This window comes from Carcharhinus amblyrhynchos, chromosome 13 (genome assembly GCF_965287045.1).
Source record: "Carcharhinus amblyrhynchos chromosome 13, sCarAmb.v2.hapA, whole genome shotgun sequence".
Lineage (NCBI taxonomy): Eukaryota > Metazoa > Chordata > Chondrichthyes > Carcharhiniformes > Carcharhinidae > Carcharhinus > Carcharhinus amblyrhynchos.
The window spans coordinates 73,498,740-73,642,918 of record NC_137336.1 but is presented as its reverse complement, the minus strand read 5'-3'; the positions used below and the strand labels follow the sequence as shown (position 1 = coordinate 73,642,918).

Here is a 144,179-nt window from a genome sequence, read left to right as displayed (position 1 = left end):
TATACAATTTTACAAACACTGATCTACAATTAGTCTACCCAACTTTGCAACAATATGAAGATCCCTAATTTGTCAGTGGAATTCCTCCTGGAGTGAAGCACTCTGTCCTCACATTTATGTCAAAATAGAAAAAATTGCTACGGGTTTGGTCTGGCCTCATAGTGTACCTTGGGATACTGGTCTAGAAAAATAACAATGCAAAATGCATGCACTCCTCAGGATAAAATACAACAATACGTAATCAGGATTATCACAAGGGAACCATATTCAGGATTATGGATAAACTGTAGGATTATAATCCTCCCTTGGAGTTGGAAAAAAAACAGTGACCATCACCATATTATTGAGGAACACCCAGGAAACATTCAGAACATCACCAAAGTCACCATTCTTCCATGATGTCATCATGCCAGGGCCCAGATGAGCCGCAGCCCAAACCTCTGCTGGGCAAGAAACGCTTATCACAATTGGCGGCCTCCAACACTTTTCAACAAATATTGACGTCAAAACAGCACAAAACCATTGACGAGGTCGCCAGCCGACCACAGGCTTCAAAAACTGGATGAAATGTCCTTCATGAAACTCAAGACACCCAGCCTTCAAATCGAGATTATGAAAGCATAATGACCAGTTCTCAAACTCAGCTAAGAATCTCACAGCAGCTCTTCCTCCTCCTCTTGCAGGCATCAGCTCTTGAACCATCCTCTGCTGGCGAAGTCCCCTTCATTAAGTAGAATGTTCAATACACCATGCAGCAGGATTTCCAAGGATCATAGGTAAATCTCCACTAGGGGAACCTCCTTCTCTGGAGGACATGTCTTCATCATCGAGATGAAGTGGAATGGCCAAGGACTTCAAATTTCTAGGATTCCTGATCGCAAAAAAACTTGCCCAGGCCTCTCCACACCAATGCTATAGTTAAAAACGTCCACCAACGCCTTTGTGTTCGCAAGAGGCTAACAGGGCACGGTGGCATATCACACGACGCTATCAATCAACCAAAGCCCATATCTCAATCTCTTAATCGAAGCCACTGGCAGATTTCCATCTATAAACAAAATCCCATTAGCTCCCTCCTAAGCAAACACTATATGATTAAAATAAATCATTATCCCGCACTTGTTTGATATTTTCATCTTTTCCCCTCGGCTGCTACACTGTCATCCTGTAAATTCTGGATAGTTATATGGTATATCCTTGCTGACGATGGGTCTTCCTCTGGGTGATCCACCAATGGAAGGGGAGGGGGACCTACGTTCGCGGGCCGTGGACCCTCTTCTTTCTTTTTCCTTCTCGGCAAGCACTCTGAGTATATTGCATGTCTTAAAGGTTGTGCGACACATATTTATTCTTTGGTGTGTTCCAGTTGCACAGAATAGATTATTTATTTTGCAGGACTCTTTGTTTTGGAGAAGAGGACGCACTGTTTCTCTGTTGTCCTCTCAATATCGGGACAAAAGGAAGAGCGTCCACGAAGGCAGGGACTATGATTGCTGACTCCTTGAATTATTTGCATTACTCTACGCTTGTCTTCTCCATGTATATATGTGAAATGATGATCGTCCTGAACTGTGCTGGAAATTTGTTTGCATATCACATGGAATATAAAATAGATTTTTTCAATAAAACTGTCTTAAACATGGAATCCGAACCATGATTTAATAAGCGGCTGCTGATCTCACTTTGCTGAATGATATGGCAGTCAGAAATTCGGCCACATGTGTGGGACATTCAGTGATTATTATCCTCACGTGAGTAATGTTTCCAGATGGAGGGAAACACAGATGGTGCGATCAAACTGCTTATGAGTTTGTTCCCGCAACTATCCATTATAAAATACTGGAAACACCTCCCATTATCCAATAAGTGGTATGGAAATATATACAGTTTACATTGATTCACAATAAATGGGGTACCAGGACTCACCAGGAAGACCAACAGCTGTGAGAATAGGGTAGTAAATCTCTTTCACCAACAAAATAACTGGTTTCTCCATTCTCCGTGGGAAGGGATGAATTCTGGAACAGCTAAAAAAAGGTTGACTGGATGAAGCACTGGAAGGGAATCTATGTTTATACTCGTACGAAAGCTCCAGGGAGCCCAACAGGTGTAATTATCAGTGACATTATTTACAACCACTTAACAAATACATTTTTATGATACATCAGAACACAGATCCTTTTTTCCAAAACACATCACCATACTATTTCAATTTTGTCTCAGCGAAATGTTTTCAAGTGTCTATAATCTTAACTGATCAATGGTATATTTGTTCCTGAGCTTCTTCATTATCACACATTCATATCACCATCAGAAACCCACTAATTTTCCTGTCCTTGTCGTTTCTTCCTGCCCTTGCTTGCCCTTCTGCAGTATTTGACGATGTTGACTCACAGATGTCTTGCAGATTTTTCCTTCCATTTTCAATAACATCTTCGTATTTCACAAGGCTCCACCGCAATTCTAATTAAATACACTAGCCAGAGCAAATCATTGGCTTACGTTCAATTTCGTTGCTTCCATTTTCTGACAGACAACATTCTATGTAATTGGAACAGTTCGCTTCCTCTTTCCCTTGACTCATAATATTGTAGGTCCATTCTCCTTTTTAGGTCTCGGGCTGAGATTACAAACCCCGTTTATCCGGTGGACTGACAAGCATACACCTTCCATCCAATGTTGTTCTTCAGTTCTCCAGACATTCAGGCTCCTTACTAAAAAGCTCAAATTCATCTTCAACATTATTGACCATGGCACTTCCAGTGTATTTTTTTTTTAGTTAGAATAGCAATGGCAATCAGGAATATTAAAAAGCTCATTGCTGATCCTTGGTGCAATCCAAATTTGGCGTCGAAACCTTCCTTTACACTTCGTTTGTTTCCTTGGCACCTGTTTGTACATATCCTGTAATATTCGGATGTTGACCTCGTGGACCCCAAGAGTTTTACGCATATCTTCGCTGAACTCGCAGGCATACGGCTCCTCCGGGGTAGCTGAATTTCACTTTCAGGCTGTATTTTTCTTCCAGATATGACTGCTCTCTAAACAAAATGTCATCGGCCTCCTTCTTACTGGCATAAAACCGAACCAGTTTTCATGGATTTGCATTGTTTTACTCAATCCTTGATCCGTTACTTTTTTCCATATTTTGAAGGTATAGTTTAATTCATCGTTTTTGCTGCGATTTTCTATGTCACCTTTTCCTTTGAATATTGTTGCAGCTCTGCCAAGTGCGGGTAACGTTTTCCCGATTAGGACAACATGCATAAGGATTATGGATCTGCATCCTTCATTCGCTGGATCAGTCTCCAAATGTTTCTATATCTATCTCCAGTAAGTAGAACTCTCAACAGACCTTTCTGTCGCTCTTGGTTTCGAGACTTTTATATCATCCAAAGCCTTTCTTTCCAAAATTTTTATTTTTTTTCGTAATTTTCTTAATCTTCTTTGGAAGTAACTGTTTCCATTTCTTAAACGGAATGGTCTTTTCATTGATTGTTACTTTTTTTTATTGCACCGCCATTTTCTCGGTCTAAGCCACTCTGAACATTGTCCAATCAAGTCAGCCATACTGTTGCGACAGTGCTCCGCGGTGTTTGTTGTATCTTCGTCTCTGTCTCTTAGCTGTCTCTGTATTTGCTCCCTGAATTCCTCGTTTCACTTTTGGGTATGCGAACTTTGCATTCCGTTGCTTTGAGAGCCAGATTACACGGCCTCTGCGATTTGTTTCATTTGCAATCAGCTTTGCCGCTGACAGTCTCTGTTGGATGAACATTGTCTTGCATGGAAACGCTTCTCAGTTATTTGCCGTACAAACACCTTTACGCATGACGACATAATGCAGCTGTATGTCTCCCTCGCCGCTATTGTAATCAAAGGTGATTTCTGAGTTTTTTTTCATGTATATTATCAACTATTGTTTTGATCTCTCAAACCCACGATCTTGGATCCACTTTAATTTTCTTCTCCAAATCCGTTTCCAACATGAATAATTCGCTGCACTCTCTCCTGTCCTTTCTGAACCGTATGTTTTATGAGCATACCATGCAAGCAACGCTACTTTTCAATAATATTATGCTATGCTAATGCGTGATGCAATAATCAATCAAATCAAAGTAAATCAAACTTTTTCCAGCCTCTGGAGAGAGAGAGAGGGAGAGTATGCCTTCTTCCACCAGCTCCTGTCAGCAATTCAGAAATGAAACTAAATTTGAACTTTTCTGTGGGGAAAAAAATGTGCCACTAGATATATCTCCTGATCTGTCAATCATCCCCAAATAAAGCTCCACTCAGCAATCTCAAAGGACCATTAAACCTCAGGACGCTGTATTAGTCCAGATTAAAATTAGAATGCTGTCTATTGTATTGCTTCAGTAATAATTAGAGGACACCAACTATAGACATCAGATTGCCAATAAAATGCTGGGAAACGCTTGAAAACACTGCAGAGAAACGTGATTAAACTGCATGTCGTAAAGGCACAATATCGACTAAAATGTAAGAGGATTTCAGCAGCTGGACGGTGAAGCGGGAGGGGTGAGGGTGGGGACGGGGGTATAGGTGGGCAATACATACAGTCATCCGTAAGGGAGAGGGTGGGAAAGGAGGATTAAATGCCAAATGGTTTCTCTTCAAAATCCAAAGCCATTGAAAATGGCCATAGTAAAGATAGAAATGGTCTGTCCATTTAGGAAGAGGGCGCGGACGGTTGAACAATACCTGTTGCAATGCAACGTAAAAAAAAGAATACAGTTTTAAGAAAATGAAAAATGATCTAGCAAAAACGAGCATAAACAACACGGAGGCAGGCATTATGATCTAAGATTGTTCAACTTAGTGCTGAGTCAAGAGTGTGATAGAGTCGGAAGCTGAAGTGCTGGTCCCCGAACTTTGCTGTTTTTGACCATTTAGAATATTCAGCCTGCTCCGTTAACTGGCAACAAAGTCTATATGATTGTCTTTCCCCATACATTAGTTAGTGCCATTTCTTAACAAACCTCCATCTATCTCAGATTTAAAATAAGACAATTGGCCAAGCAATGATTACTTCAATCAGAAGGGAGACCCAAAGATCTAAAACGGTTTGCCGAATAGTTTCCTCCCTTCAAAGCTGAAATCTCGGGCTTCTGTGTTTTGTTTTGACTGTGGTCCTTAGTCCGAGATTCTGAGCCAGGGGAAAACATTGTTTGAGCTTATCTGTTTCCCATGCATCTCGAAATTTTGGAAAAAAATCTACATAAATAATGTAAAAGGACATGATTAAAGGGCAGGCCAGTCTTTTAAATGTAAGGACTGAACAGAGGTTTAACGTCTGGAAATAAAGAAAGTTCCAGGGAAGCACAAGGGGGAGAGTGAATTGCGGCGCAATGAAACTGAAAGACTGGTGAGAGAAAATGAATTGATTTGCGAGCTTTCATACCTTACTCAATGAAAGGTTCTTTTTCCATGATCTTGCGGTGATGTTGTTGGCAGAATGTTGTTTTGAGTCCTGCTGCGGTCGTTGTTCACACATAAATTTAGTACAACAGAAAGCAGCTTCCCACTCCGGAAACTGAACTTCCCACTTTTCCTTCCAAACTTTTCCACCCTCCTCATTATTTTCAAGCTCTTTCCTGAGCCAGGTTCTCATAGATTTTGCGTTATGTTCTGTTCAGAAGAAATTAACTGATCGAACCCAAATATCAACCAACTTCCCGTTATATACGTGGAAATTCATCGCCTTAAGCGTCTCGAGCAGAGTTTATTTTGTTATGATTCCCCAGTTCAGGTTAATGTCAAATGTATGTAACCACACAATCGCACAATACAGACGGAGGCCTGTCGGCCCATCTAGTCTGTGACGACATTTGAATGAGCTCTCAATTTCGTTTCTCAACCCACCTCCCATCGCTCTGGGAATTATTTCTCTTTCGGTTCATATTAATTTGCATTTTGACTGTTTCAATGCAATCTGATTCCACCATCTTTTCAGATTGTACACGCTACATTTTAGTTACCTTCTGAAATTCAAACCGTCCATTATTTATCTGTTTCTTTCACTGATTATTTTAAAGTTCAGCGTTGTTCTATGTTACAGTACTCTGTTCTCTTCATTGCGCAATTTTAAGCCTTGTCTGTAGAAATCTGAAATCTGCGGTCAGAAGAATTCCTTATTACCTCGCCCAGCCTTCCCAAAGCCAACCCATTTTCCAATCTTCATAAACGCGCACTTTGCCAACGCCTGATCTGTTCACTTTATATGCCTTATCTTCATCATTGCTATTTTTATGAGCATAGATGACTCATTGTAGTATGGAGAGCAGCATTTATAACAAAATCATTGTGTATTGTAGCCTGGAGAATACGAATACAGCAAAATTGGAAGACAATCGTACCTCATCATTCGAGATTAATCAGATTTCCACTCATTTAAACCATAGGTTTATTTGCCCGTTCTACCTGCAGATTAGCATTATCTTATTTTACAATATTAATTTATAGATGTATTTCATGCTGCATCGTTGAGCACTAGTTTGATTATATTCTGTCCTTACAGTTATAGATTCCATGATTAATAGTGACATTGGTGTACATATTAACATCCCTGTTTCTACGTTTCTAACTTTTTTTATGTGGTCCATACTTCATTCTCTGATACAACCAGAAATAATATTTTCTATGGTGCATCTGTAAAAGTTGGTGAGAGTCGTAGGTGGCATGCCAAATTTCCATTGTCTTCTGAGAAAACAAAGGCGTTGTTGGGATTTCATAACTACAGTGTCAGCATAGAATTCCAGGATAGGTTTTTAGTAATCTGGACACCTAAAAACGTGAAGGTCTTAGCTACTTCTTCATCCTAATTAATGTAGACAGGGGCATGTTCTCTACTTGGCTTCCTGAGTCGATGAGTATCTCCTTCGTTTTGTTGACATTGAGGGAGAGATTATAGTCCTCACACCAGGTCACAGATTCTCTCTCATTCCTGCAATCTGTCTCGTCATTGTTTTACACTCCATCCGCCACAGTGGTGTAATCAGCAAACTTGCAAATCGAGTTGGAGGGGAATTTGGCCACAAAGTCAGAGGTTTATAGGCAATATAGTAAGGGGCTGAAGTCATAGCCTTCTGAGGCACCGGTGTTGAGGATAATCGTGGAGGACGTCTCGTGTGAATCCTTACTAATCCAGTGTATATAATGTTCCAAAAGAATATGCCAAAGAGGAAAGGATTCGGGTACTGCTGACAATCAAGGAAGGTTTGAGAGCAGCGCTCCGCCTTATATGAAGACAGTGGATAGAGATGTAGAATCAGTTTGGTTGAAATCATGACTACAAGTTTGGTCATAATCTATAACCCCCACAATGTGACATCTCAAGAAGTCAGAGCATAAAAAAGGAAGTATCAAGTGTATGTTTGAAGGGAACTGCAATTATCATGGGACATATTAATCGGAATATGGATTGGACAAAGGAAACCAGTAAGGGTGGCATAGAAGAAGAACTTGTGGCATGTATCAGGGATTGTTTTTCAGAGCAGTACGTTGTGAAATCTAAGAATGAACAGGCTATTTTAGGTTTGAGTTTGTATCATGAAGAAGGATGAGTGTGGGATCTTGTGATTAAGAATCCCCAAGGGAGTGGTGACCACAAAATAATAAAATGATATGAAGGAGGAGTTGTCTGAGGCGAACTGGGAAAATAAGCTAAGAAATAGGTGAATAGGTGAGCAGTGGCAAATATTCAGGCAGTCGTTTCAGAACGCTCAGCAGGAGTCTGACCCAGTCAAAAAGGCCGACTCTGCAAAACGGAGACAGAATATATGATTAGAAGGTCAAGGATATTTTGAAATTGAAGAGCAGCATATGAAAAGTAGCAAGGGATATTGGTGGACCAGGGGACTGAGAAACTTTAGGATCCAGCAGCAAAGTACTGTTTTAAAAAACTCAGGAAGGCAGGAAATAAATTTTGACAGAATGTATCCATGCATCATAAAAATAAGTAATAAGCCTTTCTATGGGCATATAAATAGGAACAGACGGCTAAAGTAAATGTCAGTCCTCTACCGAACGGTATGTTGGCCTGCATAGCGAGCGGATTTGAATATAGGAATAGCGGTGTTTTGCTGCAATTGTGCAGGTCGTCTGTGAGGCCACACCTCGAGTTGTGTGTGTAGTTTTGGTGTATTGATCTGAGGAAGGATTTTTTTTTGCTTATAGAGGGAGTAAGGGGAAAGTGTACCAGGTCGATTCCTGGTATGGCACGTCTGTCATGTGAAGAGAGATTAAATCGGTTCGGATTATACTCACTGGAATTTAGAAGATTGAGAATGTATCTGATGGACGAACATAAAATCCTAACAAATTTAGACAGGGTAGATTCAGAAAGAATGTGCCTGATATTGGGGGAGTTCCGAACTAGCGGTCACCGTTTCAGGATAAGGGATAAATCTTTTAGGGCTGAGATGAGGAGAAATTTCTTCAGCCAGCGGGTGGTTAATATGTAGAATTCACTACCACATTATGTAGTTGAGTCCAAAACGTTATCTGACTTCAAGAACAAATTAGATATAGCTCTTTGTGTGAAAGCGTTCAAGGGATGTGGGAGGAAGAGGGCGTTCTGGATATTGAATTCGATAATCAGCCATGTCCAAAATTAATGGTGGAATAGGCTCGAAGAGTCGAATGGCCTACTCATACTTCTAGTTCCAATGTCTCTTTGTTTCTATGACAAAGGCTGGTGAATTGATTACATCAAACAAAGAAATGCAGGGACGATAAATATCCTTTGCATCATTCTTCACCATGGATGACATCACAAATGTCTCTCAGATGGGCTGATTTCAAAGCACATGGTGGAATTTTCAAAAGTCCTAATCGCAAGGGACAGAATATTAAAGAAACTCAAGAGGCTAATTGTGGATACTCTCTGAAGCTTAGAATAATGAGTGATGAGAAGTCTTTTTTTTTCCTTTCAAATATTTGCATATCTTTGAACTTTTCTATTCTAAAGGGTTCGTAGCGTTCAATGCAATCAAAGCTGAGATTAGATACCCTTGGATACTGAGCAGATCAAGGGATGTGGGTTCAACATACCTGCTTTCGTTCTGCAGTCACATTTCTGGTTTTAGTGTGGGCTCCGAAATTTGAAACCAGTAGATTGAACATTGCTAGACAACTTAATGTTTCTGACTCTGTCACGGATACACAATTATTATCTATACCCGCTGTATCTGCATTTGAACCATTTAATTCGATGTGTTCGTTCAAGCGAAAGTTAAACTTCTCCCAGGGTGGAGTTTCAACCCAGGAACTCGCTCGACAGACTGAGTTTGCACCCATGAAACTGATGAGGAATATTGGATATAGCTATACTGATCATGGGACAATTCAATGTGCATTTCTGAAATCAGTCAATTGACTGCTTAATTATCATTATATATTCCAGACCGGAATAGAAACACAATCAGCTAACTTGGAGAATATATTCTGTCATCCTTCAAGTCTCACTTCGAGGTAACTGAAGGAGCCCCTCCTGTCCCACAATTCATGGTTTCGTGTTGCATACCTATTTGGGTTCAAAGCCCGAATTTCTATTTGGAGGCACAACAGTGAGTGTGGCCGCCCGGCAGGTGGGAAACCAACATCCAATTCGCCATCAGAAGACTTTTTCTTATTACAATGAATGCTTCGCACCAAACTGATATCAATATTTGAAATGTGTTCATACGTGGGCCAGAGTGAGAGTAGATAAATATTTTTCTCAGCGATATGCTCAGTTAGGAACAACGGGTTTCATTCCGAGATCCGGGTATATGAAAGGTCTCTGAGAGAAAGGTTCTTTCACACGGACCGACAGACGGCATTTAGCGGTGTGTCCGAACTCAGAAACTGGGCTGAATGGGAATTTCTGTAAAATTAGTCAATTGGCACCTTGCATCCATACATGTTTGCGGAAACTAAACTACCGAAAAGAACCGGCCATACTGGATTTGGAAATGAATATCGAGCCAGAATCCGTTCATCACCTGACAATCATCAGCGTATTTTCGTCCGCCAGCTATTCAGGATCATGGCGTTCATCCGCCTGTGGCTTTTTTCTTTACTGATCCCATTACCTCCCTCAGAACTTGCAGCATTTTTATCATTTTCTCACATTTATCATTGAATCTCTCCTGCTCTCCATCCCATCACAACTTTCCCTTTCATGCTTTTTTCCACCGTCCACCAGAGATCTAAGGGAAAACTCAGCAGCTCGTTCTCACACACGTTAGCTTAAATAGAGACACAGAGACACGGGCAGTTCATGAGTTCCACAGGCACTGACAGCATAAGGGATGAGTTCCACTCTAATACAAAATGACAGGCATATATTTTTAATCGAACATTCAAAAACGGTAGGAGGGGAAATATTTTTTTCCATTTCACTCCAAATTAGTCCGCTGACATGTTTAAAAATGAATCTAAGCGCCCAAATCATATTGACCATAAGATTGATGGGGGATTGTGTGAATCACACAATAATAACCCAAAGTAACAGGTTGAGCAGACGGACGGATACAAATTCAATGCAAATCCTGTCACAATGTGAGATTTAAGTTACAATGTCATTCACAATTCTGCCCACAGTTATGTAGATTTACAAATGAAAATGAAGGATGCGGCGGATGCTGGAAAAAAAAGCAAAAAAAAGTTTGAAATACTCAGCAGGTCCAGAAGCAGTTCTGAAGAAGAACTCGAAACTATTTTTCTCTCTCCAAAGATGCCGCGCCGGTCTTTTTGAGTTTTGTGTTTCGTTCGAAACTTGCATAACGTAATGACTTACATTGAAGGGAGAATTCAGCACTCTGCTGACTGGCCGCTCACAAGTTGGAATGTTAGAACTCTTGCATTTGCAAATTGTGGACAGCGCGGTGGCACAATGCTTAACAGCGCTGGTTCACATCGTCCGGGACGAGGATTCGAATTTGAATCCCGGCTTGGGTCACTTCTGTGAGGAGTTTGCACATTCTTCCCGTGTCTGCGTGGATTTCCTCCGGGTGCTCCTGTTTCCTCCGTGCAGGTTAGTTGGATTGGCCATGCTAAGGTACCCACTGGTGTCAGGGGGACTATCTGGGGTAAATGTGTGGGGATAGGGAGTGGGTGGGATTGTGTTTCGTGCAGACTCGACGGTCCAAATGGTATCCTTCTGCACTGTAGGAATATATGATTGGATAAATTCAAAACTTCGGGTTACAAGTGGGCTGTAAGGATTTGTTTTTCCCCAGAGGTGTCTCATTTTCTTTAATTCATTCGTGGCACAAGGGCGACGCTGACTGGCCAGCAATTATTGTCCAGAGAAAAGGCTGAGGGACCTCAGGTTATTTTCAATAGAGAGAAGAAGGTTACGAGGTGACCTAATTGAGGCACACAAAATGATCAAAGGATTGGATAGGGTGGATAGTGAGAGCCTTTTACCTCGGATGGTGATGGCTAACATGAGGGGACATAGCTTTAAATTAAGGGGTGGTAATTATAGGACGGATGTCAGAGGTAGGTTCTTTACTCAGAGGGCAGTAAGGTCGTGGAATGCCCTGCCTGCAGCAGTTGTGGACTCGCCCACTTTAAGGGCATTCAAATGGTCAGTGGATAGGCATATGGATAACGTTGGAATAGTTTAGGTTAGAGGGTCAATAGATTGGTTACACTGGTCGGTGCAACATCGAGGGCCGAAGGGCCTGTACTGAGCTGTAATGTTCCATGTACTGAGCTGTAATGTTCTATGATCTATGTTCTATCCATTGCTGCCCTTGAGAAGGTGGTGAAAAGCTGCCTTCTTGAAACGCTGTAGCCCATGTTCTGAGAGTTGATCCACAATGCCATTACGGAGGGAATCCCAGGATTTTGATTCAGCGATTCTAAGGGATTGGCAATATATTTCCAAGTCAGCATGGCGAGTGGTTTGGAGGGGCTTTTGCACCTGGTGGTGTTTCCAAATGCCTGCTACCCTTGTCCATTTAGATGGAAGTGATTGTAGGTTTTGAAGGTGCAGTCTAAAGAACTTACGTGAATTTCTGCTGTGCATCTTCTGGCGAGTCTACACTGCTGCTACTGAGCGTCGGTGATGGATGGAGTGGATTTGGTGCAATCAAGCTGCTTTGTCCTGGATGGCGTCAAGCGTGTTGAGTGTTGTTGGTCCTGCACCTATCCAAACAAGTGATTAGTATTCCATTACACTCCTGATTTGTGCCTTGTAGATGGTGAAAAGCTTTGGGGATTCCTAGTCTTTGACGTGCTCTTGTAGCCATTGTGTTTATGTGGTGATGTCAGTTAACTTGCTGGTCAATGGTAACCTGAAGAATGTTGTTGGGTGGGTGGTGTTCAATCATGGACAAAGAGTGATGGTTAGATTGACTCTTATTAGTTATGTTATTGTCTAGCATTTGTGTGACTCGAATATTGTTTGCTACTTGTCAGTCTGAGAATGGATACTGTCCAGATTTTGTTGCCCATTGATTTCAGTTTTGCTAGGGCTACTTGATTTCACATTCGGTTGAATGCTGCCTTGATGTCAAGGACTGTCACTCCCATCTCACCTCTGGCATTCTTCTTTCCATGTTTCGACCAGTGAGGTCTAGAGTTGAGTGTCACTGGCGAAACCAAACTGGGCATCATTCAGCAGGTTATTGCTGAGCAGGTGCTGCATGATAGCTGATGGCTCCTTCCGTAGCTTTATTGATAATCCATATTAGTTTGACGGGATGGTAATTGATCGGTTGAATTTGTCTTGCCTCTTTTGTGCACAGAACATTATCCACATTGTCAAGTAAACGCCAGTGTTTTAATTGCACTGGAAGAACTTGGCTAGGGCAGCAACAATTTCAGCAGCACATCTTCAGTACAGTTGCCAGAATGTTATGATGGATGATGTCTCATTTTGTTTAATTAATTCATGGCACAAGGGCGAAGCCCTTGTCTATCACATTTATTGTCCATCCATTGTTGACCTTGAGAAGGTGGTGATGAGTTGCCTTCTTGAAACGCTGTAGCCCATGTTCTGAGGATTGTAGATGGGTTTAGTGGAGGAGGCTCCACAAACATCCTCATCCTAATTAATGGATGAACCCACTACTTCAGTGCGAAAAATAAGGCAGAAACATTCGCAGTAATTTTCAGCCAAAACTTCTAAGTGAATGATTCATCTCGGCCTCCTCCAGTGGTTTTAGATGAGTCTTATTCTGCAGGGAGGTTGGTCACTAGTGGAGTGCCCAGGGATCTGTTCTGGGACCCTTGCTGTTTGTAATTTTCATAAATGACCCAAATGAGGAAGTGGAGGGATGGGTTGGTAAGTTTTCTGACGACACGAAGGTTGGTGCTGTTGTAGACAGTTTGGAGGGATGACAGAAATTGCAGTGTGACAACGAAAGGATGCAAGGCTGGGTGGAGAAGTAGCAGATGGACTTCAACTCGGATAAATGTGTAGTGGTCCATTTTGGCAGGTCCAATGGGATGAAGGAGTATAATATCAAGGGTAAGGCTCTTAGCAGTGTAGAGGATCAGAAGGACCTTGGGATACAGGGCGTTAGGACTCTTAAGTCGGCCTCGCAGGTAGAGGATGTGGTTGAGAAGGCATGTGGTGTACTGGTCTTCATCTATCAAGGTATTGAGTTTAGGAATCGGGAGTCGGGAGATAATGTTGCAGCTTTGTAAGACCCTAGTCAGACCTCTCTTCGAATATTGTGCTCAGTTCTGGTCGCCTCATTACAGGAAGGATGTGGAAGCAATTGAAAAGGTGCAGAGGAGATTTGCAAGGATGTTGCCTGGATTGGGTGACATACCTTATGAGGATAGGTTGAGGGAGCTTGGTCTTTTTTCCTTAGAGAGACGAATGATGAGAAGTGACCTGATAGAAGTGTATAAGATGTTGAGAGATATAGACCGGGTGGATTCTCAGAGGTTTTTTCCAAGGGCTGGAATGATTGCTACGAGAGGACACAGGTTTAAGGTGCTGGGGAGTAGGTACAGAGGAGATATCAGGGGTAAGTTTTTCACTCAGAGGTTGGTGGGTGAATGGAATCGGCTGCCATCGGTGGTGGTGGAAGCAAATTCCATAGGGTCTTTCAAGAGACTTCTGGATGATTACATGGAACTTAATAGAATTGAGGGTTATAGGTAATCCTAGTGGGTATGGATAACATCGGTGCAGCTTGTGGGCCGAAGGGCCTGTTTGTGCTGTAGTTTTTCTATGTTCTACGTTATTGGGGCCCATTGCTTTTGCAGTATTTAGTGCCTCCAAACATTTCTTGCTGTTACGTGTTGTGAACCGAATTGACAGACTGGCAACTATGAAGCTGGGGATCATTGGAGAAGCCGAGATGAATCATTCACTTGGAACTTTTGGCTGAAGATTGCTGCGAATGTTTCTACCTTGTCTTTCGCACTGACGTGGTGGGCTCATCCATTAATGAGGATGGGGACGCCTGTGGAGCCTCCTCCACCAGTGATTTGTTTGATTGTCCACCACCATTTATGACTCAATTTTGCAGCACTGCAGAGCTTGATCTGATAGGTTGGTTGCGGAATCACTTAGATCTGTCTATCATTTGTTGTTTATGCAGATTGACATGCAAGTTTGGTAGCTTCATCAGGTTGAAAGCTCAGCTTTACTGGTGCTGTTCTGGACCCTCCTGGAAAGTCCATTGAACCAGGGTTGATTCCTTCTTCACAAAGCTGCTCAGCCACAGCTACGCTCTTTTCCAGACAGGTTTATCCGAATCTTTCATGTTCACAGTATATTTCTACAATTCAATGGCTGCCAATTTAGAACGTACTACTATACCCCCGCAGACAATTCCAGCAGATTAAGGAGAGATGATCGATAAGAAATAGTAATTATTCAACGGTGCACTTTCTCTTTCCTCAGCTATTGTCTATTGTAAAAAGGTCTCCCTGCTCCGATAATCTCCCATCCAGTTAATAACCGTTTGATTTGATCATTATTATGGATTGTACAACTTTCACAAATCATTCACACCAAGCATTCTGGTTAATAATTTCATGCAAATCAATCCTTTTCCCCTTATTCCCTTATTACTAGGCAATTCAGTAAGACAAAAGCATGATATCGTCGATAGAGTTGTCTAGTTAAGAAATACCAAGATCAGTCATCACAAAAATTCTGTTTTTTATATATTAATTGGAGTGTTCAGTAACTACGATGGTTCCTGTGTGGTTGACACTTCCGAGGTCACCACAGGAATCCGTCAATATTTATTTGTGATGACTTAATTGCAGATATGTTATCTTTATAGGGATATGTTATACTCACTTGGGGGTGGGATCTAAGATAAAATAAAATGGGAAAATGGAAAATAACACTTACATAAACCATGTGATAGACCATCGTAGGATTGTGCACATCAAATGTACGTACACTTAATGTTTTGAGTAGGAGATGGGACTTGAATGGCAGATGCTAAAAAGTATAAAGACTTTTAGACTCTGGCTAAACAAGTGGGACAAAACAAAATAAATCTTGTATCGCTGGGCTTGGAATGGACTACTTCTTCCGGTTGCGCTCTGAACATTTGAAATGAATTTCATCTTATTTTAGAATTTGGAATTGTGTTCCATTGTGAATTCTGCATTTGCAAGCTTCACACCAAATTTCCAGGAGAAATATCAAGATCGATAATCACAAAACTTCTGTTTTTTTAAATTAATTGGCGCGTTCAGTAACTGCCATGGTTCCTCTGTCGTTGATAAGTCCGAGGTCACCAACGGAATCCATTAATATTTATTTGTGATGACTCAATTGTTATCTTTATAGGACTACGTTCTGCTCACTTAGGGGTGAGGTGAGGGGATCTAAGATAAAATAAAATGGGAAAATGGAAAATAACACTTACATCAACCATGTGATAGACTATCGTCGGATTGTGCACATCAAATGTACGTACTTTCATCTTACCAGAAACAAAACCATAACATAATGGAAAACGGTTGCAGGTTTAGAGTTTAAAGTACGTTCTGCGATATTAGATTTTGTTAAATCCTCATTTTTCTAACTAATCTCAGAATTAGTCTCCATGGATATTTCGCCACATTCTTCAGCTCTTCTCTGAATTTCCTCTGGGTCACTGCATATATACACGGGTTTTGAAAGCAACTCAACAATTTTAGGAAGGACCCGGTTTCAGTGGCAATATAGGCAGGGTCTGTACGGTCGCCTCGATAATAAGTGCTGTTTGATAGTTTGGTAGTTACGAAACTCACAGCATATGTCAACCAGAGCAATATAAAAGTGACCGATATAGTGAACAATAAAATGATGGATTTCCTTCGATTCTCCGTCTCAGAATCGCTGTGATCTTCACTCCGGTGAGTCCGGAGTCTCGTGCGGACTCGATTGGCCACTAAAATGCATCGGACGGTTAAAGAATTAAACAAAACGATGAGAGAAAAAGGAAGCCAAAGAACCCAAGCGCTGTGAAACCAGACGTACGCTCTACCTGGAGATGAAGACAAAAAAGCCAAACTCGTCCGGCAGCCCCACTGTATATTATTAATTATTTGTTGACGTTCATATGCAAACAAAACTGGAATATTTTTTAATAAGACCAGCACCGACATCATTGTTACAACAGTGATTGAAGCTTTTTTAGTGCAAAACTTGGTTTTAAGTTTCTGACAGCAGATTGCGACAAATCGGTCAAATGTGAAGGAGACTGTAAACCAAACAGAAAAATCTAGGTTGACAGTAGCCAAATAAAGAATGGTCCTGCACACAGGAGTTTGGGACAAGAATGAAAGTGGAAAGTGATAACTAAAAATATAATATAACATTACATTAATGAAAATGACCAATAGATCTGCTACCGCCATCGTCAGCATGTAAATGGAGATGCATTTGGAAAGACCACAATTTCTTCTGGAAAGTATCACAATTGTCATTATGTTTGCTGTAGGAGACAGAGAGAGAGAGAAAGAGAGAAGGTAAATAACACTTCAGTGTCTAATGAAAATAGACATACTGATGATATCGTCTCGGCAACTATCCATTATAAAATGCTGTAAACGTTTTCCCTTATTCAATCAGTGGTATGAACAAATACACAGTTAACGTTTATCAACAACAAGTGGGTTACAATGACTCACCGGGAAGACCAACAGCTGTGAGAATCGGGTAGTAAATCTCTTTCACCAACAAAATAACTGGTTTCCCCATTTTCTGTGAGAAGGGATTACTTCTGGCGGAGTTGAAAGTGTCTGATTGGCGTATGAATGAAGCACTGGACGGCAATCCGTATTTATACTCGTATGAAAGCTCCAGGGAGCCCAACAGATGTCATCATCAATAACATTATTTACAATCATAGAATCCCTGCAGTGCAGAAGGAGGCCATTCAGCCCATCGTGTCTACAGTGAACACACTGCGGTCTAGGCCCTTACCTGCTAATGCCCTAACACTAGGGTCAATTTAGCATGCTCAATCAACCTAACTCGCACATCTTTGGATTGTGGGAGGAAACCGGAACAACCGGAGGAAACCCACGCAGAACACAGCAAAATGTGCAAACTCCACACAGACAGTGACCCGAGGCTGGAATTAAACGCGAGTCCCTGGCGCTGTGAGGCAGTGCTGCTAACCACCCTGCTGTCCAAATCACTTAACAAATTAACTTTTCTGATAATCAGAACACAGTCCATTTCTTCCTCCACAACACATCACAACACATCATTTCGGTTTTTGTATCAGCTAAGTTACTTCAAGTGCCTATAACCTTAACTGATCAATCAGAACTTGGTTCTAGATCTTCTTCATTCCCGTCACCTGATACATTTATATCAGAATCCGAAACCCATTAATATCCTGCCCTTATCATATCTCTTCTTGCCATTGCTTAACTTTCAGCAGTACATGACGATGTTGACTCACAGGTATGTTGTAGAATTGTTCTTCCAATTTCAGTAATATCTTCGTATTGCACAAGAATCCACTGCAGTTGTTCTAATTAAATACATTAATCAGAGCAAATCGACAGATTGTATTTAACTTCTTTGCTTCCGTTTTCTGACAGTCCATATTCTCTATAATTGCAACAATTCGCTTCCTCTTTCCTTTGACTCATAACATTTTAGATTCATTCATCCTCTTAAGACTCGTACAGAGATTACAAGCACTGTTTATCCCGTGTACTGACATATATCTTTCTTCCAATGTTATTCTTCAGTTCTCAACACATTCAGCGATCCTTACGACAAAACCCAAATTCGTCTGCAATATTATCAGTCATAGCACTTCCTGTATCATTCTCTTAGTTAGAATGGCAATGGTAATCAGGAATACTGGAGAGTGCAATGCCGATCCTCGGTGCAATCCAAATTTGACGTCGAAACCCTCCCTTATGCTTTTATTTGTATTCTTGAGTGGCGCCGGCTTTTTCCATGTCCTGTAATACCCGTATGCACATCTTGGGGATCCCAAGCGTTTTACGCATTTCTTCACTAAATTTCCGAGCAGAAGTCTCCTCCAGGTAGTTGAATATGATTATCACGCTGTACTTTTCTTCCAGGTATTTCGGCATGACTACTCTCAAAACAAAATGTCACCGGTGATAGTTCTCACTGGCACGAATCGAACCAGCTTTCATGGATTTCCACTATTTTACTCAGTCCTTGATCCCTTACATTTTCCATATTTTGACGGCATGTGATGGGTGTTTCATTCACCGTGTTTCCAATGTCACCTTTTCCTTCGAATATTGGTGCAAAACTGGTTGAGTCGGATTAAATTTATTTCCCTGGCCAATTCGGGTAAACGCTTTCACGATTGGGACTGCATGTTCAGCTAGCTGACTCCATATATCGTCTGTTATCTCAACTGGTCACGCTACAAAGAACGAAGATCAGCACAGCACAGGAAGCAGGCCCTTCGGCCCAACGAGCCCGCGCCGCCATCTTAACAATGTGCTTTTCCTCCTCCACCCTTTACCCATGTCTACGCTTATGGCACCTGCATTGGAAATCAGATTAAGGGGAGAATAATTTAGGGAAAATTTGTTACACCAATCAGCCTAAGAGCACATCTTTGGGGTGTGGGAGGAAACCGGAGCACCCGGAGGAAGCCCACGCAACCACAGGGAGAATGTGCAAGCTCCCACAGACACAGGCCCAAATCCATGTATCTGCACAGCTAGCAGTGATAGTCACTGAGCTGACGTGGTACCCGTCAGTTGGTTCAGTTTTAAGCATACACAAACAATGCGAAGTACTAGGCTACTCTCGAAACATCCAAGAGCAGCCCACGCACGACCCACCAAGGTATGCCCCTCGTTAGACAACAAGGTGGACCGATGCTCCTGTGGAGTAAAAGAGAAAAACATCAACACATGTAACAGTTGATTTCCAGGAACGTCCCGAGGCTCTGTTCCTTATTTAAAACAGTCTCCTATAACCCTCCAACCCTATTTCGCTCGTGTCTATCTAAGTAAACCTTAAACAAGTCCAGAGTGCCTGCCTCCACCACCTTACTTGGCAGTGCATTCCATACCCCACGACCCTCTGTGTGAAAAACCTCCCTCTCGCATCCAAATTATACGTCTCCCCCCTCACCTTAAGCCCGTGGCCCTTCGTGACATTTGTCTCCAATCTAGGAAAAAGCCTGCCACTGTTTATCTATACCCTTCATTATCTTACACACCTCTATTAGATCCACCCTCAATCTCTGCCTTTCTAAGGAAAACAGCCCCAATTTACCCAATCTTTCCTCTTAACCTAGTCCTTCCATTATTACCTGATTCTGCCAGCTGTTGGTCTTCCCTGTGTGTTACTGTGTTAGTTGTATTCCAGTCATTTACTGCTATCCCTTCAGTCTTTATTTTTGGAAGTTACGCATTTATATCCTGATTATATGTTGACCTCACTTCATCCTTTATGCCTAAGGATTGAAGAGCTTCATCTTTCATTAGCTGGATCAGTCTCCGAACTTTTTAAAATCAATCTCCAACTGCTTTTCTCAATGTAACTTTCTGTCATCCTTTTGTTCGGAAACTTTGATATGTTTCATCCAAAGCCTTTCTTTCCAAACGTTTTTCTTTAATTTTGTTTTCTAGTAATATTCTTAATCTTTGAAAGTGACTGTTTCCACTTCTTCAACGGGATCGTTTCTTTTTTCATTGACTGTACTTCCTTTATTGCTTATTGCACCACCATTTTCCCACCCTAAGCCACCCTGAACATTGTTCACGACACTTCTTCATTGGTGTTTTCCACCAGTGTGTTTGTTGTAACCTAGTTTCTGTCTCTTAGCGATCTCAGCATTTGCTCCCTGAATGCCTCATTTCACTTTTGTGTCTTTGACCTTTGCATTGCAATGTTCTGAGAACCAGATAATCCGTCCTCTGCCATTTTGTTTCAACTGCAATCAGCTCTGTCCATGGCAGTCTATGTTGGGTGAACATTGTCTTGCCCTAAGGATGCTTTTCAGTTATTTACCACATTAGCATTTTTACGCATAACTTGATTTAATCAAGCTGTGTGTCTCTGCCACCAATATTGTAGTTAAAGGTGAATTCTGAGTTTTCTGTACCAGGTATATTATCAACTATTGTTGCGACCTCTCAGAACCCACGATCTTGGCCCCACCATCATTTGCTTCTCCATATCCATGTCCAGAATGGAGAATCTAGTGTCCCACAAATTCTTTCCTACCATATCACCTCTTACCTGTGACTACTTGTTTTCTTTTTATTCCATTTTATACGTGCTCCCAGAAATCGTCTTCCTATTTTCCAGCACGGCTCCGTGAGGCATAATCGGGTCGATTTAGGATGTGTTAACCTGAATGTATTATTGATTGGTATCATCATAGAATTCCTTCAGTGGAGAACGAGGCCATTCGGTCCACTGATTCTGCGCTGACAGCAATCCCACTCGGGCCATATTACCGGACCCCCAAGTATTTACTCTGCTATACCAGCCCTCCCCCCACCCTGCCCAACCCCCATCAGTAGTGGGCAATTTAGTATGGCGAATCAACCGAACCACACATCTTTGGAAAAAAGCCGGAGCTCTCAGGGGAAGTCCATGAAGACAAGATGGCGTGTAACTCCACACAGTTACCCGAGGCCGGAATTGAACCTGGATCCCTGGCGCTGTGAGGCAGCAATGTGCCACCGAGTTAACGTTTAAGATTATATGACATCTTCAGAACCCGTCATCTCTGAAGAAATGTCTTATTGAAACATTAAATCTGTTTGTCTCTACACAGATGTTGCCTGACTTGCTTAGGTTTTCCACTTTTTTTCTGTTTTAATATAATTTCTTCAAATGGCTGGAGATCTACAAGTATTATGCGATTGCACCGATTTGCTGGAAAAAAATTGAATATGAATTATGGCCACAATAGTATTGCTCACATCAGCGGATATCGCAACTCCAGGAAATTTCTGTTTGCAATCAAAGGAGAAAAAAGAAAGTCATACCAAAGAAAGATATGAATCCTTGCTTATGTTAAATGCAGCCCGAGAAAGAGCTCAGCTGGATTTGGAAGTGTCAGTCACATAAAATAACTGAGAAACATAGTTACTGTGAGTGTTAACATTTACACCAATGTCACTGTTGATAACGCAATCCATAACTCTAAGGACAAGATATAATCAAACCAGTACTCAACGATGCAGCATCAAATCAATAGTTAATCAAGTGTAATTTATGAAAATGATAATTTGCAGGTATACCGGCAAAGAAAACCACAGTTTGAATCAGTTGAAATTCGCTAGATGTCCAACGATAATGTATGATTGTCTCCCAATTTTGCTGTGTTCGTATTCTCCAGCTACGAAAAATCAACAGTCATGAAAATAAGGCATATTAACAGAACAGACAAGGCGTTGGCAAAGTGTGAAGTTTAATGAGGAGAGGGAGATGGGTTGGTGGGGGGAAGGGTGGGCTAGGTAATAAGCAGTGCTTTTGAGAGCAGATCTCAGATCTCTGCAGAGCGGGCTTCAAATTGCGCAATGAAGAGAGCGGAAAACTGTAAAATACAGCAATAACAAGGTGCATTGATACTTTAAACAATCAGTAAAGCGGAAGGAGAAATAATGAGGAGTTACTTTGAATTTTCAGAGGGTAACTAAATTGTCGAGTGTACAATCTGAAAGGATGTTGGAATAAGATTCCATTGAAACAATCAAAATGGAAATGAATATTAACCTAAAGGGAAATCGTTTCCAGAGCGATTGGGGATGGATTGAGAAACTAAATTGAGAGCTGTTTCAAAAGTCGTCAGAGATTAGATGGGGCGTCAGAGGTCCCTCTAAATTGAGCGATTCTATGTTTCTACCAATTTGACTTTCAACTGAGCTGGGGAAAAATAATTTTAAAAAACTGTTCGATGAATTTCTACAGTAGATCCCGAGAAATTGACTGATGTTTGGGTTCGATCGTTTGATTTCTTAGGAACAGAACATAATGCAGAATATGTGAACCTGGCTCAGGAAAGAACTTGAAAATAACAAGGAGGGTGGACAAGTTTACAAGGAAAAGCAGGAGTTTCAGTTTCAGGTTTGGAAAGGTGTTTTTATTTGAACTTGATTTCTATGTGGGAAAAAAACTACCAGGACTCGAACCAACATTCTTCCGTCAAGGTCACTATTAGTCCTGGGATCAAATGTTTTATCCATTTGGATATGTGGCAGCGTGCAGAAAAAAATCGCCAAAGTCTCTTCAGAGATAAAGAAACAGCATGCATTGATTAATTTAAGTTCTTCTTTCCTGTGCATGCACTTTTCAAAGTCTCCTTGGCACAAACAGCATTTCCTCTCTTTGGGTCTTCCATTAAGTTATGAAGCCTCGTAAATCAAATCGTTTTCTCCTCACCAGTCTTTCAGTTTCATTCCTTCGCAACTCACTTCCCTTCTTGAGCTTCCCTGGAATTCTCTTCAATTCCAGACTTAAACCTCTGTTCAGTCCTTACATTTAAACGACTGGCTGCCCCTTTAACCATGTACTTCTGCATGATTTATGCAGATTTTTCCAAGGTTCCGAGATATTATGGGGAACAGATAAGCTCAGCAAATCACTCGTTTTCCTCTGGCTCCGAATCTAGGACTAAGGGCCACAGTAAAAAAAAATGAAGCCCGAGATTTCAACATTGAAGGCAGGAAGTTATTCGACGCACAGTTTTAGAACTTTGGGTCTCCCTTCCGTTTAAAGTAATTAATGCTTGGCCCATTGTTTCATTTTAAATCTGAGATTGATAGAGTTTTGCTAAATTTAGTACTAATCAATATACGGTGAAGCGCGATCATATGGAGATAGTCGCCAGTTAAACACATTTTCTTTGAAAAACTGAGCAGGCTGAAGTTCCTAACTATTTCGAAAACAGCAAAGTTTGAGGACCAGCACCTCAACTTCCAACTCTGTCACGCTCTCATCTCAGCACTAAGCTGAAGAATAATCTTAGATCATAATGTCTGTCTCTGTGTTGTTGCATACTCATTTTTTGACAGTTGTTAAACATTTTCTTATAATTTTATTAATTTCTTTACTTTCCATTATGGGGGTTGTTATTCAGCCATCCGCGCCCACCACCCAAACTGACAAATCCTTTCTAGCTTTACTAATATCCATTTTCAATCGCTTTGGGTTTTCAAGAGTTAAACCATTTGATATTTGATTCTCCTCTTCCCACCTCCCCCTTACTAATGACCTTATCTATCGCCCATCTGCCCCCCACCCCGCCCCTCCTGCTCTACCATTCAGCTGCTCAAAGCCCCGTACCTTTGTGACCATGCTGTATCTTTAAGAGATGCATTTTAGTCGTGTTTCTCTGCAGGCTTTCAAGCAGGTCCTAGAATTGGTGCCGCGACGTCTGTAACTGGTGTCCTCCGATGGCTAGTGAAGCAATAGCCATCATGCTGACGTTAATCTGGACTAGTGCAATGTCGTGGGGTTTAATGGTCCTTTGGGGATTACTGAGTGGAGTATTATTGGAAGTGGTTGACAGATCAGCTGATACGGCTGCAGAAAGCTTTCCTTTCTCCGTAGAAAAGTCGAAATTTAGGTTCATTTCTCATTTGCTGATTGGAACTGGTGGAAGAATGCACTGCCTCTCTCCCTATCTTTCTTTCTCCAGGGACTTGCGAAAAGTTTGAGTTAATTTGATTTATTATTTTCACATTATTAGTATATACTCAAAAGTATTGTATCTTGCATGCTATAGGGACAAAGAATATCGTTCATGGAGAAGGAAAGAAGAGAATGCAGAATGTAGTGTACTCATAACTAGGGTGTAGAAAAAGATCAACTTCTTGCGAGGCATGTCCATTTAGAAATCTGAAGGCAGCAGGGAAGAAGCTGTTCTTGAGTTGGTTGGTACGTAATTTCAGACTTTTGCATATTTTTTTTTCCGATGGAAAAAGGTGGAAGAGAGTATGTCCAGGTGTGTTGGATCCTTAATTATGCTCGCTGCTTTTCTAAGGCAGCGAGAAGTGTAGACAGAGTCAATTGATGGCAGGTTGGTTTGTGTGATGGATTGGGCTTCATTCATGACCCTTGGTAGTGTCTTGCCTTCTTCAGCACAGCAGGAGTCACACCAAGCTGTGATACATCAAGAAAGAATGCTTTCAATGGCCTAACTGTAAAACTTGCTGAGAACCACAACTGACATGACAAATTTCCTTAGTTTTCTGAGAAAGTAGAGTGTTTGTTGTCTTCCGTAAAAATAAAATTGGCCTGGGGGGACCAGGAAATATTGTTGGCAATGTGGACAGCTGAACTCCTGAAGCTGTCAACAATTTCTACTTCGTTTTTATTGATGTAGAGAGAAATAGGTTCTCCACTAAGCTTCCTGAACGTAATGTCCATCTCCTTCATTTTGTTGACATTGAGGAGGAGATTATTGTCGTTTCACCAGTTCACCAGATTCTCCATCTCATTCCTTTACTCTCTCTCATCATTGCTTGAGATCCGCCCAACAATGGTAGTGTCACCAACAAACTTGAAATCGAGTTGGAGGGGAACTTGGCCACACAGTTGCAGGTGTATAAGGAATATAGTAGGGGCTGAGGACACAGCTTTCAGGGGCACTGATGTTGAAAATGATCACGGAGGAGATGTTGCTGCCTATCGTTACACTTTGCAGTCTGTGGGTGAGGAAGTTCAGGATCCAGTCGCAGAGGGAGGAACCAAGTTTCAGGCCATATTGTTGGAGATGAGTTTCGGAGTAACTATGGTGTTGAAGTCTGAGCTGTAGCTAATAAACAGGAGTCTAATGGAATAATCAAAATATCAGCAAACTGTGGCACAGGACAGTAAGGGTAAACTTGACTGTCATTGTGCGACAAGCCAGGACAGGAAACGTAAAGAAAAATATGCCACACAGAGCAAATCCAGAATTATAAACAACTGTAAAAAAAAGATCTGTTCTTTACCTGAATGCACGAAGCATTTGCAACAAGATAGATGAGTTGATAGAATAGAGTATAATGTATTAGCTATTACAGAAATACGATTGCAGGGTGATCAGGTCTGGGTGCTCAACATTCCAGTGCATACAATCTTCCGAAAGAACAGGTCAAAGGGCAAAGGAGGTGGGAAAGTGTTGCCAGTCAAGGAAGGTTTCAGAGCAGTGCTGAGTCGTAGTATCAAGACAATTGATAGTGTTGTACAATCTGCTTGGTTTGAAATCATGCATATCAGGGGCGGAAGTCAAGGATGGAAGTAATTTATAGATTCCCAAAGTGTGACCTCTTGGGAAGTCAGAGCATTAAAAGGGAAGTATCAAGCGCATGTTTGAAAGAAACTGTAATTATCACGGGACATAGTAATCTGCATATTGATTGGACATATCAAACCAACAAGAATAGTATAGAAGAGGGATTTGTGGCATGTATCAGGGATTGTTTTTTTTTAGAGCACTGCGTTATGGAACCTACCCAGGAATAGGCTATTTTAGACTTGAGTGTAATGTAAAAGGATTAATTTGAGATCTTGTGGCTAAGGATCCCAAAATACTTGTGACCACAAAATGATAAAATTCCAGATACAGTTTAGGGTGAATGCAATAAATCCATAACCAATGTCTGCAACTTAAAAAAGGGCAATTATAATGGTAGGAAGGGGGGAATGTCTACGGTGAATAGAGTTAAACATGCTAATATACAGCGTTAATAGATGAGCACTGGCAGATATTCAGACAGCTGTTTCAGAATGCCTAGCAGGAGTTTTGACCCAATCAAAATGAAGGCTTCTAAGAAACATTGACATAATATATGGTTAAAAAGGAGATCAAGGATGGTTTGAAATTGAAAATCAGGATATGAAAAATGGCAAGGTATAAAAGTGAACCGGGGACTGGGAAGGGTTTTAGCATCCAACAGCAAAAGCTTTAAAAATCATAAGAAGGGAAAAAATGAATTTTGAGAGAAAGAATTAATGCATCATTAAAACAGTGTATAATGTTTCAATGGGTATGTAAACGGGAAGCAGGTGGCTAAGGTGATGGTAGGAATTCTACTGTCTGGTATATTGGCTTTCATAGCGAGATATTCTTGCTATATTGGGAGTACAGGAAAGGTTTACCATGCTGATTCCTAGGATGGCAGGTCTGCCATATGAGGAGAGACTAAGTCAGTTAGGATTATATGCACTGCAGCTTTGCAGAGTGAGAGGGAATTTTACAGAAACGTGTATAATCCTAATAGGTTTAGACAGGGTAGGTTCAGAAAGAAATATTCATGGTCAATATTCCAGAACTAGGGGTCATAGTCGGGGGAGGGGGGACATTTTACAATTGAGGTGAGGAGAAATTTCTTCAACCAGAGGCTGGCGAATGTGTGGAATTCAGTACCAGAGAATGTAGTTGAGGCTAAAACGTTGCCTGATTTCAAGATGAAATTAGATATAGCTATTGGGGCTAAAGGGATCAAGGGATATGGGAAGAAGGGGGGATCAGAACATTGAATTTGATGATCAGCCATGACCAAAATGAATGGCGAAGCAGGCTGGAAGGGCTGAATGGCCTACTCACGCTTCTAGTCTCTATGTTTCTATGAACAAGCATGGTTGATTGATAATAGCAAACAAAGAATTGCAGATACTCCAAATATTTTTTGCATCATTCTTCGCCATGAATGACATTACAAATATCTTTCAGATATCCAATGGGGTGATTTCAAAGAACGTGGTGGAATATATAAAAATACCAATCACTAAGGATCGAATATTAGATAAACTCAAGTGTCTGAAGGTGTATACTCCCTGAAGCTGAAATAATGAGCGATGAGAAGACATTTTTTGCTTCAAAGGTTTGCATATCTTTTGAATTTCTCGATCCTAGCTGGTTGGTCACGCTCAATGTATTCACGACTGAGTTTAGAGATTATTGAATACGGAGCAGATCAAGGGATATAGGAACCGTCCTTGATTAATCTCCAGCTCGATTGGAAGAATCCTTTATAACACAAGTAAGTCATGGAGAGGGAAACATGAAAACAGACATACTTTCAAAATGGTCAGATTGTGAATAAGATACAACGAAGTGAGTCACAAACCTATTCCTCCTTTAAACCAAATTGAAATACTTCCTGAGGAACAAAGTTCCGCTAGGAAAGGAGTTCAGAAAGAAAAACACCCAGAATAATATGTTAAAAATCAATAAAATTCAATAGGAGGAAGGAAAAAGTTAAATGCTGAACTTGGGAGGACTATTTTGGACATTCACTATATTGCAAACGGTGTCCGGAATGGGGGATAATCCTCCAGGTGGGCTCTGATCAGTTACTTAGAAAGGTTCAAGATACCTGCTTTGGTTCAGCAGTCACGTTTCTGGTTTTAGTGTGGGCTCTGAACTTTGAAACCAGTGGATTGAACGTTGCTGCTCAAGTTATTGTTTCTGACTCTGTCACTTCTACACAATCCTTATCTACACCTGCCCTATCTGTATTTGAACCTTTTCCACTTTCAATGTTGTGTGTTACTTCAAATAATGATTATCTTCTCCCAGTCGGGTATTTGAACCCGGGAACCCGATTGACAGGCAGGGTTTGAATCCACTAGAGGTAATGAGGAATATTGGCTTTAACTATACTGATCATGGGACAATTCAATGTTTGTATTTAAGATAGCTGCTAATTGGCAGTTTAATAATTATTATAAATTCTAGATTGGAATTCAAACACAATCACTTCACTTGGGGAAGGTATCCTGCCACCCTTCAAGTGTCACTTCGAGGTAACTGAAGAAGGCCCGCAGCTCCTCCAGTCGCACATTCATAGTTACGTTTTGCATACATATTTGTCACTGGGGACTCAAAGCCCGGATTTCTCTTTGAAGGCATATTAGTGAGTCGGCCTGCTTGGCAGTTTGGACACCAACATTCTATTCACCATCAGGAGAATGTTTTATTACAATGAATGCATCGCACCAAATTGACATCAACATTTGAAATGTGTTTATAGGAGGGTCACAGTGTGAGTAGATAAATGTTTTTTCGTAGCGACATTCAGAGTCAGGAACAACGGTCTTCATTCTGAGATGCCGGGATATCAGAGTCTCCGAGAAGTGTTCTTCACACCGACCGATAGGCGGTATTTCCGGGAGTGTCTGAACACAGATGTTGCACCTAACTGAGCTGAATGGGAATTTCTGCAAAATCAGTAGATTGGATCGAGAACAGTTTGCGGAAACAAAACTGTTTAAAACCGAATGAAATGGCCATGTTTGATTTAGAAATTAATAACGATTCAGAATTCATTTCTCACTTGATACTAATCGATATATTTGAAGTAACGACAATAAGGTTACACCGTAACATTCATGGTAATATCTGCCACCATTTTGTTCCGTTTTAAGATGCTTCATCTCTTATTTTCTTTCCTTTCGTCCATTCAGGGACATGCCATTCATACGGCTACTGTTTGTTTCTTTACTGATCCCATTACCTCCCTCGACCATGCAGGGGCTCTTTTTTTAGCCATTTTGTCGCATTTTTAATCGACTCTCTCCAACTCTCCATCCTATCACATACCTCCCCTTTGAACCTTTTTGGAACATTCCACCTGAGGTATAAGAATAGAAAACGAAAGCAGTTTATTCTCACACACGTTAGCTACAGCATAACACAGAGACCCAGCAACACAGACAGCTCATCAGTTCCACAGGCACTGACATCAGAAGTAGTCAATTCCAGTATATTCCCAAATTCCAGGGATATATTTTAATCTAACATTCAAACAGGGTAAGAGAGAAACACGTCTTTTCTATTTCACTCCAAATCAGTCTAATTGACAGACTTATACAGGAACCCCAGCGCCCAAATCACATCTGCGATAAAATTGATCGGGACTGTGTGAATCTCACAATATTAATTCAGAGCGGGAGGTCGACGGATACAGATTTAATCCAAATCCCGCCGCAATGTGCGATTTAAGTTACAATATCATTCACAGTCCTGCGCACAGTTATGTAGATTTGCGAATGGAAATGCAGAATGCAGTGGATGCTGGAAATCTGAAATTAGAAAAAAAAATACCCCGCAGTTCTGAAGAAAATTCATAAGGATTTGAAACAGGAACTATGTTTCTCCCTCCACAGATGCCCCCGGATCTTTTAAGCACGTATTTGCATTGACTGGAGAATTCAGCATTTTTTCTTTGCTCACTGATCACGCACAAAATGGAATGTTAGAACTTTTGCATTTGCAAATTCAAATCTTCAGGTACAAGCGAGCTGCAAGGATTTGATTTCCCCAGAGCAATCTCAATACGTTTAAGTAATTCGTGGCACATGGGCCAACATTTATTGGCCATCCTTTGTTGCCTTTGAGCAGGTGGTGGTGAGCTGCCTTCTTCAAATTCTGCAGTCCACGCGCTGTAGGTTGACCCACAATGCCGTTATGGAGGGATATTGACCCAGCAATGTAAAGGAACGACAATATATTTCTAGGTCAGGGTGATGAGAGGCTTGTGAGGAAATTTCAGGTGGTGGTATTTCCATATAACTGCTGCCCTTGTTATTCTAGATGGAAGCGTTCGTGGGTTTAAAAGGTGCTGTCTGAGGATCTTTGGTAAATTTCTGCAATGCATCTTGTAGATGGTACATGCTACTGCAACTGAGCGTCGGTGATGGAGGGAGTGGATTTTTGTGCCAATGAAGCGAACTGCTTTGTCCTGGATGGTATCAAGTTTCTTCAGTGTTGTTGGAGCTGCAACCATCCAGGCAAGTGGTGAGTATTCTATCACATTCCTGACTTGCCTTTAGATGGTAGATAGTTTTTTTGGAGTTAGGAGGTGAGTTATACGCTGCGTTATTGCTACCATCACGCCCGCTCTGGTAGCCATTCTGTTTATATGGCTAATCCAGTTGGCTTGCTGGTCAATGGTAACCCCAATGATGTTCACGGGGTGATTTAATCACGGTGGCACTATTTTATGTCAAGGGGTTGTAGTTAGATTGCCCCTTAATGGTGATGGTCTTTGCCCTGTATTTGTGTGACCCGAATATTACTTGCTACTTGTCAGCTCAGGTCTGGGTACTGGCCAGATTTTGTTGCATTTAATCATGGATTGCTCCAGTACTTGATGAGTTGTGAATAGTGCTGAACATTTTGCAATCATCGGCGAACATCCCCATTTCTGACCTTATGATAGAGGGAAGGCCATTGATGAAACAGCTGAAGATGTTTGGCCCTAGAACACTATGCTGATGGACGGCTGCATAGAAATACTGGAGTTGAGATCACTGACCCCCTCAACACAACAATCATCCTATGTACCAGAGATGACTCCAACCATCTGAGAATTTACCACCGATGCCTGTTGATTCCTATTTTGCAAGGGCTGTTTGATTTCACGCTCGATTGAATGCCACTCTCTTCTCACCTTTGGCATTCAGCCCATTTTTCGATGTTATAAACAATGAAGTCAAGAGCTGAGTGACTCTGTTGACACCAAACTGGGCTCTACTGAGCAGGTCATTGCTGAGCAAGTGCTGCCTGACAGCTCTGCTGATGGTGCCTTCCATCACTTTTCTGATGATCAAGAGTTGCCCGATGCAGTGGTAAACGCTGGGATTGAAATTGACCTGATTTGGGCACAAGACATTCTCCAAACTGTTAGGTAAATGCCAATGATTGAATTGCAGTGGAAGTAGTTGGCTGGGAAACAGCAATTTTGGCAGCATGAGTTTTCAGTACAATTGCCAGAATGTTATCAGGGCCCATTGCTTTTGAGGTATTCTGTGCCTCCAGCTGTTTCTTGGTATCACGTCGAGTGAATCGAATTGGCTGGAGATTGGCGTATTTGAAGTTGGGGGCCACTGGACGACGCCGGGATGAATCATCCGCTTGGAATTTACGGCTGAAAATTGCTGCGAATGTGTCAACCTTATCTTTTGCACTGAGTGCTGGGCTCCTCCATTACTGAGGATGAAGATGCTTGCGGGGCCTCCTTCACCAGTAATTATTTGATTGTCCACCACCATGTGCGACAGAATGTTGCAGGGCTGCAGAGCTTGGCTCTGATACATTGGTTGCGGGATAGCTTAGCTCTGCCTATCACTTGTCGTTTATGTTGTTTGACATGCAATCAGTCCTGTTTTGTAGCTTCACCAGATTGTCACCTCATTTTTAAGTATATCGGGTGCTGCTCCTGTTATTCTGTCCTGTAAACTCCATTGCACCAGGATTGATCACTTCTTCACAAAGCCGCTCAGCAACAGCTACTCTCTGTTCCACGCGGGTCCTCAATTTTCATTGTTAATATGTGATGTGAATAATAGTGATAACCAAATATAGCGATACAATCCAGAACGTTATATTCCAAGATTTGGCGGCCAGTAAGCGCGTGGTCTAGTTGGTCGAAGCGTCTGCCGAGTAAACGGGAGATCCCTATTTCAAATCCGATTCAATTTTACGGAGAAAAGATAAACGTTATGTTTGCAGCTTCATGCCAAATCGGCAATATTGAATCGCTGGCCTCGAATACCGAGAGCAAAAATTAATTAGTTTATGTTACAGCGTGTTGACAGGGCCAAAATTTGGTAGGGAGGAAGCTGGAGTTTTCTTTTTATCACAATTTGTGATTTGCAATATTTAGATGTCAGACATTCACAGCAACCAACACCGTTTAAATTTGTTTATTCTCTCCTGGAATCCACCTCCGCGCATTTGTAGCTTTCCAATCCAATCCCTACAACCAGTATCTTCCCGAAATTAACGCTATTTTGAAAAGTTTCTAAGCTCAGAGCAGATAGCTGGATAGCAACCGTTGACAGATCACCCATCATTGCAAAGGAGGGAATAGTTGGTGCAAGTTTGAAGATTTGTGGAATGAATTCAAAGGAACGCTTTGTCTATGAGGGAAATGCGCAGGAGAGCAAAGAAGGGAATGGCAAAGACTGTAATATCTCCCATCAGCTCTGGGGCAGTGGCAGGGGCTTCGATAATACAGGCTGATGACAGTTTGTTAGTTACTACGCTGAAATAACATAAAACGTGAACGTGGAAAATAATATCTACGTCAACCAAATGATGGACCATGGTGAAAATGTGCCCATTAAATGAACCCACTTACGTTTTATCAGAAACAAAACGTGCAAAGGTGGAAAACGTTTTCATGTTTAGATTTTCAAGTAGGTTTTGCTAAATTAGATATTTAAAAATCCTCATTCTCCCCACTAACCTTAGAATTAGTCTCCATGGATATTTCACCACATTCTTCAATTCTTCTCTGAATTTGCTCTGGGTCGCTGCATATATACACGGGTTTTGAAAGCAACTCAACAACTTCAGGAAAGCCCCGGTTTCAGTGGCAATATATGCAGGGTTTGTGCGGTTGCCTCGGTAATGAACGGTGTTTGTCAGTTTGGTAGTTACTAAACTCACAGCGTATGTCAACCAGAGCAATATAAAAGTGACCGATACAGTGAACAACAAAATGATGGATTTCCTTCGGTTCTCCGTCTCGGAATCGCTGAGACCTTTATTCCTGTCACCCCGCAGTCTCCTGCGGGCCCGATTGGCCACCAAAATGCATCGGACAGTTAAAGAATTAAACAAAACGATTAGAGAAAAAGGAAGCCAAAGAGCCCAAGCACTGTGAAACCAGACGTACGCTCTACCTGAAGATGAAGACAAAAAAGCCAAACTCGTCCGACAACCCCACTGCATATTATTAATTATTTGTTGACGTTCATATGCAAACAAAACTGGAATATTTTTTAATAAGACCAGCACCGACACATTTGTTACAACAGCGATTGAAGCGTTTTTGGTGCAAAACTTGATTTTAAGCTTCTGACAGCAGATTGCTACACATCGGTCAAACGTGAATGAGACTGTGAACCAAACAGAACAATCGAGATTGACAATAGTCATATATAGAATGGCCCTGCACACAGGAGTTTGGGACAAGAATGAAAGTGGAAAGTGATAACTGAAAATGTAATAGAGCATTACATTGATGAAAATGACCAGTAGATCCGCTGTCGCCATAGCCAGCATGTAAACAGACATACATTTGGAAAGACCACAATTTGCTCTGGAAAGGATTATAATCGCTATTATGTTTCCTGTAGGAGAGAGAGAGAAATAGAGAAGGTAAATAACATTTCAGTGTCTGGTGAAAAAAAGACACGGAAATACTTGTAGTGACCAGTTAAATTCCTTCCATGAGGTTATCAAAATTGGAAGGCCCCAGTCACATGATTTGAGCACCAGAATGCTACATTTTCACCAGCTCTAGAGCTGCTCATCTTTTCATCCCTCTTTTGACCTAATATGAGTAGTTGAACCTGCGACATAATCCGACCAATGTTTTGGGGAAAAAAAAACTTTTTTTTTGTTTTTACCATGGAAAGCTGAAGAAATGCTTGTTTTGTGACTTGCAGCCAGGACTGGCTTGGGTGAGGCCTGCTTCACAATGGCGGCATTGGAGCTGAGCATGCCCAGGCTCGGGTGGTGCAACTGGCAACAATATGATGATGTGGAGATGCCGGCGTTGGACCGGGGTAAACACAGTAAGAAGTCTGACAACAGCAGGTCACCTGACCAAGAGGGAAACCTCGAAAGCTTATGAGTTTACCACCAAATAAATCGGTTGGACTTAAACCTGGTGTTGTCAGACTTCTAACAATATGATGACCGTTTCTCTGACTGAAAATGTGGGAGATCTACTGTGGTCCCAGCCACAGATTATGAACACTCACCAAAATTAACATTATCATTTCTTTTTGATTTAATTTGATCAGCTTTGATTTGTTATTGTCACGTGTATTGTTATCCAGTGAAAAGTATTGCTTCTTACGCACTATCCAGACAAAGCATGCTAGACTACATAGTGGAGAAGGAAAGGAAAATGTGCAGAATGTTGCGTAATAAGTCATAGCTCAGGTGTAGAGAAAGAACAACTTCATATAATGTCGGTCCATTGAAAGGTCTGATGGCAGTAGGGAATTAAGGGTTATGTGGAGAAAGCGGGAAAGTGGAACCGATCCACTTCAGATTAGCCATGATCTTGTTGAATGGCGGGGCAGGCTCAAAGGGCTAGATGGCCTACTCCTGCTCCTATTCCTTATGTTCTTATTTCTTATGTTCTAAGAAGCTGTTCTTGAGTTGGTTGGAAAGAGATCTCAGTCTTTCAAATTATTTTTCCAGTGAAGAAGGTGAAGGAGAGTACGGCTCGGGTGCACAGGGTCCTTGATTATGCTGTGTGCTTTATAAAGACAGCGCGAAGTGCACACAGTATCAATGGAAGGGAGGGTGGTTTATGTGGACTCGGCAACGTCCACAACACCTTGCAGTTTGTTGCATTTTGGACGGAACAGGAGCCATAACAAGCTGTGATACTTCTGGAAAGGATATTTTCTATGGTGCATCTGTAAAAATAGTGAGAGCTTTACTGGACAAGCCAAATTTCCTTAGCCTCCTGAGAAAACATTAGTGTGGAGGAACCTGAACAAGTTAATGATCTGGACACCAAGAAAATGAAGCCTCTATCCATTTCCATTTTATCCCCATTGATGTAGACAGGAGCATGGCCTCCAGCGAAGTCTGTTTCTTTGGTGGAAGCTAACCTTCGACCTTGGAAATCCTGCTGCATGGTGTGTTGAGCATCCTATTTAATGAAGGGAACTTCGCCAGATGAAGATAATGCATGAACTGATGCCCGCAGTTGGAGGAAGAGCTGCAGTGGGATTCTTAGCTGAGTTTGAGAATTGCGTACTACGCCTGCATAATCTAGATTTCAGCACTGGGTGTCTTGAGTTCCATGAAGGACATTTCATCCAGTTTTGATATCTGTGTTCGGCTGGAGACATCGGCCAGCGGCTTTGCTTTGTCTTAACCTCAATGCTTGTTGAGAAGTGTGGGAGGCAGGATTGTGTTGAATGTTCCTCGCCCATTAGGGGCCCGGTTTATGCCTAATCTGGGCTCTGGGATTATGGCATCATGGACGAGTGGAGAATTTGGTGAAGTTCTGCACGATTCTGGATGTTTCTCAATAATATCTTTTTTTAAATAGAATACCTGCAGTGTAGAAGGAGTATATTTAGCCCATTGAGTCTGCACCGACTACAATCCCATCCAATTCCTCTTCCCATTACCCCATATATTTACCCTGCTAATCCCCCTGACACTAAGGTCAATTTAGCATCGCCAAACAACGTAACCCACACTTTTTTGGACTCTGCAGATAAACTGGAGCACCTGGAGGAAACCCATGCAGACACAGGGAAAATGTGTAAACTCCACACAGACAGTGACCCGAGGCCGGAATTGAACCCAGATCCCTGGCGCTCTGGCAGAGCAGTGCAAACAACTGTGCCACCGTGCCTCTCAGTATGGTCATGGTTGCAGCCTTTTTCCAGCTCCATGAGTGGATTATATCCTACAGTTCATCTGTAATATTGAACATGTTTTTCTTGTGACACTCCGGATTATGTGATGTTGTATTTTATCCTGATAAGTTGATGCATTGCACGCTGATATTGTCATGGATCAGAACACCAAGGTATATTATGAGGCCAGACCAGAACACAGCATTTTTTCTATTTTGGCATAAGTATGAGGACAGGATGCTTCACTCCAGGAGGAATTTCACTGATAAATAGGCATCTTTATATCAAGATAATTTTTATTCATAGCATAGTTTAAATTTAGTCCTAACAAAGGGACACAGCTTTGCCATTAAAAATCAGCAATATTTAAAAATGAAAGGAAACAACTTTAATTTCTCACTTGTTACTGTTCTGTTTTAAATCATCAAAATTGTCTTACAGATGAACAATTACACATTAAGTACAATTAGCAACCATAAACATACTCACTAAAAGACATGCAGATTGACTTGAAGTGCCAGAGAGAAATTGAGTATCAGGGCAACTTGCCGACCGCTAGCTTCCAACAAGCCCTAGCTACAACTGAAAAAAGCTCGAAACTGAAACTAAACCAGCACAAAATCCCTGCTACAGACATAGATCCTCCCACCATATTATCATATAACCCTGTCAACCAACCTAAGCATACAATTCATTTCTTCAACCGAAGCCATGCGAGATTTCCATTTATAAACAGAATCCCATTACCTTCTTCCTAAGCAAACACGGTATGGTTTTTTTTCTGCATCTACAGCACCTGAGCTGCATTCTTCCCAGACACACTGACTACTTGCAGAATATGCATTCCTGTAAGCGTTATAAATATCATCACAGCATAAATGCTTGGCATTTTCCTCTTTTCCCCTTGGCTGATACATTGTTATCCTGTAAATTCTGGATTGCTATCATTTTTATCCTTACTGATGGGGGTTCCTCTGGGTGATCCGCCAGTGGAAGGGGAGGGGGACCTGCGTTGCGGGCCGTGTGTCCTCTTACTTTTTTCTTCTCGGCCAGCACTCTGAGTAGTTTGTATGTCTTAAAGCTCATGCAATACATATGTATAATTTTATATACCCTATCCAATTGCATAGAATGAGTTAATTACTTTGCAGGACCTTTGCTTTACCGATGAGAAAGAATAGCGTCACAGCATGGTGGAAGTTGGATGGATAGATATAGTAATTATTGAAATTGCTTCAAATCATATTTTTTGGTGAGGACAGCCCATTAGGAATATTGATATGTTTTTTCTTTGTTGTCTTTGTCAAAAATTCAGCCTCTAAGAAATCCTGTGCTTATCCAATATTTGCGTATGCAGGTAACCAGGAGTGGTCTGGATTTTTCTTGCCTTTGTCGCTTGTGATGAGTGAGAGGGTGGGGAAGATATGTAGTGGTGTTCGCCCGTTCATGGTTGATAGGTCTTTGAACTTCGAGTATATTTGTGCTGGTTTTCTGGAGGGGGGGGGGGGAGGGTGGTGGTGTATCTTCTTGGTACTGGGATCCCCTTTGAGCAGAGGGAAATCAGCATACAGGGTTATCCCCTATCTCGATGCTGCCTTCCAACGCGCCTTGTCCCAAAGACTTTCTTTTATTGTATTAGCCCGTGAAAAAGTGTGCACCATCGTGAAATGTTTTTGTGGCCTTACTATGTTGCCCTGATTTCTCACACAATGTTTCTCTGTTATCCTCTCAATATTCATGCAAAAGAAAGCGCGGCAACAAAGACAGTGACCATGATTGCTGTCTCCTTGAATTATTTTCATTAATCTATGCTTGCCTTCTCTATGTATATATGTGAAATGATGATCATTCTGCACTGTGTTGGGAATTTGTCTGCAAATCGCACAGAATATAAAGTTGAAAATTCTCAATAAAAACGGTGTTAAAAATTGAATCCCAAGCAAACATTTAATAAGCGACTGCGGATCTCACTCTGTGCTGAACGACTGGACAGTCAGAATTTCGGTCACATTTAAGGAACATTCAGTGAATAGTATGATCACATTAGTAAGGTTTCCAGATGAAGGGAATCACAGATGGTGCGATCAAACTGCTTATGAGTTCGCCCCGGTAACTATCCATTATAAAATGCTGGAAACACGTTCCCTTATGCAATAAATTGCAATAAAAAATACACAGTTTACATCAATTAACAACAAATGGTTTCAATGGCTCACCGGGAAGCCCAACAGCTGTGAGAATCGGGTAGTAAATCTCTTTCACCAACAGAATAACTGGTTTCATTTTCTGTGAGAAGGGATGACTTCTGGAGCAGCTGAAAGCACTGACGCATGATGAAGCACTGGAAGGGAATCTATATTTATACTCGTACCAAAGCTCCAGGGAGCCCAACACGTGTAATCCTCGGTGACATTATTTACAATCATTTAACAAATAAACTTTTCTGATACATCACAACAGTCCCTTTCTTTCTCCAAAACACATCACCAAACCATTTCAATTTTGTCTCAGCTAAATTCTTTCAAGTGTCTATAATCTTAATAGAACCCTACAGTGCAGAAAGAGACCCTTCGGCCCATCGAGTCTGCATCAAACACAATCCCACCCAGGCCCTATCCCCATATCACACCCACTAATCAACACATCCCTGGACACACTAAGGGGCAATTTCTTAGCATGACCAATCAACCTAACCCGCACAACTTTGGACTATGGGAGGAAACCGGAGTAAACCCACGCAGACACGAGGAGAATGTGCAAACTCCACACATACAGTAACGCGAGCCAGGAATCGAGCCCAGGACGCTGGAACTGTGAAGCAGCAGTGCTAACCACTGTGCTACCATGCCGCTCCTCCTAAATAATCGATTGCATATTGGTTCCTAGTCTTCTTCATTTTCATACATTCATATCAGCATCCAAAACTCATTAATATCCCGTCCTTGTCGTTTCTTCTTGCCATTGCTTAACTTTCTGGAGTATATGACGACATTCACTCATACATGTCTTGTAGATGTTTCCTTATGTGGTGGGAGTTTCATTCATTGTTTTTGTTGTGGTTTTCAATGTCACCATTTTTGATGTTGCAAAATTATTTGATGTGAATTGAATTTATTTCCTTGAAAAATGCGGGTAACAATTTCATAGTTAGGACTACATGTCTAAGGATCATGGAGCTGCACCTTTTTTTAGCTGGATCAGTTTCCAAACTTTTCCACATGCATCTCCAACAATTGCTATTCTCAATCTAACGTTCTGTCGCTCTTTGGTTTTGAGACTTTTATATGTTTCATCCAAAGCCTTTCTCTCCAAACTACTTTTTCGTTTTTTTTTGTAATTTTCGTAATCTTATGTGGAAGTGACTGTTTCTATTTCTTAAACGGGATAGTCTTTTCATTGACTGTACTTACTTTATTTTTATTTTGCATTTTCCCAACCTGAGCCACCCTGAACATCGTTCACAACGTTTCTTCACTAGTGTTTTCCAATAGATGATCTGGAGGAGGGAACCGAGAGTAGGGTGTCGAAATTTGCTGATGACACCAAGATTGGGGGAACGGCAAATTGTGCGGAGGGTGTGGAGAGTCTGCAGAAGGATCTAGATAGGTTGGGCGAATGGGCCAGGAAATGGCAAATGGAATTTAATGTTGGCAAGTGTGAGGTGGTCCACTTTGGTAGGAATAATGGTAGGAAGGACTATTACTTACGTGGCGAAAAACTGCAGCAGGCGACGGTGCAGAGGGACCTCGGGGTCCTTGTGCATGAGTCGCAAAAACCCAGCTTGCAGGTGCAGCAGGTGGTCAGGAAGGCGAATGGGATGCTGGCCTTCATAGCGAGGGGGATTGAATATAAAAGTAGGGAGGTCTTGCTGCAGCTGTATAGGGCATTGGTGAGGCCACAGCTGGAGTACTGTGTGCAGTTTTGGGCGCCGTACTTACGCAAGGATATTTTAGCCTTGGAGGGAGTGCAGAGGAGGTTTACTAGGTTGATGCCGGAGTTGAGGGGGTTGAGCTATGAGGAGAGGCTGAATAGATTAGGCTTGTACTCGTTAGAGTTTAGAAGAATGAGGGGAGATCTCATTGAGACGTATAAGATAATGAATGGGATGGATAGGATAGAGGTGGAGAGACTCTTCCCGCTCAAAAAAGACAGTAGGACTAGGGGGCACAGCCTCAAGATAAAGGGGAGGCGGTTTAGAACAGAGTTGAGGAGGAACTTCTTCACTCAAAGGGTGGTGAATCTCTGGAATTCTCTGCCCGTTGAAGTGGTGGAGGCTGCCCCGCAAAATATTTTTAAGACGCGGGTTGATGGGTTTTTGATAAGAGAGGGGATTAAGGGTTATGGGGAGAGGGCGGGAAAGTGGAACTGAGCCACGACAGATCAGCCATGATCTTATTGAATGGCGGGGCAGGCTCGAAGGGCTAGATGGACAACTCCTGCTCCTATTTCTTATGTTCTTATGCAGTTCCACCAGTCTTCCACGGTGTTTGTTGTACCTTATTGTACCCCCTGTCTTAGCTGTCTCAGCATTTGTTCCCTGAATTCCACCTTTCACAGAGCATTCCGATGCTCTGAGAACCAGATCACATGTCCTCAGTCATCTTGTTACATTGCAATCAGCTCTGCACTGAAAGTCTGTGTTGGATGACCATTGTCTTGCATGGAAACTTTTTTTTCAGTTATTTGCCGCATCAGCATTTTTTTACGCGTAACTTGATATAACCGTGTCTCTGTCACCACAATTGTAGTTAAAGGTGGTTTCTGAGTTTTCTGTACCATGTTTATTATCAACTATTGCTATGATCTCTCTAAACGTACAATCTTGGATCCACTTTCATTTGCTTCTCCAGCATGGGTAGTCCAGCGCACTCTTTCCTTTCCTTCTGTTTGAACAGTATGCTTTGTCTGTAAATGCAACAAAAGCTACTTTTCACGAACACTATACTATACTAATACTATACTATAATAGTATTCTAAAGTCAAATCAAATCTAATAAAAATGTTTCAAGCATCTGGGGAGAGAGTCGCAGCACCTTCTTCCACCAGCTTCTATCAGCAACTGAGACATGAAACTAAATTTAGACTTTTCTGTGGATAAAAAAACTGCCTCCATGCGTATCACCTCATCTGTCAATCATCCCCAAATAAAACTCGACTCAGCAATCCCAAGAACCATTAAACCCCAGAACACTACATTTGACCAGATTTTAAAAAAGTATAATGTTCATTATATTACTTCAGTAATAATTAGACAACCCAGTTAGACATCAGGGTGCCAATTAAATGCTGGGACCTGCTTGAAAAACCTGCAGAGAAACGTGATTAAACTGCATTTCTTAAAGACATAATATCGGTAAAAATGTAAGAAGTATTGAGCAGCTGTATGTGGAGCTGAAGCGGCGAGCGTGGGGTGATGAGCCTCAGATAAGGTCATTAGTAGAGGGGAGAGGGGAGATGGGAGGAGGATTAAATGTCAAATGGCTCCATGTTTCAAAATGCAAAGCAGTTGACAATGGATATCGTAAAGACAGAAAGATCTGTCCATTTAGGTATTGGCGCGGATGGCTGAATAATAGCTCCTGTAATGCAAAGTAAAGGAATAATTAAAGATATAAGAAAATTTTAAAAACTAGCAAAAACGAGCATGAAACAACACAGAGACGGCCATTATGTTATAGATTTTTCAACTTAATGTTGAGTTTAGAGGGTGATAGAAGCTGAGGTGCTCGTCCTCGAACTTTACTGTTTTTGAAACAATTAGAATATTCAGCCTGCTCGGTAATTCAAAGAACATTTGGTTAATTGGCAAGTATCTCCATATAATCGCGTTTCCTGGATATAAATTGATACCTTATCTTAGCAAACCCCAATCGATCGGAGATTGATGGGCCAAGCATTAATTACTTTAATCAGAAGGGTGACCCGAAGTTCTAAAACGGTGTGCTGAATAGTTTCCTAACTTCAATGCTGAAATCTCTGGATTCAGTGTTTTTTTTCACTGTGGCCCTTCGTTCTAGATTCTGAGCCAGAGGAAAACGAATGTTTGATTGAGCTTAACTGTTCTAAAGGGATCAAGGGATATGGGAGGAAAAGGGGATCAGGATATTGAATTTGATGATAGCCATGATCAAGATGAATGGCAGAGCAGACTCGAAGGGCCAAATGGTATACTCTTGCTTCCAGTTTCTATGTTTCAATGACAGAGGTCTGATTTATTAGTTAAGCCAGTGTCCAGTGACGTACCGAACGGGCCTGTGCTGGGTCCCTTTTAATTCGCCATTCAAACAATATAAACAACACAGATGACTACGTGTGGTGTAGGTTTGTAGATGACCTGGGTGGTTAACAGGGAGGCTGGGTGTACAGGGTGGCAGGAAGATATAAGTAGGATGGTCAAATGGGCAGATAAGTGACGTGTGAAATTTAATCCTGAAAAGCGTGAGGTGATGCACTTCAGAAGGAACTTATTTGACAAGGAAATAGTCAAACGACAGCGGGATACTGGGAAATCCTGAAGTACAAAGGGACCTTGAAGTATTTGTCCATAGATCTCTGAAGGCAGAAGGGCCTGTTAGTGGGGTAGCGAACAAGGGATATGGGACAACTATCTTAATCAAATGGGGCACAGAAAGCAGGTAGGTCATGTTGCCTTTGCATAGAGCTTTGGGGAGGCCATAGCTTGAGTAATGTGCGCAGTTCTGGTTACCACATTATGGGAAGGATGTGATTGCACTAGAGCGATGCAGAGGCAATTTACTAGGATGCTGCCTCAGAGATAACATTTAAGTTAAGAAAGAAAGGCTGAATACGCTTGGGTTGTTTTCTTTGCATCGGAGAAGACTGAGGGGCGACCTGGTGGAGGTTTATACGATTATAAGCCGAATGAACAGTGTGGAAAGGAACAGTCCTCCTCTTTAATTGAAGGGTCAGTCACGAGGGGACACAAGTTCAAAGCGAAAGACATGAAGTTTAGGAGATTGTGAGGCCAAACATTTTTGCCAGAGTGGTGACAATCTGGATTGCCTTGCCTGGGTGGATGGCAGAGGCAAGTTGCCTCACACCCTTTAAAAAATACCTGGATGAGTGCTTGAAACATCATAACGTTCCAGACTATGGGCCAAGTGCTGATACATGGGATTAGGTGGGATGTCGGCTGTTTCTCATGTACAGTGCAGATTAGATGGGCCGAAGGGTATCTTCTGCACTGTTTGTTTCTGTCATTCACAGAAAAGTATAGGTAGAAGACTGCAGGGAGTTATTTGAAAAGCTCGGAATAGCGATAAAGATATTGAACCCATTTTGTATCTCTTACTTGTATGAGGCTAAATGTCATTCGGCTTATCTTGTTGGGAAAATAGTTAAAAACCCCACAAGAAATGGTTTCGTGTCAACTCATCATGTTGGTGTATGTGTCTATTCACAAAGTTATTTTGAAGGTTGTGGATGGTTCTTTCAAGCTGAGTACTTATCATCTAAATTACGCTTTTGCAGAGAGAGAGTTGTCTTATTTCAGGTTGTGTTGCTGTTGGCGATATATTTCCCCATGCCTGTGATGTGTTACATGTTTCCCAACACAATTCAGGCGCCATTCCTCAGATCTGGTCTTTGTTGTATTTTTTTATAACTGAAATTACCCATTGGTTGTAATTCTGTCAGTGTGACAAATCACATAAATAAATATGTCCATTGTCAGGAACAAACATTCCCTTAACTTGCAGTATTTTGTGCAGTGATCATTCAGAAATAAAATCAATTGTTCTGTGCTATCCCAAACGTACACTGCCTCTTTAAAAATCAAGAAGGTTATTTAACCTAGTTCTGAATATGAGCAACCCCTGGGTGTTGCATACTTTGGAATAATCATGCACTATCACACTGGGCATTTACACAATTAACTTACGTGGCCAATCCAGGTCAAGTACGAATATCATAGAATCCATATAGTGCAGAAGGAGGCTATTCAGCCCATCGAGCCTGCACTGACAATAATTCCACCTAGGGCTCATCTCAGTAATCCCATGCATTTACCCTGAAAATCCCCCTGACACAAAGGAACAATTTAGCACAGAGATATGGAAGAATGTGCAAACTCCTCACAGAAAGTCAACCAAGGCCGGAATTGAACCCGGGGCCAGGATGCTATGAGGCAGCTGTGCTAACCACTGTGTCACTGTGCCGTCCTAATAATCAGGTGTTCTTCAGTCTCCAGCTTGGCCCTTGCACTCTAGTAGTCAATACAGAGGCAACTGGACACCGAACTAAAACCAAATCAGATTGACTGAATCAAGGCACTCACCAGAAAAGGAAAGTGCATCACTGTACAGGTGCACCAACATTGAGATTATTACAACCAAAGGCGTTTTGGCTACTGCTGTATTTCCCCATTTAGAATGATTGGCAATCAGAGCTGCCCCATTCAACATTAATATTGTTGAATTTCAGCTCCTATTGTCTCCTTAATTAAGGCTGACAAAGAAAATGTATGCTCAAGTTAAGGAATCCCTTCGATTTGCCCCAATATTTGACAAATTGTCAGCAGTAATGAGTATTGTGTACCGAGATATTGATAACACCCACTCAAAATTACAACTTGCTCTCTTGCATCACTGCTATTGACTCTTCGATAACTTAAGAATAAAATGCCTTTTTTAAATTTAAATTCAGAATGTGTCTGCTCTCCCCACGGCATGGTTGCTCAGTGGTTAGTGTTGCTACCTCACCAGGGACCTGCGATCAATTCCAGGCTTCGGTTACTGTCTTTGTAGACCCTACATGTTCTTCCCTTGTCTGCGTGGGTTTCCTCTGAGATCTCCAGTTTCCTCCCACAGTCCAAAAGGCGTGCTGGTTAGATGCATTGGCCGGGCTAAATTCTCCCTCAGTGTACCCGAACAGCTGCTGGAGTGTGGTGACTCGGGGAATTTCACTGGAACTTCATTGCACTGTTAATGTAAGCTTACTTGTGACACTTTTTTAAAACTTTGTTTTTAAGGAAGGAAACATCAAACTGAATGGAGGGCACTGCCAAATAACAAGACCCATTGTTTTTATTTCTTGCCTTTGAAATCTGTGCTCATTATTTCCAGGTTAAAAAGAGAAACACTATTCAAGGCCACGTTGAGAAAATAGCGCACCACCCACCATCAAGAGAATGTGAGCAGCCACTAAGATACACTGTCCCATGAATGCTTTGAAGTTGGTAAATATAAATATACGGTCGGAGTCAATGCCTCCTCACTCTAAATTAAATTTGAGAGGGGTAAAAACAGACCAAATAGTAAATCTTTTGATTGGAAATGACATTTCACCTTTAGTTACTGATGTAACATCCAGTTTGGGAACTGCTGAAAGATGCTCTGTTTTCAGTCAAATTTTGCACTCCCATGTCGAGAGATGCAGCATTGATGAATTTGGTCACTGTAAATGTTCCTGCACAGAGAGAAGCTCAGTTAGACCAGGCTTCACAGATATTGCTTAAGTGATTTTAATAAGAAGTGATCAGATATTTTTACAGACCACTGGGTGATACTGATACTGTAGAAGTTATAATGCTCAGATTTAAAAAAAAACATACCTTCTCTGTAACAGCTGTGCGAATGTTATTAGTTGCAGACCTTCAAGGGAGCCTGTCTGCTTTACACTAATTTTCTCTTGCCTAGCCCTCAAAACATTCTGCTTTTTGATCTTCACTGGAGGGTGAACAAGACCAGATTTTTCCATAACAAATAGCAAAGGCAAGATATTGGGTTATGCTATGAAAAATGAAGGATTAGCAGCAGTCAATTTTTCATTGAATGAGAAAGGGCCAGGATTTAATTGGCAACTATGTATGTCACTGAAAGGTGTGAAAAATCTCTTGTTCCTGATTTGTTGTAATTGACTATAAATGCTGAGTTGTTTCTCTGTAACATCAGAACCACTCCAGCCATTTTGATGGAAGGATGGCCATTTTCTTTGAGCACAAGTAATTAAAGACCTTGCATTGGATGCATGATGTCCAGTGTTGTTTGTATTAAGAGTTGACTAAGTGTACCTAAAGTGCTCTGACAATACAAATGTAAAGAGTATGTACGTGTGTAAGGGAGAGAGTTTGAGAGGATTTTGTGTGTATGTGTGTGTGTGTGTGATGGAGAGTTTGAACTTTTGTGTATGGGAGATATCAGAGTTTATGCGTGACTGAGAATACATAAAAGCTCACATTTGATTGTGGTCTAAAATGTGTGCAAACACTATCAAGTTCTGGACTGAATTTTTAAAAAAATGCATGGCCAAACTCTGAGTCAACAGCACTATTGCTGTAAAACAATATGATGGGTGATGCAAGATCTATGGTTTGGCAGCAACAGTGGACAGTGGTCTAATTTGAAATCTTCCATGCGGTCATCCTCATTTTCAATTCATTGTAAAGTGATTAAAGATTATGCTAAGTTTACTTTGACTTGTGATGCTAAAGTGCGTCTCAGTGCAAGGGAGAATAGAAACTCAGCAGCATTTTGATTTTTCTCAGCTCTTTATATTGTATGTTTCAGAATCAGTTTTCGTGTCACAGAGGAAAGAACCAGCTAATTATATATTATCCACGGGGATCTTTGTGCTGATATCGTTACTTTCAGTGCAGACTGAATAAACAAGTGACTACTTGTGGCTTCAGTGTACTCTGGTAATATATCAGGCTTACTCATACAATATTATCACTTTTGGTTGTGTAACTGATCTGAAAATTTCAGGAAGTGCCTTGTTGGCAGATAAATACTGAAAGGCTGAGTTTGAAATCACCTGCAGGCTGCACTTGGTATGGGATCACAATGAATTTAAAAGAAAATACGATCATGGGGCATTGATCACTTTCACCCTGAGAACTCATCATTCCTTGTTGCCCTTGAGAAGGTAGTGCCTTCTTGAAATGCTGTAGCCCAGTTAACTGGTATTTACTGTTTAACCAAATAAGATGTGAGCAATTAATGTTTTATTTTTAAAAACTAAAAAACTTTCATCACGGGCATGCAATGATTTCTCCTGTCAAAGGTATAAGCATAGGCACCTAATAAAAGAGCCCAGCATTGAATCTGGGCTGATGTGATGGGAGGAATTGCCTTTTCTCCCTTCAAGAGGCCCAACAGAGGTTTGTGACTCATTATTATGGCAAAACGTCAACCGTAGACATACTGGTGGACAAATTTTTCATATGAACATCTTGGTCAAACTTTGTTTTTCGATGTGGGCATAATTCCTCTCGACATCCATCAGGGTTCATGATGTGCACATGATTAGAAGCACTGTCCAATCATCCCATCACATCCCATAATACAGTTCCTATCCCATAGTGGGAGGCATCACAAGTTACAATGAGTGGTCTCCTTGGTCATAATGGGCTAGGATATTTGTTGACAACAATTGTGGGTTGATGTTTGCAAAGGTTTTCCCTCGTGACCATTTCTGCTTTTCTTAACAATTTGTGGAGGGATGCCAGCAGGGTCGTCAAATTCGGTATGAATCTTCCATACCAATTTATGAGACTTAGGAAAGACTGCAACTCTATTGTGTTCCACGGAGTTTATGCCCCATTTATGGCCTGCAACTTCTCTTCAACAGGTTGCAATCCACATTTGTCATCTCTGTACCTGAGGAACATTATCTTGTTGATCTGGGACACATTTCTTCCCCTTTTTAATCAAATGCCAATATCAGGAGAAAGTCATAAGACTTCCTCCAAACTTTCCAAATTTCCTTTGCAATAGTTCCACAGATTAAAACATCATTCAGATAAACTGTCACTCTGGACACCCCTTGAAGGATGTCCTCCATCACCCTTTGAAAACTGGTGCAAGCTGAAGACATTTAGAGGGCATTCATACAGTCCTTTGCGAATATTTATGGATGGTATTTTCTGGATGATACTTCCTGGATGGTACTTTTAGCTTCAACTGAGGTAGGTATGGCTCATGTTCAATCTGGAAAATATGTGACCCCCAGCCAGATTCACATAGAAGTCTTCTATGTGTGGCATAGGGTCTCTGTCTAAGCAGGAGGCTCTATTGACCCTCAATTTATAATCCCCACAGATGGGCAGAATTTTTAAGTTTTAAACTGGGAATGCTGGCAAGCACATTCAGCAAATTGAACTGGGTGCATATGCAAAGTTCCTGTAAACATTCTAATTCGGCCTCTATCTTTGCAAGTGAGGCATAGACGACAGGTAGTGCCTTGAAGATTTGGGTCAGGACTCTGAGTCCACATATATCTTAGCCTTAGTGCCTTTATTCTTTCTGAGACAATGCTGAAAAACTTCAGGATACTTCCCAATTAGTTTGCATAAATTTTAAAGATCTGTTGCCCATCGAGGCACATTTTCTGTAGCCAGTTCCTTCCCAAAATGCTGGGTCCTGGTCCTTGCACCACTATAAGGGGGAGATGGACTGTCTGTTGCTCAGGCATTACTGTGGTTGCAGTAGTCACAACAATACATAAGGGTTTCCCAGTGTACATACCAAATCCAACCATTGTGTCCCAAAGGCTTAAAGGCAAGATGTCCAATCAGAGCTGTTTCAAGGATTGCTCCCCAATAATACATACAGCAGCTCCCGTGTTCATGACCATGTTTCCGGCATGGCCATTTGCCTGGAGTTTAATTTTGATAAGAGCCGCTTTCGCGGTGGTGAAGCAATTTTAATAATCAATTCCTCATTCTTGGGCTGGTTTGTTTGCAAAGCCTTGTCATGAGGTGGCTTCACTCTTTAGTCTGGCCTTTATCAGTAGCCTTCTCTGAGGTGGACCCTATGACTACAAGTGCAGCTCCTCACTGTATTGATGACAGACTTCTCATCTACTTCTAGAGTTTTGCACCCTTCAACTCCAAATCATCCTTTCTTGGCAGCAAATGGACAATGCAAGTATTATCCACTGGGCACTTGCTTTTGTGGTATAGTGTTCACCCAATGCTGTGGACAGCACCATCCATGAACCCCAGACTCTCCTGGGCCCTTTTCTCCACATTTCTCTCATGCAAAAGGGCCAATGCTATGGCTTTCTTGATGTCCAGCATTTGTTCAGTCAGTAGCTTTCTTTGGATTGCAATATTATTAATTCTTGATACTAATTGATCCCTTAGCATTTCTGGAAGTGTTGACAGGGACTCAAAGTGTGGGGTTTTCTGCTCCAAATCTGGAAAACCCCGTCTGAGGTTAATAGATCTGGGCAGGATCTGCACCAGCCCGCAATGATTCCCATGGTGGGCAGGATAGAAAAATACTGCCAATTTTTTGCAGTCTCATCAATAGTATGTTCACCTGACGAAGGTGATGTTCACCTGATGTTCGTCATTCACCTGACGAAGGGACTAACCCGAAAGCTGGTGAGTGTGCCATCAAATAATTCGGTTGGACTTAAACCTGGTGTTGTCAGACTTTTTACAATGTCAAGCAACTTCAGGGGAGGCCTTGAGTGTGTCTTTAAGATGTTTCTTCTGTCCTCCATGCAAGCATCTTCCAGCAGAGAGTTCTCCAAAAAGGAACTGCTTGGGTATGCGCTTGTCTGACATACGGATGACATGACCTGCCCACCAGGTCTGCGCTCTCATCAGCAGTATGTGGACTGATGATAGACTTGCTCTAGAGAGAACTTCAGTGTCTGGTACTTTGTCTTGTCATCTGGTGTGTAATATTCTGCGAAACCAAGTCATGTGGAAATGATTGAGCTGTCTTGCATGCCTTCGATACACAGTCCACGTTTCACAGGCATACAGGAGGGTAGTGAGTACCGCGGCACTGTAGACCTTCAGTTTTGTTGCTGGGCTGGTTCCTCAACGTTCCCATACAGTGGAGCACAGTCTACTAAAAGTAGAACTTGCCTTTGCTATTCTGCAGTTAACTTCTGTATCAATAGTCACTGCTTGCGAGAGGGTGCTGCCAAGATAAGTGAACTGGTCCACAGCCTGTAGTTTCTGCCCTTTGGCTGTGATTATGGGTTCTGTGAATGGTGCATGAGGAGCAGGCTGGTGCATGACTTTGGTCTTCTTAATGTTGATGGTGAGTCCAAAGTTGTCACAAGCCATGGAAAATTTGTCCAAACTGACTTGCATCTCTGGCTCTGAGCTAGCATACAGGGCACAGTCATCGGCAAAGAGGAAATCTCTCAGAACAGTCTCTTTCACTTTGGTAACAACTTGAAGTCTCCTCAGGTTGAAGAGCTTCCCATCCACTCTGTACTTGAGGATGCTTCCAGCAAGACTGTCCTGGAAGACATCATTCAGCGTGGCAGTAAACATCATGCTAAACAGTGTTGGTGCGAGCACACAGCCGTGTTTGAAGTCATTGGTGACTGCAAATGCCTCAGAGGATTCTCCGCCATACAGTACCCTGGCCATCATGGAACTGGCATACCATCTGAATGAATTTGCGGTGGGGGGGGGACAGCCGAACTTTGACATGATCCTTCACAGACCTTGTCAGCTAACAGTGTCGAAGGCTTTCACAAGATTGACAAAGGTTGTGTAGAGCTCGCGATTCTACTCCTGACACTTATCCTGAAGTTGGTGCACAGTAAAAATCATGCCAGTAGTCCCACGACCTTTGCGGAAGCCACACTGTGACTCTGGAAGCAGGCCCAGCTCCAGATGAGTGACCAGACGATTTAGCAGGACACTTGCGAGAGTTTTTCCTGTGATGGAGAGTAGCAAGATTCCTCGGTGGTTGTCGCATACTTGCCGATTGACTTTCCTCTTATAGAGGTGTACAATGGAAGCATCTTTAAGTTCCTGAGGAATAGATCCTTGCTTCCAAAAGGACTGGAATAACTCGGTGAGCTTCTTGATAAGTGCAAGACCGGCAGCTTTATAGATCTCTAAGGGTATAGCATCTGCCCCTGGGGCTTTGCCACTGGATAGCTGGCTGACAGCTTTTGTGACTTCAGCTACTACTGGTGGGTCATCCAAGGTGCTGTTGATATCAGCCTGGGGAGTCCTGTTCTATTGCCTCATCGTTAACAGATGACAGTCGGTTGAGGACGGCTTCAAAGTGTTCAGCCCATCTCTGCAGGATCTGAGCCTTCTCTGTAATGAGAGTTGAACCATCTGTACTCAGGAGGGGGGAAATCCCGGGAGATTGAGGTCCGTAGAGAGTGTTGAGGGCTTCATAGAACCGTTTCAAGTCATTTCTGTCAGCGTATCCCTGTATTTCATCTGCCTTGGCGCTCAGCCAGGCATCCTGCATTTTACGCAGTTTATTCTGGACTTTCTTGCGAGCACTGGTAAAAGCATTTTTCTTGCCAGCTGAAGATGGGTCGTTCTGACAGGCCCGATGAAGACAGTGCTTTTCAACAAGCAGAGCCTGTATCTCCTCATCATTCTCATTGAACCAATCATGCTGCTTGTGGGTGGAGAGCCCAAGCATCTTCAGCGCAGATGTATGGATAGCATCACTGAAGCGTTCCCAGTCGTCCTCAGTGCTGCCTGCGAGGTATGGGTCAGCAAGCTTGATTTGTAAGTCTTCAGCCAGTGCTGAAGCTATGCTGGGGTTCTTTAGCTTGGCCGCATTAATTCTTTTCATAACCTTGCTTCCTTGTGGTCGCCTCTTGGGTCTGATGTGGAGCCTCATATTGGAGACAATGAGCCTGTGATCTGTCCAGCCATCAACACCACACATGGCCTTGGTCACACTGACATCCTGCCTGTCTTTTCTCCTGACAATGTCACAGTCGATAAGATGCCAATGCTTAGAGCGGAGGGTGCAGCCGGGAGGTCTTGTTATGGGTAGGCAGACGGTAGGTTGTGTTGGTGATGAGGTCATGTGATGCACAGGTCTTCATTAAGAGTGGGCCGTTACTCTTACACTTGCCCACTCCGTGCCTCCCAATGACTCCCTGCCAGATTGCAGAGTCACACCCTATTCTTGCATTGAAATCGCCAAGCAAGATCAACTTGTCAGTACTGCTCACTGCTGATAGGGCATCTAGTTATTCGTAGAACTTGTCTTTCATCTTGTCCGGGTTGTTCATTATGGGGGCATAGGCGCTGATCAGAGTGGCTTGATTTCTGTTCTACAGCGGAAGCTGTAATGTCATAAGCCGGTCGTTCATACCCTTGGGTAGACTATCAAGTTTCCAAACAAGTGACTCCTGATGGTGAATCCAACTCCAGCATCACAACACTTGTTGCTGCTGCGAGCACTCTAGAAAAAAGTGTATCCACCTTCAGTTCCAGTCAGCTGACCTACGTTGGCAAGGCGAGTTTCGCTCAGGGCTTCAATGTCAATGTTGTATCTTGCAAGCTTTCTGGCAACTAAGACTGTTCTTCTCTCTGGTCTCTCTGCTGTAGGGTTGTCCAGAAGCGTGCGTATCCGTTCCATGTGCCAACGGTAAACAGTGTCATCTTGTGTTTTATTTTACTTGTTCGACCGTAAGATGGGATCCCCACCAGCTGCAGTAAACTGGCCAGGGTGAAGTTAAGCAAGCAATGTTTAGGGCACCTTTTCTAGCCCCTTCCTCATTCTACAGAGGTGAGCAGTGTGTTCCTGAAGAGGACTGCTCAGTCACCCAGTTAGACACCAAGTTCCACTGCTGCTTCGGTCAACGGAAAACAACCATTAGACCTTGTTGAAGAATAATAGGGAATGCAATTGTTCAGGGTTCTGGTGAGACCATTTCTGGAGTATTTGTGTCCAGTTTTGGTCTCCTTATTTGACGAAGGATGTGGTAGCATTAGTGGCAGTTCAGATGAGATTCACCAGATTTATTCTGGGGATGAAAGGGTTGACATATGAGCAGAGATTAAATAGTTTAGGCTTATACTGTCTGGAGTTAGAAGGATGGTAATTGATTTGATTTAATTTATTATTGTCACATGTATTGACATACAGTGAAAAGTATTGTTTCTCGCGCACTACACAGACAAAGCATACCGTTCATAGAGAAGGAAACGAGAAAGTGCAGAATGTAGTGTTACAGTCATAGCTAGAGTGAAGAGAAAGATCAACTTAATGCAAGGTAAGTCCATTCAAAAGTCTGACAGCAACAGGGAAAAAGCTATTCTTCAGTCGGTTGGTACGTGATCCCAGACTTTTGTATCTTTTTCCCGAAGGAAAAGGGTAGAAGAGAGAATGTCCGGGGTGTGTGGGGTTCTTAATTTTGCTGGCTGCTTTGCCAAGCAGTTGGAAGTGTAGACAGAGTCAATGGATGGGAGGCCAGTTTGCGTGGTGGATTGGGCTACATTCATGACCTTTTGTAGTTCCTTGCCGACTTGGGCAGAGCAGGAGCCATATTGAGCTGTGCTACAACCAGAAAGAATGCTTTCTATGGTGCATCTGTAAAAGTTGGTGAGAGTCTTAGCTGACATGCCAAATTTCCTCCTGAGAAAGTAGAGGTGTTCTTAATTATAGTCGAGGCTTTCTTAATTACAGTCTTGGCATGGGGAGACCAGGACAGGTCGTTGGTGGTCTGGGCACCTAGAAACTTGAACCTCTCGACCCTTTCTTCTTCACTCCCATTGATGTAGACAGGGGCATATTCTCCTTTACACTTCCTGGAGTTGATGACTCCTTCATTTTGTTGACATTGAGGGAGAGATTATTGTTGCCGCACAGTTCACCAGATTCTCTATTTCATTCCTGTTTCGTCATTGTTTGAGATCCGACCCACTACAGTGGTGTCATCAGCAAACTTGAAAATCGAATTAGAGGGGAATTTTGCCACACAGTCATAGGTGCACAAGGAGTATAGTAGGGGGCTGAGAACACAGCCTTGTGGGGCATCGATGCTGAAGATGACTACGGAGGAGGTGTTGTTGCCTATCCTTACTGATTGTGGTCTATGAGTTTGGAAGTTCAGTATCCAGTCACAGAGGGAGGTGCTGAAGCTCAGGCCATGGAGTTTGGAGATGAGTTTTGTGGTTGAGGGGGTTGAGCTATGAGGAGAGGCTGAATAAACTAGGCTTGTACTCGTTAGACTTTAGAAGAATGAGGGGAGATCTCATTGAGACGTATAAGATGATGAATGGGATGGATAGGATAGAGGTGGAGAGACTCTTCCCGCTCAGAAAGGACAGTAGGACTAGGGGGCACAGCCTCAAGATAAAGGGGGGGCGGTTTAGAACGGAGTTGAGGAGGAACTTTTTCACTCAAAGGGTGGTGAATCTGTAGAATTCTCTGCCCGTTGAGGTGGTGGAGGCTGCCTCGCTAAATATTTTTAAGAAGTGGGTTGATGGGTTTTTGATAAGCGAGGGTATTAAGGGTTATGGGGAGAGGGCGGGAATGTGGAACTCAGCCACGACAAATCAGCCATGATCTTATTGAATGGCGGGGCAGGCTCGAAGGGCTAGATGGCCTACTCCTGCTCCTATTTCTTATGTTCTTATTTTCTTATGGAATAATAATGTTGAAGGCTGAGCTGCAGTCAATAAATAGGAGTCTGACATAGGTGTCTTTATCATCTAGGGGATTGAACTGAGGTATATACAATTTTAAAAAGCATTCATAAAGGAAATGTAGACCAAATGTTTCCTCTTATGGGGCAATCTCAAACCATAGGTCATGGGTATAGGTTGAGAGGTAGTAGATTTAAAACTCAGATAAGGAGGACCTACTTCTTGCTGAAGATGGTGAATTTGTGGAACTGCTGACCATTGCATGATGGAGTCTAAATCATTGAATGATTTTAAGAAGGAGATGGATATATTTCTAATACAAAAAGGAATGTCAGGAACAGGTAGGGAGGTGGATTTGAGACGAGGGACAGTTCAGTCGTGATTTGATTGAAGGGCGGAGAAGGTTCAAAGGGCTGAATTTGTCTACTTCTGCTCCTAATTCCTATGTTTGTTCATCAAATTTTTCGATATCTTGGGAGCTTCTTCTTGACTAAAGCAAACAGAGATGACAAAATTCTTCATCTTCAGTGTACTACCTCAGCCTTCAGCTGCTTAAGGAGAATTAAGGAATTCAGCTGCTTAAGGAAATTTTTTTTCCCTTATTCTTTCATAGGATGTGAACATCCCCCCTGGCAAGGCCAGTATTTTTTGCCAATCTCCAATTGGCCTTGAATTAAGTGGCTTGCTGGAGTCATTTCAGGAGGCAACTAAATGTTAACCACATTCCATTGGAACTAGAATTATCTGCTCTGAATCTCTATCCTGGACTTATAGAAATTACTTTTCTAACCTCCTTTTCCAGGTGTTGCTGAATAAGGAATCACAGACAGGAAATTAAAATTAAACATCACATCAAGACCAGACAGACTCTGTCAGTTCATCAGGATCTGAATATCACCGGTTTTTGAATGTGGAAGGAGAAATGTTTGTCTGTTCTGTCTCTGCAAAAGATTTCAAACATCAATGTGACTGGAAAAACACCAAAACACACACATCAGAATGAGAGTTCTCCAGTGCACTGACTGTGGGAAGAGCTTTAGCCAGTTTCACAACCTTGAAAATCATTGTACCATACAGCAGAGAACACATACACATAAACTGTGTGTCGACAAGGCTTCAACTGTTTGTCCAACCTGGAGAGACACAAGGACACCCATGGATAAACTGTAGAAGTATGAGGACAGTGGGAAGGGTTTTAATTACCCATCAGACCCAGAATTTCATCGACAAGTTCACACCAGGGAGAGACCATTCACCTGCTCTGAGTGTGAGAAAACATTCTCTCACTTATCCAGTTTACAGCAGCATTATATGATCATTAGATCCTCTACCCTGCTGAAACACCAGTGGGTTCACATTGATAAGAAGCCATTCACCTGCTGCTATTGTGGGGAGGATTCTGTTCGCCTTTTGCCCTTCCACAACACCAGTGAGTTCACGTATGGGGGAGGCCATTCATGTGTGAAAAATGATTAACAAGATCTATCCCATCTGCTGAGACACCAACAAGTTCACCAGTGACAGCTGGGTTTGATTTCTGTTGTTATTGCTGCTATTCATCACATCCATAGCTGAAAGTGTGGGTTAACCCCAAGGTGTGTTAGAAATTTGTCACAGCTGCTCTTTTTTCAGAGTTTTGAGGCACAGAACAGAAGCAAGTTTACAACTGGGTTGAGAATCAGGAAGAACAATGCTGAATACTGGAAACGTGTGTTAACATTTTTTCTGCTATGCAAGAGATGATAGGTCCATTTAAACGGAAACTTGTTTGTTGGACCTATAGTGACCCTGCAGTACAAGATCAGTTACAGCATAAGCTTAAGGAGTTTCAGATGTAGATGTATAGATGTCATGTATAAATTGTTTAATAACATTTTTGACAAATCAGATGAATGATATAGAAGTAAAGAGAAATTTGAAGTTCAACATTTCACTTGGTGGAATTGCAATGATATGGATTAAGAACAAACTTACCTACAAGGTGATGAACAACAGTTACAGTGCTTGTTGTTCAAAAAAGAACAGTTTTTGTAGAAAGTAATCTGCGTTGATAGCGGAACATAAATAAAACCTATATGATGCTCAGTGCTAATTTTGATATCGTTATGTAATGCAGAATTGTACGGATTATTACCAACAAGGGGATGAGCACAATGTAAATAAAAAACAGCTATTCCTAATAATAGTTGATTTTTTTAAAAAATGAGATGCGCTCAGAACTGGAACATTTTGATTTTCCAGGCAGCCATCAATCACATTGCGTGGACTTTAAGTTGCATCTTTTGAATGTGTGACTATCAGTCAGGTAGGTTTATGTCCTGAGTTGCAATGATATGAAGCCTGTTTGTAATTAATCACATCATTCAACACCAACAGAAGAAAGGAATGCAAAGGTACGACAAAATCAACCATGGCATTTCCATGTCAATATCAAGCCCATATTGATATGATGCCCCCGCCTCACATTTGTAATTAGGGAGTTGTGTGTATCTTTGAATTTCAATCTTCAAAATTGAACCATATTATTTTTCCCTGGTAGTTGTGTCCTTTATTAAGAGCTTAACATCAGGTGTTTCCTTTGTTTACTGTAATATATAAATATGATCATATTAATTTGATATATGTGTTTGCACGAGTTCAACTTCAAATTAAATTGCTACTACGTTATCTTACGCTCTAAAATGACCTTTATTCAATTTCGGATTCAACAGTTATTGTGTCCCAGTAAAGTCTCTTGTCCTTTTTCTAATTTATCAGTTACAGATCTAGATATCCACTCTAATTAATGTAACCTTTCAAAATGATTAAACATTTCTGGTCTTCTCTAAATCTCCATGTATCACATATCTAATTAAATGTTTCTCTGTTCCAGCAAAGTCACATTTATGTTGTTTCTATTCAAATTATTGATGTGATTTGCAAACATCCTCTGTCCATTCATTTTCCTATAGGTTACTAGATTCCCTTTTGTTTCTTTTTATAACTGAGCAAACTTTCCCTTTCACTAAATTCATATATTCTGTAATTTCTAAATATGCAATTGCTGCAACCCCCATAAATTTATCAAGCCTGGCTGTAATTAACCAGTTATTGCACTGTCATCGATACCACTGTGTTCCCTATTTATGCTATCGGTTTCTGTGAGTTAATTTTAGCTTCTCTATAATTTCTCGCCTATTTTCGCACAAAAAGCTGACCTTCTGTCTTCACCTCCAAGCCCTCGCAGAAACTAATAAAATGCAAAGTTTCTCTGGCTGAAGAATCTTGAATACTTCGAACACAATTTCGAAGTAAGGGGTCGATCCTGCGGCACAGAGTGAGGGGTTAAGCTCTCGCTCAGTGGTGTTGTGAACATTTGGAATTCTCTACCCAGATATTTGCAAATGCTATACTGTTTAATATATTTAAGGTGGAGGTGGATCGGATTTTTTTTGTCTCCAGGGGATTCGTGCACCATGGAGAACAGCAGCACAATAGATTTGAGACCAAACTCATATTGACCGTACCGAATAATTGAGCAGGTTCTCTGAGCTGCATAGTCTACATGAGTTTTATTTCTTATGGTCTTCTGTAGGTTTGGGCCTCGGTGAGAGAAATGCCTGCATTGGCCATGATTTTTCAAAATTCCATAGATCCAAGAAATATCCCAAAGGATTGGAAGATGGCATTGCGTGGAAAAAAAATCTGGAATCCATTATCATGCTCATAAATGAAAAGGAAATCATTTGGAGTTTTCAATATAACCAGCAGTGGAGATAAAGGAACTGGTGAGTGCATTATATCTGGATTTTGAGATGGCATTTTCTACAAGATCCAACAGGAAAGATGACATTTCTGGGCTGGGGTGATAGTTAACAAAGAAAGAAATTGGTTAATGCTCAGATAGGAACTGTGCAAGCTGTGAGGATGTCATAAAGATGAAGCAAATGGATTATGCGTAGGTTAAATGAGCTTATTTGATTTTACAGGGGGAACAGAAAAGCAGTGGTGTTTTGTTTCTCACAACACAAGGACACTTTCCCATGTTGATATTCAAGTTTGTTTGTATGTCCTCGTGCAGAAAATATAAGAAGTTAGCAACCAGGCCGAATAAGTAATTAGAAGGGCAATAGCCCCTAGAACTTTATTGTAAGGTGTTGGAGAGCAAAAACAATGGTATTTTGTCAAAATTATGTAGAACCTGGTTGAGAATTCTTAACTGGCCTTCAAATGACCTGACAAGCCATTCAGTTCATCGACGATGAGATATGCATTGGCGTATATATGCTGCCTTTCTGGGAATACCTTCATCCCATTAAATAATAACTTCTAAAAAAAAAACCCTTCTGCTATTATTTCTGATCCCCAGAGTGTGCAGTAACAGTGAATTTCACTGGATCTGAGTAATTCAATGCTGGCTCCAGTTCAGGGAGCCAGTTCATCATGATCAGCAATAAGGAATAAACCAGAGTTACATTGGAAGATAAATGGAGGTTGGAAATCTTTTTGTTTGAATGACACCCATGTGTGATTTCAGAGCAAAATCTGACCAAAACCAATCAAATTTACCTCCGAACTTGAGGTTTCAAAATAAACTGCAATTGGCCTAGAATTGAATCCAGGACAATGGCTTGGAAAACAGCTATGCTCACCTAAATACCACCATCATTATCACTTGCTTTTCACTAGAGCAAAATAACCCAAAGCATTAAAATTAAAACAAAGTTGATGCTGAGAATGAAACTGTAAGCCAGGCGACAAAAGCTTTGTCAAACAGGTGAAGGAGCATCTAGAGGGAGAAAGAAAAATGGAGAGTGTTAGACAGGGAGTCTGGAATTTTAGACCAGCTCAGCTGAAAGTACTGTTGTCAATGCTGGAGTGATTAAAATCAGGGATGCACAAGGTGGCAGAAGAGCAGAAATCCGGAAGATGACTTGGGCTGGAGGAGGTTAGAAAAAGTGAGGGGCGAAGTTAAGGAGGGATTTGAAAGTCAGGATGACGATTTTAAAATGGAAGCATTACTAGGCCAGGAGTCAGTGTAGGTCAGCAAACACAAAGCTGTCTGGTGAACTGGACTTGGTTCAGGTGAAGTTGCAGGCAGCAAAATTTTGGATGAGCACAGGTAAATGTAGGGTGGGAGGTGAGAAGCCAGCTGGGGAACATTGGAATAGTCAAGTCTGGAATGAACAAGGGCGTGGATGAGGGTTTCAGCAGCAAATGAGCTGAGGCAGGCTCAATTCAGAATCTGCAATTGTGAAATCAAAATAAAAATTGACTAAAATAAATTCATCCGTTGAGAGAATCACAGCTCAAACCTGTGAACCGAAGCTTCCGTTCTGCAGAGCTGCTGCCGGACCTGTCCAGCATTTCTCATTTCAGTTTTATTCTATTCCTATTGCATCCCCATCTCTTTAGGATTTCTTCCTGTGATGTTTTCAGTGGTCTGATCAGGTTTAATTGGTATTTACAATTGGTTTATTTGCACTTACACAAATGAGAGTTGTACAGAAATTTTGCTTCATATCTCGTTTCCCATTAATTTTGGAAAGTCATAATTATCCAATGAATAAAGTAACACACTTTTGTTGTTTCTCGATTATTTTATTTTACACTATAAGAACATGAAACACTATGAGAGCTGACTTTATATTGTACATTGCCCTGTTTTTGAACACTGATGGTAAATGTGAATTTGAGCAGTTTTGTTACAGTTCTCACTTGCCACCATTAGATGGCTCCACATTCGAACAATGAAGATGAGAGGAGAATACAGAAAAGACTACATTCTGCACCCTCTCCTTTCCATCTCTATAAGAAGTCTCACAAAACTAGATTAAAGCCCATCAGAGTTATTTGAAATTACGAGCTTTCTGAGCGCTGCTCCTTCATCAGGTGAGTCTCCACATCATTCCTTCTCTAAGAACGATATGCTTTGTTTGTATAATGCACAAAAATAATACATTTCACTGTATACTAATACATGTGACAATAATAAATCAAATCAGCACACAATAATTGTTCTTGTTGAATAGGACACTGGGAATAATGAGGATGGAGACGAGTTCCAAGCAATTTGTTAATCAAACACCAAATGTAACTTTATTTAAATTGTTCTATTTACTGTACAGTGCATTTGCTCTTATATCAGCTCATTTGAGAGATGTGAGTCGGTATTTTATGATTTTGCCTGCTGGAGGCATGGAGAATGCCGTTCTGTGGTAAAGTCCTGGCCGCGGTGACTCTAAGACCCTCTGTGTTCAGAATTTTTACAAGTTACTTTTTTTAACATCTTGTTGGGTGTTTTTGTGTTGATGTTGCTGATTCCGGTGCGACTTTGACCCACTTGTTTTTTTTTAACCTTGGCCTTTATGCTTGTCATCTTCTTACCGCCCTTGTCCTTCTTGTAGAATCATAAGAATGGTTTCAGTACAGGAGGCTATTTGGCTTCTCATGCATATTCCAACTCTCAGCAAGTGTAATTCATCTATAGTCCCACACCCCTGCCTTTTCTCTGTAGCCCTTTCTCTTCTGATAACGATCTTTTGAAAGCCTCAATTGAATCTGACCCCACTGCACTCACATCACTAATTCATCTGTTTGATTTTTGTGATTTTAATTGAGAGTTAAATATTTGCCAAGACACCATGGATAAGTCCCCAGCTCTTCTTTGAAAAAATGAGTTTTTTCGCATATCAGATATTGCTTTTGCAAATTCTGTACACTCTCATTCTCAATTCTTTCATGAGTGCGAACAGTTTCTCTGCCCAGATATTCTGCCAGAGCACTCATAATTTGAAATACCTCAATCAAATATTTTCTCAGCCTTCTCTTTTCCAAGGAAAATAATCATAGTTACTACAATCTATCTTCATAACTAAAATTCTTTGTTCCTGGAACGATTCTCATGATTTTGTTTCCATACCCTATTTAATGTCTTCGCTTCCTTCCTAAAGTGCAAGATGAGAAGTCACACAAAACCAGATTATAATCCAACAGGTTTATTTGACATCACAAGCTTTTTGGAGTGCTGTTACTTTGTCAGGTGAACCTTGTGCTATCAAATGAATCTGTTGGATTATAACCTGGTGCCATGTGACTATACTGGCATCTCCACATCATGGCTTCCTAAAGTGTGGTACCCAGAACGGGGTACAATACTTCACCCGAGACCACACAGTTCAACCTAACTTCCTTGTTCTTGTTCTCTATGCCCCTACTAATGAAACCTGGGATATTGTGTGCTTGGAACTGTTCTCTCAACCTGATTGGCTACCTTTAATCATTTATGCACACATACACTCAAGTCCTCCCCCACACACACCCCCACCCCCAATTTAAAAGTTGTATCCCTGTTTTATATGTTTCCATGCTTCTATTCAAACAAATCACCTAACATTTCTCTGCATGAAATGTCATCTGCCAGCTGTCCGTGCATTCCACCAACTTGTCTACGTCCTTTTGAAGTTCAACACTATCCATCTCATGGTTTCCAATATTTCCATCCAAATATTGAAATTGTACCATGTACGTCAAGATTGAGGTCATTAATAAATATCAGGTAAAGCACTGGTCCCAACGGTGATCCCTAGGGAACTCCACTACAAACCCTCCTCCAGCCCAAAAAAAATCCATTAACCACTATTCATTGTTTCCTGTCAGTAAATTTCTCTATTATTCCATGAAATGTAGAAACGTAGAAGATAGGAGCAGGAGCAGGCCATTTGGCCCTTCAAATCTGCTCCGTCATTCATTAAGATCATGGCTGATCATCCAACTCAATAGCCTGATCTTGCTTTTTCGCCCATTTGATCCCATTTGCCCCAAGTGCTATATCCAGCCACCTCTTGAATGCATTCAGTGTTTGGCATCAGCTACTTCCTGTGGTAATGAATTCCACAGGCTTACCATTCTTTGGGTGAAGAAATGTCTCCTTGCCTCTGTCCTACATCACCTACCCTGAATCCTTAGACTGTGACAACTGGTTCTGGACTCCCCAAACATCGGGAACATCCTCCCTGCATTATCCTGTCGAGACCTGTTCGAATTTTATAAGTTTCTATGAGATATTCCCCTCATTCGTCTGAACTCCAGTGAAAAGAATCCTAACCTAGTCAATCTCTCCTCATACGTCAGTCCCGCCATCCCTGGAATCAGCCTGGTAAACCTTCGCTGCAGTCCCTCAAGAGCAAGAACATCCTTCCTCAGGAAAGGTGACCAAAACTGCGCACAATATTCTAGCTGTAGCCTCACCAAGGCCCTGTATATTTGCAACAACACTCCCCTTTTCCTGAACCCTCTCTCAATGAAGGCCGACATGCCATTTGCCTTTTTTACCGCCTGCTGGCTTTCAGTGACTGGTGCACAAGGACACCCAGGTCCCGCTGCACACTCCCCTCTGCTAATTTATGGCCCTAAACTTAATTTATTAGTCACAAGTAAGGCTTACATTAACACTGCAATTAAGTTACTGTGAAATTCTCCTGGTTGCCACAGTCCATCTGTTCGGGTCAATGCACCTAACAGCACATCTTTTAGAAACTGGTGCATCTGTAGGGAACCCATGCAGCCATGGAGAGAACATACAAACTCCACACAGACAATGATCCACGCAGGGAATCGAACCTGGGTCCCTGGTGCTATGAAGCAGCGGTGCTAACCAATGTGCCACTGTGCCATACAAGGCTCTTGCTTTGCTCACAAGTCTGTTGTGTGACATTGTATCTAATGTCTTTTGGGAGTCCACATATAATACATCAATAGCTTTGCCCTAATCACCCTTTTCGCTACCTCTACTGTCCGGGTTTGAATAGTTCAAAGATTAATACCTTTGAGAGGAAAAAGGAAACATCTTTCTCATTCTGGTTATTATGAAAGAAAGTCTACATTGACATTTTGTTGACAGAAACAGTCTGTCAGTAATCGTCCTGTCAAACTCCTTCAGAATCACATACATTTTACAGAGATGATCTCTTGCTCTTCTGAACTCCAAACAATTGTTTATCCAAACAATTCAACATTTTCCAATAAGATAAAGGAATTACAATTGGTTGATCACAGCACAGGCATACTGGAGGAGATGATGGAGCGAGTGTAGGCGATGCAAGAATATCTCCCCTTTAATAAGGAACAAAAACTGCATGCAACTCTCTCTGCGTGGTCTCAGCCAAATCGTATTTGGTTATCAGACATCCTCTACTTTTATATTCCATCCCCTTGCAATAACAGGTTAACATTTCCTTCAAATGGTTCATGCACTGGTTAGCAATGCTGCATGACAGCGTCAGGGACTGGGGTTTGATTCCCAGCTTGGGTCACTGAGTGGAGTTTGCACATTCTCCATATGTCTGCGTGAGTTTCCTCCAAGTGATCCAGTTTCCTCCCACAGTCCAAAGATATGTGGGTTAGATTGATTGGCCATGCTAAATTGCCTTTTAATTTTGGGAGTATTAGCAAAGCAAATATGTGGGGTTATGGGGGTAGGTTGGGATTATTGTTGGCGCAGCTCAGTGGGCAAAATGACCTCCTTTACTGTTGGAATTCTATGATTCTAAGTTCCTAATCTTTTGCTGTACCCGAATGCAAACTTTTTGTGATGTTTATCTGAGAAAACTAAGATCCCTGTACTGCAGCATTCTGAAGACTTTTTCCTTAAAAATCATATTCCTCTTATCTATTCTGCCCATCAAAATGAACAGCCTTATATTTTCCCATATTACATTCCATCTGGCAATTTTCTGCCCAGTCACTTCACGTATCCATTTCTCGTTACAGAATACTAGCGCCCTCCTCAGAAACTGTTTTCCTGTATATTTTTGAATCACCAAATTTTGCTAAAACACACTCAGTCACTTCAGTAGTCATTAAGATACGTTGTAAACTGTTGATGCCCGGGCACTGGTAGTGTGCCAACCGGAAACTGACCCACTTCCCTCAGTTCTGCTTCCTCTTATCTTGTCAATCCTCTATCCATGCTAAAATATTACCCAAATACCTTGTGTTTTTATCCAGTGTAGTAATCTTTTAGATAGGGGTTTATTGAATGGCTCGTGCAAATCCAAGTACATTACATTAACTGGTATCCCTTCATCCACCTTCTGCTCCACAGTAAAAGGATGCTGATAAATTTGTCAAACACATTTCCCTTTTCAGAAAAACATGTTGAGTCTTCTTGATATATTTTGATCTCAATGTCTTGTGACAATACCCTCATTCACTTACTCTCATACTTTTCCAAACACAGAAGTTAGACTAACCTATAGTTTCCTGTTTTCTGTCTCCCCACTTTTTTTGGGTAAAAGTGTTATATTTGCAGTTTTACAATCTAGAGAATTTTGCATGACTAAAAGCAATGCATCCACCATCTCTGTAGCTTTGTTTAAGACCCGAGAAATTGTACCTTGTACATCAAGATTCAGGTCATTGATATATATCAGGAAAAGCGATGGTCCCCACAGTGATCCCTTGGGAACTCCACTGCAAAACCTCTTCAGCGCGAAAAACATCCATCAATCACTATTCATTGTTTCCTGTCAATAAATTTCATATCCATGTTGCTAATTTCCCTTTTATTCAGGTTGGCCATCACGTCCAGAGAAAATGCCTGCCTTTAATCTCATTAGCTTTCCAATTACTTGAAATTTGGTAACAGCTGGTAGGATTTCATTGAATCATAGAATCGCTATAGTACAGGAGGCCATTTGGACCATCGAGTCTGCACTGACTGTAATCCCACCCAGGCCCTATCCCTGTAACCCCACATATTTACCCTGCTAATCCACCTGACACTAGAGTCAATTAAGCATGGCCAATTTATCTAACTCGCACATCTAAGAAACCAGAGCACCCCGAGGAAACCCACTCAGACATGGGGAGAAAATACAAATTCCACACAGACAGTGACCGAGGCTGGAGTTGAACCTGGATCTCTGGCACTGTGAGGCAACAGTGCTAACCACTGTGCCACTCCTGGAACACAGACCTAAAGGAGGAGTAGAGAAAATCGAATAAAAATGTTTATACATTGAGACAATTAACATTTGCAACTGGAGATGTTCACACTTCAATGCTGAGTCCAGCTCTTGTTCCCTGTAGTGACTTCAGCTGATTCTTTCCATTCGGACTGAATTGACTCCCCTGCAGGCTGAAACAGATTAAAGATTAAATAGGAATTAAATAGATTGACCAACAGGGTAAATAACAGGGTAACTTGAGTTAATAATTAAATTATAATGAAAGAAAATATGAACAATAAACATGACTGAACTCTACTAAGACATCATATATTATATTAAAAGTCAACACCAACACTCACTCAATCTGTTCCAGACTCCTGCAGTTCAGGATGATATGTCGGAGGGCAGGGACAGATGCATCTGTAAAGGGGTTTGATTTCAGGATCAGAAACATCATTGACCGGTTTGTAGAGAGAGCGGAGGCGAGATTTTCGGTACAGGAATCTGTGAGACCATTCTTTTCAAGTCTGGGATTCCGAGAAAAATAATGGCAATCAGGCTAAATTCATTGAATTTTACAGAATATGCTGATGCTAATAACAGCATACAGCTTGAGACATTCAATAAATACAACTTCCATTTATATAGAAGGCTGTCAATGTGAAATACAAATAGAATATACTCGAAATATTTGGCAGGTCAGGTAAAAAGAGTAGCAGAGTTACTATTTTAGTCAGTAGGCTTTCAAAAGAATTGTGAAATATTAGAGAACTGACAGATTTTAAGCAAAGGGCATATGGAAGAGGGGAAAGGCAAGGAAAGAATGAAATGGGAAAACAAGAGAGAGGAAATGACAAAAGATGTGTTGGAGCAACAGAAAAGAACAGCTCTCAACATCTCCATCTTGGGTCGCCAGGTAGGAGCATGAACAGGTGATGGTTAGGGAATGGAGTTTGTGATGGGTTTTAGGGTCATGACTGTGATTTTACTGGAAGATGTGAAGTTCTGAGATTCTAGGAAGCATGCAACATCCCGATCTTTCCAACCTCACACCAATGAAGAAAAAGCACTGGAGTTGGGAGACCTGGAAGCAGGGGAAAGGAATCACTGATGGAGTAATTCTGGTTTTGGTGTTCTGAGTGTGTGGGTGGCCAAAAGGATGGACAAGGGACACCCTCTGGCAATAACAAAACATACCACTTGTGTATTCACCAATGGTCTCATAAAGTAATTTGACAAAGGTGTTGAAATTTGCATTATCCTGCAATCATTTTTCTTTCTCTCACAAATCAAGCATTGTTGTGGCCCGGGGAAAGCCATACAACTTTGAGGAGGAGGTAGGGGGTGGGTTGGGAAAGAGGGGTGTTTGAGGGACTTCAGAGGTGCACTGTCATATTATTCCCCTACATCCCACAAAACATCAGTGGGATGGACATTCTATAGCCTGACGCTCAAAGAGGGAAGTAACAGGAGTCAGAGCAAATACAATTCTTTGCTTAATAACAATATCACAGGCACTGACACAATCTCTCATAGTCTGTTACTTACTCCAGTCTCTGTATTTTACAGTCTGGCTCCTTCAAAGCCTCAGACAATAGTATCACTCCTAAATTTCCCAGATTATTATTACCCAGGTCCAGAAACATCAGTGACTTGTTTGTACTAAGAGCAGAAGAAAGATCCTTGGCACAATGAAAGGAGAGTGTGTTTTCATACAACCTAGAATCAGGGAAGAAGAATAACAAGATCACTCCATTTAAAAAATAGTATTATTGACAATATTAATGTGCAGTGTAAAGCAATCAAGAAACAAAAATACAAGTCAGATAGAAGGCAACTACTATTGATGCCATAAAAACAGAGAGAAACAGAGTTAATACTTTGTTAGAACTATAGAATAGGATTGAATTAAAATTTAAGTGAATAAAATGTGTGGGGGTGGGGAAACAAGGAAAAAAACAAAAGGTAAGTGCAGAAGTGATTAAATGAAAAAGGGCTGATGGTGTAAGACAAAATACCCTGTCTTTTCAGTGTGGGAGGTGGAGATTGGCCCGTCAAACCAAATTTGGGTGAAGATTACCAAGGAGGTGTGCAAGTGCTGATCATGTGGTTATAGAACTGCTAAATGATCAAAGTTTTGATGTGTTCTGTCATGATGAGGGCAGCATACAATGTTAAGCTTAAAACATTATAAGTGGCTAAGACGGGTGTGACTTTGATGGGTGAGCAATAATGGAAATGTATGTGCTTGTAATAGAGAGCACACAATGGCAGGGAATGAGGCAACAATGTGGTGGGAGCAGGATAAGGTCTTGGTGAGGTGGGGGTTGGGAGGAGACAATTGTCCATCTCCGATGAGGAGGAGAGACCTGAGAGGATGCAGCACAACATTATTCCCATGCATCCTCAGCACAAAACCCTGCTGGATCGGCATTAAAGAGCCTGGGAATTGGGAAAGAAATAATCAGATAATAAAAGCAAATTTAAAAAATTAATTTCACTATCATTGACACTACTGAAATAGTAAGAAGTATCACAACACCAGGTTAAAGTCCAACAAGTTTATTTGGAATCACGAACTTTTGGATCGCTGCTCTGAAAGAAAGCTCATGATTCCAAATAAACCTGTTGACTTTAACCTGGTATTGTTACTTCTTACTGTGCCCACCTCAGTCCATTGCCGGCATTTCCACATCATGACTACTAAAATAAACAGTGTTTATTTTTTATACTGAAAATACTGCTCAAAATACATTGTTAGATACCCTGTCACTATAAACACTATCTTATACAATCTGGGCTCTTACCCCAGTTTCTGTATTTTACAGTCTGGGTTCCTCAGAGATGCAGACAGCAGTTTCACTCCTGAATCTCCCAGTTTGTTGTTACTCAGATTTAGATTCATCAATGACTGGTTTGAACTGAGAACAGAGGCGAGCTCCTCAGCACAAGAATCGGTGAGAGCATTATTACACAGACTGGGAATCAGGAGGGTGAAAAATAACAAGAACCAGTCAATCCACTGTGTTTTAAAGAACAATATTAAGGACAATAATAATATATAGCATGCCACTTGCAAGAAACACAAATTCCATTGATATTTAAAGCTATTGATGCTATAAATCTGAAATGTAAATAAAAATGCAAAAAATACCTAGCAAGTCAGGTTGTACCTGTGAAGAAAAAAAGAGTTTAGCTCGATGAGCTTTTGTTAGAACTAGAATATAGCTTAAATTAAATTGTATTAAGTGAAAACATGGAAATGGAGGAGAGGGAAGCAAGGAATGGACAAAATGGAAACGCAGGAGCGATTAAAATGCAAAATTTCAGGATTGATATGTCCTTATCCTGAGTCGCTAGAGGAGGTATGGAATGGTCAGTGACTTGGGAATGGAGTTTGTGATCACATTGAAGATAATGGTATGATTTTATCAGAAGCTATAAAGTCCCTTCATTGGGATTGGAAACGGGTGGTATGCCTGTCTGGACAGGATAGGCAGAGTTATGAATGTGATATGTCAGAGCCAGACAATTAATGGATGACAGGTGGGGCTAACCAGTCAGGCAGTGTTAGCACAGCGAGTCCCAGTTCAGGTAATGCTGGCACCATCTTCAAAGACAGCCAGCAGGACCTTCAAACACAACAGCTCTGCAAGGACCAGCGAGAGAGCTCTTGTTATTGAATGAAAAACTGAAGTGACAGAAGGCCGATCAAGGATTCATCCAAGACCTGCTGAGATTCTCCAGCATTTAGTTTTTTCAGATTCCAGCATCCAGAGTAATTTGCTTTTATCTAAGGATTAGTCTCTGGAGGTGCTTCTTCAGGCTACTTGGGTTTGGAGGGAGCTCCCGTTCCTTTGGAATGGGAGGAGGAGATTGGTCCCATCAATCTAACCAGATCTGGATGGAAATTACTGAACAGGTATGGGGCATGTAGTTGAGAGTGCAAAGACGATCTGTCCTGTGGTTTCTGACAAAGTGAGTGCAACACACAATATTCAACTTGCAGTCTTTTATGTGAATAAGGATTAAAGTGTTATTGGCAGAAAGATAATCTCCATTCAGATATTGGCAATGCCCAGGCAGCAGCATTGACTGTCAGAAACATGTCAGCCTATCTATGGATGGTCACAGTGTTGACTGTGCACTACCATGTTGGAGTGGTCGCATGCAGGAGCATTCCTGTGGGGATTTAATGTACAGTCAGTGTGCCACCAGCACAGGATCGTGTGTGTCTTTGATGGGTGAGTAACAATATGTGCTTGTAAAAAGAGTAAAGAACATCTGGGAATGAGTCAAAAAGGGTGGAGCATCTGGATCCTGCCATCCTGATGTCAGTAGAAGATGAAGCTCTGGAGCTGGAAGACCTGGATGCAGGATGGATAATCACTAATGGCAGCGTGGGTTGTGGAACTGAGAGTGAGTAACCAAATGGAGGGACTCTGAAGACCCTCTAACAACCTCAAACACAATGTTCATGTGTTCATCCTTGGTCACAAAAGGAGTTCTCAAAGGATGACAAAGGCAATGATTATGAAATTGAAGAGGAATTTGAGACTAAACTACAAAGAAACATCAAATTGAACTGTTAAAATTTCTAGAGGTACCAAAAAAAGGAAAAATTAGCCAAAGCAGATATGGGTCCAAACAAATTTGTCCATTTTAAACTGTGCCAGCATAATAGAGAATAAGGAAACAACAGAGAAACTAAGCAAATACTTCATGCAGGGCGTCATGGAGACAAATGCTAAAAGAAAACTCTCAAATAATGGAGAATTAAGAAACTGGTTTAAAGGAGGAATGGCAAAATATAAATCATAGAACCTACAGTGCACAGGAGACCATTTGGCCCATCAAGTCTGCACCAATAACAACACCATCCAGGTGCTATCCCCGTAACATATTTACTCTGTAACCCCCCTGACACTAAGGGTCAACTTTGCATGGCCAATCAACTGAACCCAACATCTTTGGACTGTGGGAGGAAAGCGGAACATCAAAAGGAAATCAACACAGACACGGGGAGAATGTGCAAACTCTATACAGACAGTCATCCAAGGCCGGAATTGAACTTGGGTTCCTGGCACTGTGAGACAGCTGTGCTAACCAGTGTGCCACCATGCCGCCCAGTATTTAAATACTGTTTAAAAACTACAGAAATTAATAGGGCTGAAAGTAGATAAATCATTTAAACTTAATGATCTGCAACCTAGGGTGTTGAATGAGGTGGTTGTAGAGATGGTGGATTGGTGATCATCTTTCAAAATTTTGTAGATCCTGGAACGGTTTCTGCAGATTGGAAGATGGCAAATGTAACCCCATTATTTAAGAAAGGAGAGAGAGGAAACATAGAACTCCAATTTTGTTAGTTTTGGAAAATATTAGCATCTATAATAAAGGATGTCATACAAAACACTTAGAAAGTAAAGATAGGATTGGGTAGAGTGAGCATGGATTCATAAATGAAAACCATGTTTAACAAACCTGTTGAGAGTATTTGAGGATCTAACTAACAGAATAGATAAAGGTGAATGTGAGACAAATAGATTTTCAAAAAGCTTTGGATATGGTTTAGAGCAAGGAGTTACTCAATAAAAGCATAAAAGAGCACATGGGATTGAGTGTAATGTTCTGGCATGCATGGAGAAATGATTAATGGACAGGAAGACAGGGTCAAAATAAATGGGTTGTTTTTATGTTGGCAGGCCATGATGAGCAGGTTACTCCAAGGGCCAGCTCTTAGATCCCCACTATACACAATCTGTACGCATGATTTGGCTATGAGGATTTAATGCAATACTTTCAATTTTGCAGATGACACACAACTAGGTGGGAAGTGTGAGCTGTGAGGAGGATGCAAAGATGCTTCAAGGAATTTACAGTGGCTAAGAGAATGGCCTTTATTCCAAGAAGATTTAAGTATAGGTGTAAAGATGTTTTATTGCACTTATGTACAGTCTTGTTGAGACCGTACTAGGAGTATTGTGTGCAGTTTTGGTCTCCTGAGCTTAGGAAAGATATAGTTGTCACAGAGGGAGTGCAATAAAGGTTCACCGCACTAATTCTTGGGATGGAGGGATTATCTTATAAGGAAGAATTAAATAAACTAGTCTGTTTTTCTCTGGTGTTTAGATAAATGAGAGGTGATCTCATTCAAACATACAACATTCTTTCAGGGTTCAACACAGGAAGGATCAGTTTGGCACTTGCCCCAAAACTGAATAATCCCACCCAAGATCAACAGACCTTTCCATGGGGGACAGAATGAGAAAATTGGTTCACAGTCTCAGAATAAGATTCAACCATTTAGAACTGGGATGAGGAGTAACTTCTTCACTCAGAGGGCTGTGAATCTTTTGAATTCTCTGTCCCAGAGGTTGTGGAGGATCAGTTGTTGAGGATGTTCAAGACTGAGATCAATAGATTTCTTCATATTAAAAACGTCAAGAGATATTGGGATATTGCAAGAAAATGTTGGAGGAGAAAATTGACTATGATCTAACTGAGATTCAGAACAAGGGGGTTGAAAGGCCTACTCCTGCTCCTATTTCTGATCTTCTCATATTCACACAGAGTAGTCGGAAGGACATGTTTGAATATGTATTGCTCTCTAATTGCTCTTCTCTCTCTCTCACCCCCCCACCCACATTAAGTGTTGCTACACCCATAGGTCAGCCTTCAATTTATGAAGAGAAAGAGGGACCTCAGAGGATGCACCATAGCATAATTCCCCGTACCCTCAGGACTAAAATCTATGGGACTGCTGGGAGAATAAGAAGGAATGTAACAGGAATCAGAGTAAATGCAGTTTTTAAAATTAATAACACGATCTTTGACACTAATAATGCTAAACGGTGTTCGTTTATTATGCTAAATGCACACAATAAGTGTTAGTAATCTCGTTGTAAACATACTCTCACACAGTCTAGTACTTACCTCAGTTTCTGTATTTTACAGCTCGGATTCCTCAGAGTGAGAGTCAGTGGTTTCACTCCTGAATCTTCCAAATTATTATAACTCAGGTCCAGATCTATTAGTGACTGATTTGTACTGAGAGCAGAGGCGAGATCCATGGCACAAGAAGCTGTGAGGGCATTATTTTTCAGACTGGGAATCAGAGAAAATAACAAGAAGCAGCATAACTCCCCATTGTTGCAAACAACATTAGTAGTATCAACGATAATGTACCTTTTGAGTCATTCAAGAAACACCACTTCCAGTTACACAACTGGCAAAATATTGCAAACTTAAAAATTTCAAACAAAAAAGGAACGTGCAGGAACTCTCAGCATGTCAGGCAGTATCTGACAAGAGAAACACAGTTTGATGAACCGCCTTTAGATCAGGGAATATGGAGCAATATAATAGAGTTTAAATGACAGCGTGGTGGCACAGTGATTAGCACTGCTGCCTCATGGCCCACTGACACTGATTCTGTGTGAAGTTTCCATGTTCTCCCCATGTCTGCGTGGATTTTCTCTGGGTGCTCCACTTTCTTCCCACAGCCCAAAGTTGTGTGGGTTAGGTTGATTGACCATGCTAAATTGACCCATAGTGTCAGGGGGATTAGCAGAGTAAAAACGTTGGCATCACCAGTTGGCAGCATATTTTCAAATGCAGCATCTCTGGAGGGACTAATGAAGGAACAAAGTTACAGAATGAAAGAGCTGATCAAAGGTTGGTCCCGGATTCACTGATGCCCCTCAGGAAGTGTGCTCAGAGGGAAACCCTGTTCAATCATAGCAAGTTTGAATGGAGATTTATGAGCACTTGAACATTTGTAGTGCATGAGGTTGCAAAGCTGCAAAAGGATCAATGTCTTGATATTTTCTGGCAAGGTGACCACAGCACAATACTCAGTTTGCAACATTATAACAAAGGATGGAAGTCAAATTAGTAGAATGGCCATCCCCAATTAGCCATTGACAATGTCCGGGTAGCAGCATTGGCTGTCAGAGGCAGTCAGCCTCGCTGTGGAGATTTCTGATCAGTCAGAGTTGACTCCTGCACTTCCGCAACTGAATGGCTGCATGCAAGAGGCAGCCATGATGGTCAAGTTGCCAACCAGCATTGGCTAGTTGGTGTCTTTGGTGGGTGCATAGCAACTCGGAGGTATGTGTTTTGAAGAGTACACACGAGGGAACAAATGGATGGTGGTATTCAGATTGTGCCCTCATTATGCCAGTGGAAGGAAAATTGCTGGGTAAGGGAACCCTGCAGGCTGGGCTGGCAACCACTGATGGTGGAACTAAGTGACGGATGTATATATCAGGTGGAACTAAGTGACGGATATATATATCAATCTCTTGAGCAAACAGCAAACAGAATGTGCATGTATCCATCACTGGTCAGTTAGAGTAGAGTGAAGGCAATTGATATGATGGTGCACCCTCTGAGATCTTTCTCAGAGGTAGATAGCTATCGATTGATTACTGCAGCCCTTGATTTGCGAGAAAGAAGGGTGACTGGGTGCAATGCACATATCAGCATCCTTCACCAGCGCAGTTTGTGTCACAGTGGCGGATTATCACGTGATTAGAAAAGTGGTCATAATTTGGTGAGCACAGAACAGTCACATCCAAGCAGCTCATGGAGGCAGTGAGAGCCGAGACCATTGACACTTGAGAGTGCATAAAGTTATCAAATGATATGCCACCAGCGTCTTCAATAAAATGACAGGTGGGCAGGTACTGGAAAAGAAGTGTGAGGTATGTGTGCATCTGCAGAGCTTCTTGAGAATATGTGCTGCTGTTGGCTAATCCAGACTAATTAGGAACAGGAGTAGACCACTTGATATTTCAAGCCTGCTCCACCATTCAATAAGATCATGACTCATATTGCACCTTGAACCTCGAAATTACTCTCCCAATTTACATTTATACCCTGTCTGCTGAAGCTATGCATTCTACCAGGTCTCTGTCATGAACACACAAGGTATCCTCCAGCAAGAGATTGCCAACCTTCATGGGAAGCCACATCCAGTATATCACCCACTGGAGATACACTGACCTGCATGTCATCACCATCTCCATGAGCTCTGCAGTGGGAGGTGGTGCCTGGAATCACTGCCAGGAATCCTCAACTGAGCAGAGGCTCCAGTGTGCCCTGAATGAGTACAAGAACAGATGTCTGCAGCATCTGAAGGCTCCTTTCAGGCTGTTCCTGGTGTGGACAGAGGGTCTTCCTCTTCTTCTAGCTCATAACCCCTAATCTAGAGAGCATACTGGTAAACCTCTTCTGCACCCTTTCCAAACCCTCCATATCCTTCCTGTAAATATCGCAACCAAAATTGAATGCAATATTCTTAAGTGTGGCCTAACCAAATTTTCATAAAGCTGTAGGATGACATCCTGACTCTTGTTGACAGTGCCCCAACCAAAAAAGTTAAACATGTCAAACACTTTCTTTTCCACCGTATCTACTTGTGTGGCCACTTTTAGGGAGCTAGATGGACTTGAACCCCAAGATCCCTCGGTATATTAATGTTGTTCAAGGTCCTGCAGTTAACTTATATTTACCTTTAACATTTGATCTCCCAAAGTGCAGCTTAAACTCCAAATGCTATTTCTCCACCCATATCTCCAAATGACCTGTGTCCTGCTGTATTCTTTGACAACGTTCTACACTATTCACAACTCCATCTATCTTTATGTAGCATGTCTACGTTTGCAGACATACCAACCCCACCCATTTACGTTTTCATCCAAGTCATTTATATATATCACAAACAGCAAAGGCCGCAGAATGGATTCCTACGGAACACCCCAGTCACGAACCTCAAGACAGAACAACACACTCCACCACTACCCTCGAACTTCGATGGGCAACATGACATCCCAATTCACTTTAGCCATCCCTGCCTTCATATCTCATCATTATCTTTGCTGAGGTTCAAAACACAAGTCATGAACCCACACTTCTCCTTTTCAACATTCTATCATGATGTGACTGCAGTCACCTAAACGCTTCATTACCATGAGTTTATTGATTAATCCTAACTCATTGTACATGACCAGGTCTACAATAGACTACTTTTATTATTGACCCCCTTTAACTATTTTTTGGTTTAATGTTGAGTGTTTTAAGTTTCCTTTCTGCTTTGCTTTTCTTTCAGGCGCTTCCCTTTTTTGGGGGCTGTCCTTCTTGTTTGTTCATTAGCTTGTTTAATTTAGTTCACTTGATTCACCCAAGAGAAGGTTGGCTTGAGAATGCACTCTTCTAAGAAACTGTCCTGAAAACATTTTATGAACTCATTTTTCAATGCTATCTTTGTCTATTTGATTGACCGAATCTAAGTTTAGATTAAAGTTATCCATGACTATTGCTGTATCTTTCCGACATATCACATTTATTTCTTCCTGTACACTCTGCCTTGCAGTGTGGGAACTTGCAGAAGACCTATAAATTACTCATACAAATGAACTCTTATCTATGCACAATCTTGCTCTTTCAAGCTAAAGACTGTAAGTACTGATCTCTCAGTAATGATCTCATCCTCAACTAACAGAGACATCCTGTCACCTTTTTCCTAGCTTCCTCATTCCAATAGTCAAATACCCTTTAACCTTCATGCCCAAGCTTGTTCACTTTTCAACTGTGTCTCTGTAATGCACATATCGGCGTACATATTTATCTCTATCTGTGCTAATAATCTGCGCTGACTGTGGGTGGCATGGTTGGCACAGTGGTTGGTTTTGCTGCCTCACTGCACCAGGGACTCAGGTTTAATTCCAGCCTCAGGTCTGTGCCTGTGTGGAGCTTGCACATTATCTCAATGTCTGCGTGGGTTTCCTCCAACACTCCAAAGATGTGTGTTTTAGATGACTGGCTATACTAATTGCCCCTCAGTGTCAGGGGAGTTAGTGGTTTAAATATGTGGGACGACAGGGATAGGGCCCAGGTGGGATTGTTGTCAGTGCAGGCTCGATGAGCCAAATGGCCTCTTTCTGTGCTGAAGAGATTTAATGATTCTTTTTTTTACAAATGCTGCATTCAGTTACAGGGCCTTAAACTCATTATTGTTTTCTCTGATTTTCACCAGAGCAGTCTCTGGCTTTATTTGCTGCTCCTGCATTCTTGACATTGTATGTTCTGTCCCTTCCTGTCACACTCAGGTACTCAGGACCCAAATTGCCATTTTATACTAATTCTGATGAAGGGTCATCCAGACTCAAAATGATGGCTTTATTCTCTCTCTCTCTCTCTCTCTCCATAAATACTGTCAGACCTGCTGAGATTTTTCAGTATTTTTGATTCGAGTGTCTTTGCTGTTTCCCTTTGCTTTATCTCCTGTCAGATGGTCCCTTCTGTCCACCAGTTAGTTTGAAGCAGAGACATTTAAGACATTGACCACCATCATTGGGATCATTTCCCAGCAGACTGTGCGCTTTCCGCGCGTGCACTCAGAGTTGGCCAGGTTCTCTACAGGAAAGGTGAGAGTTAACTTTGTATGACAATACCATAGAAACTGAATTATGTATTTTATGTTTTTGGTGAAAGCAGTTGCAAAAGGACTGCATTGGATGCCTTCAATATGTTGAAAGCAGAGTGCAGTGAGAACATATTTAGAAGACTTTCACAAACAGAAACAGAAAATTTTGGAGAATTTTAGCAGGCCTGACAGCAGCTGTGGAGAGAGAACAGAACCAATGTTTCGAGTCTGGATGACCCTTCGTCACAGCCTTAGAATATTTTCACCTGATTACTAGCTTCATGGTGGGTTAGACATTGACCTTTCAGCTTTGCACTCAGATTTTGATGAAATATAACTCCGACTTACCATCTGACTGCAAAAGCCTTGCGCAATGCAAATAACATTCACTAGCAATTCCTAGTGGGTAAGCACCTTTTTTTTCATTTGTTCACAGGATGTGAGCATCCATCATGTATTGCTCATCCTGAGAACATTTAAGAGACAACCACATTGCTGTGGATCCAGAGGGCAGACCAGGTAAGGATGATAGATTTCCTTCCCTAAAGGATATCAGTGAACCAGATGGGTCTTTACAATGATTGGCAATAGTTTCATCGTCATCATTAGACTTTTAATTCCAGATTTTATTGACTTCAAATTTCACCATCTGCCATGGTGGGATTTGAACCCTGGTCCCCAGGTCATTACCCTGGGTCCCTGGATTATTAATCCAGTGACAAAATCACTACACCACTGCCTCCCTCTTGTGACACCCTGGACCCATCGACAAAGTGCAGAATATTACACAACTTGAAATCATTGCAATTTAATGGGATGGAAACATTTTATGTCACATAGAACATAGAACTCTAGAATGCAGAAATAGGCCCTTCGAGTCTGCACTGACCACAATCCCACCCAGGCCCTATCCCTATATCCCAACACATTTCCCCGCTAATCCCTCTAACCTACACATCCCAGGACACTAAGGGGCAATTTTAGCACAGCCAGTCAACCTAACCTGCACATCTTTGGACTGTGGGATAAAGCCAGAGCACCCAGAGGAAACCCACGCAGACGCAAGGAGAATGTGCAAACTCCACACAGACAGTGACCCAAGCCGGGAATCGAACCCAGGTCCCTAGAGTTGTGAAGCAGTAGTGCTAACCACTGTGCTACCGTGCTGCACACGATTTGCAATCCAAAGACTGAGGTAATGATCTAGAGGACATGAGTTTAAATTCCATATACATTTGGAGAATTTAAATTCAATAAAATAAATTAGGGCCAGAATTTAATGTTGCTGGGTTGGGCATGAAGCCCGTCTAATGTGCTTCTCAAACCAGAAGTACATTAAGTTGTGTGAGCAGCCATTGGGTGCACGTCCTGACATCACCATACATTCATGTAATATTTCAGTTAGCTGTGAGAATTGGAAGCAGAACTGCTGACAGTTAAGCAGGCAATTTAGCCCATGAAGGGCCAGTGGAATGCAACTTTACGCAGCCCATCTGTTTTTATGGTTAGCGGGCAAGCCAGTTGGCCAGACAGCTTTTATGTTTTAGCTTCAACCTCGATCCAAAGCAGGATGAAATGTCAGGACTGATATACAATTTAAAAAGTTATCTAGACATGGAGGTTTGTAACTGAATGTGCCATGTAGATACTCTTTCCTTAGTTTATCTATCACTATTCATTTTTCACAGCTCTGTAGCTGTCCTCAGGAAGCAGGATAGAAGTGCCTGTTTGCACAGTTCAGGTGAAAAATGTCCCAACAGTACGGTTCCCACTTTCCTTAGTACTGGGAATCGAAACCTATTTCTCCCACATTGATCTTTGAGCTATGCATTCAACTCTCCAATCTTATTTACCCTATGCCAATTTGCTCCTGGTACAGGTACTAATCCGGAGATTATCACACATGGAGTTCTGTCTATCAAGCATGTTCATTTTAGGTCCACTTCATGCACATGGAGGTTTTTCACACAGAGGGTTGTGGAGGTATGGAATGCACTGCCAAGTAAGGTGGTGGAGGCAGGCACTCTGGACTTGTTTAAGGTGTACTTAGATAGACACATGAGCGAAATAGGGATGGAGGGTTATAGGAGACTGTTTTAAATAAGGATCAGAGCCTCGGGGCGTTCCTGGAAATCAACTGTTACATGTGTTGATGTTTTTCTCTTTTACTCTACAGGTGCATCGGTCCACCTTGTTGTCTAACGAGGGGCATACACGCGGAGGGTCATGCGTGGGCTGCTCTTGGGTGTTTCGAGAGTAGCCTAGTACTTTGCGTTGTTTGTGTACACTTAAACTGGACCAGCAGATGGGCACCACGACAGCTCAGTGACTATCACTGTTTGCTGTGTAGATACATGGATTTGGGCCAGTATCTGTGGGAGTTTGCGCAATCTCCCTGTGGTTGCGTGGGTTTCCTCTGGGTGCTCCTGTTTCCTCCCACACCCCAAAGATGTGCTCTTAGGCTGATTGGTGTAACAAATTGTCCCTAAATTATTCTCCCCTCAATCTGGTTTCCAATGTGGGTGCCATAAGCATAGACATGGGTCAAGGGTGGAAGAGGAAAAGCACATTGTTAAAATGGCAGCGCCGGCTCGTTGGGCTGAAGAGCCTGTTTCCATGCTGTGTTGTTCTTTGTTCTTTGTTATGGGCATCACTTGTTAGGCTAGCATTTCTTCCTTTTCCCTGATTGCTCTTGAGAAAGGGGTGGTGAACTATCTTTTTGAACCGCTGCAGACCATATGATATAGATGCACCCAAAGTGCTGTGTGGGAGGAGTGCCAGGATTTTGGCCAAGCGACAGTGAAAGAATAATGATATAGTTCCAAGTCAGGACGGTGAGTGGCTTGAAGGGGAATATGCAGGTGTTGCCATTCCCATATATTTGCTCCCTTCTAGATGGTGGTTGTTGCAACTGGTCAGGTGTGTGGCCACCCATCAGCCCAAGAGGAGGACTAGAGGAAGTCAGAGATGGGGACCCCGCCTATCTAGGACCTGCGTGTCCTTCAACAGGCTGCCACACGCTGTGTGCAGCTACAGGGTCCAGCTCAGAAAGGACACAGTGTGGCGCCTAAGTCAAGTCCTCATGGACTGACATCTCTCGGGAAAGGAGGACACCCCTTCCTGGTGACAGTGAAGTTCATAGTGGCTTTAAACCTGTACAACATTGGATCCTTCCAAGCCACCATTGGAGAGTTCTGCAGCATTGACCTGTCATCTGTGCACAAGTGCGTCCATGAGGTGATGGTTGCCCTGTACGCATGGCCAGCCGACTATACCAACTGCGATGTGGGCCAGGCCCAACGAGAAGCTCCTTCTGCAGGTTTTGCTACCATTGCCGGGATCCCCACATGCAAGGGGCAATCGATGGAACACACATCGCCCTGTGGTCCCCGCATGATCAAAGATTGCACTGTGTTAATAGGAAGGGGTTCCACTTTCTGGATGTTTAGACTATGTGTGACCACCTGCTGAACATCATATAGGTGTGTGCACATCATCTGGGAAGCGTATATGACAGCTTCTCCCTGGGCTCTGCGAGGACCAGTCGAGGCTACCAGGATGGCTCATCGGGTACAATGGCGACCCACTGCGGTTATGGCTAATGACACCATATTAAGGCCCGATGCGGAGACCTGTTACAATAAGGCTCATGCTGCCACCCGGTCCATCTTTGAAAGAAGCATCAGACTCCTGAAGTTGCAGTTTTACTGCCTGGACCAGTCTGCTGGTGCCATGCTAAAAAACATAGACTGGGAGACACGTGGAGGCCCAGGCACCCAGTGTGAATTCCACTGAATGGCCACCGCTCATGTCTCCCAGCCCACAGCACAATTCGAGCAGCGCAGCAGGCTGGTAGAATCCTCACCATAATCTTTCCAGGAAGTTCTTAACGGCCCCAGAATGAGAGGAAAATATTGAACTGTGACCACTCACACAAAAAGGTTGGACACATCTGAATAATGACAATATCACTGACACAAATCTGTTGATGAAGTGAAGTGGTTTTGGACATTTTCCTATATATGTGCAAGCTGCTGTTGTTATTAATGACAATATGACTGATACTAATGATACTGTATCGTACTGATGATCACAAGCATTTTCTCTATTTCTATTTACAGTTTCTCTATTTTATAGTTGGCTTTCTCAGAGCCACACACTCAGATAGTTTATTTATTTTGATAGTTTGTTTCAAACTGCCTCACCAACATATTTGTTGAAGTTTTCTTTTGTTAAGCCAACTGGGAAGCTTAAAATTTTCAAGATTTGTTATCTAAATATACAATTAAACTAAGTTGAACATATAATACAGTACGTAGAAATTGATGAATATTTAATTATTTTGTCCATCTTTTCATTTTGATTCATGTTTTTGAGAATAACAATACATCATTTTTGAAAGATTCATTACTGAATTTTTCAATGTATTATGACTCAGGTTCAGACCCATCAGTGACCAGTTTATACTGAGACGGAAGGTAAGAATATGTAAGGTTGTTGCTATCTGACCAGGAGTTCAGGAGGAAACATTATATGAATCAGAGTAAATCCATTGTTTTTATTAATAACACTAAAACTGATAGTAATGATAATGTGTAGTGTTTCTTCGTAACAATATTGCTGATATTGATAATAACTTAAAGTGTCAGGTATTCAATTATTATAAACACAAACTCACAGCCTGGTACTAACCTCAGCTTCTGTAGTTTGCAGTCTGGATTCCTCAGAGCTGCACACAATCCTTTCACTCCCAAATCTTCCAGTTTGTTATAATCAAAGTTCAAACTTATCAGTGAATGATTTGTCCTGAGAGCAACATTGAAATCCTCCGCATAAGAATCTGTGAGAGCGTTGCTATCCAGCCTGGAGATTGGTAAAGAGATGAACACAATGAAAATAAGGATGCAGTTGGGTGAGAGCGAAATTCGACATGAACATGCAGTATGGGCAATACTACAAAGGTCCATCTTTGAAAGATGTCAATGTACTTCACTGGACCTTAATATCCAATGTTCCTGCAGCCACCAAAAACATGATTTTTTCGTGTTTTGCAGCCCTGCCCACATCCAATTTCACTCCACAGTTTAATATTAATACGGTTAATGTTATTAATAATAATGGGTGGGCTATCATTAATAACCATTTCTAATAATAGTGTCAGATCATCAGTTATTATAAACACATTCTCACTGTCTGATACTTACTCCAATTTCTGTATTTTACAGTCAGGGTTCTTCAGAGCCTCAGCAAGTATTTTCATTCCTGAATCTCCCAGATCATTTGCCTGCAGGCTAAATATAGAGGGTGAGAAACATGATAAAAATGGACTGAATTTTTACCAGAGACAGGAAACAAGAGCCGGATTTATTTTCAGATCAGAAGTCTGAACTGAGAATCTTAGGTTACGATTTTTGCATACAAACATTATTTATTCTTTTATTTTTTTCACAGGAAGTGGGTATCACTGGCAAAGCTAATGTTTATTCCCCATCATAAAATGACCTTGCACTGTGCGGCTGACTCGGCACTTCAAAAGGCAGTCCATTGCTGTGGATCTGGAGTCATATGTAGGCCAGACCAGATAATGTCCCTAAAGGATGTTTAATGAATCTGATGTTTTTCCATGACAATGATAGTTTCACTTGCACTGTTACTCAGCAGTTATACAGACTTCTGGATTACAAATTCAGTGATATTACCACTAAATCAGCATTTCCCCTGATATAAAGATGGCTCTCTAGTCACTTATAACCAATAAGCCGGGTCGGATGAAGTGTGGAATCATTTAGACTCACATGGCAGTCATCACCGAGGCTGTTAGTGTCTTGAGGATGATTCTCAGTTCACGTCAAAGCCTCCACAGCACCAGAGGGGTGTGAGATGTCATGGGGAAGCCAGGGTTCCGGTGCTGGACCAGAGATTCTCTCACTTTAGTGATGCTGAGCTAGAGGCCATGAGAGAAGTTAGAGAGCCCGTCTTCCACGATGGCAGTACGATAAAGCTACCTCATCGGTGCACTCCTTGGGAATGGACAAGGTTACTTTGAACAGGTCCAGGCAGTAGGTGGTTGAAGGGGTTGAATGATCCAACTGCATTAGAAACAAGGGTCTGAATTCTCTGAGGAAACCCATGCAGACACAAGGAGAATGTACATACTCTGAAATTGATCCCTGGTGCATTTTTCATGCTTATCAGAATCCGCTAGCCCAACCAATCAGCACCCTGGGCTGGATTCTCTGACTGGTGCAGTGAATGAAGATTTGGCTGAGTGACAAATTCTCCATTCTTGCTGGCATTGATGGAGGGACGTGAATGGTCCCTTGTTTCTCATGCAGTATAAATTGTTCCCTTTGAAATTTGAAATTATATTATCTGCCCTGATGAATGCAAGACATAAAGCTTTGACACCCTATCTTTTTCTTAACAGTAATCAACTTCTATCCTGCTGTGACTAGCTAAATTATTAGTACTTTTAAATTATTTTTACTTTCACTTGCACAAGTATTTAATATTTTTAGAATATCTATATTTTGTTCTTCCCAGGAATGGATATCATTGTTTCTTTTCATCTTAATTCCATGATCAAAGCAATCTTGCCACCTCATTCTTCTGGTCAATCAGTGTGGTGTGCTGGGAAGATTGCAGGCGATGCAAAAAGTCAGATTTATGCCCAGCGCCAAACGGTTTTGTATCTTCCCAGTCTCTTTTTCACAGCAAGAGCTGCTTTGCACCCAAAATAGGCATGAAGCCTATTAGCACAAACCTGAATCAATTTCAATATCATTAGTGAGGTCAGCACGCTATCGTGCCAGTCTCTAGGTCCTCAGGTTTGGGTCGGCTTGGGGCTTGTGTTGCATGCATTTACCCTGGCTGTTGAATGACCCCTGAGGGGTTGCTTATGAGGTTGACTCCCAGCCCCACTTATGGTGCTCTCTTCACCCTGCCATCTGTATGCTAAGCAGGCTCTGTGGTTTATCCCACTGACAAGCACCAGATCTGGCATCTGTTATCCCAAACAAGGAACTCAGTAGTTGTAAACATGGCCTCACACTGCATGGATTCTGCAATGTTCTCTACAATAGCCATCCGTCTCATCAAAGTTACAAGGGTGCTTCTCCAGCATCTGTCTGAACTGCAAGCTATACGTGGAAGGCATTGCAACAGCGATTGCACCAATATCTATGCTTCAGAGCTTCCCAATGGTGACCCCTTCACAACCACCCTTAGGCTCCCTGGGCCTGCCATGGTAATAATTTGGCAGCTGTTGGTAGCCTATTGTGGTGGTGCACAGCACGGGGGATTGTGCCAGATTGCCAGCATCCAGACTCATGGGGACATGGGTTGCTGGAAGGGCATGAGAGGCCCAGGATGGGTAACCTTCCAGAGTGCCTCTCTCTCTTTCCTCTTTGTCACCCACCCACCCCCAACCACCACCACCACCCTAAAGGAATAATGGATTTTGGAATCCAGCCAGTTGAGCTGCCTGTCATGTTTCCATCTGCTGAAGATGAGGAGGGTGATGTCTGGCCACTGCAAGGTCAGCCCAGGGCAAGAAGATGGGGCAGGAGGAGAAGCAGCAGCTGGTTGGGGGTGTGGCCACTGTCGGCTCAAGGGGAGGACCAGGGGATGTCAGAGATGGGGACCCCGCCTATATAGGAGCGCATGTCCTTCAATAAGCTGCCACATGCAGTGTGTGCCACAGGATCCTGCTCAGAAAGGACACAGTGTGACACCTGAGTCATGTCCATATGTACCTGACATCTCTCAGGACAGGAGGACATCCCCTCCCTGTGACACTGAAGGTCACGGAGGCTCTTAACCTCTATATCACAGGAAGCCCCTTCTGCAGGCTTTACCACATTGCTGGATCCCCACATACAAGGGGCTATCGATGGAACACACATTGCCCTGTGGTCCCTGCATGATCCGAGATAGCACTTTGTTAATAGGAAGGGATTCCACTCCATGGATGTTCACATTGTGTGTGACCTCCTGCTGAACATCATACAGGCTTGTGTACATCATCTGGGAAGCGTCTATGACGGCTTCATCCAGGGCTCTTTGAGGACCAGTTGAGGCTGCCGGGATGGCTCATGGGGTACAATGGCTGATGACACTATATTGAGGCCTACTTACTCCATACTGATGTCTTGGCCCACGACCTAATGAGAATTGGGGGCACCACCATCCGGTACAATGCCCCAGGGGTTGGTGGGGGTGTGTGGTGCTATGGGGTCCGGTCCCAGGGGCCGGTGGGTGCTGGGGCTGCCATGCCAGGCTGTCTGTCACTGAGGGCTTACAGGGCCCTGACTGCTGTGACAGCTTGGGATAAGTGGTCAGGCTCATGTGTCGGGAACTGAAGATCGCAGACTCCGATGGATGAAGGGCCCTTATTGTGCAGAACATTGCTGCGGGCCTCTATGCATCAGCTTGGGATACAGTTATCCCTGTGGAAGGTAGGTCACAGGCAGATCAGTCACAGCTGTGGAGTACAATAACATTTATTAGCGATTTTCTAATTGACAATTAACAGATCCCTAACTAGTGCACACCTTCACCTGCTACACCCGCCAACCCCTTTAACCACATTTTGGTTTGATGTTTTAATTTTCCTTTACACTTTGGTTTACTTTGCTTTGGATGGCTCCGCACTCTTTTTAAGGGGCCACCCCTCTTACATTGTCCCTCAATTAATTTGATTTAATTTTTTTTGTTGGTCAAAAGGATGCCTTCACCCGGTACAACCGTTTATGTGGCCTACCGATACATCCAAATGATCCTAGGATGTGGGGAGAGGCGGTCAGCTGTGTCCTGCTACCCATGACCTGTGATGCACTTTGTTGGCATCCCCTGGTGGGCTGGGATGAGGATGGCCCTGGTGGCCTTTCAGGTGTCACGTCATGGATGTAGCCATGCCAACCTGTTTATCCTGCTGCTTGGGAGTTGCACTGGTGCCAGGAAGGGGAGATTTGGAAGGACTGGAGACAGCCAGAGCCTCCTGAGTGGAAAACCCCTGCATGCGTTCCAAACAACCCTCCTCCTCCCTCAGGATGCCCCTGGGCCCTTGGGATACTCCATGGAATGGAAATGCAGCTGGAGTGAGCTCCACAGGACTCCGCATCACTTGTTCTCCCAGTCCTGGAGGCCCAACTGCGTCAGACTGCGTATCAGGTGATGGCTCTCTGAGACTGGGCCAAGCTCGGGATCCCCTTATTGATAAAACCTTGAGATAGTTCTTGAGGCCCGCAGCCATGGGCCACTGTGTCTCAAGATTGCTGCCAGGGCCTTCAGCCATGATCCCTCGTAACTTGGCCAAGTCTTATTCCCTGCCACGCTTTGTAATCATTTCTTGCCCCAGACTTTCCACTGATAGCCTTGCAGTGTTGGCCTTGGCACAGTAGAAACACAGAAACTAGAAGCAGGAGTAGGCCCTTCAAGCTTGCTCCACCATTCATTATGATCATGGCTGATTATCAAATTCAATGTCCGGACCCCCCTTCCCTCGCACTCCCTTGATTCCTTTAGCCCAAATAGAAACAATACCATGCAATGGCAACATCATTTCCTGCAACTGAACACTGTGGGACTCCTCCAAACAGTCTTACAGTCATTGGAATCTTGCAAACAACCCCTCCTGCAATCCCTAACCTTGCTGCTGCATCTCCAGCAGCTTCAGGGGAACTGATCCCAAGGGACTAGCATCTGGCTGGGTGCGAGCTGTTTCCTTGGCTCTGGCAGACCTCCACATGCCCAAGCCCTCGGATATTTCCACCTTCACCTGATGTGCATCAACGGCTGTGTGGCGCTCACCAGAAAGTGTCCCAGAAGCCACATGGCTAACATGTCTCACCGATTGCTAACATGTCCCCTTGAGGTGACTGTCGCTGTGCTGGTGGATGTGCGATGACTGTGTTGATAGGTGGTTTCTTCGGAGGTGCTATCGGAGTCTTCCTCCAAGGTGTTGACTGGGGTCTTCACCAGGGCAACAGCGGGGGCGCTGACCCCTGAGGCCTCATCAGGGTTATCTCCTGCAAAACAAAAATTGTAAGGGAGGGACAGGCATCTGGGCAGATTGCAACTCAATTGAGATAGGTCATGCTAATGAAAGTTTTGTGGCTTCTCACTTCTGCAGTACACCCCAACCTGGCTGTTGCTGACAGATCTATCATCTGACTCTCCCGACAGCTCCAGAACTTGCTCCTCGAATACAGTGAGGATGTGCAGGTGGGGAACCCCACCTCCGCTCTTTGCCCACTTCCAGTGATTCTGGGCCAGCATCTCCTGTGAGGACAGAAAGTTGACGGCTGGAAAGGTGTTACCAGTCGGTGTCCCGGGGAAGAAGATGACCCTCCTCTCCTCCACAGCATCCAGCAGCCATCCCAGCTCCCCATCCGTGAACCATGGAACTGCTGTACATGGTGCCATCTTCCTGGCATGGTTGGCCGCGTGTGCATCATTAGTGTTTAAATGGAGCTTCCTCTGCTTAACGGCAGGCACTTTGGGCAAGTCATGTGCTTGGAGTCTCCATGCCGGTGTGATGCACATGCAGGCTCTTTCGTTGCACTAAATGTTAGAAGATTGCACTGCTGACCTTGCCCAAAACACTGGTGTGAAACATTCCCTTCTCAGACTTCTGTGGAACTTTGAATTTTTTTGGAAAGATTCCATCCTTCAAGTCACTACTAAATAAATCAACAACTTGTTAATAAAAATATTATTTTGTTTCCAGCTTGGAATTTTATATTAATCTATTTCCTGTTTGATTTTAGACTCTGCTTCCAGTTACTTGAACTGGCTGGCAGATTTGATTTTTTTTAAAGACAAAGCAAATGGTTCTGAACAATGAAAATATCAGCTAGATGACAAAACACGCAGTTACCTCAACTCTTGGCACTTGTACAGAATGGGTTCCAATCGCTGGAGACCTTCACACCGAATGGCACAACCCCATAAGTCAAGGTGTTTTATTGTATCACAGAGCCCAATGATCTGAGACAGGACTGCACAGTCAATTGGGGTCAGTCGCAATCTACTCATTGTTAGTGTTTTCATAGATCCCACTGTGGCCTGAGCCAGTGCTCTATTCTGAGACTCAAACAGGTAGTGAAATGTGTTCATGAGGTTCCTTTTACCAGTTTCAGTTGCTATGTTTTCAATTTGTCCTTCCACCATCTCCCTCACCCAGTTAATCACTTGACACTTTGTCTGATGAAGAAATGGATCCAGAATATCCTTCAGGGCTCGATCTGACTGTGGGGAGGATAAACCAGCAACAAAACGGAGATATATCTCATATCGCCCATCTTCCATCTTGTGGGCTTCACTGAGGAATTTACAGGCGTCCCCAGGATTTGGAGTCAGGAACACCGAGAGTGCAGCCACAAACTCTTGGATGGTGAGGTGTGGGAATGTATAAACCACACTCTGGGCAGAATCATCTCTCTCCAAAAGTTCCATCAGGAACCCAGACAGGAACTGTGAAGATTGCAGTTTGTATGCGATCAAATCTTCATTTCTAAACACAATGTTCCTTTTAGAGATTCCTGCAAAGGCCATCTCACCAACCTTCAGTAACACATCACGTGGGTTTTCGATCTCTCGGCTATGGTTTTTCAGAATGTTGTAAATATAGTAGGTATATAGTTGGGTGATGGTCTTGGGAACTTGCTGCTGTTTCCTGTCTCTTTGTGTGAAGAAGGGACCCATTGAGAGACCGAGGATCCAGCAGTAGGAAGGGTTGTAGCACATGGTGTACAGAATCTCGTTCTCCTCCACGTATTTGAACACAGCTTCTGCCACTGCCTTATCACCAAAAAACTTTTTGAAATATTCCTTCCGTTCATCACCAACAAATCCCAGGATTTCAGCCCAGACACTGATCTCAGCCTTTTCCAATAAATGTAATGCAGTGGGGCGGCTGGTGATGAGCACTGAACATCCTGGGAGCAGCTTGTGCTGTATTAAACTGTACACAATGTCCGACACTTCACAAAAGCATTCAGGATCTGTGCACGTGGACTGAGAAATTGTATTTCTCTGATTGTCAGCAAAATCAATACTTTCCTTGAATTCATCCAAACCATCAAATATAAACAGCAATCTCTCTGGGTTCTTCCAGAGCTCTCCTAGGACATTCCCAAAGTTAGGATAGAAAAACAGTATCAGATTTCTTAGGTTTATTCTGCAGTTAATAGTGTTCAAATCCCGGAATTTAAAACTGAAAACAAATTGAAAATCTGGGTATATTTTCTCAGTGGCCCAGTCATAAACAAGCTTTTGTACCATTGTTGTTTTTCCAATCCCTGGGACTCCACTCACTGCTGCTGAAATACCAGGACTAGGTTGGTATACAAATGAGATTATTTTCTGGAGCAAGCCACGCCTCTGAGCAAAACTTTTGTGGAACAATTGATCAATTCTGATTTTTTCCAGTTCTTTCCGGAGATGTTTCTCTCTCCATTCTTCATGGTCTCGACCCCTTGCCAGCAGTTCATGTTCTACTAATGTTCGATCACGAACATCAGAAATGATCGTTAGCTCAGCGTATCGATCAACCAGCTGGAAAATCTTAACCTTTTCCTTTATTAAGATAGTGTTCACTCTCAGTGTTTCAGTTTGTACCCGGAGTGTCTCCTTGTGTTTCTGCTGAATATCTGCAAATAGAAAAGACAAAGAGCGAGTGTGGATTTTAGTTGTGATTGTTGGATTCTCTGTCTACATCTCTCTGCCTTGTCCTCAATGTTCTTTTGTCTAGTATTATGTTTTGGGCAGGTTTTCTGGGTTATTGTGTGCACTGCCAGGAACAGGAGTTTAATTACCATTTATTTGGAACCTGGACTCAATATTTTGGTATTCCCCACACTTGATACTCACAGGTAAAAATTACTGACATTCTGATGGTTCAAAAGGGAATTTGAAAGTTGGTAAGATAGAAAATAAATGAGCAGAAATGCTGGAAAACTGAGGTGTAAAGTGAAATATTTTGACCTTTTGTTAAAGCTCGTCAGCAGACTCCTGTGAATTCAGTAGCTGACCTCCACAGCTTCTATAAAATTGAATTAGGACCTATTACATCAGGTGCGTTCTGGGATCTGATTTGTCAAGTAGCACCATCAAGTAGCTGGGATCTGAATATCTAATATCAAAACTGATATTAAGTAAGTATTGAGTTAGAGAAAAGAGAAAAGGAAAGAAGGAGGCATGGTTAGTAAATTTGCAGATGACACCAAGATTGGTGGCATGGTGGACAGTGAGGAACATTATCTCCAATTGCTGTGGGATCTTGATCAATTGAGCCAGTGAGCTGACGAATGGCAGATGGAGTTTAATTTAGACAAATGCGAGGTAATGCATTTTGGTAGATTGAACCAAGGCAGGACTTTATCAGTTTATGATAGGGCACTGGGGAGAGTTATAGAACAAAGAGATTTAGGAATATATGTTCATAGACCCTTGAACGTGGAGTCACAGGTTGACAGTGTGGTGAAGAAGGCATTAGGCATGCTTGGTTTCATTGGTTAGAATATTGAATACTGGAGTTGGGACGTCTTGTTAAAGTTGTACAAGAGATTGATAGGGCCATACTTGGCATACTGTGTGCAATTCTGGTCACCCTGTTGTAGAAAAGATATTATTAAACTAGAAAGGATGCAGAAAAGATTTACTAGGATGCTACTGGGACTTGATATATTGAGTTATAAGGAGAAGTTGAATAGAGTGGGACTTTTTTCTCTGGAGCATAGGAGGCTGAGGGGTGACCTTATGGTGGTCTATAAAATAATGAGGGGCATAGACAAGGTAGATAGTAAATATCTTTAGGCGAGTCTAAAACTAGAGGGCATATGTTTAAGATGAGGGGGAGAGATACAAAAGTGTCCAGAGGGGCAATTTTTTCACACAGAGAGCGGTGAGTGTCTGGAACAAGCTGCCATAAGTAGTAGTAGAGGCGGGTACGAGGTCATCTTTTAAAAAGCACTTAGATAGTTACATGGGCACGATGGGTAGAGAGGAGTATGGGCCAAATGCCCAAATTGTGATTAGTTCAGGGGTTTTAAAAAAATGGGCGACATGGACAAGTTGGGCCAAAGGGCCTGTTTCCATGCTGTAAACCTCTATGATTCTAAGTCAAAAATGGGAAGGTAGTGATGGGAGTCAAAGATCCCATGGGTGGCACATCAGCACAATGGCTAATACTGCTGCTTCACAGCACCAGAGACCTGGGTTTGATTCCTGGCTTGGGTCACTGTCTGTGAGGAGTTTGCACGTTCTGTCCATGTTAGAACATAGAACATAGAAAAACTACAGCACAAACAGGCACTTCGGCCCACAAGTTGCACTGATCATATCCCTACCTACTAGGCTTACCTATAACCCTCAATCCTATTAAGTCCCATGTACTCATCCGGAAGTCTTTTAAAAGACCCTGTCAAATTTGCCTCTGCCACCACCGACGGCAGCCGATTCCACGCACCCACCATCCTCTGAGTGAAAAATTTACCCCTGTCATCTCGTCTGTACCTACTCCCCAGCACTCTAAACCTGTGTCCTCTTGTAGCAACCATTTCAGCTCTGGGAAAAAGCCTCTGAGAATCCACCTGATCTATACCTCTCAACGTCTTATACACCTCTATCAGGTCACCTCTCATCCTTCGCCTCTCCAAGGAGAAAAGAACGAGCTCCCTCAATCTATCCTCATAAAGCATGCCACCCAATCCAGGCAACGTCCTTGTAAATCTCCTCTGCACCCTTTCAATAGCTTTCACATCCCTCCTGTAATGAGGCGACCAGAACTGAGCACAGTATTCCAACTGGAGTCTGACAAGGGTCTTATAAAGCTGCATCATTATCTCCTGACTCTTGAACTCAATCCTTCGATTGATGAAGGCCAGTGCACCATACACCTTCTTAGCCATTTTCTCTACCTGTGAGGCTGATTTAAGAGTCCTATGGACCTGGACCCCAAGGTCCTTCTGATCCTCTACACTGCTAAGAGTCTTACCCTTGATATTATACTCCTTCATCCCATTTAACCTGCCAAAATGGACCACTACACATTTATCCAGGTTGAAGTCCATCTGCCACTTCTCTGCCCAGTCTTGCATCCTATCTATGTCACGCTGCAACTTCTGACATCCCTCCAAACTATCCACAACACCACCAACCTTCATGTCATCAGCAAACGTACCAACCCATCCCTCCACTTCATCATCCAGGTCATTTATGAAAATTACAAGCAGCAAGGATCCCAGAACAGATCCCTTGGGTACTCCACTGGTGACCGACCTCCATGCAGAAAAAGACACATCTACAACCACTCTCTGCCTTCTGCAGGCAAGCCAGTTCTGGATCCACAAAGCAACAGCCCCTTGGATCCCATGCCCTCTCGCTTTCTCAAGAAGTCTTGCACGAGGGACCTTATTAAACGCTTTGCTGAAGCCCATATAAACCATATCTACCACTCTTCCTTCGTCAATGTGTTTCATCACATTTTCAAAGAACTCAACCAGGTTCGTAAGGCACGATTTCCCTTTGACAAAGCCATGCTGACTGCTTTTGAGCATACTAAACTTCTCTAAATGTTCATAAATCCTGTCCCTCAGGATCTTCTCCATCAGCTTACCAGCCACTGAGGTTAGACTCTCCGGTCGGTAATTTCCTGTGCTATCCCTATTCCCTTTCTTGAATTTCGGAACCACATCCGCAATCCTCCAATCCTCCGGAACCTTTTTGTCTCCATCGGTGATGCAAAGATCATCGCCAGAGGCTCTGCAATCTCTTCCCTTGCCTCCCATCCAAACCCCTCACCCTAGGGATATTCCAATCGATGTTTGGGAAATTAAAGTCTCCCATCATGACAACTCTGTTATTATTACATCTCTCCAGGATCTGTTTCCCTATCTGTTCTTCAACATCCCTGTTACTATTGGGCGGCCTATAGAAAACACTCAGCAAAGTTATCGACCTCTTCTTGTTTGCGTGGGTTTCCTCCAGCTGCTCTGGTTTCCTCCCACATGCCAAAAAACATGCTGGTCAGGTACAACAGCCCTGCTAAATTCTCCCTCAGTGTACCCAAACAGGTGCTGGAGTGTGGCGACTCGGATTTTCACAGAAATTTCATTGCAGTGTTAATGTAATGAATAAACTTTAAAGACAAAGTTAAATCACAGAAGGAATGATGGTCTATGACAAAATTAGATGGGATAAGTAAAGAAGCAACAGACTGTCCTCTGATGTGTGAATGGAAATGTTGAAAAAATGAGACAGAAATTATGACCTGAATTTGTTGAACTCCATGTTGAATTTGCAAGATTGTAATATGCCGAATCAAAGTGCTGTGGATTGACTTGAATAATTGAACCGCTGGATAGATTCCCTTTTGACAGGCTATTCCAGTTTATCAAACTGGGGAGGACTAGTTTAAACTATGTAAATGTACGCATTCATATCAGTTAGCATTCTTTTACCCAGAGGATTACAAGCCTCTGGAATATGGTTCCAGCTGCAGTGATGGTGACCGACTCTGAATGGGGAACTGGAAAAGTCCCTTTCTGCAGAGAACACATGATGTGGAGGCTAAGTAGATTATAGATAATGATTGTGTATTGTGATTGCCTGGATTGAGTTCTAACAGTGAGGGAGTCATGCAGACATATTACAAACATGTTTGCTCTGGGTTTTCTATATTTACCCCTATCATTGTCTTTTCTGTTTGGGAAGGAAAGTTTATCCAGAATGCTCATGACCTCATGTTGTAAGATTGACTTGATGGACATTCTGGGATTTCGCTGCTAGGTATTTTGATTTGTTTATGGCAGGAATAGCTTTTCAATGCACAGATTGTCCTCAGCATTTGGCTAGAGGCCTTTCACTTACCGTGCAGAATGAGCCTCTGCCTAGCACAGAAGCTTATATTAAGATTCACAGCATAGCAGAATTCTGCCAGGCGTGTATAAGATATGAGGAGTAATAGCGATCAGCAACAGTATTAAGTGAAAATTTACGATGTCCACATATTAACAGAATGCAACAAAAGTCATATATGAACTACAACTTGAAAACACACATGGTTGTGAATAAATTAAATATGAATTCCATTCAACCCTTCTTCCATAGCCTTTAATTTTTAGATTCCGAGGGTGCAAAGTTATCAGCTGTTCATGCCATGCTCCCGCTGCACCAAGGTTGGAGAAATTGGCATACAGTCAAATCTCCATTCACGACACAGGATGGGAAAATCCTGCTGGAGTGAATGGCTGTAACATTTCAGCCTGAGACTCTGACATCTTATGCAAAGGCTACACTTAATCATTCCAAATTTCAAAAGAGAAATTGCAAGAAATCTTTATTTCATCTCTCACCTTTCAGCTGACTGGGTAATTCTGATAAGCCTGTTGCAATGTTCATGTAAGCAGATGTACTTGGCTCTGTTAAAGGCAATGAAGTTTCATTAAATCATTACTGAGTAATATATTATTTGAATGGTGAGAGTTTACATAACTCCAAGGTAGGGAAGTTTCAGCGTGTCCTCGTACATGAATCAGGGAAACATCCTGTGTAAGTACAGCAAGTGATAAGGAAGGCAAGCCTTTCATGACAACAGAGGCAGCATTGCAATGAAACATACCATGTCTAGGCATAGCACCCCACCAACAAAGGGCCCAATGCTGCCCAGTGCACTGGGCATTCAATCAGAGTCTGAATGCTCTGCAATTGCTAATGGACTCATACAAATGCGATAGAGAACAGAATCAGACTCTGGTGATTCTGAAACAGCGGAAAAGCACAGGCAACTTGATCAGAGCTGAGAGCATTCCAGCAACAGAAAGGCACCAAAAATAACCGCATGGTGTCAGCCGCTGAGGGGAGCTGCAGGCAAGATGAGCAGGTTTATGACTTTACCAGGGCCTTCCAGCAACTGCAAGGCACAAGGTGCCAACATCTACCACAAGGTGAGGTCAACCAACGAGTGGGGCAGGTGAAGCCAGCAGGTTTGCGACCAGAGCTGGCCAGCATCAGTGAGATCCAAGTGCTGAAATTCCTCTCGGCAGCTCACTTCACCTCCTGGTGGCTGTCAGCCTCTCGCGACTTGGTTTTGCCGGCTTGCCTCCTCGAATCGCAAACTTGCTCATCTTGTTGTTGTAAGTTATAAAGGGCATTAATGAAAAAAGTTTAAGTTTGATAATTACTTGCTATTAGTAGTTTAGTTATGTGTAATAATCAAGCAATTGAAGTATATTAACCCAATATGATACATTGAATTGTGGGACTCTAGCACCTCACATGATCTTTATTTGTATCTCACTCACACATGACAATGGAGAAAAGAACATATTCTTCAGGCCAGTGATGCAAGACATCAAGATTAAACAGTCTGGTCTGGGACCATCAACCTACCTGAACAGTTTAATTATGGCCTCTCTCACCATTAAAACATATTTACAGAATGCAGCAAAAATCATATGAATTGTAACTTGAATACATATATCATTGTGAATCAGTGACTGATACTAATGTTCAATTCTGTTCCTGCAACATTTGATTTTCAGATTCCCAGATTCAAGGTTATGCCCTTAAATTTCAAAGACTTTTGCACTTACTTTCCTTCACTGTATTTAATCATTTTTGTTTCTGTAAGTTTTGAATTAAGAGCTGCAATTAAATTTGTAGCTATGTAGTTCTTTTGAATTTTACTAATTAGAAATATGTATTAATTGAATGTGTCATGGCAAATCTTTGAGTGATTCTTGCTGCCTTAACTTTAACAAACCAATCGTTTTAAGCGCTGATTTTATGTGTATTTTATACTGAAACTTTAAGCAATTTCTTTATTTTTTTTCATTCTTATGAGACCTATTCACTGTTCTGTATTTTAAATTGATTTATACTAAACAGTGAGAGATGCAACAAAAACAAACAATGACAAAGCAGTCCTCTCAACCAAATCACATCAATAAGCGCCTATTTTGAAACTTTTGAAGCTTCAAAATGCTTCATCGCACAGGGTTCTGGGTGTTCTCATGCATGAATCGCAGAAAGTTAGTGTTGTAACATTGCCAAACACCATTTTCCCATCACCTACGCCCTTTATTGTGCACCAAAGGAAAAGGCCGCTCCGCTGGCTTACAGTCAGGTAGTTTTCACCTCTGGACCTACAATTCTGACCCAAGTTAAGTTACAAGCTTAAAAACCCTGGCTGGCTTCTTCCCATTGGACAAGCCTCCACTGGATCAATAAGGCAGCTCACACTCCACAAAGTTCACGGGTGGATCTATTGGTCATCCACCATGGCCTTCGTGGTCATCATAACAGTTAGATTGTAGGGGCAGCAGGTAATAAGGAAGGCAAATGGAATTTTGGTATTCATTGCTAATGGAATAGAGCATAAAATTAGGGAAGTGCTGTTGCAACTGAATATGGCATTGTTGAGACTGCAGCTGGAGTAATGCATAGGGTTTTGGTCCCGTTACTTCAATAAGGATGTAAATACATTAGTTGCGGTTCAGAGAAGGTTCATTAAATTGGTTCCAGGGATGAGGGATTTGTCTTACAAAGAGAGATTGAGCAGTTTAGATCTATACTAGCTGGAGTTTAGAAGAATGAGAGGCGATCTAATTGAGGCATATAAGATCCTAAAGGACAGGGAGTGGATGTTTCCCTTTTGTGAACATTGGAAAATGAGACCATCGTTTTAGGCTGAGGGATGGTATATTAAGATAGAAATGAGGAGAAATTAATTCACGCAAAGGATCGTGAATCTGTGGAATTCTTTACCCCAGAGTATAGTGGATGCTGGAACACGGAAAAAAAATTGAGGATATTGATGGACTTCTAATTAGTAGTGGGATGAAGAGTTGTAGGAAAGTGGAGATGTGATCAGCTATGATCGTCTGGATTGGTGGAACAGGATTGAGGGGTTGAGTTACTTACTTTTGCCCTTAGGGGTGGCAGGGTAGCACAGAGGCTGGGACTGCTGTCTCACAGTGCCAGGAACCCTGGGTTCGATTCCTGGCTCAGGTCACTGTCTGTATGGCGTTTGCAAGTTCTCCCCATGTTTGCATGTGTTTCCTTCAGGTTCTCTGGTTTCTTCCCAAAGTCCAAAAGACATGCAGTTTAGGTGCATTGGCCATGCTAAATTCTCCCTTGGTGTACCCTAACAGGCACTGGAGTGTGGCGACTGGGGGATTTTCACAGTAACTTCATGGCAGTAAGTCGACATGTGACAATGTTAAATAAACTTTAGTTCTTACATTCTTAATGAGTGTCCTACAGGACATACAATACCTTAGATCAATTCGACAGCTGGAACGTTTGAGTCCATTGTTACTAGACATCACATGCTTTCTTAAATCTCATAAGCAGAAGACCCCCATTATTTTAGAAGGTCATAGCATTTTTAAAAGTGACAAAGGTTGCAATGAGAGGGGCAACAATACGTGTTGGCATATTAATAAAGTGCCAACAATACACTGTAGAGTGCCAGTCGGAGATAACAGGAAATTCTATCAATAGATGACAGGGTGACCAGGAAGTCGCATTCCCTTTAGTTGAGGGGGTGAATCATGAGAATGTAGGGGGTAGAAGATTGAGAGGGGATTTTTGAAAACATTTTTTTCACTCGGGGGGTGGTAGGACTCTGGAATGCACTGTCTGGCAATGTAGTTGGGGCCGGAAATCTTATAACCTTTAAAAAGCATTTGGATGAGCACTTAAAATATCATAATATTCAAGGATATGGGACAAGTGCTGGAAAATGGGATTAGTGTGACTTTAGAGGTAGTTATCATTGATGCAGACTAGATGGGCTGAAGGGCCTTTTCTGCGCTGTCATTCACAAGAAATAAGGAAGTAATCAGTAATTGATAACATTAATCTTGCACACATGTGGGTTGGAAAGAGTTCACAAATATGGTGGAAACACAGTGAATTTGAAACTGAAGACTGTCGGCTGAAAGCAGAAGAGCAGAGGACTGCACAGAGAGAGGCCCCATGTCGCCTCATGCCCTAAGCTGCATCAAGAAGCAAGAACAAAGGTGAGTCAGTAACGTTGCAGCCCAGCTTTATTAATAAACATTTTTTTGCTTAATAAATGCTTCCTGAGTTTCATCACTAAGTTGTTTCCTGTTGTCTGAATGGTTAAATTAGCACAATGACAAATTAGTAGTGAGTAAAGTTGATTTGAAGGTTAAACATCATCCCCCTCCCCGCTCTCCCCACCTTCTCTGTGTGCTGTGCTCACTTAAAAAATAACAGTGCAATTGCATTAAAATAAGTACTGAGTAGATTCATTAGAATGATACCCAGAGCAGGGAGAGGGTCACATTATGAGCAAAGCTTGGCCATGTTGTGTCTGCATCCATTGGAGTTCAGAAGAATAAAAGGTGATCTTGTTGAAACATATAGGATCCTGAGGGTACATGACAAGATCGAAACCAAAAATACGTTTCTCCTATAGGAGAGATGAGAATGAGGGATATAACAGGATCTCCAGTAATATACATCAGAAATAAGAAAAGAATTCCCTCAGGGGTTAGGAACCATTCAAACTCATCCCCTCAGAGTGGTGAAATGGCAGGGCCATTGAATATCTTTAAGCAGAAGTAGATGGATTCTTGACTAACAAGGGGGTCAATGGCTATTGAGGGTAGGCAGATCACCCATGATTTGATTGAATGAGGGGCTGAATTCCCTTTCCTTGCTCTTAATTCATATGTACAGTAAACCTGACAATGTTTGAATCTGAAATTGAATTCAGTGTGATTTTACCGTACCGAGTTCCTGTACTTCTTTCAGTATTTTATCCAACTTTGGCAATCTCTGGCGCACTTTCACAAAGGCTTCCCACATCCCCTTTCGGGCCTGACTTCCTTTCTCCAGCACCAGAGTTATGAGAAGTTTGGAACTGCCCTTTCGGTTTCCTTTCTCCACAAGCTCACAGACTTTCTGTAAAGAGTAATAATGAATTGATTGAGGAGCGGAGTGAAAGATAAACATTGAGAATGAGAGGGAAACTATCTGCTCAGCAATGGGATTTCCCAATTTCTCTGAGCACATGAAGCAATCATTGGAGCAGACAATGATCCATAAAGTGAATTACTTTTAAATCAATTTTGAGTCATGAGCAACAAATGAACCTGAAAAAAACAAATGAATTGCTGGGAGAGTGCAGATTTGTAACAATTCAGCCAAATGCCAGTTTCAAACAACTTTTATTGTGCACCAAAGAGAAAGGCCATGTTTGTGGCTCACAGTTAGACTGACTACACTTCAGGACCCACAACACCAGTCTGTGTTGAGCAACAGTTTTAAAAATCCCCTGGCCTTCTGGCTATCATAACATCCCTTAAGTCATAGAATCCCTATGGTGCAGAAGGAGGCCATTCAGCCCATCAAGTCTACACTGGCCACAATCCATCCAGGCCCTATCCCCATGTATTCATCCGAGCTAGTCCCCCTGACACTGAGGCACAATTTAGCATGACAAATCCACCTAACCCGCACATTTTTGGACTGTGGGAGGAAACCCGAGCACCCGAAGGAAACCCACGCAGGCATGGGGAGAATGTGCAAACTCCATACAGACAGTCACCCGAGACTGGAATTGAACCCGGGCCCCTGGTGCTATGAGACAACAGTGCTAACTTCTGTGCTACCGTGCCACTCCAGGTTCTTGAGCAATTGGGGCTCATTCTGGGGAAGGTGGGACCTCTACAAGAGTGATGGTCTACACCTGAATCAGAGGGGAACCAATATCTTGGGGGGAAAATTTGCAAAGGCTATGCAGGGGGGTTTAAACTGATTCAGAGGGGGGGTGGGATCCTGAGTAGCAGGGATGAAAGTGAGGGGGGCATAGATGGGGACTGCAATGCACGGCACCGTGGGGGTGGAGTGGAGCAGGGTTTGAAATGCGTATACTTTAATGCGAGGAGTATTTGCAATAAAGTGGATGAACTTGCAGTGTGGATCAGTACCTGGAACTTTGATGTTGTGGCCATTTCAGACACATGGATAGAGCAGGGACAGGAATGGTTGTTGCAGGTTCCGGGGTTCAAATGCTTCAGTCGGAGTAGAGAAGGAGGTAGAAGGGGGGGAGGGGTAGCATTATTAGTCAAGGATTGTATCACAGTGTCAGAGAGGAAGTTTGATGAGGACTTGTCTGTTGAGGTAGTATGGGCTGAGATTAGAAATAGGAGAGGAGAGGTCACCCTGTTGGGAGTCTTTTATAGACCTCCTAAAAGTTCTAGAGAGGTTGAGGAAAGGATTGCGGAGACGATCCTGGATAGGAGTGAAAGTAATAGGGTAATTGTTATGGGGGACTTTAACTTTACTAATATTGATTGGAATAGCTATAGCTCTAGCTCGTTAGAGGGGTCAGTTTTTGCACAAAGCGTGCAGGAAGGTTTTTTGACTCAGTATGTAGATAGGCCAACTAGAGGTGAGGCTATATTCGCTTTGGTGCTGGGAAATGAGCCAGACCAGGCGTTAGACTTGGAAGTTGGTGTGCATTTTGGTGATAGTGACCACAATTCGGTTACGTTCACCTTAGTGATGGAAAGGGATAGGCATGAACCTCGGGTCAGTAGTTTTAGCTGGGGGAAGGGTAATTATGAGGCTATTAGGAGAGAATTAGGAAGCATAGGTTGGACTAGGAGACTACAGGGTCTGGGAACGTCCGAAATGTGGAGTTTTTTCAAGGAGCAGCTACTGCGAGTCCTTGATATATATGTCCCTGTCAGGCAAGGGGGAAATGGTCGAGCTAGGGAACCGTGGTGCACCAAAAAAGTTGATTCGCTGGTTAAGAGGAAAAAGGAGGCTTATGACAGGATGAGACTTGAGGGCTCAGGTAGTGCACTAGAAAGCTTTAGATTGGCTAGGAGGGAGTTAAAGAGTGAGTTAAGAAGGGCTAAAAGAGGACATGAGAAGACTTTGGCTGATAGGATTCAGGAGAATCCTAAGGCGTTCTATAGGTATGTTAAAAACAGAAGATTGGTTAGGACAAGATTAGGGCCAGTTAGAGACAGCAGTGGGAGGTTATGTGTGGAACCGGAAGAGATTGGAGAGGCATTGAAACAATATTTCTCTTCGGTATTCACGCAGGGGGACATAAATGTAGCGGTGGAGAACACTGGGTTGCAGGGTTGTAATCTGGACAGTATTGCAGTTGATAGGGAGGATGTGCTAGATATTCTTGAGGGTTTGAAAATAGATAAGTCCCCTGGGCCGGACGGGATTTACCCTAGGATTCTCTGGGAGGCAAGAGAGGTGATTGCAGAGCCTCTGGCTCTGATCTTCAGGTCGTCGTTGGCCACAGGTATAGTGCCAGAAGATTGGAGGATAGCGAATGTTGTCCCATTGTTTAAGAAGGGGAACAGAGACTTCCCCGGGAATTATAGACCGGTGAGTCTTACTTCTGTTGTGGGCAAGGTTTTAGAAAAAATTATTAGGGATAGGATTTATAGTTATTTAGAGAGTAATGAATTGATTGGAGATAGTCAGCATGGTTTTGTGGAGGGTAGGTCATGCCTTACTAACCTTATTGAGTTTTTTGAGAAAGTGACCAAAGAGGTGGATGCGGGAAAGGCAGTTGACGTGGTATATATGGACTTTAGTAAGGCATTTGATAAGGTTCACCATGGAAGGCTTCTGCAGAAAATGCAGATGTATGGGATTGAGGGTGATTTAGGTAATTGGATCAGGAATTGGCTAGCAGATAGGAGACAGAGGGTGGTGGTTGATGGTAAGTATTCGTCATGGAGTTCAGTCATTAGCGGTGTGCCTCAGGGGTCTGTTTTGAGGCCACTGCTGTTTGTAATTTTTATAAATGATCTGGATGAGGGTATAGTTGGGTGGATTAGTAAATTTGCTGATGACACCAAAGTCGGAGGTGTGGTAGATAGTGAGGAAGGGTGTCATAGTTTACAGAGACACTTGGACAAGTTGCAGAGCTGGGCCGAGAGGTGGCAGATGGAGTTTAATGTGGAAAAGTGTGAGGTAATTCACTTTGGCAGGAATAACAGATGTGTAGAGTATAGGGCTAACGGTAGGACTCTGAATAGTGTGGATGAACAGAGGGATCTAGGTGTATGTGTACATAGATCCCTGAAAGTTGGGAATCAAGTAGATAAGGTTGTTAGGAAGGCATACGGTGTCTTGGCGTTTATTGGTAGGGGGATTGAATTTAGGAGTCGCAGCGTCATGTTGCAACTGTACAAAACTCTGGTGCGGCCACACTTGGAGTATTGTGTGCAGTTCTGGTCCCCACATTATAGGAAGGATGTGGAGGCTTTGGAGAGGGTGCAGAGGAGGTTTACCAGGATGTTGCCTGGTATGGAGGGGAGGTCCTATGAGGAGAGACTGAGGGATCTGAGGTTGTTTTCGTTAGAAAGAAGGCGGCTAAGGGGGGACCTTATTGAAACATATAAGATGATTAGAGGTTTAGATAGGGTGGACAGTGATAGCCTTTTTCCTCGGATGGAGAAAGCTAGCACGAGGGGGCATAGCTTTAAATTAAGGGGCGGTAGTTATAGGACGGATGTCAGAGGTAGGTTCTTTACCCAGACGGTGGTGAGGGATTGGAATGCCCTGCCTGCTGCAGTTGTAAATGCGCCTAGTTTGGGGGTGTTTAAGAGATCCGTGGATAGGTTTATGGATGGAAAGGGATTGATTTAGGTTAGAAGGTCATTGCTTTTTAATTGGTCGGTGCAACATTGTGGGCCGAAGGGCCTGTTCTGCGCTGTAATGTTCTATGTTCTATGTTCAATGTCTCTCTCAGCACCATTACTGCAAGAAGGTTCTTTCCACTGTTTAGCAAATATTCTGATGCCCCTCAAGGGCTGAACTGGGTCAGGCAGCATAAACTGGACAGGGGACCTTTATTTCTGGAGGGAGCATCGCAGGGTTACCTATGGGAATTCCTCTTCAGGTTCAGTTTCAGTCCACAGGCCCGTTTCTTCAGCCTCCATCTCTGAGTCCATGTCTTCACTATCTGGACAATCTAACGAGGAGTTATCTTTGAGCTAAGGGCTGACACTGACAGTTCCATGGCTGGTAGCGAGACCTGTTCACCATGGGCTTCCTGGTTCTAAGATGGTCCAAGTGTTTTACCTGGACTTTGATGTTGTGAAATATTGGTCCAGTTTTCTCAATAATGATCACAGAAACTCAATTGGGACATTCTCGAAGATTCTCATATGAACCAGATCACCCATAGTCAAAGTTCTTTGCAGACAACAGCAGTCTTAACAAACAACTATAATCGATTCAGAATCATGCCAGTTTGGTCTTCATGGACGCCACTGATTGTGTCTTCATGTCATTTTTGAAGGTTTGAGCCGCCCATTCTTCCAGTCCATCTGATGATAAGTGATTAGGTTCAGACATGTCAGACACCACTGGAGAGCACAAAGGTCTGAAAATCATCACAAGTAAAGGCTGTGCATTTATCAGAAACCAGGACTTCCGATATTCCATGCACAGTGAAGCTCTGTCATGATTTCTCAATCATACCCAGAGATGTCATGGAATTCATGCAATGCACCTCCAATCACATGGAGTGTGCAAATACCATGATTAAAAATATGGAACCCATAAAGGATCGTGCATAGTCCCCATGTGCATACACCTATGGCCTGCCAGGCCACTCCCAAGGGTGTAGGGAGGCTGAGGGAGGTGATCTTTATTTTCCTGGTGCAGGTCACATCACTTCACCAAGACTGTGATGTCAGAGCCAAGACTGGTTCACCAGACATAACTCCTAGTCAGCATTATTATTTTGATACTCCCAGGTAGCTATTATGTAGTTCCAATAATATTAGACCGTGTCCTGAGGATAGAACAATTACTTGGGACACTCAGAGAATGTTCTTCCAAAGTGCATCATTTCACACTTATCAGGGTTAAATAACACCTGCCACTGTTTCGCCGATTTGACAAACCCATCTATGTTTTCCTGTAATCTACAACTTTCTTCTTCACTTTTAACCACCCTACCAATCAGTGTGTTATATGTAAACTTGCTCACCATTCTCACAGAATCATCTATATCATTTACATACATAACAAACAATAAGGGAACAAACACCGAACATTGTGGTACACCACTGGATACTGGCCTCCAGTCACTTCAACAGCCTTCTACCACCACCCTTTTTGTCCTGCAATTAAGCCCGTTTTGCATCCACATCCTTGATGTGGCTAAAAGCAATTGTGATCAGAGGGCAAATTAGTTGCAAATTCACAAAGATGCCATTTTGGTCTTATTGTCTCAAAATGGGAATTTACCATGATTGGGTTCAGAAAGTTAGCTTGAAGATCGAATTATACCAACACCCAATGAAATGGATGACTGTTGTGAGTAGGCTGTGGACTTAAGCAAGTTCAAGAGCAGGAATAAGAGGAAAAAGAAAAGCAAGCACTGAATTGATGATAATTCTACAATGTTTAAATTCGCTGATCCCACCTGTTATATTTATTAACTTTTGTTTTGATCAAACATTTGAAACTTTACATGATGACTTGTATAGTTGCAACAAAATAAAAAAGTTTATCTGTATATGAAACAATAAACAGTTGTAAGTTTTTGACCTTAAGTTCTGGTGAAGAAAGTAAAAATTCATTCATCGGAAATTTGCCATCCCGCCATCTGCAGAAATCGTAGTGGGCAGGACAGAAAATTCAGCAGGCCACTTAAAGATCTGTTTACCTCTGGCAGGAATTTCCAATCTTAGGGCACATGCATCTTCTTGTGTTTTAACTGAGGTCTTCCCAACCTTTTTGCCGGGTCCAAAATAGTTACTTTGTCTTATATTAAGAATTATCTTAACCTTGATGTTAAAAGTTCACCAGAAAGAACAAAAAAAATTACAGCACAGAAGCAGGCCCTTTGGCCCTCCAAGTCTGCACCAACCATGCTGCCTGACTGAGCTAAAACCCCCTACCCTTCCGGGGATCATATCCCTCTATTCCCATCCTATTCATGTACTTGTCCAGGCTCCTTAAAACTCACTATCATATCTACTTCTACCACCTTCCCTGGCAACGAGTTCCAGGCACCCACCGTCTTGTGTGTAAAAAACTCACCTCGTACATCTCCTTCAAACCTTGCACTTTAAATCTATGCCCCTAGTAATTGACTCTTCCACCCTGGGAAAAAATTTCTGACTATCCACTCTGTCTATGGCCCTCATATGAATTTGTTCAGTAACCTTCCTCTATGGTTTTCTAAAAAGAAAATTGGATCTATCAAGCCAGATTTCACTCTGTGATCTGACTTGTACAATATTAATACCAGCTGAGATTATAATAATTATCAGTGCAGCATGTGACTGCTCGGATGTTAGAAGGCAACCTGGACAGATTCTGAATCTCAACTTTAAAATCAATAATATTTTTCATTTCTCATGGCATGCAAGCATTCCCTGCAATTCAGAACTACTACACCACTTGGAATACAATGGTTCAAGGCAGCTACTCATCACCAGTTTTTCAATGGCAAATAAGAATGTGGAATATGTCCTGACCAGCCCCATAATGCTCACATTAAAAAAATGAAGGCTCTAAGCTTACATTCGTTGGCATGGTTTAAGTCACTCGTTCACTTACCCATGATTAGAATGTACAGGCACGTATTGAACCTGGTGGATAGAAATGAACGCTATTCCAAAATCTACTGATAGGTTATTGACAGTTTATGTTTACAAATCTTTCTTATACATTCTGTATTGTCTGTTCTGGTTAAGCAATTGACTCATTATTTTTCTCTCCCACTTACCTGATGCTCTTGTTTACTGAAATGTTTGTCATATGCTAACAATGAGCTGATTTCCTCCACCTCTTCTTCAATTGCCTGTGTTAATCTATCGCAGTAGAGATTTGTCCACTGGAAAAGCTGGAATTCATCAACCGTTGTCAAGAATTCAAAGATAGTGGAGTTTGAATCTGTGAAATGTGTGAAATAGAACCAACACACCATCAAATTTTTATCCATGCTGTTACACTTCGCGAGATAGCAAGTGGCTAAAACGTCCTGTAAACCATATTGTCAAACGCATTCTGAAAATTCATAGCCGTGACCTAATTCCATATACAAACCTTTGCCCCAAATCCCTTATTATCCATGTATAACAAAAAGCTGCAAATCTCAACTTTAAAATCAATAATAGTTTTCATTTTTTATGGCATTCAGAACCACTACACCACTTGGAATACAATGGTTCAAGGCAGCTACTCATCACCAGTTTTTCAACGGCAAATAAGAATGTGGAACATGTCCTGACCAGCCCCATATTGCTCACATTCCTGTAAGAGGAAAAGAACAATGTCTCATGTACTTTGTTTAAAACCCTGGGCTAGATGATCCAGTTACCTTTCCTATTATTTTTGTAATTACTATTGCTTTACTTACATTAATTTTGTTCAGTCTCTATCCCCAATTCAATATTTTTTTTGGTTTGCCTGGTATATTGTTCTCTTCCTACTGTAAATTCTGATGCAAGCACATATTCAGCATGTCCCCATTTCCTTATTTTTATTGAAAATATCACAAGTATTAGTATTCATAGGATCTACATTTGCTCCTCACCATGCACTTTTTTCTAATGCAGTTGTAAGAATGTTTTCCGTTGATTTAAAATCCCATACAAGCTAATTTTCGCACTCCATTGATCTTACTATGTGTTTTATGACCCTTTGCTGTTTTTCCCACCATTCCAGCCACAAGTTTCTGTCCCACTTTTTAAAATTATTTCCACTGTTCCATTTACATTTCCTGCAAAACGCTGTATATTGTTGGATTTAAATCACAGCTGCTCTTGTCCTTCCACTGAGCCCAAGAATGAGAATCCTTCAATCCTGCCCAAAGCTTGAGGCTGCACACTTAGCAGGTTCATATCTCTTTAACTGACCAATTGCAAAGCAACCCAATTAACACAAACGAGTGATTTTGATTCCAGTACCTGTCCAAACATTCCCTGTTTGAATATATGTTATTTTTTTCTGACCATTTTTTGTTACTCTTTCCTCCCAGAATGGTTCCAACCTTTCCAGGATCTTCTTCCCTTGGATGCCAGGAAAGTACCTTCCCATTGGAAATCTGCTCAGGACAGCAGCAGTGTCTGCCTATTCCTTGAATCATTGAATTCCCATTACTATGGTTCTCCTATTCCTGTTTCCCTGCTGCCTCTCACCTCCACCCCATTTAGGGTTATCTCCTGTACCATAAAACCATAGAACATTACAGCACAGAAACAGGCCTTTTGGCTCTTCTTGGCTGTGCTGAACCATTTTTCTGGCTAGTCCCACTGACCTGCACCTGGACCATATCCCTCCACACCCCTCTCATCCATGTACCTATCCAAGTTTTTCTTAAATGTTAAATGTGAGCCCACACTCACCACTTCATCTGGCAGCTCATTCCACACTTCCACCACTCTCTGTGTGAAGAAGCCCCCACCCCCCCAATATTCCCTTTAAACTTTTCCCCCTTCACCCTTAACCCATGTCCTCTAGTTTTTTTTCTCCCCTAGCCTCAGTGGAAAAAGCCTGCTTGCATTCATTCTATCTATACACACCATAATTTTATACACCTCTATCAAATTTCCCCTCATTCTTCTATGCTCCAGGGAATAAAGTCCTAACCTATTCAACCTTTCTCTGTAACTAGTGTCACACTGTTGGTCAGGAAGACCTTTCCTCTGAATTACTGTTTCAATTCACCTGGGGTATCCTCAATTGTTTGAGATTGGGATTTGCCCACTTCACCAACAAGCAGTACCATCCTAGAGAGCAGCAAGGCAATCTCATTGACCAGCAATTCTGTATACCCAGCAGCCCCAGAAGACTGTGTAGTAACCAGGCACTACAGGCAGGTCTGGAAGTGAAGAAGATGTCTCATAGAGTTTATGGTAAGCCCAGGCATTCTGGCGCTAGGGCAGGTAGGAATTGGAAACCTCAGTGAGCGGGGCCAGTTAAGTAGGGTGTTTGGTTTCATAGGCTAGAGTGAGGAAGCGCAAAAGGGTATACTATCCGAGGGGGGCAATGTGGATGCCTCAAAAGAGGCGACCTCCCATCCTGTCCACTTTTCGTCACAGTAGTGAAAGCTGCAGGATAATCATTACGCCCAATCGCCCATAAGTGAGATCCTTAAGTGGCCATTAAATCGCCAACTGAGAACATCACGCACGGTAGCGCAGTGGTTAGCACTGCTGCTTCACAGCTCCAGGGTCCTGGGCTTGATTCCCGGCTCGGGTCACTGCCTGTGTGGAGTTTGCACGTTCTCCTCGTGTCTGCATGGGTTTCCTCAGAGTACTCCGGTTTCCTCCCACAGTCCAAAGATGTGCGGGTTAGATTGATTGGCCATGCTAAGAAATTGCCCCTTAGTGTCCAGGGATGCATAGGTTAGAGGGATTAGTGGGTATAATAAGTAGGGATATTGGGGTAGGGCCTGGGTAGGATTGTGTTCGGTGCAGACTCGATGGGCCGAAGGGCCTCTTTCTGCACTGTAGGGTTCTATAATTCTATGATTCTATGATCAGAACTTTGGAGAGGGAAGCGTCTAGTAACTTTCCAGCCCAATAACCTTAGTATTGTGGGTGGCAGGGCAGGGGTGGGCAAGAAGACACTGAGACAGTCACCCACTTTACTTCATGAGTGCTCAGCCTTCAAAGTGGTCAGTATGGGAACATAATATTCATCCTGCCTGTTGAAAAGTTCCAGTATTCAGGAGTTCCCTCCAGTTGTGGCTGTGACACCTCTCAAATGATCACTAATTTCTCTCTTTTTACTCATCTTCTGTCCTGATCTGCAGATTCTGGCTCAAGTGGTCTCTCTATCAAGGGAGAATTTTATTTTGAGTATTTTGTGAACCTACCTGTGTCCGTTCTCATTATTTTAGGAGGTGGTGGACTTTCTCCTCCGCTTGAATCTTCAGCCATCATGTTAACTGGTGTTCCCAGATACCAGTGCTCTGTGATAAATACAACATTACTAGTGGGGTTAGACATAAATATTAAAATGAGAGAGGAGAATGTTGACAGCTGTAAAGTGTGAAGTGATGCAATTTTTGGGGATATCTTCAGAGGTTTTACAATCTCAGAAACACCATGAAATTATAATTGATAGATCTGATGGTGTTTCACAATCTAGGACATTCATCAGCCTCTCCTTAAAACCTTGTCCCCTTTGTATTTCCAAATCTCTGTTCTATCTCCAGCCTCCCATTCCCTCTTCAAAGTCCTCAGACATGTTGTTAGCCCGAAATTTTGTCGTCTCTTGGAATTCCACGTCTAAGTACCTCCAATCAAGTTTCTATACTGCCATAATACAAACATACTTCTCATCAACATCACAAATAATAAAATATATGGTTCTCTCTGATAGTGGTAAATGAAACATCTTCATTCATTTTAACGTCTCTGTACTCTTTAGATCATTGATCATAGATCATAGAACCCTACAGTGCAGAAAGAGTCCCTTCGGCCCATCAAGTCTGCACCAAACACAATCCCACCCAGGCCCTACCCCCATATCCCTACATATTATACCCACTAATCTCTGTAACCTACGCATCCCTGGACACTAAGGGTCAATTTAGCATGATCAATCAACCTAACCCACACATCTTTGGACTGCTGGAGGAAACTGGAGCATTGACATGTTTGACCTCCTTCAATGCCTCTCCACTCTTGTTCAGTGTCAAAAGTTCCTCATTCAACTCCTATCTATTGAATTGTAGCCAGAGTATCATTGACGTTGGTTTCTTTTGCCACTCCCACACCATTTTCACTGGAGATGCCTAAGGATCCACCTCAATTTCTCATCAAGGTGCTTCCACATGGCAACATTGCGCCATTTTCCGCATGGAAGCTGATGACACTCAGCTCTGATTTATCACAGCTCTGAAACTCTGCTTTCTCTGTCTCAACTCACATCATGTGGCTTTTATTCATCTCCTGTGATAACTGAGCCTCAACTACTGCAATCTGAAAACAACTGAATTTTAAAATCCTCAGCCTGCTGTCTCAAGTCTCTCTATGGCTCCTACCTTCCAATCTCTCCTTCCAGCCACTCCCTCACTTGCCTGAACCTCCTCTGTCCTTTTTTTTGGCCTTCACTCTTCTTCCTGCCCTATTTCGCGCCTTCCTGCCCATTCACTTTCTGAATCTGACGTTGTGCATCCTGATCAGAATTCAGCCACAACTGTGGGGCCAAATGCTCTCCTGTGGAATTCCCTGCTTAAGCCCCTTCGCAGTTCTAATATTCTCATCTTCTTTAAGATTGTTCATAAAAAGTCTTCCTCCATTACTAAAGTTTTTGGTCATCTGCTCTGATACTCCTTCTGTGTCTCTTGTCATTTGTTTTTTTTTAACTGATAATGTTCTTGTTAACTGGCTTGGGGTGATTTGTCATGTTAGGGGATATAAAATTGTGGGTTGTTGAATATTCTCCATTTGCCTGCTTGTCTGTGTGTGCTGTGCCCAATCAAACTATCAGTCAGTGGACCTACAAAATTAATGGAGCTGTGGCCCAATCATCACATTCAACCCTCATAATTTCCTCTGCAACAGACTCAGATATGACATGGTGATGGTGAGAATGGACACAATTCTCTCCCGTTGTCTGTAAATATTTTCGCCATTCATAGCCATCCATAAGAACATAACATAAGAAATAGGAGCAGGAGTAGGTCATCTAGCCCTTCGAGCCTGCCCTGCCATTCAATAAGATCATGGCTGATCTGAAGTGGATCAGTTCCACTTTCCCGCTTTCTCCCCATAACCCTTCATTCCCTTGTCTATTAGAAATCTATCTACCCGTGACTTAAGTACACTCAGCGAGGTAGCTTCCACCACTTCAATGGGCAGAGAATTCCAAAGACTCACCTCCCTTTGAGTGAACAAGTTCCTCCTCAACTCTGATCTAAACTGGCCTCCCCTTATGTTGAGGCTGTGCCCTCTAGTCCTGCTATCCTTTCTAAGCAGGAAGAATCTCTCTACCTCTACCTTTTCTATCCCCTTCATTATCTTATATGTCTCTATAAGATCCCCCCTCAGCCTTCTAAACTCCAACAAGTACAGACCCAGTCTATTCAATCTCTCTTCATAGGCTAACCCCCTCATCTCCGGTATCAGCCTAGTGAACCTTCTCTGCACTCCCTCCAAGGCCAGTATATCCGTCCGCAAGTGCGGCGACCAAAACTGCACGCAGTACTCCAGCTGCGGCCTCACCAGTACCCTGTACAGTTGCAGCAAGACCTCCCTGCTTTTATATTATATCCCCCTCGCTATAAAGGCCAGCATCCCATTCGCCTTCTTGATCACTTGCTGCACCTGCAGACTGGGTTTTTGTGACTCGTGCACAAGGACCCCCAGGTCCCTCAGCACCGTAGCATGCTGCACCTTTTCGCCTTTTAAATGACAATCCCTCCTACTATTATTTCCACCAAAGTGGATAACCTCACATCTGCTACACATCCACCCTATTGACTCTTTTACAAAGGAAAAGGAGAAATCTAATCAAATATTTGAGCCACTTACATTGAAACATCTCTTCAAAGGCCACTATTGGCAGAGAGATCTGACCCTTACTCCAACTCAGCTTTCTACAAAGTATGGCAATGAGTGTTTGGCAACAAAGACCTCTTCAATTCAGTAAAAGTCCCAATGTACAGAGCCGTTGGTTTTATCACACTCCTGTACCACAGTAAGTATATCAGTGACAGAAACTTGAGAGAGAAATTTCACCAACAATGCTTCCATCACATTTTTCAGATTAAATGGGAGGAACCTCAAACATCTTCCAGTGACCTTCTTGAAAACAGCTCCGAAAGTATTCAGGGAGGAGCCCTTAGATAGATGCAGGGAGGATGTTTTCCATGGATGGGGAATCTAGAAGCAGGGGCCACAGTCTCGGGATACTGAGATGAGGAAAAATGTTTTCATTCAGAGGGTAATGAACATGGGGAATTCTCTACCATACAAGACTGTGGATGCTAAATAACTGAACATATTCAAGAAGGTGGAAAGTATTTTAGGTTTTAATGGCATCAATAGGTATGGGGAGAAAGCAGAAATATGGTATTGAGATAACGGTTCAGTCGTGACATTGTGGAATGATACTAATGTTTTTCTCTTTTAATTCACAGGTTTTAGGTTGGTCCGCCTTGTTGTCCAACGAGGGGCATACATGCGATGGGTCGTACAAGGGCTGCTGTTGGATGTTTGAGAGTAGCCATGTCGTTACTGTGCACTTAAACTGGACCAGATGCTGGGCAACACGACAGCTCAGTGACTATCACTGTTTGCTGTGCAGACACATGGATTTGGGCCAGTATCTGTGGGAGTTTGTGCATTCTCCCCGTGCTTGCGTGGGTTTTCTCCGGGTGCTCCGGTTTCCTCCCACACCCCAAAGATGTGCTATTAGGCTGATTGGAGGTAATAAATTGTCCCTAAATTAGTTTTCCCTCAATGTGGAATGCCATAAGCATACATAAGGGTCATGGGTGGAGGGGGGACTGGTAATGTTAAAATGGCGGAGCAGGCTCGTTGGGCCGAAGGGCCTGTTTCCCGGGCTGTTTTTGTTCTTTGTTCTTTGTTGACATATTGAATGGCAGAGTGGACTTGAAGGGCTAAATGGCATACTCCTTATATATTTCTATATTCCTAGACTCTATATTTCTATCCAGAGTGAATAATCTTTTCCTGTCCATGTGTAACATGAAGAGAATTGACACAATATTACAGAGAATGAATTATCAGGTCCGGTAAATGATAATAAAGAGGCAAACAATAAATTAGACACCAATGTATCCTGGGAAGTATAATTAAACGTAATCAAATCCATCATCATATCCCAGTCCCTTCATCTCAGGTGTCAACTTAAACAATGGGAAATGGATTCTCTCCAGAGCCACAATGTTCTTCCTGGGATAGGCATCCAAAACTGAACACATCGGATGAAATTTTCCAGCTGTTCACACCAGCAGGAATTCCTGTCCTGCTGCAGTAAATGGAGTTTTAGTCAGTGCCGAGTTGTCCATCTCCATCCCCAATTGCAGCAGTGGCAGGGCGTATGGCTGGAAAATCCCAGCCTTAATAATTGTTTTATCCACAGGTAACTGCTTGGTAACTCGCTGCTCGCCTGCATTTCCAATCTATAGCTTTTAAATTCAAACGGCGGGATCTTACAAGTACTTGGCAACGTGTTAGTTCTGGTGAGAAAACTGGTATGGAACTCTCCAGCTTCATTGGCCAGGTTTGTTGCCAGATACGAACGTAGAAGACAGGAGCAAAAGGAGGCCATTCGGCCCTTCGAGCCGGCTCCACCATTCATCACCATCATGGCCTGATCGTCCAACTCAATGGCCTAATCCTGCTTTCTCCCATTACCTTTGATCCCATTTGCCCCAAGTGCTATATCTAGCCACTTGGATCTATGTCACTTTAATTGCAAAAAATAGTCTGTGTGGTTTGTGCCAGCAATCTGGCGAACCAGAGACACTTAGGGCTGGGAAATAGTTCCAATGACATCATTGGAAAAAAAATTAATCTCCCCCCAACCCCCCACCCCACCACCCCCACTCCACTACAAAGGTATCTGTGGCCTCCTCCCACCCCCTCCCCCCCCCCCCCCCCCCCCCACCCCCCACACCCCGCCAATCATTACTGGGAATGGTCCCCTTCTCCCAAAACATCCTGGCACCCTCTTCCGGCATGCCAGGTTCACGTGCGGGGAACCTGTTGTAAACCTCACTGACGTTGCAAAATACAGTGAGAGGGAGTCCATGAGGGGATGGGGCTATTAATTAGATTAAAATATATTTGATCATGGCTGATAAGTTAAACCACGGTTATCGCTTCAAAGGGACAGATTTAACACGCATGGAAATAATGCACGATGCCAGAAGGCACCTTTAAATGGGTAGAGGAGGCAATGAATACAGACTCACCAATTCAGAAGCTATGATCATTTAACATTGATCCCAATGGGTCAACTGCAGTGACCCACTCCTCTCTCCTGCAGCATCACATTGCAGCGAAATCGCGCCTTTCATTGCAGCCAATATCTCAGTGGAAAACGTCAGCATTTCGGCTGAGCTTTGTTTATCATTATTTTTTGCTTGAGTTCCAATCACTGGTAAGGTTGATTTTATCTGATGTCCCACAGGCAATTACATGCCAGTCCACTTCAGTTTGATTTTATCAGACAGGCTCTCACTATAAAAAAACACAGATAAAACCAGTCTCACCCATGTGTGAAACCCAGGCAAAAGAATGATAAAAACAAGTTGAAAAATGTTAAAACAATTTCTTTTTAATCATTTCCTGCTCAGGACATTCAGTGAAACAGACATCACATTAAATATCATTTGATTTCAACATTATGGAATGTCCGACTAACAACCTGTTTTTTTTTTCAGTTCAGGCCAAACTCCGGGGGCTGCTTTCAGAACCTGAGTTTCTGAGTATCGACTGGGGAGGTGGAGAGTGGATGGGTGCGCCTAAACTCTGGGCAAAGGCTACCAGAGTTCACAAACCTGGTCCTCCCTGACTTAAAAAATCCCTCAAAAGATTCAGCGTGTGGTGTGGTAACATCTACAGAGCATGAATCCTGGTCCCACACCTATCGTCGCTGCCTCAGATGGAACAATATTGATTCATATCCCTCCATGTGTCTTAGAAATGTAGCCATGATGTGGAGATGCCAGGGTCGGACTGGGTTGGCACAGTAAGAAGTCTCACAATACCAGTTTAAAGGAGTATTCCCCCTTCATCAGGTAGAAACCCCACAGTACAGAGAAAGGCCATTCAGCCCATCGAGTCTGCACCAACCACAATCCTACCCAGGTCCTACCCCCGTATCCCTACATATTTTACGCACTAATCCCTCTAACCTACGCATATCAGGTCACTAAGGGCAATTTTAGCATGGCCAATCAACCTAACTCACACATCTTTGGACTCACCTGGTGGAGAAGCAGCGCTCCGAAAGCTCCTGATTCCAAATAAAGCTATTGGACTTTAATCTGGTGTTGTGAGACTTCTTACTAAAAAATGTAAGAAGAATGCGGACCAGGAGAAAGCTGATTCTGAGACTTTCACTGCTTTCCTTTGTCCCAAGGGGACATTTTGCAAATGATCATGGTCATAAGGGAAAAGAATGAGGAAAGGCTGAGGGACTTGAGGTTATTTTCATTAGAGAGAAGAAGGTTAAGAGGTGACCTAATTGAGACATAAAAGATGATCAGAGGGTTAGATAGGGTGGACAGTGAGAGCCTTTTTCCTCGGATGGTAATAGCTAACATGAGGGGCCATAGCTTTAAATTGAGGGGTGGTAATTATAGGACGGATGTCAGAGGTAGGTTCTTTACTCAGAGGGAAGTAAGGGCATTGAATGCCCTGCCTGCAGCAGTTGTGGATTCACCAAATTTAAGGGCATTCAAATGGTCAGTGGATAGGCATATGGATAACATTGGAATAGTTTAGGTTAGAGGGCCATTAGATTGGTTCCACTGGTCGGCGCAACATTGAGGGCCGAAGGGCCTGTACTGCACTGTAATGTTCTATGTTCTATGAATGGCTACAAAGTTCTGTGCAACATTATCCCACCACCATAACAAATCACCTTCCAAAGAAAGATAGGCTCTGGAACAAGAACCTGGGTCCCCTGAAGCTGTGAGTCAGCAGTGCTAACTGCTGTGCCACCATGGGAAATAAGACAAAATACTACATGGAGATCTCTATTCACATGTGGCACAGAGGTCCAGAGCAAACTATCAGAAAGTAGATTTCTGGGAAGAAAGAACATTTACCCAGCTCCGAATCAATGAACATTCCCCATTGATGAGACTAATTCTGCGTGCAGAATGGAAGTGACTTAAGCTTGACCTGCGATAGTTTGCGGACGATAACCTGAAGGTGTTCTGACTTACCAAGCCAACTTTGAAGGGAGCAGTTGGGGGCTGTATTTTTCGATTCATCTTCTCCCCTAAGTACCTATGTACCTGAAGAGAGAGAACATTTTTCACTACAGAAAAGGTTTCAAAATAAAGGACACAGAGTTTATAAATGATTTACTCAGTTTCAAATCACATCACACATGACCCCCACTCCGTCAGTGGCCATTACTTTTAATATGAGGAAACAAAGGAAAATATCAATCTTTCATATGAAGTGTTATTCTAGATTGGGTTAAACTGTGTTCTCCAAGGGTTTGATATGATGTCAAGTGGGACTTGTAAACAATATCTGATTTGAACCATGTGGGTCCCATTACACAAATCTGCTTCACAACAAAACAAAAAGCCACCAGCTAGTTTAACATTCAGTCTAGGAGCCTTAAAATGCTTCAAATTTGATGAGTTCTGATGTTAATGTCAGATGGATTTCTATATGAATGGAAGGGGAACTGAATTGAATAAGTAGTAACCATTAACCAATTGGAAAGAAAGTTAAACAGCCTAGTGGTTAACACAGGCGGCACTATCGCCTGGTGGCTCTGACATCCATCAATATGAAGTGCCTCAAAAGGTTAGTCATGGCATAAGTCAATTCCAGCTTCCTGGACTGCCTGGATCCATTACGGTTTGCCTACCACTGCAACAGGTCCACATCAGACCCCATCCCCCTGGCCCTGCACGCAACCCTGGATCACCTAGGTAACAAGGCCTCCTATGTCAGATTCCTATTTATCGACTACACTTCAGCCTTCAACACTATTATTCCCACAAAACTCATCTCCAAACTCCATGGCCTGGAGCTTGGCTCTTCCCTCTGCAACTGGACCCTGAACTTCCTAACTCACAGATCACAATCAGTAAGGATAGGCAACAACACCTCCTCCACGATCACCCTCAACACCAGTGCCCCGCAAGGCTGTGTTCTCAGCCCCCAACTATTCTCCTTATACACCTGTGACTGTGCAGCCAAATTCCTCTCCAAATCGATTTTCAGGTTTGCTGATGACAGTACCGTAGTGGGTCGGATCTCAAACAATGAGGAGACAGAGTACAGGAATGAGATAGAGAATCTGGTAAACTGGTGCAATGCCTCAATGTCAACAAAACAATGGAGATTGTCAAGAAACATAGTAGAGAACATGCCCCTGTCTACATCAACGGGATGAAGTAGAAAGGGTCAAGAGCTTCAAGTTTTTAGGTATCTAAATCACCAACCAGCTGCCCCAGTGCCCCCATGCTGACACTATAGTTAAGAAAACCCACCAAGGTCTCTACCTTCTCAGAAGGCTATGGAAATTTGACACATCAGCTACGACTTTCACCAACTTTTACAGATGCACCATAGAAAGCATTCTTTCTGGTTGTATCACAGCTCGATATGGCTCCTGCTCTGCCCAAGACCGCAAGAAACAACAAAAGGTTGTGAATGTAGGCCAATCCATCACGCAAACCAGCCTCCATCCATTGACTCTGTCTACACTTCCCACTGCTTCGGGAAAAGCAGTCAGCATAATTAAGGACCCCATGCAATTCTCTCTTCCACCTTCTTCCGTTGGGAAAAAGATACCAAAGTCTGAAGTCACGTATCAACCGACTCAAGTGCAGCTTCTTCCCTGCTGCCATCAGACGTTTGAGTGGACCTATCTTGCATTAAATTGATCTTTCTCTGCACCCTAGTTTTGAACGTAACACTACATTCTGCACTCTCTTGTTTCCTTCTCTATGAACAATACGCCCTGTACAGCATACAGGAAACAATACTTTTCATTGTACGCTAATACATGTGACAATAATAAATCAAAACAAATCAAATCACGGTGGTTAGCACTGCTGCCTCACTGCACCAAGGAACTGGGTTCGAATCCCAGCTTGGGTCACTGACTGTGTGGAGTTTGCACATTCTCCCTGTGTCTGTGTGGGTTTCCTCCGGGTGCTCCGGTTTCCTCCCACAGTCTGAAAGGTGTACAGGTTAGTTGAATTGGCCATGCTAATCTCTTCCTTAGTGTCCAAAGAGGTGTAAAATTCGAGCAAGCCTGCTGTTATAACTGATGTGAAACACATACCCGACATTGGGAGCTGGGATCTCCAGTTTGCCCTTTTGGGAGAGATACGCTTCAAGTTGCTGTCTCCGTAATTCTGTTTCAGAGAGAAGCCGACAAAGTCAGAAAACAGCATTTAAAATCATGGCAAAAATGTACCAAACCCACGCACGATAAAAAGTTGCGAAATAAGCTGGTACTATTGAGTAAGCTCGTTCATACAAAACAAAACTGCAAACTGTCAGATGGAGAGGGTGAAGCTTTGGCTGCATCTTAATTGGATTTGCTCCAGCTTGGAGATTTATTCCTCGTGGTCTCACATTTCATCTCCAACTTACACATTTCAGTTGCGTGGGGAAACTTCAGCAGAAAGTAAGGGACAGTTAATCATGCTGCATTAATTAAAGAGAAACTTTTGTCCTCATGTCACACTCGAGAGGTGTGCCGCTACTCCCAGGACGAACCTGGATTTGCCACAAAGCAAAATCTCGGCCTCAGAGGGTGGCACAGTGGTTAACACTGCTGCCTCACAGCACCAGGGACCCGGGTTTGATTCCTGACCTTGGGTCACTGTCTGTGTGGAATCTGCCAGAGTCTGCGTGGGTTTCCTGCGGGTGCCCCGGTTGCCAAAGATGTGCAGGTTAGGTGGATTGGCCACGCTGAAATTGTTCCTTACTGTTGGAGGACTAGCTACGGCAAATGCATGGGTTTACAGGGATCGGGCCAGGATGGGATTGTGGTTGGTGCAGCCTTGATGGGCCGAATGGCCTCCTTCTGCACTGTAGGGATTCTGTTCTGTGATTCTGACCTTACCTTGGTCACCGACTTCTGTTTGCGAGTAGAGTCTGCCTGTCCTGTCTCCTTAAACTCATTGTTATTAATGCCAGAGTTTTTTCCTGGTTTTCTTTCAGCAAATCACAATTTGATAATTCAAGCTGAAACTTGTAATTTGAGATTTGTGCTACGTCTACACTCACTTTCTCACTTCCTGCAATTATCAATCCAGTTTATTGTGAAAAAAGGTTAACTACAAAAAATTTTGTCAGCACTGTTTCATGGCCAGTTTAATGAGACAGGCGCTTTAAAAATGCATTTTCATGGTTTTATGTGAAACTGTATGAAAATCTGCAAGGATTCTCACGTGCATATCGAAGAATCGGTCCCTGATGGTTCAATGCAGCCAGGGCCACCTTGATAAGAGAACATGTTTAAACTGCTAAAGAAAAGTACTGTTGAATTGAAAGGAAATTTAGCCAGAGTTTTCCGACCTCACCCACAGCTGGGATTATCTGCTCCTGCTGCTGCGAAAGGAGATTTAGCTGAGCGTAAGTATCTCCATTTTCGCTGGCAGTGGTAGCAGGGCGTGAGAATCATAGAATCCCTAAAGTGCAGATGGAGACCATTCGGTCCATTTAATCTGCGCCGACTCAGCATCTTATCTGTGTCCTATCCACGCAACCCAACCTATTTATTCCACTAATTCCCCTAAACTTTACATCTCGGGACACTAAAGGACATTTTTTCATGGCCAATCCACTTAACCCGCACATCTTTGTAGTGTGGGAGGAAACTGAAACACCCCCAGGAACCCACGCCAACACAGGGAGCACGTGCAAACTCCACACAGATAGGCACTCAAGGCCGGGATCGATACTGGGTTCCTTGTGCTGTGAGGTAGCAGTACTAACCACTGAGCCACCATGACTATGTCTCCCTGATCGTTCCGATCTTGCGACTGGGTCATTTTCGGTCCAGCTGCATGTTTACCTTCCAGCCATGCCATCACTAATTGATCCCATTCTAGAAATCTATCAATTTTTATATCCTCACTCTCAGGTTCAATTCTCTCAATGATTAAGCCTTACCCCTTCATCTTTGGAGATCTCTGCACTCCTCCAATTCTGCATTCTTCCATTTCCCCGATTCACTTCACCTCTCTATTGACAGCCACGTGCCTTGTTGCCTGGACACTTAGCTATACAATTTGTCCTGTATAACCCACTGCCTGAAGTACCCGACTGCCCACCTTTGAAAATGCTCCTCACATTGACTTCTTTAACCAAGCTTTTACTCACCTTTTCTAATGTTTCAATTTGAATCAGTGTCAATTGTGTTTGTCTGCGCTCTTGTAAAGGGCCTGAGTATGTATTATGATAATAAATGTGCTCCGTAAAGGCAAGTTTTTTTTTGTTGGAGCTGGATGTATGTCACCTGCACAGCAGCAGGAACTTGTGCCAGGCTTGACGCTTTCACTGGCCTATAATTTATGTTGGATCTGTTGCTGTTTCACTACATACAACCATCGTTATATAAAATGTAACCAGTCCTAAACAGCAGGGCGAACCAGCAAGGCAGATTCAACACACAGCAGGAGGCTGCTTTCCATCATCCTGCATTAAATTGGGAAAATTTATACATGGATATCCATGCATGGATACTTAAAGGGAAGTTGATAGTAAACATGGGCCCTTCAGGCTGAATGGCCTGTTTCTGTGCTGTAGAGAATTGTTTGATTCTATAAACAAGGGGCAAAGAACAAATAACAACACAGCACAGGGAACAGGCTCTTCGGCCCAACAAGCCCGCACCACCATTTTAACATTCCGTGAGTGCCTCATTCCAATCCTTCTTCTACCTATGACTTTTGCCTACACTTCTGGGACTCCAGGTCTTCATTCTGACCTGTCAACCTGTCTTAAAAATCAATCATTGAGTGATATGATATAGAATACGGGAAAGGCTCAGCAAATCAAGTAGCATCTGAGAAGGAGACTCAATCACATCAGTGACCTTTCAGTCCTGTTTTTCTCCCTGTTAGTGCTGCCCGACTTCATGAATGTTCCCTATATTTTCACATATCTGTTTCTGTTGCCCTCTCAGTGTTGATACAGTGCTATATGAAGGCAGATGAACAATGTGTTGTGGTATACTCAAGTAGTTGAAAACAAAATACTGTGGATGCTGTAATCAGAAACAGAAACAGAAAATACTGGAAAATCTCAGCAGGTTTCACAGCATCTGTGGGGAGACAAGACATTTAAAATATTGAGCTCTGATGAAGGGTTATCTAGACTTGACACATCGGCTCTATTCTCTCCACATAGAGGCTGTCAGATCTGCTGAGATTTTCCAGCATTTTCTGTTTTGTTTACTCAAAAGATTGGACAGAGTAGAAGCAAAGATCTTATGTACATAAAAGCAAAGGAGATTATTGGCACTTAGCATGAGGGAGAAAAAGAAAATAGCAATAGATGTTAAGGAATTTGTTTCCTTTGTGAATGCTGATGAAAGAAGAAAACATAGAAGGAAGAACTGTATGCAGAAATGAAAAACATGCAATGATTGAATTAGAAGAACAAGAATAGAGATATGAATGAGTGAAATTAGACGAGATGAAAATTGGAAAAGCAGATGTAATAGATCAGAACTGTTTAAAAACATGAGAAGGAACTTAATGTCAATGTTTATTAAGCCATGCAAAAAGAATTACTCATTAGGAGAATGGCCAGTAGACTCTCATAGAATTAGTCTAATGGTTCATGCATTGAAAGGTGTGTTGAGAATTGTAAAACAGAGTGGGTGGGGAGGCACAGAGTACCTTTAGATTCCCAAGAGGGGGACAGGGGAAGGGGGGGGAGGGGGGTGGAATTTGGCATTAAAATTGGGGATTGAATGCCAATGACAGTTATCTGCAGATGACAAAACACTTTAAAGCAATCAAAGAAGAAATATTACAAGAACTAGTAAATAGACTGTAACAGAAGACATGAACTTTGGCATGAATGCCAACATTGGTAAAGTCAACTTGATATATATCTCAAAATTATCAAGAACTATTTGCATACTCATAGAAGGTAAAGAACTAGAACAGGTGCAAGGACGCAAACATTTAGGAAGCGAAGTAGCCACAGTTCCATAGAATGGAACCCTGATAGTGCAGAAGGAGGCCATTAGGCCCAGTGAGTCTGCAGCAACCTACCCAGGCCCTATCCCTGTAATCCTACATATTTATCTACTAAGCTTCCCAACCTACATCTTTGGACACTACGATGCAAGTTAGCATGACTAATCCACCTAAACTGCGTGTCTTTTGACCGTGGGAGGAAAGCAGAGCACCTGGAGGAAGCCCATGCAGACATGGGGAGAACATGCAAACTCGAGTTAACTGGAGTTTAGAATCTACTGATGATGATGAAATGATTGTCAATTGTCAGAAAAAAAAACATCTGATTCACTGATGTTTTTTAAAGAAGGAAATCTGGCGTCCTTTTCCGGTCTGCGCCGCATGTGACTCCAGCGCCACAGTAATGTGGTTTACTCTCAACTGACCTCTGAACAAGGGGAACTAGGGATGGGCAATAAATACTGGCTGGCCAGTGATACCCATATCCCATAAATGAATGAAAAATGAGGTCACCTGAGGCTGGAATTGAACTGGAGTCCCTTGTGTTGCAAGACAGCATTGTGAACCACTCTGCCACCATGATAGAAAATGCAACACAGAAATAAGAGCAAAAATTAGACATTGGCTCAATGAAAGAAGCCAGAGAGTGGTAGTGGAGGATTGCTTTGCTGAGTGGAGACCTGTGACTAGTGGTGTGCCATAGGGGTCAGTGCTGGGTCCATTGTTGTTTGTTATCTATATCAATGATCTGGATGATAATATGGTAAATTGGATCAGCAAATTTGATGACGATACAAAGATTGGAGGTGTAGTGGACAGTGAGGAAGGTTTTCAAAGGTTGCAGAGAGATTTGGACCAGCTAGAAAAATGGGGTGAAAAATGGCAGATGGAGTTTAATACAGACAAGTGTGAGGTGTTACACTTTGGAAGGACAGGCCAAAGTAGAACATACAAGGTAAATGGTAGGACACTGAAGAGTGCAGTGAACCGAGGGCTCTGGGAATACAGATACATAATTCCCTAAAATTGGTGTCACAGGAAGATAGGGTTGTAAAGAGTGCTTTTGGTACATTGGCCTTTATAAATCAAAGTGTTGAATATAAGAATTGGAATGTTATGGTGAGGTTGTACAAGACATTGGTGAAGCTGAGTTTAGAATATTGTGTGCAGTTTTTGGTCACCTAAAGAACATAAGAACATAAGAAATAGGAGCAGGAGTAGGCCATCTGGCCCTTCGAGCCTGCCCCGCCATTCAATAAGATCATGGCTGATCTGTCGTGGCTCAGTTCCACTTTCCCGCCCTCTCCCCATAACCCTTAATCCCCTCTCTTATCAAAAACCCATCAACCCGCTTCTTAAAAATATTTAGCGAGGCAGCCTCCACCACTTCAACGGGCAGAGAATTCCAGAGATTCACCACCCTTTGAGTGAAGAAGTTCCTCCTCAACTCCGTTCTAAACCGCCCCCCCTTTATCTTGAGGCTGTGCCCCCTAGTCCTACTGTCTTTTCTGAGCGGGAAGAGTCTCTCCACCTCTATCCTATCCATCCCATTCATCATCTTATACGTCTCAATGAGATCTCCCCTCATTCTTCTAAACTCTAACGAGTACAAGCCTAGTTTATTCAGCCTCTCCTCATAGCTCAACCCCCTCAACTCTGGTGTCAGCCTAGTAAACCTCCTCTGCACTCCCTCCTAATTGCAGGAAGGATATTAATAAGGTTGAAAGAGTGCAGAGAAGTTTTACAAGGATGTTGCTGGGACTCGAGGAACTGAGTTACACAGAAAGGTTGAATAGATTAGGACTTTATTCCCTGAAGTGTAGAAGAATGAGGGAAGATTTGATAGAAGTGTATACAATCATGATGGATATAGATAGAGTGAATGAAAGCAGGCATTTTTCCACTGAGGCTAAGGGAGAAAAAAAAACTAGAGGACATGGGTTAAGGGTGAAGGGGGAAAAGATCAAAAGGAATATTAGTGGGAGGGGTGGCTTCTTCACACAGAGAGTGGTGTGAATGTGGAATGAGCTGTCAGATGAAGTGGTAAATGCAGGCTCACTTTTAACCTTTAAGAAAAACTTGGATAGCTGCATGGATGGGAGGGGTGTGGAGGGATATGGTCTAGGTGCAGGCCAGTGGGATTAGGCAGAAAAATGGCTCAGCACAGCCAAGAAGGGCCAAAAGGTCCATTTCTGCACTGTAATGTTCTATGGTTCTAATAGCAATGGGAAAAGCCGTATACTGCAAGAAAAGTTTGTTGCTCAATCAAATTTAAACCTAAAATTTAATTAAACATTAGAAAAAACAGGATTCCAAATGGCTTGAATTATATTGGGCTGCCATGTATTAGCGGTGTTTGAAATTCATTGAGGAATTGGGCATGAGTAGCGACCATTGGGCTATGCTGTTGACATGAGTCCGTGTTCTGATTAACCACCTTCAATTTTTTATTTAAGAGGATATTTCTTTCACATATTTCACATATTTAAGGCACATATTTCTTTATGTGCCTGCAGCTTGTGAGCTGCAGTTTAGACATGCCTGCTTTGAGGTGTTGCTTAGCACCTAATCCTGGACCATAGAAAGTACCGTTCTGCATTATTTGGTAGTGGGCAACACTTGGAAAACAATAGAGCAGACCAAAGAATGTCTTTCAGGGAGTTAATGGCTCTCTGGACACAGATGATGTTTATTTTAGTGAGCAGTCTTAGGTACAGCCCAGAAAGCACAAAGTTCCGCCTTACAGGACAAAACTTTACATTCCCCAAATACATAGTTCATTCCTCAGAATTATGGAAGTGAATTGCTTGACCAAAGTTAATGAGACAAAACGCAAACAAAGATGAATTAAAATATATTTAGGAAAACTTTCCTTTAGTTAATATCTCAAAAACCCAAATTGTCCAGGAAGGGAGGAGTCATTGTAGGAGTTCATTGTCAGTATAGGAGTTCTAATGGTCAAAATGCTATTCGGTTGAATACAGTAATGGAAAAGGATAACAATAAAAGTGAAAAGGAAAAGGGCAATTTTACTAACCTGAGATGTGGAATGGAAACATGGGCTGGAAATAGGAACTTGAATGAAAGTCAGTATCAGAGCAGAAGGAGACATTTCATCAAATCACAGAACCCCCACAGATCAGAAGGAGGCCACTCAGCCCATCTAGCTTGCACTGACACTAATCCCACCCAGGTAACATCCACATATTTACCCCACTAATCTTCCTAGCACTAAAGGGCAATCAAACCCACACATTTTTAGACTTTGGGAGGAAACCGGAGTACCCGGATATGCAGATATGGGGAGAACATGTAATCTCTACACTGTCACCCAAGGCTGGTTTGAATCTGGGTCCCTGGCACTGTGCCACCATGGTGCCTTCGTTTAAGGGGGCGATAAAGTGGTTTCAAAACAAATATGCCCCTCTCACTCCATCCCCATTGGAAGTCAAAACAGAACATGATAATGCCAAATTTTTAAATGTATGTCAGATGCCAAAAGCTCAACAATGAACTGCCCGCCCAACTTCATCAGCATTTCCCCCTCTACCACCACATTCGCTGAACCAGAAATGCAAAATGAACACGCTGAATAAAAGTCTGAATTGGGTGCTCCAGCTGCTGAAGAGGCAAGTTCAGAGTTTTCAATGGCCCTCTGACTCAGATCGGTGGCAGAGGGAGGGAGACGGGTCAGGTCATTTTCTGGTGCGGGGGAATGGGGAGTGAGGCCAGGTCACTCTCTGGGAAGGAGGAAAGGGCGGGAGCAGAGGCCAGATCGTTGTCTGGTTGTGGGGGGGGTGGGGGGGCGGTGGGTGGGGGGGGGGGGGGGGGGGAGGGGTGGGGGTGTTGGTGGTGGAGGGCAGATTGTTGTGTGGTGGTGGGGGTTTTTAGGAGAAGGGCCAATTGTTGTCTGGTTGTGGAAGGGAGTGAGGTGGGCCAGATCATTCTCTGGCGAAGGGATGGGGAGGGACGAGAAGGCAGGTCGGATATTCCTCTGCGGGGGGAGAGGAGGGAGTGAGGCCAAATCATTCTCTGGGGGGTGGGGGAGGGAGGCAGAATGAGGCCAGATTGTTTTCTGAGGTGGGGGGGAGGGGGAGGATGGTGGGAGTGAGGTCAGATCATTCTCTGGGTGTGGGGTGAGGAGGGCAGTGGGTAAGATGTCGAACTGGTGGTGGGAGGGGGCAGAGGCCCGATCCTCACTGGTGTAGGGTGGGGGGGGGAATGGAGTGCTTCCTGCCACTCTGCGGGCAATCGGTGGGGGTGGGGAAAGGGGCAGGGGGTCGTGATCAGTTGGGATTGGGGGGGTTTGGGTGGACAAGGAGGCCAGTGATTTCTGTGGGGCCCATCACTCCTACTTTTTAGTCCTGGGCCACTTTCTCCACTTTCTGTAGCCCGGGAGCGATCTGACATGGGTCTAACTTCTAAGTTCAGAGCTCCGATCGTTTCAGGCACAATAAACCCCACCCACAGCGCAAATGGGACCTGCAGCTTTTTTCAGGGTGAGTGCTAATGAGGGCGCCTGAAAGCAGTTTTCCAAGTCGGATCTGAATTGCACCCAGATTCGGCACTTAGAATGAATTTGGTAAACTCAGGCCCTTAGTATCAGAGAGACTAGCCGGGCTTAACTGGATCGGGTCTGGGTGGGATTGTGGTTGGTGCAGGCTTAATGGGTCAAATGGCCTCCTTCTGCACTGCAGGAATTCTATGAAATAATGAAAATCATTCCTGAAGTCACAACTCAATAGAATCATCGAATCCCTACAGGGCAGAAGGAGGCCATTCAACCCATCAAGCCTGCACTAGCAACAATCCCCACCCTATTCACATAACCCCACATATTTACCCTGTTAATTCCTGACACTAAGGCACAATTGGTCATAGCCAATCCACCTAACCCGCACTTCTTTGGACTGTGGGAGGAAACCGAAGCATCTGGAGGCAACCCACAGGGAGAACACGCAAACTCCACACAGACAGTGGTCAAAGCTGGGAAGCAAATCCAGATCCAGATTCTGGCGCTGTGAGGCAGTGGTGTTAACCACTGTGCCAGCATGCCACCCCAACCCTGCTAAACTGACCTAAATGTAAGCGGCATGATGAAGAAGTTCTCAGGTTGTATGAAAATTGAAGCAGTGATTGGCGATGAGGAAGAAAGCTGTAGATTGAATAAATATGTCAATGGACTGAGTAGCTGGACAGAAAAATGGAATTCCAACCAAAGAAACATGAGGGATTGCAGTTAGGAATGGTAACTATGAGATGTACAATAAATGGTATTATTAAAAAAAAGAGGGAACAGGGAAATAGATGTTTGGGTACAGGGCAGATAGCTACAAAGGCACAAAGGCACTGGCTAAGAGACAAAACGTAGACATTACACTAAACTTCAATTCTGTCTGCAAAAGTAATGTCACACCTTCATTTCAGTGTATCTTGTTATATCTTGTTAATGCATGGCAAAGTTACATCAATGAAGCAGAAAGTACTTGTTTTAATTTATCATTACAATTTGGGAATCTGATCATTTGCTTGATCAGTGAGGTTTTGAGCTCCACTTGTGCGTGAAAGTTGCTGCCCATCCTCAGGATGGATTTCAACTCAAACATTCCTCACTCACCGCAGAACAGGCAGCAGTCTTTCTGGAGGAATCAAATCCAACCAGTTTGACAACTTGTGGCCAATGCAACTGTAAACACATTTCATCAGAAATTTTACTTAAACCTTCCTTGTTCCAGAGACGTTCAGAAAAACTAACAAATGCTTAAAAAGGAATTGTTGCATTTCCACTTGGCATGTTGGAAATGTCAGCAAACACCAATTTCCTGTTATTTGTATTTTCACCGTGAACCAACTCCTTGCCAATGAGCTAGAGAGAAAGACTTTTTCTGTACATTTAGTGGTTAACCATTAAACTTCCAAAATCAATTATCTCTGAGCAACAAAGACTGCAGCTATTGAAATGAGCACAGACACTCCACAATTACAATTGTCATTCTAAATTAGCAGGAGATACAAATAAAAGGGGTGGATCCTCAATAAATTATTCAAGACAATGTTCGTTAAGCTAATTCATTAGTTAAGCTAACAAGTGAAGCGAATCATTGTCAGGTCATTTTCAGATGTTCTTTGATTTGAGGATGACTTCTGCTTAGGGCAGGAGTTAGGCAAACTTTAAATAATTAAGGGAACTGGTTCAAAGGGCAAAATAACTGCCTCCTGTTCCTATATTTAATCAGCACCTAAAGAATGAATTGCAGTACACGATGAATGTAAAGACATTGGAAGACTGGAAATTTCCCTTAAAGTCATGACATTCTTGGAATCCTATCAGTGCAGAAACGGCCCATCAAGCCTGCACCAACTCTCTGACATCTGCACAACTCTCTGACTCCCTGATCATCTTATCCAGGCCCTATCACATAAACCCACATATTTCCCATCGCTAATCCGTCTAACCAAGACACCTTTGGACACAAAGGGGCAATTTAGCCTGGCTAATCCACCTGATCTGTACCTCTTTGCACCGTGGCAGAAAAATGGAGCACCTGGAGGAAACCCACGTAAACATGGGGAGAATGTACAAACTTCGCACAGCCGACCGAGGCCTGAATTAACCGGAGTCCCTGGAGCTATGAGGCTGCAATGCCATTGTGCTGTCCTGTTGTATTTCAGGCTGAGTAGCATTTTTGTGAATGTCACAGAATTCCAGTAAAAATTAGATAATTGTCTTGAGAGGACAAACTTTGTCAGTTAGCAAAAACACTCAAATGATCCATCCTGTATACAGTCAGCATGAAGCTCCAAAACTTGTTTGTAGTTTCATTGGAGGACAGATGAAAATCTCTGAAAAAAGGATTCTCAGTCCAGAGAGTTGAGTATAAAGATTCTGAAATTACTGATTTGTTGTCTGCTCAGAATCAATCCAAAATATCGAGCATTTAGCATTACAGCTGCAAGGTTCAATATCCATCATGTTAAATTGATGAACAGTGAGCCAGGTCAGAGCATTGTGAACTCAAACATTGTTTCCAACTCTCCATCTGTGTCTGGTGTGCTGCAATGGTTCTTCTTCACCCACCTGGAATAACAAGGCAACACTTGCTGGAAGATAGCTTTCCTGTGTGTGAAATATATGTAGTGTGGTCTTCTAATCGATTTACTCTGAACCACCACAAAAACAAATACTACTCCCTGTTCCAAGCAATGTTGCGTTATATTAAGCATCAACTGCGATATTATATCCTGTGCCTGGGAGTTCTGCCTCTGGCTAAATCTGATGTTTTGAGAAGCTGTCATAATTTCCATTTGAGCAATACATTCAAATTTGGGGCCCCAATTTATCAATTCACTTTACTGACAAGAGAACCAACAATCATAATATCAGAATTACAGAATTACAGAACACAACAGTGCAGAAGAGGGCCTTTGGCCCATCGAGTCTGCACCAACGTATGAAATGTCCTGATCTGCCCACCTAATGCCACTTGCCAGCACTTGGCCCATAGCCTTGAATGTTATGGCGTGAAAAGTATCCATCGAGGTACTTTTTAAAGGATGGGAGGCATCCTGCCTCCACCCCACTCCCAGGCAGCGCATTCCAGACTGTCACCACCCTTTGTATAAAAAGGGTTTTCCTCAAATACTCCCACCCTTCACTTCTAACTTGTGCCCCCTCATAACTGACCCTTCAACTAAGGGGAACAGCTGCTCCCTATCCACCCTTTCCATGTCTCTTGTAATCTTGTACACCCTGATCAGGTCACCCCTCAGTCTTCTCTGCTCCAGAGAAAACAGCCCAAGCCTACCCAACCTCTCTCTATAACTTAAATGCTCCATCCCAGGCAGCATCCTGGTGAATCTCCTCTGCACCCCATCCAGTGCATTCACATCCTTCCTATAATGTGGCAACCAGAACTGCACACAGTACTCCAGCTGTGGCCTCACCAAAGTTCGACACAACCTTGTTTCACAATAAAAATTTTGTTTGATTGGCTCCTTGTTACTGACAGTTTAAATAGTTAAACACATTTCAGTTAAAAAAAGACACTTCTTTGTGAAAAAGAAACTTCTTCCCAGACCTTCTCACTGTAGTTTAATACAACTGAGTGGCTTGCCAGGCCATTTCGGAGTCATCCACATTGTTGTGGGCCTGGAGCCACATAAAAGCTGGAAGCGATAAAGGCAGCACGTTTCCTTTATAAAGCCCATAAATGAACCTTTGCAATCTTTATGACAATCCAATAGTTCCGCAGTTGCCATTACTGATAACAACTTTTTATTTCAGATTTTGTTTAAAATATGGATTCTGTTATAAGCCACAGCGAAAGAAACCGAGAATACAATGCAAGCACTTCAAAACCAATGTATCCGGTCACTGTAAAACATGTAATTTCCTTACTATTATTGCTAGTATTACTTACTTGGTTCATAAATATGGTCTTAAATAAACGCCATTGGATGAGACTTTTTCTTCAATGGAAAAGTTTAAGCATGATCTCAGATCCCGCTTCAGCGGATGTCTACAGGAGGCAGTTTTAGAGCTTTGCTCTGACTGTTTACAGGATGGACCATTTGAGTGTTTTTGTGAAACTGTGATTGACAAAGTTTGTCCTCTCGAATCAATTACCTAACTTTTACTGGAATTCTGTGACATTCACAAAAATGCTACTCAACCTGAAATACAACAGGACAACACAATGGCACTGCTGCCTCATAGCTCCACGGACTCGAATTCAATTCAGGCGTCGGTTGACTGTGCGGAGTTTGCACATTCTCCCCGTGTTTGCGTGGATTTCCTCTGGGTGTTCTGGTCTCCCACCACACAATGCAAAGATGTATGGGTTAGGTGAATTGTTCCTGTGTGTCCAAAGATGTCTCGATTAGATGGATTAGCCATGGGAAATGTGTAAGTTTACATGACAGGCTGGGGAAGAGGGCCTGGATAAGATGTTCTGTCAGAGAGTTGATGGGCCTCCTCTGCACTGACGGGATTCTGTGAATGTCACGAGTTAAAGAGGAATTTCCAGTTCTAGAGTTCACATTCATCGTGCCCTATAATCGATTACTCAGGCTCTGATTAAATATAGGAACAGGAGGCAGTCACTCTGCTCCTTGAGCCTGTTCCCTACGTAAATTTTGCCTAACTCCTTCTGCCTTGAGCAGAAAACATCCTCAAATCAAGGCAAATCAAGGAACATCTGTAAATGACTTGGCAATAATTCACTTCACTTGTTAGCTGATCTAATAAAAATCTTACCAACTTTGTCTTGAATAATTTATTTAGGACCCACCCATCTTATGTGTATCTCCTGCTAATTTAGAATGATAATTGTAACTGTAGAGTGTCTGTGCTCATTCCAATAGCTGTAGTCTTTGTTGCTCAGAGATCATTGACTTTGGAAGTTTAATGTTTAACCACTTAATGTACAGAAAAGGTCTTTCTCTCGAGCTCATTGTTAAGGAGTTGGTTCACGGTGAAAATATAAATATCAATAAATTAAGGTTTGCTGACATTTCCAATGTCCCAGGTGGAAATGCGATGATTTATTTCCAATCAGCGTCAGTTTTATTGAACATCCCTGGAACAAGGAAAGTTTAAGTAAAATTTCTGCCAAAATGTGTTTACAGTTGCATTGGCCACAAGTTGTCAAACTGGTTGGATTTGATTCCTCCAGAAATGTTTTGTGGTGAGTGAGGAATGTTTCATTTGAAATCCATCCTAAGGATGGACAGCATCTTTCACACACAAGTGGAGCGTGAAACCTCAGTTGCATTGGCCACAAGTTGTCAAACTGGTTGGATTTGATTCCTCCAGAAATGTTTTGTGGTGAGTGAGGAATGTGTTATTTGAAACCCATCCTAAGGATGGACTGCATCTTTCACACACAAGTGGAGCGTGAAACCGCACTGATCAAGGAAATGATCAGATTCCCAAATTGTAATGATAAAATACAACAAGCAATTTCTACTTCACTGATGTACCTTTGCCATGCATTAACAAGATAAAACATTTGACGCTGAAATGAAGATGTGACATTACTTTTGAATTGAAGTTTAGTGTAACTTCTACATTTTGTCTCTCAGCCAGTGCCTGTGTGCCTTTGTAACTATCTGTCCTGTACCCAAACATCTCTCTATTTCCCCTGTTCGCTCTTTTCTTAATAATACCAGTTGTTGTATATCTCATAGTTACTGTTCCTAAATGCAGTCCCTCACATTTCTTTGACTGGAGTTCCATTTTTCTGTTGAGCTGCCCAGCCCGTTAACATCTTTATTCAATCTACAGCTTTCTTCTTCACTGTCAACTGCTTATTCAATTCTCATACAACCTGAAAACCTCTTAATCTTGCCTCCTACATTTACGTCAGTTTAGCAGGGTCAGTTGTGACCTCAGGAATATTTTCATTCATTCATAGAATCCCTACAGTGCAGAAGGAGGCCATTTAGCCCATTGAGCCTGCACCAACCACAATCCCATGCAGGCCCTATCCCCTTTATCCTACTTATTTACCCAGCTAGTCTCCCTGACACTAAAGGGCAATTTAGCATGGCTAATCAACCTAACCTGCACATCTTTGGGGCATGAGAGAGAACTTGGCCATCTGGAGGAAACCCATGCAGACATGGGGAGAATGTGCAAACTCCACACAGACAGTGACCTGAGGTCAGAATTGAACCTGGCTGCTTGGCGCTGTGAGGCAGAAGTGCTAACCACTGTGCCACCTTACCTGCCGCCAGTCTCTGCAATGCACCCCAGGTCCAACTGAGTGTCCCACATTCATGTTGTCTATAACATAAGATACTTCAACTAGGTTATACTAAAACTCATTAATGGAGGTGCTATTACTCATGAGATGAAAAAAGGGCAAGTATTGCTTTGCAGTTCAACGCAGCTTTGTTAATGAAACTTATTATCAAAAGCCTATCAACAAAACAACTCTTGATTGAAAATTATTAATATACTGTACTGTCTGTTTGAGACTCTGGTAGTACCCATGCAGCTGAACTTGACCAGGCTGTTCTGCCTGGCATGCTTTCTCTGTCCTCACTGAGCTCTGTCAATTTTAAAGTTTATTTATTAGTCACAAGTAAGGCTTACATTAACACTGCAATTAAGTTACTGTGAAATTCCCTGAGTCGCACACTCTGGCATGGGTTCGGATCAATGCACCTAACCAGCATGCACCTCCATGCTTACTTTCAGTGACTGGTGTACAATGACATACATGTCTCTTACATATTCCCCTCTCTTAATTTATAACCATTCAGATAATGATCTCTGTTTTTGCTACCAAAGTGGATACCCTCATATTTATCCACAGTGTACAGCATTTGTCATACATTTGCCATTCTCTCAGCTTATCTGATACGCACTGAAATACTTCTGCATCCTCCTTACAGCACACCCTCCCACCCAGCATTGTGTCATCTGGAGTGACTTAGTTCCCTTATATAAATCAGTAATATATATTGTGAATAGCTTGAGTCCTAGCACCAATCCCTGTGGTACTGTCACTGCCAAAAAAAATGATCAGTTTATTCCAAATCTTTGTTCCTTGTCTGCCAACCAGTTTTCTATCCACCTCAATATGAGAAGAATGTTCTTACTTGGCTAGTCACAAGCTTCTTGATAGTATGGGAGGGTTTACATGTGAAGGAACAAAGGGAATGTCGAGGGTTGAATGAATAATGGAAAACAAGGAGATTGTTGGACTTGACACAAACACTTACATTCCCCTTTGCCCATTGTTCCTTGACATCTCTGATAATTAGTCTTCTCCACCCTCTAACCTACCCCGGGCATTCTCACTTGATCAACCAAACTCATCTCCACCCTTGCAAAAATTGCAAAGAATTTGGACACAAATTCTCATTGAGGTGTTACTATTTTGATATTTGTTTAGCTACTCTAGCAACATTCTTCTGGAAGAATTTTGTATTTTGTAATATTTGTTTTTTTTTAAGTGATTACAGGCAGTGAAATTGGAATTTCAAATGGCTTATGTGTTGTTCAGAATACACAACAAAATGGCGGCGTGGGCTTGTTGGGCCGAAGGGCCTGTTTCCCAGGCTGTTTTTGTTCTTTGTTCTCTTTGTTCTTTGTTCACAGTTTTTTGCTTTTATTTGAAAACATAGACCAGTTGTAGGAGTTATTAGCAACAGCCTGGATCAGTGCTGGTTGTACTAATAACTAATCTAACCCTTCCAACAACAGCATGAAACATATAACATTTGCATCTCTAGTCAATTCCAAAGATTATTCATATTGGTTTTAAAACATAGAACATAGAACATAGAACACTACAACGCAAACAGGCCCTTCGGCCCAAAAGTTGCACCGATCACATCCATACCTACCAGGACATAGAACTATCTGTAACACCCAATCCCATTAAATACCATATACTCATCCAGAAGTCTTTTAAAAGACCCCAGTGAGTTTGCCTCTACCACCACCGACGGCAGCTGATTCCACTCATTCACCACCCTCTGAGTCAAAAACTTACCCCTGACATCACCTCTGTACTTGCTTCCCAGCATCTTAAACCTGTGTCCTCTCGTAGCAACCATTTCAGCCCTGGGAAATAGCCTCCGAGAATCCACTCTATCTGTTCCTCTCCACATTTTATAAACCTCTATTAGATCACCTCTCAACCTTCATCTCTCCAGAGAGAAGACCCCTAGCTCCCTCAACCTATCCTCATAAGGCATGCCTCCCAATCCAGGCAACATCCTTGTAAATATCCTCTGCACCCTCTCAATAGCTTCCATTCAGTTAAAAAGTTAACTCTTTTCCTCTCTCCACCATTGCTGCTAGATCTCCTGAGTTTTCCTGCATATTTTTGTTTTTTATTCAGATATCAAGTACCTGCAATATTTTTGCCTTACCTAATATTCATATTCATAGTCTGGACAACATGCCTTTGCTCCTTGGTGTAAGGAGATAGAAAGGCAGTGGAGGGATACCCACAATGCTGTCCCGCCACATAATCGAATACTAAAGTGTGGACAGTGGACTCACAGGAAAATAAAAGGGCAGACGCTAACCGTGCTCACAGTTGACGTAATTTGGTTACATTAGAGCACATTTTAAAGGATGGTTAATGATTGTGGGCTCAGAGGCGCTAGCAACAAAGTTAAAAGATGATTACAGATTTATCTTTCAGAGAAACTCCATTTGATCATTCACAGGTTTTAAGTCGGTCCGCTTTGTTGTCCAACGAGGGGCATACACGCGATGGGTCGTACTTGGGCTGCTCTTGATTGTTCGAGATTGGCCTAGTGCTTCATGCCGTTAGTGTGTGCTTAAACTGGACCAGATGCTGGGCAACACGACAGCTCAGTGACTATCACTGTTTGCTGTGCAGACACATGGGTTTGGGCCAGTGTCTGTGAGAGTTTGCACATTCTCCCCGTGCTTGTGTGGGTTTTCTCCGGGTGCTCCGGTTTCCTCCCACACCCCAAAGATGTGCCATTAGGCTGATTGGCAGTAATAAATTGTCCCTAAATTAGTTTCCCTCAATGTGGATGGCCATAAAACAATAGATAAGGGCCATGGGTGGAGGGGGGGACTGGTAGCGTTAAAATGGTGGCGCGGGCTCGTTGGGCTGAAGGGCCTGTTTCCCGGGCTGTTTTTGTTCTTTGTTCTTTGTTCTTTGATCCTTTTTGCTGTTGAACAGCAGCCACAATCTTCCAGCTAAAAGGATGGTGTCTGGAGGGTTGTTAAAAATGCTTTTCACACTCCATTATACGGAGATAGCCAACACTCAAATTCTAGGATGGAATACATTCCTTTAATTTTAAGGTACATATTTTTCACATTATCCTATTTTAATTGCTGGGATTTTCTTTTCAGATTTGCCTTCATTGTAGTTTTAGATTGCACCCTCTCCTCCAACCCTTCCCAAGGGCTTTATGCTATCTTTTCACAATATCTGAATGAAACAAATAAGATTGAATGGCCCAGCGAGCCTTTCAGTTCAATTACGCACAACGAGTGCTAGAAGTTTGCACTATCTCCCAGCTGATGCTGGACCGGTTGCTATCTTTAAACATGAGCTAAATGTGTTTTTGTTAAGTAAAGATGTTATGGGTTATGGGCCAAAGTCTGGTATATACAGGTAGTCCACAAATCAAGAATGATCTCACTCGATGTGTTAACTCCCCACTAGCTCCCAATTTGGTTCAGGTACAAGATCAGGTACCCCAAAGTATGACTCTCCGACGAGACCCCAACAGTATTTCTTGTTATTCGTGTGAGGTTAAGGCATTTCACTCCAGATGTAATTCTATTGACACATTAGGAAGCTTTTATTAAAACAAGAAGCTCCTGCTCGTATGTTCTTAAGGGCAATTAGAACCATAGAATCCTGTAGTGCAGAAAGAGGCCCTTTGGCCCATCAAGTCTGCACCGACTGCAATCCCACCCAGTCCCTCCCCCTATATCCTTACACATTTACCCACTAATCTCTCTAACCTACACATCCCAAGACACTAAAGGGCAATTTTAGCATGGTCAATCAACCAAACCTGCACATCTTTGGACTGTGGGAGGAAACTGGAGCAAACCCGCACGGACACAAGGAGAACGTGCAAGCTCCACACAGACAGTGACCCGAGCCGGGAATCGAACCCAGGACCCTGGATCTGTGAAGCAGCAGTGCTAACCACTGTGCTACCGTGACACCCCATTTGTTAAGGACAAATATTAACTGTTGACTTTTCCAGTGATGCTCACACTAAATAAAAAAAAACTTAAATACCCCGTACTATATTTTCAAATATTTTAAATAACAAGTTCTTCTCAGGTGAAAGGCAAAATATTTCCGCATCCTTCTTATCAAACCTTGGCAGGACTTGAACATATTTAAACAGATCCCCACCAAATATTTGAATGCCATAAGTTTGTTCTTCCTCATTCCTTCAGGCAGAGTCAACTACAGCTTGCCAAATCCAAACATTTTGTTTTAACCAAGCTTTGTAAACCACTCCGAGTGACCTACTGCATGTTCATGAAGAGAAAAAAAAATCCACTGAAATAGCCACTTTTCCATGAGGCACCCCGATTTAAACAAATCAAATTCCACAACTGTAAAGAAGCAACAGTACATCAAATTTCACTGTCTCTAGCTTTAACTCCCCACTAGCTCCCAATTTGGTTCAGGTACAAGATCAGGTACCCCAACGTATGACTCTCTGACGAGACCCCAACAGTATTTCTTGTTATTCGTGTGAGGTTAAGGCATTTCACTCCAGATGTAATTCTATTGACACATTAGGAAGCTTTTATTAAAACAAACTTTATTTAACTGTTGTGCCTGCTGCACAGTCTGTTTTAACCCTTATATGATGGACAAAGAATTGCGAGTAGACTCCTTGTTAGTGCAACCAATGTTTCTTTAAAACACGCAATCAATAAGCAACCACCCAACCAACAGTAAGTTATCTTACAGAAAATACTAAAGTACAAGTCCAATACTAGACCGTGACTTAACTTTGTGTGATTAGCAAGTGCCCAAGCAGATATTGGCCTTTATCTGTGCACTCTATAGTCCTCTGCATAGTCTGGTCCTTCGGTCTGGTCTGCCACTCTAGCTCTGGTCTTCGTTCCTTCTTGGATGTGATGGCACTTCTCGTGCTGATCGTTGCTGGCAATGGTCACCGTTGTTGCAGCTCATTCGTGGGGTTAGAGAGACAGCGAGAGAGACAGAGGGCTTCTGTGGTGCAGCAGCTTTTACACCCCGTTGGGTTTCGCACCCCTTTTGGCCATTGCCAATCAATTGATAAGGACTTGGTCACCCTAATTGATAAAGTCCAATCGGGTGCTGCCACACCAATCTCTGAGTGTATCCGCAGTGGCCATGTCTTCAGGGGCTGGGGGCACATAAGTTACACACCTTCCTCCCAAATGAGGGATTACGGTGCCACTATGTCTAGTAATCAACCCAGTTTGATGAGGAAGTCCCTTTTTCCCTTGAGATGGCCCATATCCTGTGTAATCATTTGTCTGAGTTGTAATCTGTTGATCTCTGTCTTTTAGATGGCAGCCTGCGATTTTAGTTCTTGCCTAATTGTCCTAGAGTGCTTTACAAATCGCCATTTTAGGTGGCCCATATGGCCACATAACTAAAGTGTTTATATATAATAAACGAATTAGCTTAGCATTTACTAATTGAAATACTTAAACATGACACGATATAATTATTTACGGCTGAGCTATCTCTATTAGCTCCAGTTAAAAAAAAATACTCTTACACACTTAAAACCCCTCTTCAAAGTCAGTTAGCAACACACAACACAACATATATTTCTTGAAGGCACAGTACATCACAGTAGAATATATGAGAAAGGATATTTTTGTGCTGGAACTCAATAACATAACACAGCCAAATTATTGCGTACATCTCTGGTCACCACATTGCAAGATAGGTGTAATTGCCTCAGAGGGGCAAAAATATGTTTACAAACATGCAAATAGGAATGAAGGCTGTTTGCTCTGAGAAAACATTGGATTGGAGGGGATGTTTTCTTTCTAACTGAGATTGCTGAGGGAACATTTAGTTGCAGCTGCATAAAATTATGAAATTCTATTGTTCGTGAGGTTGAACATTGTTGGAATGGGCAGTGTCGTGTGGTAAGGGAGTGGGTGAGCATTGTTGGTTTGCAAAGTTGGTGGGCACTGTTGGGATGGGCAGTGTCGTGTGGTAAGGGATTGGGTGAGCACTGTTGGTGGGTAAAGTTAGTGAGCACTGTTGGGATGGGCAGTGTCGTGTGGTAAGGGAGTGGGTGAGCACTGTTGGTTTGCAAAGTTGGTGAGCACTGTTGGGATGGGCAGTGTCGTGTGGTAAGGGAGTGGGTGAGCATTGTTGGTGGGTAAAGTTGGTGAGCACTGTTGGGATGGGCAGTGTCATGTGGCAAGGGAGTGGGTGAGCACTGTTGGTTTGCAAAGTTGGTGGGCACTGTTGGGATGGGCAGTGTTGTGTGGTAAGGGAGTGGGTGAGCACTGTTGGTGGGTAAAGTTAGTGAGCACTGTTGGGATGGGCAGTGTCATGTGGTAAGGGAGTGGGTGAGCACTGTTGCTTTGCAAAGTTGGTGAGCACTGTTGGTATGGGCAGTGTCGTGTGGTAAGGGAGTTGGTGAGCACTGTTGGTTTGCAAAGTTGGTGAGCACTGTAGGAGTGGCCTCTGTCAGAGGGTGAAGAGCAGTTGAGCATTGTCAGGGGGTGGACACTGTAAGCGGATGAGAATTGTGGAGGTGGGCCAAGTAGTAAGTGGTATTATGTATGGTTCCACTGGTTGGCACAACATCTAGGGCCGAAGGCCCTGTACTGCGCTGTAATATTCTATATTATTAGGGGCTCGAAGAGGGCTGATTACTATGAGGAGTTTCAGCATTGTCAACTGTGGAGATTAATCCGAAGCTGGGATTGGCGGGGTGGGTAGGGGGCTGCGGTGAGGGGGGGTGTTGGGTGAGCAATCCTGGGGTTCCTGAATAGTTGTCAGTGAGGGAGGGAGGTGAGCGTTGCCAGGAGGTGAAGGGCTTGTGTGATGTCAGCATGTGAAAGGCTGGGCACTGTTGGGGTGGATTAAGGTGAGTTCTGTCAGGAGGCTGATGACACCAAGATTGGTGGAACGGCAAATTGTGCGGAGGGTGTGGAGAGTCTGCAGAAGGATCTAGATAGGCTAGGTGAATGGGCCAGGAACTGGCAAATGGAATTTAATGTTGGCAAGTGCGAGGTGGTCCACTTTGGTAGGAATAATGGTAGGAAGGACTATTACTTACGTGGCGAAAAACTGCAGCAGGCGACGGTGCAGAGGGACCTCAGGGTCCTTGTGCATGAGTCGCAAAAACCCAGCCTGCAGGTGCAGCAGGTGGTCAGGAAGGCGAATGGGATGCTGGTCTTCATAGCGAGGGGGATTGAATATAAAAGTAGGGAGGTCTTGCTGCAGCTGTATAGGGCACTGGTGAGGCCGCAGCTGGAGTACTGTGTGCAGTTTTGGGCGCCGCACCTGCGCAAGGATATTTTGGCCCTGGAGGGAGTGCAGAGGAGGTTTACTAGGCTGATACCGGAGTTGAGGGGATTGAGCTATGAGGAGAGGCTGAATAAACTAGGCTTGTACTCGTTAGAGTTTAGAAGAATGAGGGGAGATCTCATTGAGACGTATAAGATGATGAATGGGATGGATAGGATAGAGGTGGAGAGACTCTTCCCGCTCAAAAAAGACAGTAGGACTAGGGGGCACAGCCTCAAGATAAAGGGGAGGCGGTTTAGAACGGAGTTGAGGAGGAACTTCTTCACTCAAAGGGTGGTGAATCTCTGGAATTCTCTGCCCGTTGAAGTGGTGGAGGCTGCCTCGCTAAATATTTTTAAGACGCGGGTTGATGGGTTTTTGATAAGAGAGGGGATTAAGGGTTATGGGGAGAGGGCGGGAAAGTGGAACTGAGCCACGACAGATCAGCCATGATCTTATTGAATGGCGGGGCAGGCTCGAAGGGCTAGATGGCCTACTCCTGCTCTTATTTCTTATGTTCTTATGTTATGTCAGATCCATCAGAGGGTGAGAACTGTCAAGTTGGTGTGTGAACACTGTCAGAGCATGAGGGTGGGGAGCTTTGTCCAGATGGAATATGTGCAGTGACAGGGATTGACGGTAATGAACACTGTTTGAGCAGTCTCGGGGGTGGAGAGTGAGCAGTGTGAGAGGATGTGAACTGTCTTGGTTGTGTATGAAGGCTATCTGGATAGTGTATGAACAGTGGGTAGTGTGTGAGTACTATCATGAGATGAAGGGCATGAGCACTGCAGGGGGTGATGAGGATGAACACTGTTGATAGTGAATGAAGAGGGTGTGCACTGAGGCATGAGAAAAGGGATTGAATTTATTAGTGTGCTGAATGGGTGCATTGTCAGTGAGGGTGAGATGGTTGACAGGTTTATTTAAAGTCAATAATCTGAGTCAGAGCTTCAGTGCATGATGATACAATGGGATGTGGATTCATTGAAATTACAGAGCCTCATGACTCTGTTTATCACTGTACTCTGCTGGAGTCAGCACAAGAAAGGGCAAAGGCTCCAAAATAAAATGGTCAGTGGGCAGTTCAAATCTAAATTGGGATGGTGGTGGGGGCTGGGGTTTGGGGGGGAAGGGGTTGGTCAGGAGGATGAAGACATGGCACTCTCTTCAATGCTGGCCCACTGTAATTTCCCCAGTAACCATGAGGATATGTACCCCTCAACTTGCTGCTCCACTGTGAAACTAGTGTTGGATATCCATGTCTTCACAGAAACCTTTCAAATTAAATATTATTGATCCAGAACACCAGTTTTATTTTCCAAATTACTTTCCATCCATTCTGTTTCTGCAAATTTACTACAATAATCTATTCAAATTATGAAGAGAATGATCTCTTGAGCTGTCTCTGAGCTGCGAAGATTAATCTTTGCTTAAAATCTAATTGTTTTCTGAGGTATATGAGAGACAGTGAACATAAATCCAATCTGATTGAATGATAGTCTAGCATCAGATAGAGAACGGACTAAGTAAATAGAACATTTTTCTTTCCCAAAAGCATGGAAATATTAATGATCACTGAACACACATGCTTCTGTTTTCAATGCATAACTCTATTTATGTTTACCTTAGCAAGTCTATTTCTGCGATGAGTTTAGATTGTGCACCTATTTCAATTCAATCCTCCAAATGTGGCTTTGGAGAGAAATCCCTCCTGGTATTGGCATTCACTTTCCCATAGCTCATACAAAATCTTAAATTGCAAACTGGCTTTGATATCATTATGAAAAAAAGAACTCCATTCACTAGAACTCAATTCAATAATGTCACGTGGAGCATATGTTTAAAGTTTATTTATTAGCGTTACAAGTAAGCTTACGTTAGTACTCCAATGGACATTAACACTTCACTCCACTAGAACAGAGGGACCATCCTTTAAAACAGAGATGGCCTTCAGCCAGAGAGCGGTGAATCTGTGGAATTCTTTGCCACAGAAGGCTGTGGAGGCCACGTCATTGAGTGTCTTTAAGACAGAGATAGATAGGTTCTTGATTAATAAGGGGATCAGGGGTTATGGGGAAAAGGCAGGAGAATGGCGATGAGAAAAGAAACAGCCATGATTGAATGGCGGAGCAGACTCGATGGGCCAAGTGGCCTAATTCTGCTCCTATGTTTTCTCCTGTTCGGGGAAACTGAGGTTGAATTTAGCATGGTCAACAAACACATCTTTGGACTGTGGGATGAAACCATACATTCAATTTCCTCTCAAATTTCCGTTTATCTTAAACTTAATTGTCAAACTATTTGTGAACTCACGTTCTCTGGGTTACAAGCACAGCCTCTTGAATACTAACCCAGCTAGATTACTGTAGCTGACCCTGATGATTGAAATCACCTCAATTTTCTTGTGATTGCCTGATGACTAACTTGACATTGCTGAGTTGCGATTTTTACATGAAATCAGATAGTCTTATCCATTTGTCCTTTTATCTGCCACAGTAAGAAGTCTCACAATAACACATTAAAGTCTAACAGGTTTATTTGGCAGGTGAGTGAGGACTTGTGTTGACAAACATGGCTTATCAGACACAATCTCTATTTACAAGATAATGGCTGGAATGCAAGTCTTTACAAATAATCGAGCCTTAAAGGTGCAGACAACGTGAGTGGAGAGAGGACGAAGCACAAGTTAAAGAGATGTGTATTGTCTCCAGCCAGGACAGTTGGTGAGATTTTGCAACACCAGGTTTAAGTCCAACCGATTTAAGTCCAACCGAAAATAAATCATCTGGACTTAAGCCTGGTGTTGTCAGACTTCTTACTGTGTTTACCCCAGTCCAACGCCGGCATATCCACATCGAGATTTTGCAAGCCCAGGCAATTCATGGGGGTTACAAATAGTGTGACATGAACCCAAGATCCTGGTTGAGACCATCCTCATGTGTGTGGAACTTGGCTATCAGTTTCTGCTCAGCGTTTTGGTGCTGGGACAGAAATTGAGCACGACTTACCTCAACTTGCAAAATCTCACGAACTGTCCTGGCTGGAGACGATACGCATCGCTTTAACTTGTGCTTGGCCCCTTCTCCACTCACGTTGTCTGTAGCTTTAAGACTTGGTTATCTGGAAAGGCTGGCATTCCAAAAATTATCTTGGAAAATGAGTTTGTGTCTTTATATGCCCTGATTGTGAGTACAAGTCCTCACTCACCTGATGAAGGAGCAGCACTCCAAAAGCTTGTGCTGCCAAGTAAACCGTTGGACTTTAACCTGGTGATGTGAGACTTCTTACTGTACTTATCCCAGTCCAACGCTGGCATCTCCACATCTTTGGTCTGTTAGTCAGTGGCCTCAGGGGATATTTAATGCAAGTCATCTGTCTCATGTGAGTTTTTACTAATCTGGCCATTGCTGATCACAAATTATTGATTCCCATTCCTTGAGTTTTGAAGTATGATGAATAAAGTGAAACTTTAATGTTTATTATACCACAGCGAGGAGAGAAGTAGAACGTAGAACATAGAACATAACAGCACAGTACAGGCCCTTCGGCCCTTGATGTTGCACTGACCAGTAGAACCAATGTAATGACCCTGTAACCTAAAGTATTCCAATGTTATCAATTTGCCTATCCACTAATCATTTGAACACTCTTAAAGTTGGCGAGTCCACAACTGCTGCAGGCAGGGCATTCCACGCCCTTACTACCCTTTGGGTAAAGAACGTATCTCTGACATCCGTCCTATAATTACCACCCCTCAATTTAAAGCTATGTCCCCTCGTGTTAGCCATCACCATCCGAGGAAAAAGGCTCCCACTGTCCACCCTATCTAACTCTCTGATCATCTTGTATGCCTCAACTAGGTCACCTCTTAACCTTCTTCTCTCTAACGAAAATAACCTCAAGTCCCTCAGCCTTTCCTCATAAGACCTTCCCACCATACCAGGGGACATCCTGGTAAACCTCCTCTGCACCCTTTCCAATGCTTCCACATCTCTCTTATAATGCGGCGACCAGAACTGTATGCAATACTCCAAGTGCGGCTGCACCAGAGTTTTGTACAGTTGCAAATAAACAAGGTGTGTATGAATGGGAATGTAAAATAAAGCAGGAAATAATTGTAATGTACAGCAGCTCCATGAATATCTGGAAAATAGTAACAATACAACAGAGCTACATCATAAAGAACCTGATCCAGAACATCAAACTATCTTCTCTCAGTTTAAGTGTTGATGATCCTGCTCTGTGCTTAGACCACAATTCATGCATTAAGCCCACATTGGTTCAGACTGCATGTCCTTACATGGATCCTATCCACATACTGAAGCGTCAAATTCCAGAACGTGTTACCCTTTGAGTTGGCAGGTGCAGTTACCATGTCAACTTCCTTATTTGACACATTCCAGTCCCGTGTGTCATTCAGACTGATCTGAAACACCTTTCAGTGTGTAAGTGACAGCCTTATCAATTGGGCAGAGTCTGTATTAATACATTGTTTCAACAACTATTGTTTTCATAGGTAAAACAGAAAAAAACATTGATACATTTAGTGCAAATTACACAATCCACTAGAAACCTACCCAACAGGGTTCTATGCCTGGGTCATCCTGTGTGTGGGTGTTCCTCCTTCCTGGAAGGTGGGGTCTATCCCCCTTGAATTGTCCCTGTCCTATCCTTAACCCAGTTAGAAGTCTCACAACACCAGCTTTAAGTCCAACCAGTTTATTTGACAGTAATCCCACAAGCTTTTGGAAATGGTGTTTCTGCGCCAGGTGT

The 144,179-nt window shown here is 42.6% G+C and overlaps 5 protein-coding genes and 1 long non-coding RNA gene across 9 annotated transcripts in view; all 6 read right to left on the bottom strand.

The window, feature by feature from the left end:
- Nucleotides 1-1,996, bottom strand: part of LOC145351342 (putative G-protein coupled receptor 139) — a 5,551-nt gene extending 3,555 nt beyond the window's left edge. Inside the window, exon 1 of the mRNA XM_080200961.1 lies at nt 1,927-1,996. Coding sequence (XP_080057087.1) covers nt 1,927-1,996 — 70 coding nt within the window. The remainder of the gene's footprint in view (nt 1-1,926) is intronic.
- Nucleotides 1,997-15,999: 14,003 nt separating this feature from the next.
- On the bottom strand, nt 16,000-17,179 carry LOC145351585 (putative G-protein coupled receptor 139). The gene is made up of 2 exons (XM_080201176.1): nt 17,110-17,179; nt 16,000-16,913 (listed from the first exon to the last, which is right to left on the bottom strand). The coding sequence occupies exons 1-2, from the start codon at nt 17,177-17,179 to the stop codon at nt 16,000-16,002; spliced, it is 984 nt and encodes a 327-aa protein (XP_080057302.1).
- A 15,418-nt stretch (nt 17,180-32,597) lies between these two features.
- LOC145351341 (putative G-protein coupled receptor 139) lies at nt 32,598-38,074 on the bottom strand. Its single transcript, XM_080200960.1, has 2 exons — nt 38,008-38,074; nt 32,598-33,526 (listed from the first exon to the last, which is right to left on the bottom strand). Exons 1-2 carry the CDS (start codon nt 38,072-38,074, stop codon nt 32,598-32,600), a joined length of 996 nt encoding a protein of 331 aa, XP_080057086.1.
- Nucleotides 38,075-59,716: 21,642 nt separating this feature from the next.
- LOC145351984 (NACHT, LRR and PYD domains-containing protein 3-like) lies at nt 59,717-93,922 on the bottom strand. 3 transcript variants are annotated; one of them, XM_080201832.1, is made up of 10 exons: nt 93,860-93,922; nt 87,382-89,155; nt 81,707-81,793; nt 81,195-81,365; nt 72,008-72,178; nt 67,879-68,049; nt 66,620-66,790; nt 65,431-65,598; nt 65,139-65,259; nt 59,717-60,519 (listed from the first exon to the last, which is right to left on the bottom strand). In XM_080201832.1, exons 1-9 carry the CDS (start codon nt 93,903-93,905, stop codon nt 65,172-65,174), a joined length of 2,847 nt encoding a protein of 948 aa, XP_080057958.1. In that variant the 5' UTR covers nt 93,906-93,922; the 3' UTR covers nt 59,717-60,519; nt 65,139-65,171. The 3 variants fall into 3 exon arrangements, with proteins under 3 accessions (XP_080057958.1, XP_080057957.1, XP_080057959.1); XM_080201831.1 differs by lacking the exon at nt 59,717-60,519 and having other exon boundaries at nt 63,474-65,259; XM_080201833.1 differs by lacking the exon at nt 59,717-60,519 and having other exon boundaries at nt 63,474-65,259; nt 67,879-67,992.
- A 263-nt stretch (nt 93,923-94,185) lies between these two features.
- LOC145351340 (uncharacterized) lies at nt 94,186-113,652 on the bottom strand. Its single transcript, XM_080200959.1, has 5 exons — nt 113,440-113,652; nt 108,364-108,459; nt 105,268-105,434; nt 98,270-98,441; nt 94,186-94,265 (listed from the first exon to the last, which is right to left on the bottom strand). The coding sequence occupies exons 2-5, from the start codon at nt 108,428-108,430 to the stop codon at nt 94,186-94,188; spliced, it is 486 nt and encodes a 161-aa protein (XP_080057085.1). The 5' UTR covers nt 108,431-108,459; nt 113,440-113,652.
- A 14-nt stretch (nt 113,653-113,666) lies between these two features.
- Nucleotides 113,667-118,382, bottom strand: LOC145351983 (uncharacterized). Of its 2 annotated transcripts, XR_013888480.1 has the most exons (4): nt 118,302-118,382; nt 117,513-117,585; nt 115,423-115,494; nt 113,667-113,707 (listed from the first exon to the last, which is right to left on the bottom strand). It is a non-coding gene; the product is annotated as an uncharacterized LOC145351983 (long non-coding RNA). The 2 variants fall into 2 exon arrangements; XR_013888479.1 differs by lacking the exon at nt 118,302-118,382 and having other exon boundaries at nt 117,513-117,597.
- Nucleotides 118,383-144,179: the final 25,797 nt, after the last annotated feature.

Excerpts from the sequence above, each read along its gene's own strand:
- LOC145351984 (XM_080201832.1), bottom strand. The coding sequence starts at position 93,905 with ATGAACATTGCAACAGGCTTATCAGAATTACCCAGTCAGCTGAAAG. Across the intron at positions 72,179-81,194 it reads TGCAAACTACAGAAGCTGAG|TCTGAAAAATAATGCCCTCA; the intron begins GTTAGTACCAGG and ends TCTGATTCCCAG. Across the intron at positions 66,791-67,878 it reads TGTAAAATACAGAAACTGGG|GTTGTATGAAAACACACTCT; the intron begins GTAAGAGCCCAG and ends CCCTGATTCTAG.
- LOC145351340 (XM_080200959.1), bottom strand. The coding sequence starts at position 108,430 with ATGATGGCTGAAGATTCAAGCGGAGGAGAAAGTCCACCACCTCCTAAA. Across the intron at positions 105,435-108,363 it reads AATAATGAGAACGGACACAG|ATTCAAACTCCACTATCTTT; the intron begins GTAGGTTCACAA and ends CACATTTCACAG. Across the intron at positions 98,442-105,267 it reads TCAGTAAACAAGAGCATCAG|AAAGTCTGTGAGCTTGTGGA; the intron begins GTAAGTGGGAGA and ends TACTCTTTACAG.
- LOC145351585 (XM_080201176.1), bottom strand. The coding sequence starts at position 17,179 with ATGGGGAAACCAGTTATTTTGTTGGTGAAAGAGATTTACTACCCGATT. Across the intron at positions 16,914-17,109 it reads CACAGCTGTTGGTCTTCCCG|CAAACATAATGACAATTGTG; the intron begins GTGAGTCATTGT and ends TGTCTCCTACAG.
- LOC145351341 (XM_080200960.1), bottom strand. The coding sequence starts at position 38,074 with ATGAAACCAGTTATTCTGTTGGTGAAAGAGATTTACTACCCGATTCTC. Across the intron at positions 33,527-38,007 it reads CACAGCTGTTGGGCTTCCCG|GAAACATAATAGCGATTATA; the intron begins GTGAGCCATTGA and ends TCTCTCCTACAG.